A 128,532-nucleotide genomic window follows, 5' to 3' on the forward strand; every position below is an offset into this window, starting at 1 on the left:
TCTATTTGCCCTTCATCTGTCTCCTAAACTCTTCTTCACCAACATGGACTGAACAGACATAAGCAAATATTCCATCCAACAGCACCAAAGTACACATTCTTCTCAAGTGCATACAGAACATTCTCCAGGGTAGACCATATGTCTGGCCTCAAAGTGCGTCTTAGCAAAATTAAGAAGACTGAAATCACATTAAGTGTGTTTTCTGATGGTTTAATTATACAATCAATAAACATGATGCACCACATTATTAGAATGAAAGATAAAAATTATAGGTTCTCTCAATAGGCACAGAAAGAGTTTTTGGCAAAATTTATCACCTTTTCATGATAAAAGCTCTCAACAAATTAGGTATAGAAAAAACACACCTCAATGTAATAAAGGCTGTATGTGACAAGCCCAAAGCTAATATCATATTCAACAGTGAAAGATTAAAATCTCTTCCTCTTAGGTCAGGAACAAGACAAGTGTGTTCACTCTCACCATTACTATTCATCATAGCATGGGAGTCCTAACCAGAGCAATTAGGCAAATAAAATAAAATTTAATGTATCCAAATAGGAAAGAAAGAAGTAAAATTATCCTTGTTTGCAGATGACCTGATCTTATGTGTAGAAAACCCTAAATATTCCACCAAAAATTATTAGAGCTAATAAATTCAGTGAAGTTGTGGAATACAAAGCGAACATACAAAAGTCAGTTGCATTTCTATATCTTAATCACAAGCTATCTGAAGAAGAACAAAAGTTTTCTGCTTTCTTCTTAAATAGATAAGGGATACATTTATTACCTTGCTTGGAAGGAGACAAGAAGAGGAAAGCAAGGCCAGGTGGGGGAAATAACGGGCCACCTTTCTTGGAATGGAGGAGTTGGAAGTAGGTCCCAACATCCCCAGTAATCTCCCAGGGAGAACGTCCTATTTTGTTCCAACTCAATGGATGCTAGTAACTACGAGATTCCTGGGGAATATGCCACATTTCTCTTGAAAAGGAAAAACAATCTAATAAAACATCATGTAGTTCCAAGCAGGGTGGATGCTATCAGCCCCCTACCCTCAAGCGTAGCTAGAAATCAGCTACCATATGCAAGCTGCCTTCATGATGCAGTGAAGCTGAGCTGGGCATAATGTCACCCCCGCCACCAGTGGCTGGAAATGGTCTTCATACCAAAGGGCTAAAATATTGGAAGGAATCAAGTTCTTTGATGTGAGTTTTAGCGACACTAAAAATTGGCCACTCCTACGGAAGATAGTCTGTCCAGTCTTTTGGGTTCCAGGATTTCTCTCTCTGCTGGGTCTTTGGACTCTGCCAGGCATCCTGTACTGTACCCAAGCCAGCTGGCTGGGACGTGCATTCTTCTCTCATTCCTGCCCCGCTTTGTTTCTTTGGACTCAGCTCTGTTTGGAGTATTCCATCGCTCATCTCAGAGAGAGATTATCCAGGGCATGTCTCTGCCGTCTGGTTGCCATGTCTTTCTCTGCTCTGCCCTCCTGAAGTCAAACCTTTGCTTTGTTTCTTGAACTTGAGGCTTTCCTTCTTGATGTGAACCCCAGTGGCCACCTTTCCTAGTATCAAAAACCTCTACCCCTGGTGGTACCTCCTCACTCCTGCTAATTCTCTCCTTCCCGGGATGAGAGAACTCGGATGGGAGCAAGGAGCTGAAATAGTTAAAGGATGCCCTGAGAAGATATGTTTTCTGCGGCTGGGAACTTCTTATACAGTGAATTATTCAATCCGTATTATCGAATCTCTACTCAAACTGATCTCATCTGTGCCAAACACCATGGAGGAGACACAACACATATCCATAGACCTGGACTCTAAAGAGTTTATGATCTAACTGAATAGATGTATAAACAAGTGAAAAGTCATTAAACCTTAGTTCCAACCTGGACTCTGTCACTAACAGCGTGACTTGGAGACTTCAGAGACAAAGCACTTTTCTTCTCTATAGCATATGAGTATAAAACTTACCTTTTTGGATTATTATGAAGATTAAATAAGAAGGCGAGGATAAAAAGTATGGAGCCTGACAGACACACAGTGAAACACTCCCATTTTTCAAGCATTGCCTCTGTAAGGGTCCAACCAGATAAACAGAAATCCCTTTGAGTTTTTGGAACAGGAAATGTAATGTGCACAATTAGTTACCCAGAAGATAGAAAACCTGCAAAGACCACGGAGGGAGGGGGAGGGAGCCTAGAGATTAGCAGCAGCAGGAAGCCACCGCCATCCTCTGGATGGAGGGAGAGGAGAAGAATCTGTGTTAAAGTCAGGGTCTCCAGTGAGAGATGGAGACACGTGGGCATGGGAGCAGGAGTCGGAGCCACAGAGAAGCTGCTCTTACTGCTGGAGAAGGAGCCCTTGGCACAAACCCAGGGAAAGAAATATCCTGGTTTCTCCCTTCCTTCTGCTCCCCGCCCAGTCTTCAGGGGATACCCCCCATTAGCGAATCCAGCTAGGTGGGGAGTAGGGTTTAGGGGTGTGTGTGCTGGAGACGGGAATGACATTGCTGGGGGACAGAAGTTCATGTCGGGGTCCTAGAGGGAGTCAGTCTAGGCCAGTAGCCAGTGATCATATTTAACAAAACCAGATTGAAGAGACAGGCAACAGGGAGTCATTGATTGTTGATTACTGAGCATGAGAAGTGTCAGCATGTGTGGTGATAGTGCCGAAGCCAGAGCCTTGGAAGCACTGATGGCATTTAGAGCCAGATAGATTTAGTACTTAAAATTTAATTGGTGGCTGGTCTTAATCTACTTGCTGGTCTTTCTGGGTAGTAAGAAACTAAATCCTGTATTTTTTTTAAGATTTAATTTTTTTAGAGCAGTCTTAGGCTCAAAAACTCACACTTTTCATAGGAATAATATAAGAATGCAAAGGAGACTCAAGAGTTTTCATGATTTAGTCATAATGAAAATATACCTGAATTTACTCTACAAGTAGGACAGCATTAAATGGTTACTTATAGCACTTTTTACACAGCTGCTTTGAAAATTTATAATATCATAGAATTCAGCTCTCGTTTTAGTGAATTTTCTTATATGAAATTTCTTATATATCCCTGTGCAATCTAAACCCAGCTACCTCAAATGGCAGATTATGAATGCTTCTCCCCGCATAGCAAATTGGTAGCGGGGACATTTATACTGAAGAGTTTCTGTACCACTCTACAATGTTGCTTCTTTCCCATTTATCTTGCTTTCCCACTGGGCGCTGATGTATCTAATTTATTTCCTGATGCCCAGGACCTAACACAACGTGTGGCACACTGTAGGGACCAAGTGCATCTTTGCCAATTTGCGATCATTAAATTAACTGCAGAGTAGTCTTACCAATGAGGCCCCAAGGGGGTACAGTTTCTGTCTCTTGTGTTTCGCTGATGAATTTTCCAAATGGGACCTGAAGTAATGCTTCTGAAGAAGGGCGGACTCACGTGCTCTCTGACCTGCATTCAGATTTCCTCTGTACCATATAAAACTAGACTCTAGTCAAGTGAAATGGGCTTCTCTGACCTTAGCATTTGCACGTGTAAGGTGAGCTTCCCGTAATTACATTCAGAGAGCTGTGAAGGGGAAAGAAAATCACGTAGCTGGAAATGAGCAATAATTATTAAGCACCATGAGCCTGGCGCTGGGTCAGGGTCATCTGCGAGAATGTGACTTATTCCCAGTGGGCTACACTTTGGATTGCTTTCCGGGTGAAATGGAAGTCTCACTGAAATTGAAGCCACAACGTTAACCTCAAGGAAGCTGGCTAGGTTACTGCAGCTGCTTGGCTCAGTATTCGAGCTTACATGCCTTTAACGATTCTTTTCTTCCATTCATTTCCCACGGCACAGAGTCCACCTGGTTCTTCCTCTGAAACATGCCTTACATTTCACTCCTTCTTTCTATTCCCTTTCCCACCATATAACTTAGCCCCATGCTGGATTACTGCGATAATTTCCTCATCATCTTTTCCCATATATTTCTGTCCTTCTGTTTCCATACCCGCCTGCTTGATTCATCTTCCTGAATAATCTGCTCTAAACCTGGCTTTAATGAGAATTGTGGCTCCAAACTTTAGGATTTCAAAGAGTGTTTCCACTCAGTCTCAAAAACAGAACAAGAGAAAGGCTAAAAACTATTTTTACTTTTTTATTTAACATTTTTGTGCAATGATTTTGAAAATAGCAGGATAGACATCTTTCAGAATATAGGATGTTACATCAACTCAACAACTTTTAGTTACATAAAATTCATCAGTGTTTGTATTTTTGTCTTCTAACTGAGATCATTAAAAAACTTTACCATAGATCAGTATTCAAAAACATTAAAATATTTATGTCCTTTAACAGGTGTTTGGACCCAAGGGCAATCTCTAAAACCAAGCCTCAGTAAATAGTTGAGGAAGTTGGGGGTGGGAAGGCAGGATAAGTAATGAAAATACTTTCTCCCATAAGCTCTACTGAACTAGTCCTTTTTCTCCCCTCGTCCCTTCCCACCCCTCTATCCTAACAGAATGTCCCATCGTGCCACTCACCCGCTGCCACTGGGAAGATTTCCACCCCTCACTATCCCTGATCACATATACCTTGCCTAGCTCATCATTTGCATTGGGGTAAACAAAGATGGAAAGGCCATGTATTTCAGATCATGAGCTTTGGACTTGAGTAGCTCTGTGTTAGAAATCTCAGGTCTACAGCTTAACTGAGTGACCAGCAAGTTTCTTAAAATATCAGGGTAAAAATATCTAGTACACATAGTTCTTGATATATCAAAATGGCTCAATAATTGGCAACTCTTATATTATAACTTCATTTTAGGACATAAGAACAGAAATGGAAAAGGTGAAAGTGTTGTTTCAAAGCTGTTTGTAAGTGTTTAGTTACTTAGAAATAATTAAACATTCTGAGTCACCTTCTTTTTTTCCTTTCTCTTGAGCCATTTTGGCATTCCTTACTTTGTCTATATTGTACAGAGCAGAAACTATATTTCCTCTTACCAAATGCAGAGAATGAGTTCCTGATTTTTCCTAACATCTATGTTAATTGTCACCAGAGCTCTGACTTGTTAATGGAATATGTCACATCATTTCAGAGAAACAAAAATTATTTTAAAATTTGCCCTTAAGTATTAGTTCCATATATATATATATATAAAAGCAAACCAAAGAGCCTGGGGGCAGGCAGATCTAGGAAATGAGAATCACAGGTCTAGTGGGGAAAATGCCCAGTAAATCCTCAGAGGGAGGCTGAAAGGGAAGCGGTTCTGCTTAAGCAGAATAGTAAAAGTCACCTTTGCTTATTCTTGCTGTTTCAGGGAGAGAAGAGGCAGACTTAAATATATTTGAGGGCTTAAAACAGAATGAAGTTGAGACTGTCTGGGTTATCTGACTGCTGGAGTTTTTCAGTTCCACTGGATTCTAAACAGAGTCCATCTGTGTGAAGTGTTGAAAGCCCACACTGAGAAAACAGAGAACACAGAACCACAAAGACTCCGTGGAAAACAAACCAAATTGAAGACAGCTGATATGCAGGGTTTATGTCCTTACATGTGTAAATGTCACCTGCAAATGTCAAAACAAGGTACATCCTGAGCCCAGAACCTTATGAAAGTTAGTTTAACTCTTCCGGAAAAATCTGTGAATATGTGAACTTCTGATACAAAATCTAAGAAAGCAAATTTTACATGGAAACATAGCACCAAGTTTCTATTTTAAATCTATTTTAGAGTGAAGAAGCTTGATCTAATATAACTGGTCAAGTACTGATTTGTCCACTATCTAATTTGGGATATTTACAGAATAGTATATTTCTTTAAATGTGTGTGTGAGTGTGTGTCCCATACAGCATCTAAGTGCCTGCCAGCGAGGACTGGAATGATGTGAGAGATGTTGGTGGCTCATTCCCTCACCAGCAGGAAAGCTGCCAAGTGTGAAAAACAAGTCTCAGGAAAAGGGGCTGGAGTGAAGGCCAAGAGTGACCATCACGTAGATCAGATCATGAGCTGAACTGAGCTAGCTCAACCCTACGCCCTCTACTTTGCTGGAACTCTAGGTCCTTTGGATAAACAATGGGATCCTAGTTAAACCCAGGAAGAATGAGAGTGAAGGGCCACAACCAGAAGGGCAGCACAGAACTGTGAACAGCTTAGAACACTGCACTGGAAGCAGGTGAGTTTCAAGCCATCAGGCAAGTTGTGGGTGATGCGGAAAGGTAGGGTGGGCTTAGAAAGCATTTGTGATGTGCTCAGAGCTACCCACGGTGACTTGACGGTACCACTGCAGCATCTTCTTCATCACCTTTGATCTGTTACTGACAGAGCAGTGACCTCACCAGACACCCATCCCTGCCTATGAGCCAGTGAGGGCCATCCTTAAATCTTTCCCATCTTGAATCGTAGGGTATAATATCATCCTAAGATTTAGTTATGAAAATAATGGATAAGAAAAACCTAACCTAGAGAGCTACAAAATGAAAATTTGATGGAAAGTTTCTGAGATATTTCTGTATTAGTATCATGGGAATTTGAGGCTGTTATCTAGGGAGGTTAGACCACTGAATTTTCTCTTACAATGTCCATGTAGCAAAGAATAAGGTTTTAAACGTATTTTTATTTGGCAGTTGGTTTCATGTCAAGGAATGACTGACCTCTGGAAAGCATTCTTAGCTTGGAGTTACTTCCTATCCATGAGCATGGAATATCTCTCCATTTGTTTATTTCTTTGATGTCTTTCCTAAGTATTCTGTAGTTTTCCTCACATAGATCTTGTACATATTTTGTTAGATTTACATCTAAGTATTTTTGGGAGGGGTGCTATTATAAATGGCATTGTTTTTTTTAAATTTCAAATTTCACTTATTCATTGCTGGTATACAGGAAAGCAGTTGATTTTTGTATATTAACCATGTATCCTGCAAATTTGCTGTAATTGTTTATTAGCTACAGGAGTGTTTTGGTCAATCCTTTCAGATTTTTCTGCATAGATGACCATCTGCAAACAAAGACAGTTTTATTTCTTCCTTCTAATTAATCTTTATACCTTTTATTTCCTTTTCTTATTTTATTGCATTAACTAGGACTTCATTGTGGACTTGAAAAGCATGATGAGAGGGGAGATCCTTGTCCTATTCCTGATCTTGGTAGGAAAACTGTTTCTCTTCTATTCCTAGCTTACTGATAGTTTTTTTTTTTTTCTTTTTATCATGAATGTGTGTTGGTTTTTGTCAAATGCTTTTTCAGCATCAATGATTTGATCAAGCGATTTCTTCTTTAGCCAGTTTATGTAATGACTTTTGAATGTTGAACCAGCCTTACATACCCTAGATAATCCCACTTGGCCCTGGTGTATAATTCTTTTCATACATTGTCAGATTCAATTTGATAATATTTTATTGAGGATTTTTTTTTTGTATCTATGTTTATGAGAGATAGTGCTCTGTACTTCTTTTTTTTCTTTTCTTGCAATGTTTTCTTCCGGTTTTGTTGACAATCTTCTGAATGAGATTGTAGAGAATTGGTATAATTCCTTTTTAAAATGTTTAATAGAATTCACCAGTGACCCATCTTGGCCTGGTACACTCTGTTTACAAAAGTTACTTATTATTTATTGAATTTCTTTAATAGACATAGGCCTATTCAGGCTATTTCCTCTTGTGTAAATTTAGGCAAATTATATCTTTCAAGAAATTGGTACATTTTATTTAGGTTATCAAATTCATGGGCATCGAGTTACTTATAGTATTTCTTTTTTTTTTTTTTTTAGATTGGTAATATAACATTTATTAAACTAATGCTATGGGTTAATAGAAACAGCAAGTAACCAAGGCATTAAAGTGCAAGCTATGTAAAATCCCAAGTAAAACCCCAAAGTATCTGGTCTTCCTACTCCACCATCTTGGTGACTCTCTCCTTTTTAACATTTCTTACAAGGCAAGTCTACTGGCAACAAATGCCCTCGATTTTTGTTTGAAACATTCTTTGTTCTTTTCACTTTTGAAGGATAATTTCACAAGGTATAGAATTCTAGGTTGGTAGTTTTCTTCTCTCAAAACTTTACATATTTCACTCCACTCTCTTCTTGTTCGCATAATTTCTGATGAGATGGATGTGATTTTTATCTTTGTTGTTCTATTGGATAAGATGTTTTTTCCTCTGGTTCCTTTCCATATCTTTTTCTTTATCTTTGATTTTCTGTAATCTGAAAATGATATGCCTAGATGTGGTTGTTTGTTTGTTTGTTTGTTTGTTTGCATTTATCCTGCTTGTTCTCTGCAATTCCTGTATCTGTCAGGGTTTGGTGTCTGACATTAATTTGGAGAAATTCTCAGTCATTTTTGTTTTAAATATTTCCTCTTTTCATTTCTCTCTTTTTTCTCCTGGCATTCCAATTACATTTACATTACAGCTTTTTAAATTGTCTCAGAGTTCTTGGACATTCTGTTCTGATTCTTTTCAGCTTTTTTAATGTTTGCTTTCATATTTTTGGAGGTTTCTGTTGAGATATCTTCAAGTGCAGGAACTCTTTCCTCAGCTGTTTCCAGGTTCCTAGTAAGCCCCTCAAAGGCATTCTCCATTTCCATTACAGTGTTTTCAATCTCTAGCATTTCTTTTTGTTTTTTCTTAGAATCCTCATCTCTCTGCTTACATTGCCACATGTTCGTGTATACTGTCTACTTTATCCATTTCAGCTCTTAGCCTAGTAATCGTATTTGTTTCCTGGTCTGATACTTCCAATATCCCTCTCATATCTGAGTCTGGGTCTGATGCTTGCTCTCTCCCTTTACACTTTTTGTTTGTTTGTTTTTTAGTATGTCTTGTAATTTTTTTCTTCAGAGCTGGACGTAGGTGTACTGAATAAAAGGAATGGTTGCATATAGACTGTCAGCAAGGTGGTGGTGCAATGTGGGGGAAGAGGGGTGCTCTGTAGTCCTACAGTTAGGTCTCAGCCTTTCAGTGAGCCTTTACCTCTGCTATGCGATCTTCACATGGGCTTCTTGATTCTCCCACTTCTTAGGCCTTCCCCCCAACTTGGGTGAGGCAGGATGACCGGAGTGGAATACGTTCCCTCATGCAGAGGCTAGATGGGGGTTGAGTATTTCCTTTTCTCCACATGCAAGACTAGATCCAGCTGGAGTCAGTACTTCCTTTCCCCCAGATCAGTTTGGCACTGATAAAGCCCCAATAGTTTAAGCTCTGGTTAACTAGTTTCTCCTGAACATAGACCTTATTAAGAGGGAGAGAATACGCTAGAATATTTGAGAAATGGTTTCCTTTCCTCTTCCCGTGCAGGATGCACTGGGGCATTTTCTCCTATATTCACTGTGAGAACCTGGTAGAGTTTCAGAGGGTAAAATTCATCAAAGTGTGGCAGCCCCCTGGTGACTGAATTCCCTGGAGTTTTCGCCTCTCAGACTGCCCACACCAAGCCACCAGCAATTTGTTAATTGAAGTTTTCCTACCCAACCACTGGTTTCCATGGAGATTTCTGCTGCAGTGGGTATTCGTTCCTTGTATTTGTTCCTTGGTCTCTCCAATTTAGGGGGCAGCAGTTTGCCTGTGACCTCACTTCTCATGGATCTGTTAGGCAGTTTAATAGAAATGAGCCCCAGGCAAGGGGAGAGGAAGGGGGAGGGAGCAACACAGAAAATAACAGTACTCCTGCACTCAGGATTAGGGGCTCCAAAAACTTTTACTTTCTCTAGATGAAGGCCAGCAAAGAAGCAGGCTAGGATCCAAAGCTGTGGCTGCACAGTAGAGAGAAGGAAGCTGCTTAACTTGATCCAATGCTAATTATAATGTAATTAACATTGCAGTTTGAGCCCCCTCCTGTAGGTTTCTCTGTGTGCATCGTGGGTAAGAACATGTGTACAAGAGGTGGACGTGCCTGAGCACAAGGAACATAAGCTGTCAGTCAGCCTGAGCGCTCAAAAAACATGAGCCGTCAATCAATCAATCACAAAAAACATCCCCTAAGCCAGGATATAAGAACAGGAAAAACAAAGAAGCAGCACCATTTTTCCTCTCTTGGGTTGGCCTGCCCCCAATTCCTGGTACTATAAATATATACTATATTTTACTACCTTTTTGCCTTACTAATAAAATCTTCTGTTTATATCATGCTGTCCATCTTCCATTAAAAATTCATTTTTTGGGGGTGATGAGGAACCGTAACTTTTATTCCCCTCCTCCCTGTAACGGATCTAAGAAAAGTTGTGGATTTTTCACTTTGCTCAGCTTTTCACTTGTTGTTAGGATGAAGTGGTTTCTTTCAAACTCCTTAAATGCTGGACCAGAAACTGGAAGTCTCCATACATTTTAAACAAATATATTGGACAAATAATATTGGACTGAGAACCACTTGGACTTGGATAGAGTTTGAGAGGGTGATCAGAGATATACAGATACATAAAATTAAAAAGAATTTTTCTCGAGGGGAGGGTATAGCTCAGTGGTAGAGCACGTGCTTAGCATGCACAAGGTCCTGGGTTCAATCACTAGTACATCCATTAAAAAATAATATATAAATAAAAAGAATTTTTCCAAAAAATGAGCAAAACCAGATTCTTAGTCTAATTTACAGACATTTAATGTACTCACAGAGTTTACATCCCTGTCTGTTTTCACTACTTACAGCAAGAGGCAGTAATCGCCCTGGAGGGGCCCACTGGAGGAAATGTTGTGTTATAAAAATAAACTTTCCACCTTTTTATTTTCTCTGTGACTGACAGAAACTGAGTTATCTTTGGAGCATAAAGCCTTTTAAAATGTATTTCAGGAATATTTTGGTATCATTCAGCTGGGAAAAAACAAATTTTCTCTCTCCCGATTTCCCTCCAATTCCCAGGGGCCTTCTAGGGCCGAATCACAGACTAAAAATAGCTTAGGCTAATTTAGGCTCAGTTAGGCAAGCTATTTATCCCATTGCACATAGCTGCTTTCTCTTTTTCCTTTTTGAACATCTAGTCATTCTGTTAATGCTGTGAAAGCATCTATGTGGAATGAACCAGACTGCTGTACATACTGAGTCATTTCTTTGAAAGTAACTCTCAGAATTCAGCTTTCGTTGAGCATCTATTATTTGTCTCTCCAATTGCATTTTGTTACACACTGTTACCACATTATGACCACAAATCCTATATCCCCTGTTTAATTACTGAACATATTCAATTACACAAACAAGCGCATTCTCAACATCTAAATACATTGGTTGTAACTGAAGAAAATTAGATAGTTTTCTACATTTTCCTTTCTTTGATTTCTAGGTTTCATGGTTCACTTTATATTGAGTATTTGCATCTAGATGTTTCTTTAGTTTTTTTTCCACATATATACAGTTTATTTGAGTGAAGATGCTTTCTTCATTTCTTCCTTACACAATGTGATCTTTATTCATTAATGCTTCATCCATACTTCGGTTTCTTACCCATTGTATCTTTCAAGTTCTTCCTTCTAATTTTCTTCAATTTATCCGAAATACGTCCATCGTCTCTAGTCCTTTATATGGCTTTTTATGAACATTCAGTTTGTGATTCTCTCAGTGTGTGGGATAGCTGGAAAGACCAATGGCAAGTGTGTACTTTCCATGGGGAGGTACTTTCTGGTTAAGTACACTCTTAACCACATTTTAAGTTAACTATTCCATCTTTTAGCAACTTCTGAGGTCCTGCCTCACTTCATCACTTCTGCCCCACAACAGGTTCTGGGGTGCATTATATTTTACCAAGTTAATAAAGGTTGAAGTAGCTGAATTAGCCAGACTCCAGGCATATTTTTGATGTGGCAAATAATCCTTGAGTACTAACTACATGCCAAGAATTATTCTCCAGGTACTGAGAATTCCCTGGAAAGATAGAAGAAGTCCCTGCACTCAAGGATCTCTTACTCCAGTCAGAGGAGGCAGCCAATGAGCAAATTAACATTAGGCGCTCTGAAAAAAAATGGGAAAAACAGGATCAAGAGTGATGTCTTGAATTTCTCTTTCGCTGGATACACATTTCTAACTTTGATATTCAGGGAGGGCTTCTCTGAGGAGGCAACAACTAAACAGAGATATGAATGAAGGCCAGGAGTCAGCTGTTCAGACATCTGCAGAGAGGAGCATTTCAGATGGAGGGAGCAGGGTGGACCAAGACCCAAAGGCAGAAACACTCTTGGTATATTTGAAGAAGAGCAAGAAAGGAAGTGGAAAGGCAGAACCACATTTGTGAGTCTCTGAAGGGATCATATCTGTTTATACCTCCTCGCCAACCTCAGAATCAAAGGGTGAGAAAATCGACTCCACCTCTTTAGTGGGAGAAACTACAAAGTCACATGGCAAAGGGCATAGACAGAGAAATGGGTGAAAAATTGAGATTATCTTAAACAACCTTCACCCACACCCATGTTTATTCACTTAGAACAGAAACAAAAACCAGGAATTAAGAGATGAATGATCTTTTCAGTTTTTTTTTCTTTAAAGTATCAATGCAGCAAATAGCTTGTTTGATTTTTTAATATTAAATTCTCCTTAAATTCCTAGCATAAGGTAAATTTGCCCATGACGGACATGATATTTAGGTATTTATGGTTTTGGTTTGCTTATATGTGTTTTGGCTTCTGGATGGACTTCTGGAGATTCATGAATGCATAGTAATGAGTGAGACTGTCCTGTAATTTTTTATTTTTAACATTGTCTAGTTTGTTTTGATATTAAGACTGTGTTGGTTCTATGAAAGTAACTAGAAAGTACCCTCTTTTACTATTATGTAGATAACTCGATGTAAAACTGAACTCTTTGCTTCTTGAAATATTTGGTAGAATTTCCAGTGAAGTCATTTTGGTACCATTTTCTCTATGGGACAGTTTTAAATGCTGATTCAATTCTTGAATAATATAGAACTAGGAAGAGTTCCTGTTTCTCCTTGTGTTAATTTTGATAAGATGTATTTTCTAGGATTTTTGTAGCTTTTATATGGTTATAACCTCATTTATAATATTTTCCCATTGTTAGTGTCTGTAAGATGTACAGTGATACTCCCTTTTGTAGTTCTGGAATTGCTTTCTTTTGCCCTTTTTTTTTCCCCTCAATAAGTCTTTCATTAGGTTTATCAATTTCATTAGTTTTTAAAAAGTAATTGTATTTTTATTGTATATTTTTTACATTGAATTTTATTCCTTTATTTTCTGCTCTTATTATTTATCTTCTACATTTCTTTGGGTTTATTTTGCTTTTGTTTTCATTACATCTTGAGATGGATTCATTGATTATTAGTTTTTCACCACTCTCCTTTTGTAATATATGAATTTAAAGCTGAATTTTCTAAAATGTGCCTTAGCTTCATATCTTAATTATGAAATGTATTTATGTTAGTCAGACATGATGGGCTATTAATCTGAATGGCGGTGGCTTAGCACAGTAAAGATTTATTTTTCACTCATGTATGAGTCTAATGTGGGTCAAGTAGATCTCATGGGCCAGTCCCCTCCAGGTGGTCACTCAAAGATCCAGGCTCCTTTCATCTTATCATTTGGCCAACCAAACCTCCTGCTCTTGGGAAGAGAATTTAGGAGTAAGAGATTTATGGCTAGCTATTGGAGTGGCATATATAATTCTCACCTCTATTCCATTGGTTAGTGTTCTAGTCACCATTTCCGTATAACAAACTAGCCCAAAACTTGGTAGCATGCATTCACCATTTTATTACATTCACAGATTCTGTGGGTCAGGTACTCCAACAGGGTACATCAGAGATAGCTTGTCTCTGTCCCACTATTTCTGGGGCCTCAGCTGGTAAGACTTGATAGCTGGGAGTCCCTTCAAGACTGAGGGCTGAACTCATGACTGTCTCCATGCACGTCTGGCTGTGGGTGCTGCTTGTCAGCTAGGAATTCAGTTGGCAGCTGCAGCCAGAATACTTACATGTAGCTGGCAGTGTGGTCTGCGTTCTTCACAGCATGAAGGTCTCAAGGTATTTGGACTTCTAATAAGGTCACTCCAAAAACAAGTGACCCAAGAGAATTAAGTGGAAACAGGCCATTTCTTACCTTGCTGCAGAAGTTACACATCATTATTTCTGCTGCATTCTAATGGCTATACATAAGTCATTAAAGTTGATCCCAATTCAAAAGGAGGGACATAGACCCTGTATATCAATTGGAAGAGTGTCAATTAATGTACAGAAATGTTTGGAACCCCTCACAGCCAGTTATAGGCCCTTAAATGCAGAAGAATCTGACAAATGTCATTTCCTTACATGCTCAGAAAGAGGAAAATGAAACAGAGTTTGGTGAACACATCACAAGTAAATGCAGTAGCACTTTTTAATCATTTAGTGAATAACCTCTTCTAGTTTCCATTATGAGCTCCTCCTTGACTTTTTTTTGTTAAATATTGATATTTTAATATTCCAGGTGTGTTTATAAAGGGTATATTCTACAGTACATGCAGGGTTCAGCAAACTTTTTCTCTAAAGATCCAAATAGTAAATATTTTAGGCTCTCTGGACCACATATGGTCTTTGTAGCACATTTTAATTTATTTCATTTTTTCACAACTCTTTAAAAAAATGTAAAAACCATTCTTAGCTCACATTTCACTCAAAAACAGGCCACAGGCAGAACCTGACCCAGTTTGCTGGCCCCTGCTCCAATTCATTGTTCTATATATGACTCATAGGTCAAGTTTGCCAGTTGTGTTCAACCCTTTTATATCTTTCAATAAAGACAGATTTCCCGTATCAAATATGAAACGAGGCATGTTAAAAATCTCTGAGATTGTGGATTTATTTCTATTTGTAGCTCTGTTAGTTTTTGCTTTATACATTTTGAGGCTTTATTATTGACAATTATTATATAAATAATTTCTGCTTAACATCAGTAATATATCCATGGAAAATGACATTATACACAAAAACACTAATGGGGAGCTTATTTATCATTTTTTAATGGAAAAAGTATAATACAGTCATGTCAATGGCAAACTCTCAATTTCCTAAAATGCTATGAAAACACAGTAAAAAGCTTATTTGTAACTAGCTACATGGCTATAGACTAACATGTTAGGACACAAAATTTTCAAAACACCACTTTCCTAATCACCAAAAATCTAATTCATCTGTTAACCAATATCTACTTTGGATGAAGTAATAGAATCTCTCTTAGCACCAAGAATGTCTCAGATAAACATTCCTTTTGTTGACACTCTAAAAGCTTTTCAAAACATCTACTTTTCTAGCACAAAAATAATGCTACAGATCAACATCTCTTGTAAATATGGGTTCAAAAAGCCTAAGTAAACTATTAACAAACAGAATCCTGCACCACATTTAGAACATAATATATAATGGTCAAGTGGGATTTATTCTGGTACTGCAAAAATGGTTCACTATTAAGATATCCATTAATATACTGGACCATATTAATAAATCTAAGGGGAAAAATCATGATTGTCTCCATAGTTACTTAGAAAGCCTCTTTAAAAAAAAATTTTTTAAACCTTAAGAAAATAGAAATTGATGGACATTTCCTTAACGTGTGCATGCACACACCCACATTTATGTATATTTATAGTTAATATATATAATTATTTTATAGTGTACTGGTGGTATTAACCAATGCAATTAGGCAACAGGAGACACCTAGAGTCATAGGAATTTGAAAAAAATAGTAAATCTATCTCTAGCTCAAATGACATGATGGTATTCCTAGAAAACTCTAAAGAATCAATGATAAACTGAAACAATAAAGGAATTCAGTAAAGTACCAGATATAAAATCAACCTAGAAATCAATGGATTTCATGTAAGCAGAAATAACTATTTAGGTAATCTAATGGAAGATAAACTATATTTAAAATAAGGTGATAACATTTTAAAACCTGGGAATGTGCTTAGAAAGAAATGTGTGAACGTTTTATGAAGAAGACTTTAAAACAATTTTGTAAGACACAGAAATAGATATGAACAAATAAAAAAGGCCTCTCTTGTATTTGACTATAACTCAGAGTCATAAAGATGTCAGTTTTGCTTAAATTAATTCAGAATTGTAATGTGACCCCAATAAAAATACCAACCAACAGTTTTTTCTGGAGTTAGAAAAGTCGATACCAAAGTTCATATGGAAAAATAAGCAACAAAAATAGCTACGAAAACACAGAAAAGAAAAGCTAAGAGAAGGGACTAACCTTACACTATATTAAAATATATTATAAATCTTCAGTACTTAAAACAGTTTGGCACTCACATATGAATAAACACACATTAATGGAATAGAATAACAAGTCTGGAAATAGGCGCAAGGACACACGAAAATTAATACATAATAAAGGTGGTATCTAAAAACACTGGGACAACAGTGAAGTTTCTACTAAATGGTGCTGGGGTAAGTGGATAGCCATACGGAGGAAGATAAAAGTTAATCCATATCTCGTACCATCCATGAGAATAAACTCCAAGGTCAACCAGATATTTAGATATAAAAGTAAAATCATGCAAGTGCCAGAAAGAGTAACTTCCTCCACACCCATACAATCTAACTATGACTCAAAACCCAAATTTGGTAAGATTTAAAGAAGCTGTACCACTGTCTTCTGGCCCTCTAGGGAGAACTCACTGGTCAACTGACCTGTTGTTTCCCTGTGTATGTGTCATTTTCCACTGGCTCCTTTCAAGACTCTCTTTGTCTTTAGCTTTCAGCAGTCAAGCTGTGATGTGCCGTCTTCCATATCACAAATTAAATTCCTATCAGACTCAAACCCGCCATATGTGGCAACTGATATCTCTGGACAAAATACAAAAAAAAAAAAAAAATACACAAAGGCACTTCAGAGTGAATGAGTAATTCACTCGGGATTTCTTAAGAAGAGTGAAAATTTGAAAGAAGAGGTTCACAAGCAGTAACTTTTCCCCTCGTATAGCTTTTATCTGAGAACAGGCCAAAACAGCCACCAAGTAGGTTGAGTAAACCTCCAATGGAATATTCACAGTGTTTATGTCCTGTAGAACAGGGAGCAGAATTCAGGGCAAACTCAGCTGCTGGGAAGTCAGGGGACATTCCTGAAACAGAGAGCCAGAGTGGGTAATCCTCAAATTATGTGCCTAAACTCTGGCCAAGTCTTCAGCTGGCCCTTGAACTATGCATACACGGAGCAGACTCAAAGGAACAACTAAATATAAAAGGATGAGTTAAGATTTGCGCTGCCACCCAGGAGAAAATGTTTGCAATTTAACTTCAATCAAGTAAACTGCTTTCAAAACAAAAATATCAGGCTTTTTTCCAGCATCTCCAAAACATAATGTTCACACTTTCCGGGATACAATCAATAACTGATTAAAAAAATAATGAACCAAGAAAATGTGACCCATTTTTAAGGGACAAGATAATGAACAGAGATGATCCAGATGCTGGAATTAGTAGGCAAGGGTTTAAAGGAGGTGCTATCCCTGGGTGCAGTGAAGTAAAGGGAAATGCTGATGGATTTACAATAGAAGGACGCAGTATCCGAAGTTTGAAAATCACTGGATGTTTTCAATAACGAAATTGAGATGACAGAGGAACAGAGCAGAGAACTCAAAATAGACCAAGAGACTATATCCAATCTGAAGAACAATAGGAAAACAGATTGAAAGAAAGTAAACAGAGCTTCAAGCATTTGTGGGACAATATTGAATAGAATAACACACATGCATTTGGAGTCACAGGAGGAGAGGAGAAGATGGACAGAAAAAAGTAGTTGAACATATAATTGCCTAAATTTTATCAAAGTCTAGTGAGGCACAGGTTTTTAGATTCAAGAACCCTACATTTGCTTTTGATACACAAATCCTGCTGAAAGGAATTTACCCTAAAGATGTACCTTCAACAAGATGAAAAATACATATGTGTAAGGTTATTCATTACAGCATTATTAATAATCAAAAAAATCAGGGACATTCCATACATTCCAAGGACAGCGGAGGGGTAAGGAACCTCTTATTGCCCAGGGCCAGCTTAACGGTCACCTGGGAGCCACATCCTCCAACAGAAGAAACCCTCTTTTATCTCTGCCACCAAAATTAGTAACTAGAAGTGGAGTGACTCTGCAAACAAAACAAACAAACAAACCAACCAACAAAACTAGACTCCGTGGCATTTTCTCAGATGCCAGGTGGTGCCTGACAAGGAAACTATTAGCAGACGGTGTTATGTGGTAGAAAAAAAAAATGGCAAAAACCGTCACCTTTAATTACTCGGAAGACAGACAACATTGTTTTCTCATTAAACCTAATGAGATTTTAATTGTAAAGAAGAATTGAAAAGATGAATATTGATGAATGTTCATAGCAAATGTTGATTGCTGTTGGCTGTATTTGGCAATTTATGCAAGAAAGAGATGAGCTCTGAATAGTACTGGAAAGTTTGCAAGCAAAATTGAAAGAGAATAGTCCTGAAATTCAGAGACCTGTAAGGGTTGCTTTTCATTCCCATACAGTAAAATATGGAATTGTGAAATTATTTAAGCCCCTAGACCCACAAAAATCTCAGTCTTACATCAAGGACCAGCCTTAAATCCAAGGTGTGGCGGAGATGCTCACTGTCAAAACCCTGATGGATTTAGGTGGCATGGAGTGAATCCTTTCAAGGGAAGGAAAGGGCTAAGGGTGTGGCCCTCGCACTGCAGCCTGATCTGCGTGAGGTGTCTGCTCTCCCAGGAGGTAACAGGAGGGAGTCCCCGGGGTGAGGGTGCAATGAAACACGGCCGACCTAAGAGACGTGACCAGAAACAAATGAGGGTGATCACTGGCACATGAAACTGACTGGAATCAAAGGGAAAGAAATTTCCAAATTCTGAGAAGAGTGCTCTGCCAAAGGAGCCATGAGTCCACAGAAGAGCTGGAACTTTTGGCTGCTTCCTCTTTAAACACCCCCAGGGATGAAGCGGTTTGGTGGGTGGCATCAACTCTCTGAGCTAAGTATATATTGACATATATTAAGTTTTTGCTTTTATTAATCAATCCTAGAAATTGTTTCTTTTATTTCAACTGTTGGTGAATGCTTAGGCTGGCACTATCCACCTGAAGAGTATATGTATTTTTAAAAAGTTCACCTAAATCTTTCTCTGGTGGGTTTTAGGGCTTTTAAAATTACATACAATTTTTTAATGCCTTCCATTTATTTTGGCAAAGGTGGAGACAGAAATCTCTTACCCAGTTCCACTTATTTAATATTTCTTCACTTCCCTCATTGAATTAAGATGTGTTGTCACACTATAAAATCTTCTATGTCCTGAGGTCTTTGGTGAAACGCTCTATTATATTCTTTCAGAGTTTCTATTTTGTGAATACCAGTCTATTTGTTGCGCTTTAATTAAGTCATTTAATGTTTAATAGAGCAAGTTCTTTTCATTGATTTTTTTTTTTAAAAAATTGTCGTACTATTCTTAGAAAAAATGAACAGTAGAGAAAACTTTTCCCTAGAGGGAAAGGTAATAGTGAAAACACTACATTCTGTCTATTAAGTTCTACATTTTAATGCCAGTTTCATCACATTACCAATGAAACATATTACACAATTTGACGTGGGCCTCGGACTCATTTTAAAATTTGGTCTTGGCAAGGCTTTGCAGTTTTCTTTACATAGGTGTTACGGTTCTTGGTTAAATTTGTTTCTGTTTATTTTATATTTTGTAGCTTTTACTATGTTTTGACTGGCTTATTGCTAGTACATAGGAAGACGACAGATGTGTCTGTTTACCTTTAGAGTCTAACGCTGTTCCAAACACATTTCTTACCCTGTAGCTCTAATAGTTTTCAGCTAAAAATCTCGAACTTTTTACCGCAGACAATTACATCATCTGTAAACTAACCGTTTTATGTTCTTTTTCAAAGTTTTCCCTCTTATGTATTCTGTTTTATTTAGCTTATTGTAGAAGTTCTTGGCCAATAGATAATAGTAATGACAGTCACATCTCTACCTTACTCCTTACACTGATGGAAGCATCTCTGGTATTTCCCCATGTGGGTTTTATTTGAAATAGATCTTCTTCACCATGTTAAAGATAGGCCGGTTATTCTTAGTTTACTAACCTTTTCTGAAAAAAAAAAATCAGGGATAGATTTTATCAATAGTGTATTTTGGATCCATTGAGATGATGGTGGTTTGTAAATTTCAGACTTTTTTTTTGAAAAAGATCTTATGTTCATTTAATTAGCCATAAATACATTCATTCATTTTATAGCATACGTGAAAAACTGAGGTCTGGGCTGCATCTGAACATGTCCAGTGACAGGAAATTGATTACCTATAAAGCGGCTCCATCCTTTCTTGATATGTCTCCATTTACATAGCCTGGTGACGTTGATCCTTAAATCAGATCAGCAGTCTTCTTAACAGTCTTCCTACAAATCATCCCCCCACTACCCAGTCCACATTTTTCCATCTTGCTGAGGAATATATTACACCATGCCCTTAGCCAATAGTTTACTGAAAGCATTCTAATAATTCTATTAAAAGAGAGAGATTAATTTAGTCAAACACAGCTTGTTCTACGCGAAACCATGGTAATCACAAGCGATTACAAAATACCCATATGATAATGTTAGAATTGTGGATATCTGCTTTAAGCTCAAATTAAAGCGAATATTAAAATAGGTTGCTGTTTTAACTCTTCTGTTTCTAATATTTAACATCATGAAGTTTTAATATCCATAGTAGAGAAAGTAAATGTAATTATTACAACCCCTTTATTTTAAAAATTAAACACTTAAGGTTCAAATATCTGGTATCGCCTGCACTGTTTCACTCAAACTACAATATACAGGGGACCTTTATTGACAGACAATCAGACCTTCTGAAGCTTCTAGGGTATTTTGGGTTTTTCCCCCCATGGATTCTACATGCATTAGAAGTCAGGGCTCTGGGTCTCCATGCTTTTGAGTTGTCTAGATGAATTTCTGACTAAACTATTATTTGTAGCTCTTGGCCAACTAACCCCAAATTGCATTTCCCAGAAAAGCTCTTGTGTCAGTGATTTCCCATCAGCAACAACATCCCATAAACTACAGATGCCCAAAGTCTTCCATGTAACGCCTTCTTCCTGAGTCATTAAACACCTAACAATGTTTTCTCAACACTTTGTCTCTGATGCTGGTAGCAATGTTGTTTTCTTTCCCTTTGGGCTCTTAGCCTGAGACCTTCTAGAGCGCAACTCTTTTTCTTTACTCATTTTTTTTCAAAATATTGTGTTATCGTAAAATCAATCAATCTAAAAAACTGCAGGTACATATAAGGAGGCAATAGTCCTCTCTTAATGGTGTCCCTCCCTCTCCCCACAGAGACAGAGACACATAGCCCACCTTTATCTCCTCCTCTTGAACTTACAGCTTGGTGTTTTTTTAAATACCATAAACATACTACATACACATAACATAAAATTGCATAGCAACTTTTAACTGTGAAAATGATCATTTCTTCATTCATCCAACAATTTTTTTTACTTTTTTAAACTTCATTCACCCAATTTTCTTCATTACTCCAGATCCACTCCACAATGCCACTCTTGATTAAAAAAATATATGAATTGGTTGAAAAGTTGTTTTCATTTCACTGTTTTTTTTTTCTAATGTAATTGAAGAGATAAAACTGCATAGGTAAGCATAGAACACAGAAAGTTAGAGATTGAGGGGTACCTAGTAATTATATATCCACTTACTGATTAATAAAGGAGGCAGAGAGAGATTAACTGTCCTCTCTGAAATCATACAGTTTCAGTTAGGAGAATGGTTAGAAGCCAGGCTTTCAGGCTTCCAATCTAATGCTCCTTCCACTTCATCATATCGTAAACTCATTCAGAATCCTCTAATCCTTGGTACACCACCCTGTCCCTTCTGGGGAAATGTCCCTGGGATTTATTGGTCCAATACTAACTATATTTCAAATAACAGAGAGAAGCATGTCTTATCTTGCAAAATGATAAGTTGATGTCACATTATAAGTTTACTGTAATAATTTTTTCAGTGTGAAGGTTGTGAATGAAAAACAGTGTTATAAGAAAAGGCACAAATAGCTCAACTCACTATAACAACAACAATATTAATTCTGTCTCAAGTTTTGTTTTTAAGTTAGAGACTAACACATCACTAACACAGCCAGTCTCTTCTAACTTTGCTTTAACTCACAGAACTGGAGTCAGGTTGAGAACATCTGAATATTCCTTCCCCCACTAAATTGTTTCCTATACTTGATGTTCCCAAACAGATTACCTTGGCACAATTAAATTAAATATTTATTAACTGATTCATTCAACCATCAAAGCTACCGAGTTCTTACAGACAGCAATTGTCATAAACAAATTTCAAGTAGTGTATGTTATCGCTATGTATAATTATCAGGCAACAGTAAGAATTTTAAACTATGGCTTCACATCTTTTTGATAAAAAAATCAAAAAAAGGGACTCAAATGGGGAATAGCATACCACAGAATGATGGTGGTTAGTCTTTCAGGGCAAATGTTCTCTTAGTGGCCAAGAATGTTTTCTCATTTTTTCTATACTTCATCCATCCATCCATTCATTCACTCATTCCACATACCAGTGACAAATACAGACAGCACTAGGCCCTCAGAATACAGTGGTTCTTGTCCTCCGTGAGTTTTGGATCTTAGCATACGGGCGAAGTCAAATGCTCTAAGTTTGTGACCTCTTTCCTCCTCTATCAGGTTGATGACTTTCACATTTCCAACATCCATTTTATTGTGCACCTGTTTATGGGAAGCAAAAGTACTTTTATCAACAGAATTTCAGACTCTCTGGCTTTCCTCAATCCTATTGAGTGGGTTTCTGATCTTTTCACGTCTGGTTCCTTGCCCCGTCCATCTCCACTTAACTAGCACCTGCTTGGAAAGACCTCTTTTAACCACCAATGATCTACTTAGATAGTCTCCTTACTGTCACATCAACTTGGCTTATTTTTATTGTAGCTTTTGTCTCTGATACTTTCTCGTTTGCTTGTTTGGTCTCTGTCTCCCTCTCTTCCTTGAAATCTCTCCAAAGGCAGACAGGGCCTTATCTGGCTAGTTTGCCTCTGAATCCTAAAATGGTGTTTGGCACACAATTGGGATCGATTAAGTTATTTGTTGAATGAATGAATGGATTCCTAATTGACGAGTTCTTGAGCTACTACAGATACTGATTCGTCCTTGTTGAGAAGTTTGGCACTTCGCACGTGTATGAAGATTAAATCAGAATTTAAAACTAAGTCTTAAAATTAAAAACAGTGCGGAAATGTGGGAACCATCTGGCAGAGAAATAATTCCGGCGTTTGCAGTGACGGTTGGAAAGTTTTTCTCTGAAGTAAGCAGGTTGTTGGGCTCCATCGGCATTATCGGAAAATGCTTGCCTATTTTGGTTGATTTGCTCAGAAACTGGGAACATCTGGCACTGGGAACACAGAACGTTGTTCATTTTGAAGTGAAGAATTGCGATAACTTAGGGGATTGGCAGTGGGAGACAAAAATGCCCTAAGAAAATGAAGGCAGTCTGGAGAAATGAGAGGCTCCTGTCTCTTGGGGAAAAAAACCAAACAAACAAAACAGGTTTCCTGGGTTCTTCGAGTCTTACTTAAGGGAAGCTTCCTAGAAAGTTCTTAATTGGTATGGTTTCTAAATAAGCAGGACCAAAAATAAAAATAAAAAAGCGTGTGTGGCTCCACCTAGTTGAGGTTCATCTTGGCCCTCAAAGTTGTAGCTACCCTGGCTACACCACAAGCTTCGGTTGCTTTCGGGAACGTCGCTCCGATCCCTTTAAAGGTGGGATCATGACGGAGGTTGCGGGGGAAGAAGGCGGGAGCCGAGGGCTGGAGAGTCTCGGTTGACATAGTAACTCTTCAGCTGCGTCTCCCTCGCTGTCGGCTCTCAGGCTCCGCCGCCACCCGCCGCCCCGCCTGCGCTCGCCCGGCCCGGGAGCCCCGGCCGCCTCCTCGCCGGGGTCCCCTCTGCCGGACGCGCCCAGGACAAGGTCCCCTTTGCGATCCCTTCCGTGGTGACTTCTCCGGGGCCGGCGGGAGAACCGCTCGCAGAGCTCAGCCCGCCGGGCGTCCGCGCTCCTTGCCTCTCACCCTCGCTCCCCGGGCACCCGTCAGTCGCCGGGCCGGGCCGGGCCGACGGGGGACGCGGACCCTCCGCAGCGGGTCCCCGCTGGAAGTGCCAAGGCGCGTCTCCCGGGAGCGGGACCCAGGCCTGTCGGGCGTTCGCGCCATGAACCAAAGTGCAGCGTTCGGGCCCCGGAGGGGCGGCTCTCCCCGGGTCGCGGCCGGGGCCGGCGCGCGGCGCAACGACAGCCAGGACTACCTGCTCATGGACTCGGAGCTGGGGGACGACGGCTGTCCGCAGCCCCCGCTGCCTCCCTACGGCTACTACCCCTGCTTGTAAGTGCGGGCGCCGCGGGCCGGGCGGCCGGGCGGGCGGGCGGGAGGTGTGCGCTCGCGGGAGAGGACCGGCAGCTCCGCGCGCGTCCCCACACGCGTCCCTCCCAGGGCCGCGGGAGCCGCGCTGGGACCCCAGTCGCCCGGGCGAGCACGCGCGGGTAGGTTTACCCAGGAGAGTGAGACCGCGGGTGCCGACGCCACTGCAGGTGAGCGGGGGTCTGGCACTTTTCTCAGCCCGGAAGTCATCCCGCGTCCTCGGAGACTGAGTCGCTGCGCCAAAGGCATGATCTGGTGGGAGACTGATGCACGTTCGCGCCGCCTGTGTCACTTAGCCTCTGTGGGAGCGGTGACCAGAACTCTTAAGAGTCCCGGGGGCTGCCCTGGCGCCCGCCCGGGAACTCGGGGACCAGCGCGCCCGCCTTCCGCGCGCGGCCCGCCGTAGCCCTTCGGGCGGCGCGCTCAGGTCCTCAGGCCGCGGGACCGCCGCAAAAGTTAGAAGATGCGCGCGCGTGTGGAGGGGCGGGGGATGGACTTTCCCTGAGACGTCCTCTCCCCCGCCTGTTTCACTGGGTTAAGTCGGAGAAATAGAACCTCTAGGCTTCCCCACCCGCGGCGCGAAGCCTTTACAAGGGCCTAGCCTGTTGCAGGTGCGGAGAATCCTAACTGCAGAAGCCAAAGAGGGTCGTTTGTTGAGGACTCTGAGTAACTACGAGATTTTTAGAATCTGCAGTTTCTTTATGGGAGGGAAGAGGGTGGCAGGGGCAGGCAGAGAGCTGAATGAGGAAGAAGTCTCTCCTCCCCCACACGCCCGGGACCGCTAGTGCAGCTGGCAGATAGCGCGCCTCTTTGGCCCTTTGATTGGGCAGTCTGGGTTCTTCACATGTCACATCCATCCGCGTGCGGTTTCCCGAGGAAGGCAGTTCTCAGCAGCGGCTCTACAGCAAGGAGCTCTAGAGGGTGTGTGTGTGTGTGTGTGTGTGTGTGTGTGTGTGTGTGTGTGTGTGTGTGTGTGTGTGTGTGTGTGTGTGTGTGTGTGTGTGTGTGTGTGTGTCTTTTTCTCGGTTTCTCTGTGTCTCTGTCCCTCTGTCTCTCTGGGGAGGGCAGGGCAGGATGCATGGGTGCGTCTTCAGATCACTGGTCAGGGCTCCCCAGAATCAAGGCCTGCTGTGGATCTCGTTCGCAGTAAGAGGTGAGCTACGGGAAATGGTGCATCGAATTTCCTCCCAAGATTTAAAAGAAAAAAAAAAGGAACTGGTTTCTATCATCTATGTGCTGCACAGTTTGAAAGCGTTTACTTTTACTTATCTTTTTCTCCTTTAAAAAAATGAAGATATATTTCACGTACCATAAAATTCACCCGTTTAAGTTGTGAACAGTTCAGTGGCGTTTGGTATATTCACAAAGTTGGTGATCATTCTAATTCCGGACATTGTCATCACCCCCAAAAGAAATCTTGTATTTTATGTTAAATTAGAAAATGTTTCTGTCTTCTAGTACAGAGCTTCTCAGACTTGGATGGGCACATGAATTACCTAGGGATCTTGTTAAAATGAAGATTGTGATTCCATAGGGTTGAAGCTGCCCAAGATTCTGCATTTCTAACAATTTCTGAGTAGATGTGGAGGCTGCTGGTCCATGGACCACACTTTGAGTAGCAAGGAGATAATATGCCAAGAAAAAAACAGAAAAAGAAATCAACTCTGGGTATTCTGAATGCAACTATTTCCAAATTTACTCTGAGGGTATATGTTTAAAACATAAATGGACTTTTTTTTTTAAAATTGGCTTAGACTTGAGATCTTCTAAGCCTGAGGGTTATGTTTGATAATGTTACCTGCGGCAAATTAAGTGACTTATGAAGGCTATTTTTTTTTTTTAAACTTAGACTCTCCCATAGACAATATCTTTTCTTTGTTCTTTTTATCACTTGATCATTCTATGATCACTTGTTGCTGTGTGGGGGAAATAATTTGATTTCAAAAACTTGTGGTTATATGTTACTAGTGAGAGAGACTAAATAAAGTAATAATTCCAAGTTGTCCTGAAAACGTTCCCCAATGCTTTCTTCACATGTGGTTTACTCCCTTACTGATTTATCTAGTTTTTACATTATCTACTATTTAGAGAATAGGTAGTTTTCTCCCTTAGTTCAGGAATCCCAGATAGAGCCTGGGCAGCAGAGAGATGGATAGAAATACTTTAATGTACTTCAATTCATAATGAGCACCCCTGTGCCACTTCAGAGTTACGATAATAAATTTAAGAGTAAGCCATGTTTCAGAATAAGAGTTTGGTCTTGTCTATATCTGTTACTTCCAAAAGATTCTATAGTTACTTTTCATCACTGTTTACTCTGGCTCAGTTTTTATTTTTTCCAGTTGAATAATCAAGGAACTGAAACATTTCGATCAATAAACAACAGTATTTCACACCTATCATGTATGAGAAGGAGCTAAAGAAAATCACTTCACTCTCGTGGAGAGTGCAAAGAACGCCTTCCATATGCTTTCGACCTGTGACTTAAACAACTGCATATATTTTCCTAGGGGGAGGCAGATTGTAAGCGAAAGTGGCAGTCACTGGTAGCTTTAAATATGGGGATAGCCATTATCTCAAATCATTGAGGTTTTTCCATTATAAGATCACAGTTTTCTTTCAAATTGCCATTTCTGTGGGGACAAATTCTATGACTCTTACTAAAACATTCTGTTTCATAGTTCACTTGTATAGAAACATTTTTACATGTATTAGTCTTTTACAACTGAAAATTCTGACAGATTATCTTGTTTGAGACCAGTTACATATTCTCAGGCCTCCACAGTGTAAGAAATAACATTTTGAGATGGTCTTTAGAAGAAAAAGGTTCAAATTCTCCCTTTTTTCTGCTTTTAATTAGAAATCAGTTAATACAGTCTACTGTGATCAGTTTGTAATGGTGATTAGCAAGAAATGGTCCATGTCCTGCCAGGATCCCAGGAGATATATCAGAGAGTTACTTCATTTAGAGCTTAAAAATATGTCTCAGTCTGTCACTTCTGAACATGGAGAAGAATTCTGTACATAAAAAAAATGTTAAGAGTTTCTAAATTCTCAAGATCGGAAACACAGTCCAGCTGAACTTTCTGCTTGGAAAAGACTGACTAATTAAGAATAACAAAACAGTTAACTGTACACCAAAGCTCTGGCAATAGAGTAGACTAAATATTAAAAAAAAAAGTTATGGTTTCAAACAGCTAGCAATACTGGATAAAATATTTAAAATGACTTTAACATGTACCCAATTTTACAAAAAATAAAAGAGATTACTATGTACCAAAAGCAAGGAAGTTAAAAGCCAGAGCTTTTAGCCTGTGTACCATTGCTGTGGTTGCCCCAGGAATTAAGGATCTGGGTGACCAGGAGGTTGGAGTCTATCGTCCATATGAGATGGAGAGAAGCTAGGGCCTTGTTCCCAAATGCTACAAGTTGGAACTGAGACATCTCTGTCTCCTGCATAAAGCCAGGACCCATATTTTAGTGAAAAGTTAGGCTAGAATAATATGCCATTAGCCCAGGGTGAGAACAAGAAACTCTGTGAGTAAGAGGAAAAGAATCTTCCCCTAAGAATTTCATTCTTTAGGCCTGCCCGTCACGTGACTCTTTGTTTTTTGCTTTTGTTTTTTACGCTATGTAACTGACCTAGAGATCTTCAAGCTGAAAAACACCCTGAGGCTCCTAGCAGAATAAAACAGAAAACCATCCTGAAAGAATTGTACCCACCATCTAGACTGCCAAGGATTTCCAAGAAAACAGCAAGCCCTGTGAAAGATACAGCTGACAAATACCTGACAAAACACACAGAAAAACAGTCAACAATACACAGAAAAACAATCAGCCAAGAATGACAGTTGGCAGACAGTACAATCCATGAGCGAGCGCTAACATGAGACTTAACAGCAGTGTTGGAACCTTAAGAACTTGAGATAATACAGCAACATGAAAGAGAATATAAAATGGGTATATGTAACATGTTGACAACATACATGGAGAAATTAAACCCTAAGAAAGAATGACTTGTATTTTCTTAAAAAAACAGACAAATAGAAAACCTGGTAATGAAAAATGTAATTTTGAAATAAAAACACAATGGAAGGGTTAAAATTCAGATTAGCCCTGGTATAATCAATGCTAATACCCAGAATGCAGAGAAATAAATGGAAAATATAAGCATAATTGAGTCATGAAATCAGAAAGTAGGAGTTCCAGAAGGTGAAAATAAAGGGAGGAGAGAGGTAATATTTGAATAGATAATAGGTGATAATTTTCCAGAAATGATTATTTATCATGTTTATGAAGTACAAGCAATATTAGTGTGATACAGAAACATAAACCCATTTAAACATATCATATTGAAACTGCAGAACACTAAAGAAGAAATATTAAGAATGAACCAAAATTATAAAATATTTGAATAAGCTTTAAAATTCAGAATATATATATATGGAAATGTACTCATAATATACCTTCATACCTGGGTTATCTAATGTGTAGCTGGTAAGAACTATGATTTTTCTTTTGCATAAAGCGCTGTTTATTCTCTAGTTACTAATGTAGTTTTTTATACAAAGTCAGTGCTCCATTGCTGGTAGGATCTCTTTCAACATGGACATGAACAAAAAAGGGATCCAAGGGTCTTAGGAGAACCCAAAGAGATTTGTAACAGTATCTTTTATTTCACATGATGAAAACAAAAATGACCTTTTAAAAAAATGTTTTAATGAGTGAGGGATCTTTTAAAACTTTTATTGTTCTCAGGATGGTTTTATTCTTTCCTTTTTTAATTTTTTTGGGGACAGGGGTAGTAATTAGTTTTATTTATTTACTCATTCTTAATGGAGGTACTTGGGATTGAACTCCAGACCTCATGCGTCTAGGCATGTGCTCTAGCACTGAGCATTATCCTCCCCTGATCTCAGGATGGTTTTGGATGAAACCCATCTATGAGCCCTAGGACCCAGACTTTGAACTCCTGATTTAAGAGAAGAGAACCTCACGTCAGAGACCACAGATAAATAAAATCCCCCAACACAGCCTTCTTTTCTCCAGGCAAATAAAATATGCGTTCAACTCACTTATGTATTAAAAGAAAGAAAAATTCAGACTGCAGACTAGAAAATGTTTTCTGACCTTAATTGCTGATAGAGTACATGGTTGAAGAGTGAAGTTAGGGTATGGACTCAGATCTGAGAATTACATTATACTGTTATATTCTTACTATCCCTCCACCATTTTTGCTTCTGTATGTTTGATAAACATATCCACCCAGACCTCGGTTACACTTACTTGTTCACGTATCACTTTGTAGCGAACTGTGTCCAGCAAACAGAAGGCATACATTAATTTATTCTTCAACAAAGACATGATCCTCTCCCCAGAATTTATTCTAATAAGGAATAAAGTGAGGCCGGCTCTTTTCATAAAATAGTGTCTGAGTCCTTTAAGGAAGGCAGAAGGCTGAATGTCCTCATGGACAGAGATACCCAGATCTTATATTCCAGCTGCCTGTCCACTGAGACTCACCTTCTTCTGAGGAATCTGTCTGTCACTAGTCACAATGCCGCCACCATGCTGCTCTCCTTTTAGCTCTGCCCCGGGCTCTTGTGAGGCTGTCTCTTTATCAGTACTTGTCAAATGCTTAGGGATAACCAAAGAGAATTAACATACAGAGAAAAGCTCCTGGCTGGCTATAATTGTCTTCCAGTTCAGATACTGAGTCTCCTAAGGACTGGCCCCTGCCTAGCTCCAGGCTTCATCCAGCTGGCAGAGAGCTTCCTTCCCTCCCTCTCTCAGATGATCCCAAACAATCGACCCCTTAAGTAAGTCTCAGCCCAGACAGACAAAGGAATACTGCTCCCCAACTCCTCTATTCAGTGTACGATATGCCTTTCAAGCTCCATTTATTTTCCTGGCATCTCCTTATTTCCTGGATCATTGACAATTAGGTATGTCTCCTTTTTTAAGCAGAGACCCTGCCACTTACCCACAGAGGTATAGCTTCACTGTCTGACCCGGAGGGCAGTTACTTTAGAACATGACCGACCCGTGGCAGTATAAGGGATTTCCAAGTAAAATCAAGAGGCTCATTTCCCTATAAGAATGTACTTACAGTGACAAATAAAATCAATCAAAGGGAGCAGGTGTGATAGCCTGATTTCTTACACATGGGATGTAGTGGTTTAGAATTCAGAGAGAATCCTGGCATTAGTGTGTCCTTGGGAAAACCTAGCATCTCTACCCAGAAAGCAAAGACCTAGACCTTGGTTAAGGGTTCGCAGTCTGGAAGCTGCTGCGCTAGCAGGGGAAAGCGAGTGTGAAAGTCACCTTTGGATCTGCTTCTCCTTCGTTTAGGAATTAGCATCCCCGAGCCTCCATCTGGGTAATGACGGGTCTCCTTTAATTGACCACTTCGAAGGTCTGTGCTCTGCATGACAGAAACCACCTATTTCATTTCCAAACCTCCTCAGGCTTGAAGTGATCAACATCTGCTGATAACGATTTATTATCATGAAACATCTTTTTTAGGGAGGGCTTCATGTTGTAGGTTGTGGAGCTCTTGCCAGATGTGCTGAAATGGCCACATTTATTCTGTAATGGAATGTTTGTTTACATCAAGGAAGACACTGCGTAATTTTTTTTTCTCTAGAGAGTCATGTTCCTTGAGTTATAAGAAGTAACAGCTTCATGAGACTGTTCATCTTTGTCTCTTAGAGAGCAAATCACAAGAGGAAAACATTTTCTTGTGTCCATTCTTGTTTTTCTCTTTCATAAAAAATGCTAAATATAATTGGATCCAGTTGGGGAAAATTACCATTTGTGATTGCTCTTTGTTTAGGAATCTTCTGCTGGCTTTCAGCACATGAAGTGCTCATCTATATGCCAAATTTCAATTAAACTTTGGCATCTAAAAGTTTGTATGCTGTTTAAGACTCAAGCTATTGGAATGGATTGAGTCACATTTCTCAGAGAATGTCCATTTGGAGCAGTATATAGAAATGAATGTTACAGATACCCAAACAACATGTATTAACTGCGGCTTAAATGTTCTCTACCTAATTCAGGTAACTCAGCCAGGACAGAGAGGAGCAATGATGCTGATGAGAGTTACTTACAGTTCAATGCAGGTTGCTGTTTCTGTAGAGGATTAATCCAAAATACTGGCATGTGTTTTGGGGGGACTAATAGTTTTTGAATACCTACTCTGTAGCAGGTCCTTTCTGAGATGTCATACAAATGTAATTTGCTCTTCAAAGCAGCCAGTTGGCTATTTTTAATGTCCATTTTAAAAATGACCATGCTGAAATTTAGAGATGCTAATTAAGCCATGTTCAGAAAGTTACATAGCTGGTAAGTTGTTGTCAAGTAGACAAAACCAATTCATTTTCAAGACTGCAGACTGGACCGTGTGGACAGAAGGGCTGGCAGAATGAGGGGCCCCTTGCTCTCTCAGCGCCCCATTCAGCCGTGCTCGTGCCCCCGCACGGCTGGATGCGTGGCTGGGAGTGCTCTCAGGGAGCACACTCATCACCCCTTCTCCTCTGTCTTCTCATAGGTGTTGCCAGTGACCAGGTTCTTGTCTCGCTGCGGAAAGAAATCAGCCACAAGACGTAGCGGTTAAAAAGAGTAAAGTGAGGATTTGTTAAGGGATGGATAGTACACTCTTAAGGGGAGAGCGGGCAGGCTCAGGTGAGCGGCTGCCCTGTGTTTCTTTGGCAGGTTGGTTACATAGAGCATAAAAATGAATAGTGGAACATTCACTGGGGAGGGAAGGGTCTGGGGTCGTATTCCCTGATTTTCATCCCAATTCCACTTTCCCGAAGGGAGAGGGATTTTTGTCCTTATTTAGTCGTATCGGAAGTGTCATGGCGTCGGTGCATGATGGGTACTTCTGATCTGCAAGGCTAATTTTATTGAAATGAGGGCATACTAAGCCAAAGGTTACATTCAGACACTGGAGATTCCTGCCTTTTCTCACCTTTCTTTGTCGGCCTCCAGGCCACTTGTCACCCCAAAGTGTGTGACCGCTTATCAGCCTCGAGGTTCCTGCTTTTCTTTCTCTGCCCAGGGACCCCTGGTGCTCACATGGTCTATGGTTTCCCCCATTTGGCCTGCACCCCTCCTTTCTGCCCAATTCCTGCCATTTGACCTGCGTCCCTCTTTCTCTGCTCACATCTAGCTATCTGCCTGCTCTAACACCTTCTCTTTCTATTGAGATCTTGATCATCTATGAAGGTCAAGTTATACATTCTACTTCTTTCACTAATTCATTAATCTGTTTATTCATTTATCTTTGTTGACCTTACATAATTATGTCAAGTCACAATAAAAATAACAGCTAGATTTATCAGGGGCTCCTGTGTGCTAGGCCCTCCTCTGAGTGCTTTATAGGTATTGCAATCTAACACTTCTAATAAATCTATGAGGTGTGCACTTTTATAATCTCCATTTTACTGATGTTTTACTGATAAGAAAGAAAAAAAAAAAAAAAAACCACAGCAAAGAGAGGTTAAGTGACTTGCCGAGGATTACACAGCCAGTGGTTGATAGAAATGAGAAGAAAGAAAGGAGGGAATGGAAGATTCTTTTATCACTTATCTAGGTAAACAGTGAAACTAGGTTTTGAAAAACGGCCAGTCTTTGTCACCAAAGGAAGATTAAGGATCTATCAAAACTAATTAACCTGCAGATTACTTACTAATCTTACCAATCAATCTTACAAATTGATGGGACTCTTGAAATCTTGCAAAAGACAAGTCTTTCTCTTTATCATGTGGATAAAATTACTTCTATTCTATAAAGCAGGTTGTGGCAGAAGTACTGACCTGACTTGAACGGTAGCGTGGAATGGAGATTTCATTGCAGGGTCTGCGTGATTTTTGAAGCATTTTATGTGGTATTCATCCAAAAGTGTATATTGCCAGAAATCAGTGACTGCACAGACAGTCATGTTAAAGACTGATTGCCTATTCAAGGCAGATTTCATGTTTCAGTTGCAGAAGCTTTGCAGCACAAAGAGCATTTTGTCCTGGCGTGTAGCAGGTCAGCACAAAACCTGCCTTGCAAACTGGGAAGAGTTCTCTTCATGGGAATTCCTAACAAAATTATCTTGAGTTATAATGAGAATTGGAAATGACATGATTTCTAAAGCTTGTTAAAAAATCCTTTTGGGCAGTTAAGCTGTTTTAGATCAAACTCATTTTTATTATTTCTATGTTAACCTCTTGGAAACAGACTTTTGTGTTGGATAGGATGGAGGATGGCGGTGGTGGCTGATTCCTAGGCACTGAGAGAGTCCTCTCTCTTTCCCAGGAAAATGTTTTCTTCAAGACCTGTTTCTTGGAGGGGTATTCAGAAAAACTATTGAAATAGCTCTCTATACTTATTTAGATATCGATTTGGGTCATATATAACTCTTGTGCACATTTAAAAAAAAGAAAATCTGAACAGGATACATTTGGTGAAGGTGTTCCTAAGGCTTCTTCACATTCAGAGATGAACGTCCCTGAGTCACTTCTCAGCTCAGAAGTTTCAGTGTCCATATTTCCCCACACCATCTGGTCCTCTGTGCCAAAAAGACATTGGTGATGCAGCATTTCTTTAAAGAATCCAAAGAACCCATGATAGATCACAAAGCTTTTGGTGCTGGGTAGTTAAGCTGGGTTTGCAATTATTTAAAGCCAGCCTATTTTGACTTAGGAGTTTCTGAAATTTGCTAAACAAATCTGATTCACCACTGTTCCCCGTGTATGTGCCAGTCTCCCGATACACACATGCACAAACACACATGTATCCGTTTTTCAGGCTTGAAAGGAATGTTTAGCTATTGTTTCCAGGGTTTATTCTCAAGCCATTGTCATCCATTCTGAAACTTTGGCTGCCACTGCTTTAAAGCTTGCACGTGCCCTAGCAGTTGAAAACTGTCGTGATAATGACTGACACCTGACTGGAAGTGATCGCAAGAAGGCTTAGATGACGAGACATGCCCTGTTTCAGAGAAGTTAAAGTGGGAGAAATATGTGTCCTAGAGTCAATGACATACAACATTTGGTGTGCTAGAGTTGGGGTAAATGAAAGAGAAGATGAGATATGAAACATTACAAGGCAGACACTATCCTTCATTATCTGTCCAGAATTTGGGAGGTTTGAACTATAAGACTATGCTGGTCTTTTGCCTTATTTAATTTCTATTAGCTCATTTGATCCTCAGAGCAAACTTGTATGATTGGTGACATTACTTCTCCTTGTAAATGAGGGAACAAATTCAGAAAGGTTAAGTAACTCACCTAGGACTTTATGGCTCTCAAAAATCTGAACCTGTGCTTGAACTCGTACTTGACTGCTTTGTTTGCTTGTTTGTTTGCTTTTGAACCTCCTTCTCTGTGCTTCTCGCCTTCACTGGAATGGCAGCCCCAGGAGGTCAGGGCTACAGTCTGGAAACAGTGACTAGCACTTGGTAGGGACTCAGTAAATGCTGGATGAATGAATACCATGTCTTCCTTATACAAAGTGATTCCAGTGGATTGGAATCAAGTCTCTAAAATTCTTTTCTCTCTAAGCCTCATACAGTTTTGTGAGACTTTGCCTTTAGGGTACCATGTTTTTTCATCTTAACCTTTTGGTAAACACTAGAGTATTGAAGTTTTGTATTCTTGCAGCTTAGGTCAATTAATGAATTCTAAGAGTTTTGTGATATGTACTTGATTCCTAAAATGGTGCTGGTTAAATATTTTTAAATAATCCTGCAAATAAGAAAATTTGAGTGTAAACTATTTCTTTTTATACATTGTGTTGATAGAACACCTATGGGGATTAATCGTTTTTGTTTTTGCTAAAATGGCAAGACGAAAGGTACTTGACTTTTTATTTAAGTTGAAAGAATCTGTGAAAACTGAACTTGCTAAGACCAAAGCTCATTACATCCAGGAAAGTCTTAAATACTTATATGAAATAATCCAGCATAAAATCAAGAGAGAAGAATGGTTAAGGGAAAATGATCGAAAAGTTACATATTAGTGATAATGTAACTTTGATTTAGATCACGATGTGTCTGAGCAAAACTTAGAAAACCATTTAGCTGATTTTCATGGCGATCTGTCTTCTAGAAATTAGCAATTATTTTCAAATTGTATTGCAATCCCCCTTATACTCAGAGAGATTTAGAAATTATCCTCACCCTCCTTCTTACATGCGAGAATCTGATATACCCACACTAGAACACTGCAGTGAGATATTACTAAAGGAAAAGTGTTGCACATTGACTGATGTAAACACAGGAAAAAAAAAAAAAAAACTAGCAGCCTCTTGTCTAAATATGGCCACCAGAAAGTTGGGATTAAAAATGTGTTTATGAATGGTTTGAAATCTGGCTATATATTAGAATCACTTGGGTAGTTTTTTTAAAACATAGATTCCCTAAGAATTATGAGAGTCCAAATAAATCAGTATTTCTGGGGGTATGGCCTAGGAATAGTATTTTTTTTAAATTTCCCCAGTTGATTCTAATATGTAATCAGTTTTGGAAACCTATTGTTTCAGCTACTTTAGAGTCACTGTGAAAACCAGAGTTAGGAATGGAACCTAATTTCAATCAAGAAAACTATTACTGTGTATTCATTCATGCACAAACATATGAGATTAAAAATTCACTTTTCTATCTAAGATCCAATGATCAGATATTATGGGATAAATTGAAAAATAGTATATTTTAATTCAGCAAATTCTCATCAAATACTTGCTATACACAAGGTGCTAGTCCTGATGTATTTTGGGAGAATAAGCGATTTGTCTATGTATTATGCTTGATAAGATGCCAGAGAGTAATGTGTAGTTTTATGAGAAAGTAGATAACAAAAACTACCTTTCCGGTTTGTTTCTTAAAACATGATGCATAATTCTATATTTAAATTAGAGGAGAAGGTGATTTGTTTGAGTTTAACTTTTATCTTAATGTTGACCTTCTTTCTGATTTGAATTATCTGTATTTTCAGAAAAGATGGAGGAAATTTTTCTTTTTAAAATCATCCAAGATTTTATGGGTAAAATTTTCCAAAAGAGTGAAGATTTTACTATGAAATAAGCTTATTATCATGTAACTGGGCTTCTTTTTCTGAATATTATGAGATTTTTGCAAAACTTTTTGAAATTCTATCTCCAGTGATATTGTAGAACAGATCATTTTTGATGGTCATCCTGTTACAAAACAACTTGATTCTGCATAAAACATAATTTATATTTCTTTGCTTACAGGAAGTACTGGAAATCTTCAATCCAGCTCCTGTATATGTACACAAGCAAACACACACATGCCTAAGTCATAAGGTTCTTTCAGAGCTGCAGTGAATAGTGAGCTCTCTTGAAAGGCAGAATTCCATAAATCAGGTGCTGATGTCAGCATTGTGGTCAGGAGATTCTGCCTTGGACCTAATAAACCTCAATTAATCCTGGTCCCCTAGGTTCTCTACAAATTGGTCATCTTTGATTGTGGGTATATATTTAATTTACTTAAACACACAAGAAAACAGCCACCATGAGTGGGAGTCAGCAGAAATAATAAGCAATATATAAAACCCTTAAGGATATCAATATAAATATTAAAGATAAGGACATAAAAATGTTTGAATTGTATAAAGACAAAAAGATGGAATCCCAAAAGTGAACAAGCAAAAGAAAACTATCAAAAATGAGCAAGCAAACTGAAAAACAATGATAACACTACAGCTTTCAGAAATTAAAAACAATACTGTTGAAATAAAAATATTAATGGACCAGAGTTATTTGTGGAAGGTTAAGTGCAGCTAGCAAGAGAATTAGTAACCTAGGAGGTAGAAACTGAAACGTTTCTCAAAATGAAACAGAGAAAGACAAGAAATGTAGACTATGAGAGAAGTTAAGAGAAATAGGGGCTAGAATTGGAAAGACCAGTTTACAAATATTCAAAGTACCAAAAGCAAAGAATAAAGGAAATGGAGTTGAGGAAACAATTAGAAAAATAATGGCTGTTTTTCAGAATTGATGAAAGATAAGAAGCTACAGAGCTAGGAGCCACAACACATATCAAATAGGAAAAAATAAAAATAAATCCACACCTAGATACAAGGAACTGAAACTATATAACACCAGATTCATTAAGAAGACCTTTAAGCAGCCAGAGAGAAGAATAAAGATTATGTACGTAGAAAAGAGAATTTTTTTCTAGCAAACATCCCAGCAGTAAGAATGGAAAGCAGAAGATAAGAGAATGATGTGTCCAAAGTCATTTTCATTATTTTTGTACTCAGGAGCATTCTCTTCCAAGAAAGAGTTTGAAATAAAGACATTTTCAGGGGAAAAAATTAAGAGTTTATCCCCAATATACCTACATGAAAAGAATGTATAAAGGATACACTGCACTTCAGAAAGATGGAAACTTACCAAGGGGATGGTCTGCAATATTAAAGAAATTAGAGCAATGAAATTGATAAATATGTGGGTAACATTAAATGTTCTCCTATAATATAATAATTATGTCTAATTTGTGGGTTTGAAAAGAGGACAGAACTAAAACAATTTTATGTAAACTGGGAGGGAATTATCAGACTTTAAAAATTCTAAAGTCCTTATGTTGCTTGGAAAGGAATGAGACTTTAGCTCTACATTGTAAAATTTCAGAGAATGTCTATACAAAAACAGAAATAGAGTATTTAACTGTACAAACCAGTAGAGAAAATAAAAAGAAAGAGGAAAATGAACAGGCAAACAAAGAACTGGGGAAAAAAAAAAGAAAACAAGAAAAAAGAAGCTTAAAATTAAAAAGGATAAATTCAAGGCAAAAATAAGATGCTAGAAAAACAAGTTCATATATATAGGTTAAGATTATAAATATAAACTAACTAAATTCACGGGGAAAAATCATCAGAGATTTACAGAATAGATTTTTCTCAATCCATTTATTTTTCATATAAATATAAGGCATACGTAAACCATAAGGACATGGAAAGACTAGAGACTGAGAGGAACAAAGATGTATCTGGCAAACGCAAAGAGAAATATTGGTAGGTATAATAACATCAAACTAATGTTTTAGAACAAAAATCATTAGTGGGGAAATAAAAACAACAGTAGTATAATAAAAGGTATAATTCATTTTGTAGGTATAGAAGTTAAAACTTGCATAGCCGTCATAAAGCAGTCTTAAAAACATAAAGCAAAGATCAAAGGAACTGTAAGAGCGAAATTGACAAGTCTGCCATTAGAGTGGGAAATCCCAATTTTTGGTAGGTGGAACAAATAAAAATTTTTAAATAAGGAAAACTTGAAAGTAAAATTATCAAACATGATTTGTTGGATATATATAGAAGCTGGCTGTTCAAATAATATCTATTTTTTTCAAGCACACGTGAAACATTCAAATTAACTGAGATTAGACTTTATGGTCTAACACATACATTTTACTAAAAGAATATGTATCTCGTAGAAAGACTGATCACAATACAATTGAATTAAAGGTGAATAAAAAATAAAATTTCCATAAACTTAAAAATTGTGTGTATATTTTTATATGTGTATCTATACATACACATACACACATACACACATTTCATGGACTAAAGAAGAAATCATAATACAAATTTTAAAATACTTAAAAAATAAATTACAATGAAAATATTACATAGGAAAGTGTAGTAGTGGCAGTGAGATTGGTACTTAGCCTTACATGCTTAAATTAGAGAAAACAAAAGCTAGCAAATAATTTTATTTTTATAATATTATTTCTCTGTGTTTATTCTCTTCTGTGCTCTCTCTTTTCGTAAATTGAACACTTAACTAATGAATAAAATTTTTAAAAACAACCAAATAGTGGGGATCAACAAATCTAAAAGTTTATTATTTTCAAAAACTAAGAAAGTAGAAAAGACTTTTTCATTACTCAGCATGAGAAAGAAGGACATCCTGCCATTTGCAACAACAGGATGGACCTTGTGGGCATTATGCTGAGCGAAATAAGCCAGAGAAAGACAAATACTGCATGGTATCAATTTATGTGGACTTAAAAAAATGTCAAGCTTATAGAAACAGAGTAGACAAGTGGTTGTCAGGGGATGGGGGTGAGGAGACAGGAAGAGGTTGGTAAAAGGTATGAACTTTCAGCTATAACGTGAATAAAAGCTGAGATCTAATGTAAAAATGGTGACTATGGTTGATAACATTGTATTGTATAATTGAAATTTTCTAAGAGAATTTAAATGTTCTCACCAAAAAAAGGAAAGATAAACATGTAAATATGTGAAGTGATGGATGAGGGATGTGTTAATTAACTAAATGGAGGAATCCCTTCATAATACATATGTATATCGTATCATCCTGCCGTACCCTTTAAATACCTCACAATTTTATGTGTTAATTATACCACAATAAAGCTGAAATAATGGGGAAAAAGACTGCCATTAGCATAAGGTTGTCTATATAATAAAGCTCCCCAAATTCCATAGACAAATATTAGAAATAATAATAGAGTTCAGCACATTGTTATAAGATCAACATAAAATCAAATAGCATTCATTTTTTATCAGCAATGAACTGTTAGAAATCACAGAAATTATTATTTATTGAAAAAAACAATACTTAAGGCATTGGGAATAAATCTAGCCCAAATGTGCATGGCTTTAATGGAATAAAATTTAAAATGGTACCGAAAGATATTAAAGAATGTTCATGTAAATGCAAGTATGCTAAACCATCCTCACAGATATTAAAACTATTTTAAAGATGTCAGATATTTTCCTAAATCTATAAATTTGCCATAATTTTGATCAAAATTGCTAGACCTTTTTCTTTTCAGAAGATTGACAGGTTGTTTCTGATATTTACACAGATTTGCAAAGAACCAAATGATAGCAAGTTTAGTCCTGAAGAAAGAAGCATCTGGAGGGAATTGTATCAAATATCCGAATATATCTTAAGGGTATGATAATTAAGCCAGTGTGATATTGATGTGATAATAGACTCGATTGCATTAAACGTATATAAAAGAGGTGTCTTGGGCAAATCAATGAGGTAAAAACTGATTTTTCATTAAGTTGTGACGGAGAATTGGACATCCATAGGGGGGTGGAAAAGCAAACACTGAATCTCTGCCTCACATCCTACACAAAAATCCACTCCAGATGAATTTTCATTTAAGAGGCAACACATCTGCTTTCATTTTCTTCTAAAATTTTTTGTGACTTTGGGGTAGAAAAAGATTCTAATGACACACCAAAAACGTCACAAAACATATATTAAAAATTGATAAATTTAATACATAAAAATTAAGAAACTGCGCTTCCTAAAAGATACTATAAGTGGAAAAGCAAGACAAAACTATACTAGAAAAAGATAATGACAATATGCAAATACTGCCAATTTATAAATTCCCTTAAAAAAAAAATGGGCAAACGCACACACAGCTTTCTCACAGATGCAGAAACACAAATGACCAATAATCGTCCTTAGTCATGTTAATGATCTGGAAAATGTTAAAACAATCACAAAGAGATGCCATTTGACATCCACCAAATTGGCACCAAAAAAAAAAAAAAAGAGCTTGTTAATATGGAGTATCCATGACGAGGTACATCAGGGAAACCCTACACCCAGTTGGTGGGAGTACACATCAAAGGGAAACAACCTTGTTAGATAAACATTTGGCAAAACTTAGTAAGGTGAAAATGAGACTATCGTGCAATCCAACAGTTTCACTCTCGGACATACACCTAAAGCAGTGGTCTTGACTCTGTTCATGTCTGTTACCCTAAAAGAACGTAAGAAATATACACCACCACACATCTTTAGTTTAACGTCTGATACTTTTCATCATAAGCTTAAATGGTTGCAAAGAATGTAATTGCCAATTATTGTGAAAATTCCCATTTATAAGTAAAAGTGATCCATCACTTTTAAGATTGTATTTTCATCACCATTAATTTAAAAATGTGTAAGTTCTTTAATTAAAGTTTTTTAATTCCTTTTACTTGAAATCATATTTCACATAATGTAACCATCATGTTACAACATATTTTTTTCTTGAAGCCTTTTTATTGATAAACCTATAAAAGTTTTCTGAAACAAAAGCAAATCTATGTAAAATTTTTAAAGTAAAAGAATTCTGAGTTGTTATTACAATTAATAATCACAACAACAATAACAGCACATACAGCATTTCCTATGTTCCAGGTACAGTGCTAAACACTTTACATATATTAACATATACCACTTAATTTACATTATTTATGTATATCATTTAATACTTAAAATAGTCATAAAAGGAACTTATTATCGTCTGCATTTTACAAATGAGAAATTTGAGGCACAGGGAGATTAAGTAACTTTCTCAAGATTTCACAACTTGTTGAATAGTGAGTTCAGGATTGAATTCTAAACGTTTTCCTCCAGTTTTCAGATTTTTTTTGATCAAAACTTCACACATTTTGATCAATAATAGTTTTGTTTGTTTACTAGTGACTAGAAATGCATTTCTTAAAATGATGGATGGGAATATTTTTGGTACTCTGATTAAAAGAGTTTAAACTTTGGGATGTCTATTTAATGTTAAAAAAAGTCTTTACATCTTTGGGCACTAAGAATGGGTGAGAGTAATGCCTTTCCTTTGTAAAGTGAGAGAAGGGGGATTATGGAAAGGGAGGTGGAAAAGAAAAGCCAGTATGACAAACTGACTACAAGAGTGTTCTGGGGGAAAATCCAAGGGAAGTTTTAGGAAAGAGTCCGTACAGATATGTCCTTGCACAGCTTGGGGTGCTCCAGTTTAAAGACAGAAGCTTGTGTGCTGAGCATCACCTGGGAACTTGTTAGCATTTCAAACCATCAGGCTTTACTCCTTTACTCCAGACGGACTGAATTGGAAACTGAGGATGGAGTCCAACAACCTGTGTGGCTTTTAATTTTTTTTAATGTACAGCCTGATTTTGGACCCCTTCGAATTGCTGTGGGCTCTGCACAGCTCTTGGGTCATGGTGACACTTTGTACTGTGGTTACTGTTACCTCCATGGTAACTTAAAGCCCAATTTTAAAGATCTTAAAATGTAAACAAAGAAAGGGTCCCTTCGACTGAACGATGCCTGGTCTTGCCTTGCCAGGAGACTGGCCCTACCAGCGGGCGAGCATCGTGGCTTCCCCCTGCGGTGCTGCTCTCACCCTTTGGTACTTAGTCACGCGGGAGGGGTTGAGTAAAGACTTGCCGAGCACACGTCAACAATGGGCTGCTTTGTTTGTCGCTTGTTCTCTGGGTTCTTACTTTTCTCTTCCCTTCTCTGGCTAGACAGAGCCTCATCCTGAGGAAACAGTCGACGCGTAATAGGCATCTGTGGATTCACTGACTGACTATGAAAGGGGCAGTAGGCTGCAATCAGGAATTGGAGCCAGTTGGATCCAATTGAGTAGGAATTGAGAACTTGGTGGTGTCTTTGGCTGTGCAGAAAAGGGAAGTAGCTCCTGCTTCTATCCCTGGACCACAAGAGAGGGGATGAGTGTCCTTTGCTATGAGAAAGATGGGGTTAATGTCAAGACATAAGGAAATAATCAGTCTTTGATTGACCAGTATTTATTTGTCTCTCTGTTATCTGAAATCATGTTGTTTATCTTACTTTTTCCCATTGTATCCTCACAAGTGTATAATCTCAGTGAATAAGGGACCTGGAGTCCCTTTCTACCATATTTCTAGTGCCTCACATGACACCTGTTTCCTGGCAGGTAATCAATAAATAGGTTTTGAATCAATGATTGAATAAATGCGTCAGCTGAAGTTTAAGTAAAGCCTGAGAGGAGTTTTTGTGTTTGGAAAATTTTTTTTACAATAATCAATTTTTTTTTAATAAATTGTGGGTTTCTTTTTTTTTTAACATTTTTTATTGATTTATAATCATTTTACAATGTTGTGTCAAATTCAATAATCAATGTTTTAATCGATGTTTTAATTTTATTAAATAAAATGTATTTAATTTTACTTAATTTTACATTGAGTTGCAAAATTTAAACCCTAGTGTTTCTCAAGTTTTTATTTAAAAATATTGATTTTTACCAACTTGTGGTTGCCACGAGGGCAGGGGATGGGAAGGGACAGACTGGGATTTCAAAATGTAGAATAGATAAACAAGATTATACTGCATAGCACAGGGAAATAGATACAAGATCTTATGGTAGCTCACACAGCGAAAAAAAAATGTGACAATGAATATAAACATGTTCATGTATAACTGAACAATAGTGCTCTACACTGGAATTTGACACAACATTGTAAAATGACTATAACCAATAAAAATGTTAAAAAAAATTTACCATGAAAAAAATTGATTTTTATTGAGCTATAATTGACATATAACATTATATTAGCTTCAGGTGTACAACATGATTGGCCATGTGTATATACTGCAAACGGGTCACCACAGTACGTCTAGCTGACACCCATCACCACACATATTACAAATCTATTTTTCTTTGATGAGAACTTTTAAGATCTACTCTTTCGCAACTTTCAAATATGCGGTATAGTATTATTGACCAGTGACCATGCCGTACCTTACACTCCCAGGACCTATTGATTTTATAACTGGAATTTTGTACCTTTTTATCCACTACACCCATTTTGCCCACCCCTCACTCCCTGCCTCTGGCAACCATTCATCTGTTCTCTGAGTTCAGTTCTTGCTTTTGTGTTTGGTTATTTTTTAAGATTCCTCTTATAAGTACAGCAGCCTGTGTTTTAACAAGCTCTCCAGGTGACTCTAATACATATGAAATTTTGAGAGCCACTACCCAAGAGAAATTCTTATCCATGTGCCCCAGAACATATGGGAATGTTCAAAACATTGTTTCTAATATTGAGCAATTATGCAGCATTCCTGAGAAGAAACTGTAGGCTGCCTGTAGGTCTGCCAAGTCAGAAAACAAATTAACAGCAGAGGATATTAGCATAGCCTGAACCTCTCCATTTCTCTCACATTAGTTTCCTAATGGGGAGGGTGTATGTGTTGGGGGGCGTTCGTTGGCCCCTTGCAATGTGTGCATGGATGGGCATTCTCCATGTCTATAGCTCCAGGCAGTAAACATATAACCCTATTTTCTCCCAGGCCACCTTTTCCTCACTCTAAATGTACAGTAGAAAGTGGAATAAAGGAGAATACTTACTGTGAAGCTGGCTGAGCATCCCTAGCAAAAGGATGAAGAGACCCAATCCGCTCTCACCTTCTCTCTACATCCTCTCCCTGCGCACCTCCTCCTGACGCTGCGCCACCTCGGCCCCTCCTCCCATCCAGCGCTTCTCTTTCCCCCTCCCTTGAGCCTCATTTCTGGGTACCGCACCCTCCCCATCCTCACTCCACGCAGATTTGACTTTTAAAATTCATCAATTCAATGGCTATATGGTGAACGCCTATTATGCAGTGAACCTCGCAGTAGGAACAAGAAATAAAAAAGATGAACAAAACATACATGGTGTTGGTTTATGGAATCTAGATTCTAGTCCTAGAGATAAACAATAAACAACTTTAAAATTCTGTACTGTTTTCCTACCTAAACTCTGATCACTCTGCAAGTCTCCTTACAATTCATTTCCCTGATACATCAACCCACCCCCATCCTCCAGGACACATCTAGTCCACGGGGATCTGTCACTGGATGTGTAAGCACTGCCTGACTCATCACGTTCCTGTCTTAATTCCATCCCCAGTGACCTCTGTTGTTGTTACTATTATTATTATTGCTGTCAGTTTCTATCGCAGCGCTGTGCGGGGGAGCTTCCTGCGGTGGTGGAGGTGGTCTGTATCTGCCCTGTCCAATAGGGCCCTTGAAATGTGATTAGTGCAACTGAGCAATTAAATTTTAAATTGCTACTTGTGGTTAGAGGCTGCCGTATTGGACAGTGCTATTCCAACACCTTTACATAGGTTAATTTTCCAGATTCCTGGCAGAGGAAACTTTAAAAAAGAAAACACAGTACGTGCCCAGGCACTGTCCTAAGCGTTTTACAACGATTAACTCACTTAAACCCCACTCTGACCCTGTGAGGTAGGATTTAATGGACATGTTTGCAGTTTAAGATGACACGTTTCTGGTATGATTTGTATTTGCCCAGTCATTGATTATGCTGCCTTCTCATTAATTCTTTTGCTTCCAAATCAGATTTCATTCTTTTTTAAGATTTTTATTTTTTTTAACAGAGGTACTGGGGATTGAACTCGGGACTTCATGCATGCTACCATTGAGCTATACCCTCCCCCAAGATGACACTTTTAAAACATAATTCTCTCCTAATGATGACTTGAACCCTGCCACTCAGTGGGAGAATCAGCAGAACATGTAGCATCTTATTTGGAACTGACCTTCTTTGTTTAATTGTGTTCCTATTTATTTTTAAATTTCCTTTTTTGCTTCATTGGAAAGATAATGCTTAGTTATAAGTAAGTTTTACACGTTGTGATAAACTGTGTACACAAAAAGGTGGGTTTTTTTGTTTACACAGATTTTTTTTTTTTATGAAATTACTATCTATGTGACTTTTTCACAACCACTCAGGTGGAATATTCTGGGTCTTTTATCATAAATACCCAGAAGGCACCGCCTATTTTTACTTTTATTGTATTTTCCCTCTGAGCCACCCCTGATGCTCGGCACGTCCCAGCCCATCCTCTCCCTGCCTCTCCCTCAGGACCCACACCTACAGCCCCCCACACACCCACAGTCATGTAACATACCTTGCAGGCTCCGACTGCACCATATTTACATTTCCCAGAAACCACACCTCCACCCACTAACTCCATGGAGATTAGGAAATGTAAGTCCAGGACATCTAAAATAATTTTCTTAAAGTCACACATAGGTAATTGGCAGAGCTGGGATTCAAACCCAAGCAGTCTGACTCCAGAGTCTACAACCTTGAGATAAGGTATTTTTTAATACCCACTTCCAATATCCTATTCCAAAGGGTCAGAAACAAGGACAAAGGAATGTTTCCTATTATATTTCAACTCAAATAGGTAGGTGGCTACCTACTTATGAGTGTGAATTGCATTATTTTATTTTGCACACTAGGATTTTTGGTAGGACTACCTGGGACCAAATTTAAGCCACTTATTCTAAAACTTCAGGTTGTATAGAAAGAAGCATTTTCATGAAAGAAGTAAAAAGGAAAGAGAATAGAGAAGGAATTTTTCAAACATAATTTGCAAAGGGATTTACCCTGGCAGCATTCTGGGGCTCAGGATGAAGTCATGAGCTTCTTGAATTTAGGGACTGCCTCCAAATGACAGTTCCTAAATATATAACTGCTCATTCAAATCCTTGCAAGTCCCATTGAAATTGGGTGATTTCCCCTGGTTTCTTTTCCTCTTTGCATCTCTTTCTTTCTTCAGTTACAACCTTAATTTTTTAATTCCATATTTTTCCTTTGCCGTCTCTTCTATGACCTGGCCTATCTTATTTCTGGAGGATTAGAGGAGGAAAATAAATTAGAATTAGGAACCATAGTCATAGTCATAGTCAAAGCAGGTTTGGAATTTTCACAACTCAAGATATTCATTTCACTACAGGTTCACTTCACTCATCCTGGCAACTGAGACCCTCTTTTTGTGATGCTGTGGCATATGTTAGGCATTTGTGAGGTGTGCCTCCAGGCAATTCATTAAGAGAAAGACTTAAAGGACCCAAATCTCAAAGGAATTTGATTTTTTTAAAAATTAAAATTTAGGGATTTAAGGTAACCCCTGGAATCCCCTGGTATGTTTTTTCCTGAATGGAAGAGAGAGCGGAGGGAGGTGTGTGTTGAACACAGGCTGCACCTTTTATTTCCAGCCCAAGGAAGCTCCTCTCCCTTTTCGTATCTACCAGATCCGTTGCAGAGCGGAGGGATAAAGGGATGTGAGCCCCTGTTCCCGACTGTACTCAAGAGTCTGCATGAAAATTAAAAGAAAAAAGTGGCAGTGGGGTGGGTTTTGAGTAAATAAAAGAGTTGGCTTGAAGCCCCTGCATACAATCCTTGAGTGCCACTCCCAACCTAAATAAAAGACATATTGTATGTATTTGTAATGAGTTTGCACCTGTACTTTTAGCCCATGGCGTATCAGAAACAACACTTGAGAAGGGGGACACAGTACTTGAGACTTCTTACTTTTCTGTTAATAGCTTTCAGTTTGCCTAACAGGTTTATATTAGAAAAACAAAAAAGATGAGTTACTCAAATAGAATATTATTAGTGTAGGAGAAAAAGTCCCACTTATCGCATTGATATTTTATTGGCAGCAGTTGTATAATCATGGGCATTTATAACGCTATCCTTGAGTCATCAAAAGAAACTTGAACTGAGCATTCTGAACATAATTTTAAAAAGGGAAGATGTAGGCAATGCATTTTAAAAAGATTTAAAATCCAATATAGTTAAGAAAAATGTTCATGCTGTGAGACATGAGCATAAACTGTTAATGTCCCTTTATGTGGACTAACTTGTTGACACCCATCGAATATAACCTGAGCCCTCGCTGTGGGACAGCTCGGTACACAGGCTTCTGAAGTCTGACTTCTTCCTTCCTTTTCCGTCAGCTCTCCTCACCTCCTTCCCGTTCCGTCGTGCTCTCACAATAAATGAACGGATACTTTTGACTGCTGCACCTTTCTTTAGGTTAGTCACTCTGCCTACATTACCCTTGTCTTCTTTTTTATCAAATGCACCCTTCAGGCTCCTTCCCCGAACCCTCGCCTCCCCTCCGGGCTGGGGTTGCTTCAGCTCAGAGCTTTCATCATGTTCTGAGCAGGTCGCTTTCATTGCTTTTGTAACACCACGGTTCAGTGCTTCAGTTCCTGCATCTGCTGTATGGGACTTCTGGGTGTTCCAGGGCAGGGGCTAGGGCTTACTAACATACTTGCTGGTTGAGGAACAGTTGTACACGATATCTAAAAATGTCTGAGGCATGGAAGGCTGGTTGAATGAATCCATGTTGCCAACTCAAATGCCGAGGCACGTAATGAAAAGAAGCGAAGCAAGTCTGATACCGTAGAGGCAGGGAGTGTTGAGGATGTAATGACTTGAGAGGATGCCTCATATGAAAACGGCAGTCTTCACTTAGCCCTGGTCATTGTTACCTTGAGGCACTACAGGCTTGTGTTTCTAAATCCTCTGATTTTTAAAAAGAAGCTAGGAATAAGATTTTATATGTGAAATGTTCTAATTTTTTAAGCCCTAAAAGGTCCAGAAGGACTATAGGCCAGATCTAACTCCCATACTGACAATTTTTAAAGATTTAGAATGAATTCAGGGTCAGTTTCGACGAAACCTTAATTAGAGATTGAATAAATTTTGCTTGTTAATATACCACGGTAATGAAACCTAACCACTCTATTGATCCAAAAAAAAAAGGAATGTTATTATATCTTGATGACATACAGGTTTTAATTTTATGTTTCAGCTTGGACTTACAGAGGTCACTTTTCCACAAAATGGCCAGATACTGCTTTAAAAAGGAACTGTTTAAAAAAAAGAGTGAATTGATGCTTTTGGATAAATAAATCATGAAAAATTACTGTCATAAAAATATTTCCAAATTATCAATAAATTCTGTTAACTCCCTGGTAAACAACAGTTCACCTTTACTTAGAGGTACATCCATAGTATGTCATGATTATTAAGGTGTAAGTATTTGCTCTTAAAATCTTTAAAGATAACTCTATGGAAAACCACTCCCTAGGGAATAGCTGGGCTAGTGCTCCTCAAAGTTTTATGAATAAAATTTTATTTATATAATATTTTCAATATTTTATATCCCCAACCACGGGGAGGGGGGGAAGGCTAGTTCTCATACAAATCTGGTGCAGCTCACTGTAAGCACAAATACTCTTTGACGTCTGTTTTGCATTAAAAGTGTGCATCTTATTCCATAATGTTCCCATCTTCATCTGAAAAGAAAATAGCTTTCCACGACCCCTTCTTCCAAAAAGACGTAATACATTTGTCCGTAGCTTTGTGTGGCTTTGGGTCTTGCCACATGCTCGGGGGAGCTCAGTGCAGGACAGGGAAAGCCCACAATTCACATCTGTGACTCAGCAGAAAATGTCAACCCAACCCCTCCCCGAACTCAGACCACGAGCGAGTACGCTGAGCACACAGGCACTTCCCAGACAGGAAAAGGTAGCTGGGGGAGCCAAGAGGAAGGAAGGATTTAAAATAATGCAAGGAAAGGAAGGTCCATTTCAGCATGGTGGAAGATGGCAATGTTGAAAAGAGAGGTGTTCGGAACGGAAGAAAGAGGATGAAGCCTCCCGTATGTTCCATGACCAGTTGACACCAAGCGTAAGGCATCCTGCCGTTGAAGGTTAGGTGAAGAAAGCCGATTTCTTCAACAAGAGAGTCAATTATATCACCCAGGGAATGCACACTCCACATCCATAGCCTGTCACAGAGGATGCGCCCCAGAGACAGGGCTTGGCACAGAGCGAGTGAGTATCAGTGAATATCAGGTCTCACTGTGCTAACACTGAAAATCACAAACAGTAGGAAACAGGAGGGAGTAAATAGTAACGCAGCCTGGAGTAACCTGAATCTGTGGAATAGAATCTTTGTGGCTTGTTTTAAGGCTCCATAGTACGGAGATCAAGACAAGCTTAGAGAGGGCAGTAAGGGGGGGGAGCAGGGTGGGTAGCACCCACACCCAGGGCAGGGAAGTAGGGCTGGGATCTGTTGGGCCTGTTGAAGGAGCAGCCAGTTTCCGTGGCTGAGCCAGCTGCTATCTGAGCTTGGAGATTAAAATAACTTTATTTAATTTTTAGTTAATAAATAATTTTTGGATTGCTTGTATTTCATTTTTGTTTTCAACTTCTTCATCGCTGTTTGGGTGAGGCAGAAGAGAGAAGCAGAGAGACAGATAACTTGTCTCTTCTCGTTGCCTGGCCCTGGGCAGCCGCCAGCGGAAACTGGCAGGGGTGTGGGGGTACTGTAGAGGTCAATGTCCCTCTTTGGAGCCAGGAAGACCCCCATGTACCCAAGCCATTTATATTTTATAGTTAGAGTCATGCAGGCATGGGAAATATGAAGGATTCCAGTCTACTCAGGCCATTGTTTAGTCTCTTTTTTTTGTGGGGGAGGGCAGGGCAGGTAATCAGGTTAATTCTTTTCAAATTTTTTTTAAATGGAGGTACTGGGAATTGAACCCAGGACCTTGTGCATGCTAAGCACACACGCTACCACTGAGCTATCCCCTCCAGCCCTGTCCCCTGGGCTCATTTTCTTAATAGGTTAACTTTCTGTTGTTGCTCAACTTTTAGATAAGCTTAGGTGTCTAGTTAATATACCAAGCATAAAATAAATGAAAACAAAAGTTTTGAAACATGAAAATATGCAAATCAAAACTCTTTGGGTGCAGCTTCTCTGAAACTGACCCCATGAAAAATGCAGAAGTAAAAACGAACAACTTCCATTTTCAGTTCTTCCTGTTGCAATGACACAGTATAGAGTCTCCTACATCCCTTCCATTGCATAAACTGGTCTGCCTGCGTCAAATGCAAACCATCTTCCTTCCTCTTGGTGTGGACAGCTGTCACACAGAATTGGAGTCTAGCTTTGGTTAAATAGCTTGTTTCATTTTTGGACAAGTTACTGAATATTTTTAAATCTCAGTTTCCTCATCTGTGACATTAGTATAATATTTCTTTTCTTAGGCTGTTGGGAAGATGAAACGAGGTGGTGAATTTTTAATGCCTGGTCTATAGTACAAGAAGAGAAGGAAGGAGAGAACTATATTAAGAAAGCCTACTTTGTTAAAGTTCACTTGGATTATGGTTGGTTTTATAGAAATCCTATGTGAGCCCCATTTCTGAAACAGTAGCTTGAATGTGTATGGTGAGACTTCTGTGCTCTGAATAGCCTTAAGGAATCTTAAAGTCATAATTGGCATCTCCTAGACACAGTTTATATGTGAGAAGTATGTGTGAATATATTTGAATGCAGCCTATTTATTGACATAACAGTTTTGATGTTGGGCTTGGCTAGAAGTCTCATTTTAGTGCCTCTTAGTTTGCTGTGTAATCATTTATATCAGAAATGAATGAATCGGGGGAGGGTATAGCTCAGTTGGTAGAGTGCATGCTTAGCATGCAGGAGGTCCTGGGTTCAATCCCCAGGTACCTCCATTAAGTAAGTAAATAAATAAACCTAATTACCTCCTGCTTCAAATAAATAAATACTTTTTTTTTTTTTTTAATGAATGAATGGGAAGAGAGAGGCAGCAGGCTAGGGGCAGAGAGTGCTTACTGAGACCAAAGAAAATATAACTGTGTATTCCTGTTCCCTTCTCCTTGTCCCTTTATTAGTGTAGGTCTGGCCTTTTCGCTGTCTCTTAGGACACAGGTCAGAAACACTCACAGAAAGATTACCACCTGGGTGCCTGTTCGGAGAGCCTGTCTTCTGTACAAAGCTTCTGATAACTCACTGCTTTCTAAATTACAGACAGGAAGAGATATTCCTAAAATGGAGCTGTGACAGTAATTGATGGGCCCCCGGGGCTATGCTTGCCATCACTGCAGGGATCAGAAATCCTCCTTAGTCTGAATCAGTGAGGTTCTGGGGATTTCTAAATCAAGTACTAGGATCCTGAAAAATGTTCCTGGCATCAGAGCTTTTGTTCCCTGTCATTCATCCCATGTACACTTTGGAGAACGTGCGCTACTTTGTTATTTCCCACATCAAAAAGGAAATTTTTACTGTGGTAGTTTGTGAATGCCTGGGAATCTAACCCCCCCCCCCCCCCCCCCCCCCCCCCGCTCCTAGGTATAAAGATATTTTGCGGATATTGAGAACACTGGATGTAAAAGGCCTCTGTGAGTCTCTTTCTTTGCTATCTCTCTACCTAGGACCACAGCCCTGAGACTCTGTCTTATTTCTCTTCTCTTAGCTATTTATTCAATCACTTATTTATTTATTATCCCTTTCACATTCACAGTGGTCACCCAGTGTTTAGACCCAAGTTCCTCCCTCTGAAGACTACATTTTAAAAAGGAAACCTGACAAACACATGAGTTACGCAAACGAAGTAATTTTAAAGAGTGGTAAATATTACTTCAGTAAAATCAAATTGTGCAGTGGGATAGAATATTGGATGGAGAGCTACTTTATCTGGACTGGGCAAGGATGTGCCGTCCGAGGAGCAGAGAGCTACATGTCAGTCTGGAGGGAGATTCATTCCAGGTAGAACAGAGAGGCTCCGAAACAGGAGTGGGCCTGGCATATTCCAGGAACAGCACTGACAACAAAGCCACTGTCCCTGGAGCAGAATAGAAATTGGGGAGAAGCGAGAGCCATGTATACTCAGACTGCCAGTTACCTTTTTGATTTTTTTTCCCCTGATCTGCCTTGGGGAAGACTTTGACACTAGTTGAGTGCAGTGGGAAACTATTAGAGTTTGTTTGTCTTTTGCTAAAATAAATACATGGTTTGATTTTATATTTTGAGAAAAAATTTAGACCTCTGTGTAGGAGGCAAGAATAGATACACAAGAGCAGTTAGGGAATTACTGTAGGAGATCAGGGAAGTGGCATTGGGGGCCCAGACCCAGATTTTAGGAGTAGGAACACTGATAAGTACTGGATGACAAATATATTTTGGAGGTAGAAATACCAATAAACTTACTGATGTATAGCTATTAGATGTAGGGAAACAAAAGAGATTGAGGACTACTCCAAGTTTTCTGGTCTTAGGTGGATGGTGGGGCTATTTGCTGGGTTAAGGAAGATTGAGGAACAAGAGAAATGGAATGGAATGTAAGAGTACCACTGATGCAGGAAAAACGGATGTGCGGCGTGAAGGGGGGCCATGTCCCAGGCCTCGGTGGGGCCCCTGGGACGTGCCCCGCCAAGTGTGGGTCCTTGGTATCACGCAGGAAAGAGTTCAAGAGTAAGCCACAGTTGAGTAGAGGTAGATTTATTTAGAGAGGTACATTGAAAGGCAAGAGAAAGGCCATGAGGTGACGGGGCTGGGTGCTCAGATTAGAGTAAAAGTAGGTACACACTCCATGGACAGAGTGTAGGCCGTCTCCAAAGGGGGTGGGGAGAGAAAGGCGGCCATGAGGGGCCCTGATGCCAGTTTTTATGGGCTCAGTGGCTTCATATGCTAATAAGTGGAAGGACCAGTCTAACTAGCCTGGGGAAGGGGCTGGGATTCCCAGGAAGTTGGCCATTTCCCACCCTTTGACCTTCTGTGGCCAGCCTTGGGACCATCACGGTGCCTGTGGGCGTGTTATTCACAATGCTAATGTATTACAATAGGCATGTAATGAAGCTCAAGGTCTGTTAGAAGTTAAATCTCCCATCATCTTGAGCCTCAAGGCCTCCAGGGGTTGAATCTTTCACCATTTGGATGTTAATTGCTGTAGCATTTCTTGAATGGCTGTGTCCTGCCCCCTTCCTGTCTCACCATGTTGGTCATATTAATTTTAGATAAGCCTTTTGGGCATCAGGAAGTAAGATCAATGAGACTGGAGCTCAGGGATGAGGCCAGATCTGGGGATATTGATTTGACGTTTAGAGCCAGACACTGGATGAGCTCTTCCAAGAAGTGAGTAGAAACAGAGAAAAGAGAAGGGAACCACAACGAGGACCCTGAATGTTCGTACACTTAGAGGTCAGGCAGAGGAGCATGGACTGAAAAGGAGAAGCTTATAAGTTAGAAGAACAGAGGGAATTTGGTATCTCAAGAACTTAGAGAAAGTACATCTTTCAAGAAGGCGAAGTTCTTGTTTGTGTCCTTGATGCTGGGACAACAAGCAAGCCAGGCGTAGCTGAACTGACTGTTGAATTTTCCGGATAGACACCAATAACAACCTTGGTAAAAAGTGTTCACGGCACTAAGTAGTTGAGTAGCCAGTCCTGGTTAGAGTAAGTCGAGGAGAGTGTAAGTTTGAAAGGATGGAGAGAATAGGTCTGTTCAAGACTTTTGAGAACTTTTGGTCTCTGGGGGAAGTATTTTTAAACCAAACTTTCAATGTCCCCCTCTTGCGTCTTTCCTACATTAACTTGTTGAAAATACAGTAAATGCCTCCTTGTCTGACCCTAAAGGGACTAGCAGTTAATAGTTTAATTAGAAGAGTGGATTGAAGCAGAGAATTATGAAAACTGCTTAAATTTAAAACATACACTAGGACTGATTCACCAGTGTTTAGGTGTGGCGTCCAGGTTTTTCCTTGAGCGTATTCATTACTCTGGGCCGCTGATTGGTGCTTCCTGGCTTTCTCTGGTCAACCACGCTAAAATGCGTGATTTTTATTCCAGTATCAGTGAGACATTACAAACCACTCCAGAGCAATCTGAGCATAGGATTCTTCTAGAGCTTTACAATTTTAGATCTTTATGCTCAACGTACTTGTTCAGCAATTTTATCTATTAGACTCTCCCTTATGATGCTTTCCCAGAGTAGTCAAATTACCCTACAAAGAGTCGACAAATCTTACTTTACGTTCCTCTTCTCTTAATAAACATACATGACTGATTTTTGTTGGGGCTATTGGAGCAGAAGTGCCATGTACTGTAGCCACAAGCATTCTGTGCGCTAAGAGCATCAGTGAGTTTGTTTTCGAAATGGAGGGCATTGGTTAACCCAGAGTTTATATAAGAGGAGATCAGTTAAGACAATATCTTGCACATGGATGTTGGATTGCGCCTTTAAATTGGAGAATTCAGATGGATTAAAGAACATAAGGATTTGGAATCCCACTAAAAATGTTTGACTGTGGTTTTATGTGTTTGTAAAAGAAAAGGAACATTAATCAAAAGCAATTAAGGTCTAAGAGTAATGATAATAATTATATTTCTGTTCTCATTCTCTAGTGAGAGACATATCACTTATACAGACGAATAAAACGTATATGGATAGTTTACATAATAATTGTAAAATGAACTTCATAACGTTGCAAAAACCCAACAAAAGACTCCCATGGGCCTCTTTCCTACTGGACTTTTATAGTGGTCATTTCTTTGTTTCTTTTTGTCTTTTAACACCTATGTATTTATTCTGAAACAATATACTTTGTTTGAACTTTATGTAAATGGATTATGCCATTTGTATTTTATTTCTTGTTTAATTTGCTTATACTATGATTTTGAGATTCATTAATTTGATTTATAGCTCTAGTTAATTCATTTTCATTACTGTATGATATCTCATTGAACAAATGTACTATATACACATTTATACAATGGGGTAAATATATATATATATACCCTATACATCTATTATTAATAGGTATGTGTGTTATATCTAGATTTGGACTATTATAAGAATACTGCTATGGACATTCTAACTTTTTTTATGTTACATTATTTTTTGCATCTCAGTGTATGTTTATTAGAGTGGCAGTTAGGTCAACTATGGCAAGCATTAGAGTGACAATTTACATTTAAATTAGTTAAGATTAAATAAAATTAAAAATTCAGTCCTTCAGTTGCATTGGCCACATTTCACGTGTGCATTAGCCACATGTGACTAGTGGCAGTAGTACTGGACAGCACCATTCACAGAACATTTCCGTCACTCCAGAAAGTTCTATTCCACAGCCTTACCCTAGGATATATAATGTGCCCAGGAGTGGAACTGTTAGGACCTGGGATGGACATATCTTCAGCCTTACCAGATGGTGCCAAACTGTTTTTCAAAGAGGTTATGTCCTCGTCATGTATTCCACTCAGCCATATATGAGAGGCTGGGACATTGTGCTGTGCACCAGAAATTGACACATTGTAACTGACTGTACTTCAGTTAAAATTAATAAATAAATGAGAACCCCACTCCTGACTCTTCCACACCCTCAGCAACACTTGGCTTAGGGCTCAGCACCTAACGCTGCCGGAACGAAGCACCACAAATGAGGCGGCTTCAGGATCAGGCATCTGTCCACCGGTGCTAGTGCTGGAGGCTAGAAGCCCGAGGTCAAGCCGTCAGCAGGCTTAGTTCCTTTCGAGGGCTGTGAGGAAAGAGATGTCCTGGGCTTTTTCTGGTTTGTAGATGACTGTCTTCTCCAGGGGTCTTCACGTTGTACTCCCCCTGAGTGTGTCTCTGGGTCCAGATGTCCCCTTTTTATAAGGACACCAGTCATATCAGGTTAGAGCCTACCCTAATGGCCTCATTTTAACTTGATTATCCTTGTAAGGACCCTATGTCCAACTAAGGCCCCATTCTGAGGTCCTAGGGGTCAGAACTTGAGCAGATGAATTTGGAGGAAAGGGGCACAGTTCAGCCCATCACAGGTATTTTAGATGTCTTAATATTTGCCAATCTAGTAGAAGTACGATGGTATTATTTTGTAATTTTAATTTTACTTCCCTTGGTTACTGAAGAGGTTGAACACATTTTTGACATATTAGTGCCCATCTGATAATCTTCTTTTTGGTCAAGTTTTTTACCCTTTTTTCTATTAGGCTGCGTACTTTTTTCATATTTCTTTTCCTATTCTGGACACTAGTCTTTTTTTGACTGTAAGTGTTGCAATTATATTCTTTTACTCTCTAGTTTGCTTTTACTTCATTTTTTAAAATAAAAATAAGTTCTTAAATTTAGCATCTAATTTAATACACATTTCCTTTATGAACGGTACTTTTGTGTCTTGTTAAGAAATTCTTCCTTGCCCTGAGATTATGAATAGTTTTTTTTTAATGAAAGCCTTGTAGTTGTATTCTTCTCATTTAGGTCATTTTTCTACCCGGGATTGTGTTTTGTTTTTGTTGGGTAGGGGTAAAATTTTATTTTCTTTTTCCAGTAAAGAAAATAAGTTTTGTCAGCATCCTTTGTTGAAAGTTATTTTCCCCCAAATATTCTATATTAAAAAAATGTCCATAGGTATGTTTATACTACTTTTTTTTGTTCCTTTGGTGTGTTTTTCTACCACCATATATCACACATTCTTTATTACAAAAGGTTTACAATAAATCTTATCTGATAGTGAAAGTCTTTCTAACTTGTTCCTTTTTCGTCAAGAGTTTCCCATCTATGATTGATATTTGCATTTCCTAGTTTTTTTATAGCTGTCTTTGATAGACTAAGTTCCCTTCTATTCCTGTTTTGCTAAGAGCCTTTTTTTTTTCAGTCATACATAGAAGTTAAATTTTATCAAACATTTTTCCTGCAGCTGCATTTTACTTTTTTTTGAAAATCTCCTGCTTCCCAAATGATGTGCTAGATGCTTTATATACATCGTGTCTAGTTCTCAAATCAGTTTTGCAAAGTAAGTATTATTCTTTCCAGCTTGTAAATGGGGGGGAAAAAAAAGCTCAAAGAGGCTAAGTAGTGTCCTTAAATTTCTAGGTACTAGATGGAAGAGCTGAGCTTCTGGCCACTTTATTCACTCATTCATTAATTTATCAATGTATTTCATCAGAGACTTGTCATTGAGGAACCTCTGTTTTCCCTTGAAATCTTTGCAGTTCCCATCTTATCTCCTTGTCACCTGAGTCTGAGTACAGGCCTACCTTGGAGGTATTGTGGGTACGAGTCCACTGCATAAAGCAAACCACACAGATTTTTTGGGTTTCCCAGTGCATATGAAAGTTATTTGTACACTCTACTGTAGTCTATTAAGTGTTGAATAGCATTATGTCTAAAATAATATAATACCTCAATTAAGATACCTAATTGCTAAAAATACTATCATCTGAGTCTTCATAATCTTTTCATTGGTGAAGGCTCCTGCCTCCATGTTGCTGATGGTTAGGGTAACTGGTAATTTTTTAAAAATAAGACAACAGTGAAGTTTCCTTCATCAATTGACTCTGTCTTTCACGAACCAGTTCTCTGGAGCAGGCAATGATCTTTGACAGCATTTTTCCCACAGTGGGACTTCTTTCAAAATTGGAGTTGATCCTCTCAAACTGCTACTTTATTAACTAAATTTATGTAATATTCTAAATCCTTTGTTGTCATTTCAACAATCTTCACAGCACCTTTATCAAGAGTAGATTCTATGTTAAGAAAGTACTTTCTTTACTCATCCATAAGAAGCAACCCATTAAAGTTTTATCATCTTAAAGTTTTATCTTGAGATTGCAGCAGCTCAGTCACATCCTCAGGCTCCACTTCTAATCCCAGTTCTCTCGCTATTTCTACCCGATCTGCAGGTACTTCTTCCACTGAAGACTTGAACCCCTCAAAGTCATCCATGAATTTTGGAATCAACTTCTTAAAAACTCCTGTTAATGTTGACATTTTGACCTCTTCCCATGAATCACAAATTGTCTCAGTGGAATCTAGAATGGTGAATCATTTCCAGAAGGTTTTCAATTGACATTGCCCAGATCCTTGAGAGCAATCACTATCCATGGCAGTTAAAGCCTTGTGAAATGTACTTCTTAAATAAGAAGACTTGAAGGTCAAAATTACTCCCTGATCCATGGGCTGCAGAGAGGCTCTGTGTTAGCAGGCATGAAAACAACACGAGTCTCATTGCACGTCTCCATCAGAGCTCTTGGGTGCCCAGGTGCCTTGTCACTGAGCAGTAAAATTTTGAAAGGAATCTTTTTGTTTTCTTCTGAGCGGTAGGTCTCAATAGCAGGGTTAAAATATTCAGTAAACTGTTCTGTAAACAGATGTGCTGTCACCCAGGCTTGGTTGTTCCATTTACAGAGCACAGGCAGAGTAGATTCAACATAATTCTTAAGGGCCCTAGGATTTGGGGAATGGTAAATGAGCACTGGCATCAACTGAGAGTCACCAGCTGCATTACCCCCTAACAGGAGAGTCAGCCTGCCCTTTGGAACATTGAAGCAGGCATTGACTTCTCCTCTCCAGCTATGGAAGTCCTAGAGGGCGTCTTCTTCCAAGATAAGGCTGTTTCATCTACACTGAAGATCTGTTCATCCACGGTCTGAGCTAGATCTGGATAACCTGCAGCTTCTACATCAGCCCTTGTTGCTTCATCTTGTACTTTTATGTTGTGGAAACAGCTCCTTTCCTTAAACCTTATGAACCAACCTCTGCTAGTTCAAACTTTCTTTCTGTAGCTTCCTAACCTGTCTCAGCCTTTGAAGAGAGTTAAAGCCTTGCTCTGGATGAGGCTTTGGCTTGAGGGAATGTTCTGTCTGGCTTGATCTTCTAGCCAGACCACTCAGACTTTCTCCCTCTCAGTAATAAGACCATTTTGCTTCCTTATTATTGGTGTGTTCACCAGAGTAGCACTTTTTATTTCTGTCAAGAACTTTTCCTCTTCATTCACAACTTGGCTAACTGTTTTGTGGAAGAAGCTCAGCTTTTAGGCTGTCTCAGCTTTCAACGTGTCTTCCTCACTAACCTTAAACATTTCTAGTTTTGATTTAAAGTGAGAGACATTCAATTCTTCCTTTCACTCAAACACTTAGAGGCCGTTGTAGGATTATTTATTGACTTAATTTCAATATTGTTGTGTCTCAGGGAATAGGGAGGCCCGAGGAGAGGGAGAGAGAAAGGAAAATGGCTGGTTGGTGGAGCAGTCAGAACACACCCATATGTGTTAGTAAAGTTCGCTGTCTTACATATGTGGGCGTGGTTCATGGTGCCTCAAAACAATTACAATAGTAACATCAAAGATCACTGGTCACAGATCACCTGAACAAATATAATAATGATTAAAAAGTTTGAAACATTGTTAGAATTACCCAAATGTGACCCTGAGACACAGAGTGAGCCAATGCTTTTGGAAAAATGGCACTGATAGACTTGTTCCATGCGGGGTTTTCCACAAACTTTCAATTTGTAGAAAACCATAATATCTGCAAAGCGTAATAAAGGGAGGCGTAATGAAATGAGGTCTGTCTGTAGAAAGAGTTCTAAAATGTGATGCCAAATCCATCACTCTTCTGTTTCCTGTGAACTCCAATAATTTGTCTCCACCTTCTGTGGCTCTCCATCACCCTGTTCACAGAATGGAACGAGTTGATAATCGCAGGCAAAACAAACAGAGTCCCATGTGCTTGCAAACTGGGTGGTTCTGGGGGTGCTCACATACTTACAGGGCTGGATGATCTTCATGAATCAAAGCTAACAAGTTCCTAAAATGCTGTTTGATAAGACAGAGTTTCTACATACAGCAGACTACTGGTGCTTCCACTCCATTCCTTGAACAGGTCAAAAAGTATCAAGTGATTTGAAAGCCACTGGGCAAATATCTGCTTTCCACATTATTTTATGGCTCTGGACATTGAGGTATGGAGTCTAGACAAGCCAGTCACTTGACTTTCCTTCTAACATTGCTCTTAATCCTAAACATGTCATTTATTGAAAAGAACTGTGTATGGTTCATGGGACATGTATACGTTTCTAGCAAAGTTTGAGCAAAGTAAATTCCCACAGCATTTTAAAGGATCTCGATAATCCAGTTGGCATGGAATTAATTTTTGAAAAACTTTTATTGAGTTATAAATTACATACAATAAAGTTCACCCCTCTTAAGCATACAGTTCCATGAGTTTTGGCAAATGTATGCAGTCATGAAACCACCACCAAAATCAAGATATAGAACATTTTATCATCCCCAGATGTTCTGCTTACCTTTTTGCAGTCACTTTCCTCTCTTGATCCCACCTCCCTGTAATCACTGACCTATTTTTTGCCCCTATAATTTTGCCTTTTCTAGAATGTCAGCCACACATTAGCCTTGAAGTATGTGACTCTCATAAGAGTTATGCTTCTGAATGAGAAACAGGTTGTACTAGACTTTATTCACATCCATAATCACACAAATGGAATCACACATACCTTTTGTTTTGGGATCTTTTAGCTCAGCAGAATATTTTTGCCTGTTACTGCATGTCTCAATAGCTTATTCATTTTTATTGATGAGCAGTATTTCATTGGATGAATGTACCACAGTTTATTCATTCTCCAGTTTCCCAGATCTTATCAATTATGAGTAAAGCTGCTATGAGCATTTGCATACAGATGTTTGTGTAAACATATATTTTTATTTATCTTGCAGCAGGATTGCTGAGTCATAACTTTATAAGAAACTTACAAGGTGCTTTTGAGAGTGGCTGTATAATTTTGCATTCCCAATAGCAATGTATGAGTTCCAGGTGCTCCACACCCTCGACAAACTCAGTATTGTTGGTCTTTTTAATCATCCATTGATAATTAACTTGGCTGATTTTCCTTTCAAGTGCTTAGTGGTCATTTGTATATTTACTTTGTTAATGTGTCTTAAATCTTTTGCCCATTTTTTTTTTATCATTTGTCTTATTGAGTTGTAAGAGTTCTTTATATATTAAAAAAACAAGGTCTTTATCACATACATAGTTTTAATTATTTTCTCCCTATCTGTAGTTTTTCTATTTTCTGAGTGTCAAAGAACAGAAGTTTTTAATTTTGATGAAGTATAGTTTTTCAATTTTTTTTAATGGTTTCATACTAAGAAATCTTTATCTAATCTAAAGTCATGAAGATTTTCTCATATGTTATGTTCTAAAGTTTTATTTCTTATGTGGAGATCTAATGTCCCTAGTATGTTTATCTATTTAGGTTTATCTTTCATTTCTACTTTTTACCATTTATGATTATACATATATTACATTCACTAAGTATAATGATAGCTTATATAAATCTGGCTCTAAAGACTTGTTCAACATTTGTTTAGACAGTATTTACTGGCCCCAATAGCAAAATATTTTTACTTTTTAGTAGACACTGTTCTTTCTTCGGTTATGTTTTGTGTTCTTCTGAATAGTGTGACTTCCTAGGACTCGTAATAAAGCGTTTAAATTTTAGCTAATGAAGCACTCTCTCAAGGTGAAGCTCATGATAAGCATCATTTGGTTTCTGACTATCAGCCGGGTGTGACTGCCGACCTTACTGGTGATTATCAACTAGTTGAAATCAGTGTTTACACAAGACAGACTTATAAAACTACCCAACAAAGCTAAATCTGTCCCAGTAAGATGTGTTTTTAAAGTTTCATTTAAGAGGACTATCTTCATCAGGAGAATGGAATAGTGACCATTTTACATCTTTCAGTCATAAGGAGTTAGTTGGCAATATTTATGACTGATCCAGTATTAATTTGTTCCCTGTTTAGCTGGGTGGCCCATCAAGTGCCAGTAGACCCTGTACTTCTGTTTAACTCTGTCCCAGCTGATTGTGCCCTCGAATTACAATGGTCGAGACACTAGAGACCAAGACACTAGATACTAGAGATAATCAATAAACCGAATACAATAATGGCTCCAATTTCAATTCTTTTAAGAGTTTCTCTAGGGATCTGTCTTCTCTTTCAGTAGAGCATCCACCAGCCAGTCTGCCAGTAACATTTTAGACTGGACAACTGTCGATCCCGATCTAAATAGTCCCAGAGTTGCACGATATTTTCAGATACTCCAGACTTCGAGATACAGTATATTTTTCAATGTAATAGAAACTACATGAATGGCTCCTGGTCGGAGGAATTCTGCTTCAGGTCCTCCCTCTCGGCCACTGGAGAACACATTGTCATTAACAACACTAACACACGTGTGTTAGCACGCTCTAAGCTTTAGTTCTTGGATTACTGAGAATACTAACAGGGTAATGCTGTTTCTCTCCTGCACGAAGTGGTAACTGGAAAAGGCGTTCTCCAGCCCAACATCCTCCAAGGTGTGTTTTGCAGTCCTTGGCAAAAGTAGTCATGCGTGGAGCCCCTGATCTGAAATTGTAGGTGAAGAATTCCCTCATCATATCCCGTCCATTCAGCCTGCCCCTGGCCTAGGCTTTCGGTCTCATATATACCACAAGAAACACAGCCTTCTTACATATGGCAGCAAAGTTAAGCAAGAATTAATTTTATCATGCTCCAAACACATATGATAAATTCAGACACTTCACACTGCATATCAGCCCGGGGAAAATGCATATGACAAAAAAAATGTTTAAATATGTATTGTAGAAAATACCATGTCTTCCCTTTGTTTCATGTCTTGAAGAATTATAAACAGATATACATCACTATATATAAAACAGATAAACAACAAGGACTACTGTATAGCACAGGGGACTATATTCAGTTTCTTCTAATGAGCCACAATGGAAAAGAAACTGAAAAAAAATATATATATGTATGTATGTATATTTATAACTGAATCACTTTGCTGTACACTTGAAACTAACATTGTAAACTGACCACACTTCAATTAAAAAATAAGAATTAAAAAAAAAAGAATTATAGACAGTAAAAGATAACTGCTTTAAGTGCCTAAGTCTACTTGGTTCCCTATTTTGTTTTGTTCCTTATCTTCTCTCCATCAGCTGACAGGTAGCCTTCCTGCCACAGCCGGGGAGCAGAGGCCTTAGCCGGCCTTCCGTGTGTCTCCCCCACGGTGTTACTTCATTTCCACTGCTGTCAACTGTTTCAGCATTTCCCAGAAAAACAGGAAGTTTTACACATAGGCATTGCTCAGTGCTCAGAGGAACTAGAAGAAGTTTTGAACAACTGTTTCACCTTATATAACTCGCTTGATTCCTTGCTGTGTTTTGACATAACTGGAGGCTTACAGATGTTTAGTATTTCAAATATATAATTCATCACAGCAAAGTAAATGATCCCACTGGAACTGCCCTGATTGACTCGGAATGGGCCGTTGCCTTTACCATCTGCCAGTTTCTCAGCATCGATGTACCTAGTCGGTAATATACACGCGGGTCTCGCTTCACAAAACCCCAAATTCATAAAATGGATAGTCAGGGCATAATTAAATATGCTTTCAAGTAACTCTTTTTATGGAGTAACTTATTACTAAATTTCTTTACAAGAGAAGCTGCTACTGGGTGATTGAAATATGCCCTAATTTTTGAGTCTTATTTATAAGAAGTTTTTCAAATGTATGTCTAGATTAGACCCAGAATTCTGAGGAGATGGTGCCAGCAGAACACACCTGATATTTTAAGTGTCTTTGAGTTCCCACATGTAAACAACCAAGGCAACTATTTAGCAAAACCAAAAACCAGTGGACAACATTTACAACAAAATTGATGACAAAGTATCTCCACAAACCCCAACAATGCGGGCGGCTGGGACAAACCAGCACCAGCCACAGGGCCCGCGTGTTACCTGTGTCTGTCCTACAGGAAGCAGAGGAACGCTCAGCGTGGCATCTGAGAACCTGAGAACATGTGAGCTCCCAGCAGCCAGCCGGTGTTTATCAGAAGGTCCGGGCCAGTTTGAGCACCATAGCTGCACCTGGGAGGGTTTGGCTCACTCCTATAGTGGGGAGTAAGGGGCTTAAAGCGAATCCTAAACGCAGGGGCAGTCTGGCTTCTGTGAAATCTCAAAACTGAGCTTCTTGGGGGACAAGACCTCCCAGTGAAGAGTGGAGTCAAAATCGAGCATGGTAAGGATGACAGAAAGGAAAAAGAAAGGTCAGATAAAAATGAGTGAGCCTCAAAAAGACATGGAGGAAACTTAAATACATATTGCTAAGTGGGAGAAGACAGTCAGAAGAGGCTACACACTATAATGTTACTATATGACAATCTAGAAAAGGTCAAACTGTGGCAATAGTAAAAAGAATCAATAGCGTCCAGGGGCTAAGTGTAGGGAGAGAAGAATGGGCAGAGATTTTTAGGGCAGTGAGACTGCTCTGTATGATATTATAATTTTGGATATATGTCATTATGCATTTGTCTAAGCTCATAGAATATGCAGCACCAAGAGTGAACTCTAATGTCCTTGGGTGATTTGATGTGTCACTGTGGGTTCATCTGCTGTTAAGAAGTGTACCACTCTGGCAGAGGATGAAGATAACAGAGGATGCTGTGCATGAGTGGGGGCAGGGATGTGTGGGAAATCTTTGCTCTTTCCATTCAACTTTTTTCATGCACATAAAACGGCTCTAAAAAGTAAAGTCTATTTTAAAACATGAGTGTGTTTCTTTTCAATTATGGCCATAAAATATTGCCACAAATGTAATTGCTACTTAAAGCAACGTAAATACGTAATCTCAGAGTTCTGTAGGTCAGAATTCTGGATTCTCCCTTCTGAGCCTGAACCCCAGGGATCAGGTGTTTGGGCTCCTATGGGGAGATTAGAGGAAGAATCCACTTTTCTTTATTCAGGTTGATGGCGGAGCTCAGTGCCATGTGGTTGAGGACTGAAGTCCCATCTCCTTGCCATTTGCTCCAAGGATCGTTCTCCACTTCTAGAGCTTGCTGGCATTCTCTGGTCCCTGGCCCTCTTTATCTTTAAGACCATCAACGGTGGCCTTCTTATGTGGGTTGAGTCCTTCTCCTGTCTCTAGTCTCTCTTATCTCTGGTCCTGCCCCATCTTCCTGCCTCCAGCCAGAGAAAGTCCTCTGCTTGCTTGCAGGTGGCTCATGGGATTAGATTGGGTGTACACAGATACTCCAAGATAGCTCCCTGGATTTTAGTTTGTGGCCATAACTTTAATTACATCTGCAGGTGCCTTTTGCTGTGTAACATACGGATTCCAGAGATCAGGACTCCGACAGCTTTGGGGGATCATTCAGCCCTCCACTGGGGGAGGGGCATAGAGCCTGGAAATCTCAGACACAAGATGCTGTACAAAATGACAGAAGAGGGAGCTCTGTGACACTAAAAATTTACCGTGACCTGTGCCTCCTTCTAATAATTCAAAGAAACCAAGCTCACATAAAAATGGAAACAGAAAAATATATGCTTAGCCTTTTATTTCAAAAACAAGCTAAATGAGTTTCAAATTCAATGTAAGATCTGAAAGAACAATATTCATCAAAGAAAAATTCAAAAAGAAGGTAACAGAACTGAGGTATTAGAAATAAAAGAGAAATAATTCAATACAAAAGAGAATAAACACAAATGAGTGCACCTTAAGAGAAATGGACAGTGGAAAATGACAACATATTAAATATTTAAAAATAAAGAAAAAAATTAAAGGATTAGAAAGAAAGTTAAAAACACTGATAACAGGGAATGAAGATTTGATGTAAAGGTTACTGAGCTCAATGGAAAAATTATAAACAAAGAAAGAAAATGGGAAAAAACCCCACTAACAATAGTAACTCAAGATAATTTTTCTAAGAATATGCATATATTTGAAATTCTATATTGAGAGCACACTGAGTACCTTAGAACATCCACCTAGAATGACCAACATCAAGATATATTCTGGCAAAATTACTGCAGTTCAAAGGGAAAACTAATTTGGCATCTAGACAAAACCAGCAGGTGATGCATAAGGGAAAGGTAACTGGGTTATCATCGGACCTTTCTTGACAGCCATATGTTAGGGTAACTAACAGAAAATGGAGTAACACAAATTTAACTGTACTCAAGGAAAGAAATGTTAGCCAGGGATTTTATAGTCATCAAACTGACCTTCCAATAGAAAGAAAGTAGACAAATTGAATAGCACACAAGAACTCAGAGAATTCATCCCCAAGATTTCTTCCTGAAGAAGCTTCTAGAGAATGTGCTCCTGACTACAGAAATGACCAGAGGAAGAGCAACATAAGACCACGTGGTGGCAGTAAGTGTATAGGTACTTACAGGGCTCGGACTAAATGATGCTGAAGGGGAGAGAGTATCATATATAACGGCTATGTGCCTAGACAGAATATTGTCCAACTATCAAAAAATAGATGGAGAGTAAAAAGCACATATTAAAAAAAAGAAAGAAAAAATAACCCATTTTCAGTAATTATATAGCTAACTAGTACTATTAATACTGCTCTATTTTGAGACTTGTGTGTAATGTGGGGAAATGCAAATGAATATATATGGGATATGCTGTTATCCCTGTGTCCTTGAGACACAGGATTCTTGGTGCAGATGAAAGAGATAATATAAGAGACGTTAAATGAAAAACTGTAGTCTTTTTTTCTACCATTTTTTATTGATTTATAATCATTTTACAATGTTGTGTCAAATTCCAGTGTTCAGCACAATTTTTCAGTTATACATGAACATATATATATTCATTGTCACATTTTTTTCTCCGTGAGCTACCATAAGATCTTGTGTATATTTCCCTACGCTATACAGTATAATCTTGTTTATCTATTCTACAATTTTGAAATCCCAGTCTATTCCTTCCCACCCCCTGTCCCCTTGGCAACCACAAGTTTGTATTCTATGTCTATGAGTCCGTTTCTGTTATGTATTTATGTTTTGTTCGTTTTTGTTTGTTTGTTTTTGTTTTTTTAGATTCCACATATGAGCGATCTCATATGGTATTTTTCTTTCTCTTTCTGGCTTACTCCACTTAGAATGACATTCTCCAGGAACATCCATGTTGCTGCAAATGGTATTATGTTGTCGTTTTTTATGGCTGAATAGTATTCCATTGTATAAATATACCACCACTTCTTTATCCAGTCATCTCTTGATGGACATTTAGGCTGTTTCCATGTCTTGGCTATCGTAAATAGTGCTGCTATGAACATTGGGGTGCAGGTGTCATACTGAAGTAGGGTTCCTTCTGGATATAAGCCCAGGAGTGGGATTCCTGGGTCCTATGGTAAGTCTATTCCTAGTCTTTTGAGGAATCTCCATACTGTTTTCCACAGTGGCTGCACCAAACTGCATTCCCACCAGCAGTGAAGGAGGGTTCCCTTTTCTCCACAGCCTCTCCAGCATTTGTCATTTGTGGACTTTTGAATGATGGCCTTTCTGACTGGTGTGAGGTGATACCTCATTGTAGTTTTGATTTGCATTTCTCTGATAATTAGTGATATATAGCATCTTTTCATGTGCCTATTGATCATTCGTAAGTCTTCATTGGAGAATTGTTTGTTCAGGTCTTCTGCCCATTTTGGGATTGGGTTGTTTGTTTTTTTCTTGTTAAGTCATATGAGCTGCTTATATAGAGAAAATCCCTTTTAATAGGACTAGAAACAAATTTCCTTTAAATAACTAGTTTATGTTAAGGTAGTAGCATCTTGGAGTGAAAATGAGTCAACATTTCAAGGTTATAAGCAACTGTTTAACGTTGGGCAAGTTACTTCAGGCCTCAGTTTTCTCATGTAGAAAGTAACTAGATGATTTAAAAAAGTAATTTTTACACATTTCCTCTTCTAGAAAAACTTAAGGCTGGTACCTGAAAAGTGAAAAAGTTGAAAAAGCCAATTTCTAAGTGCCCTTCTGACACTTCTAGTCTGGGCTTCTACCATTATTGCCCTGGTGGATACAGAAATGTGTCCACACATTCAGACGTTTAAGTAATTAGCATTCACTCAGTGACTGATGGCATTAACAAAGAATCGCAGAGTAGGATGCAGAGAGGAAATAGGACCCTTTGGCAGGGTTCTCAATTTTAAACTTACCAGCAAAGCAATAAAATACAGTTAATAAAAAATGGTGTGAGTTACGTCTATAAGAACTGAAGTTCATTTTTACCATAAAAGAAGAAGGAAAAGATAAGAATAACTTCTCTGTGGAAAAGTTGAGCCTTATTTTTTTGTTTCACAGTAATAAAAATAAGATTTAAAAAATGAAATATGACATCTGCAAACCTCAGTTTACAATCTTGCTTTACCATTTGTTATTAGTATGAATTTAAGGAGTGTTCTATATGTCATAACTAGTTCTAGGTACTGTGGAGAACTAGAAACATTTTTAGGGTATTCAGGCTTAACTTTTTTAGTAGCTATATTAAAAAAAAATACAAAAACAACACTTTTCTGCATATATACCATTCCTGATCCAGATCCCCGAACATCCCTTCACGTGTAAAGTGGAAGTAACAAAGACAACTTTATCAACTGAAAATTAAATTAAAAAATCAGTAAAGTGATTGGCACAGAGAAAACCTTAGTAACTGTCAGTTCTCATCCTCCCAGTTCTAGTCAATTTAATATGTACATTCATGAGAGTTGATCCAATTATTTTATTTTATTTTTTGTTGGGAGATAGTTGGCATATGACCTTGTGTTTACTTTAGGTATGGAGCTTAATGATTTGATACCTGTATATCTTACAGAATGATCACAATAAGCTTAGTTAACATTCATCACCACACATGGTTACAAATCTTTTTTCTTGTGATGGGAACCTTTAAGATCTACTCTTGGCAACTTTCAGTTACCTTGTAATTGGTAGCTTGTAACTTTTGACTAGCTTCACCCATTTTGCCCACCCCCCTCCTTTTCCCATTGCCTTTGGCAACCACCAATCTGTTTTCTTTATCTGTGAGTTCAGGTTTTTTGTGGTTCTGTTTTGTTTAGGTTTCACATATAAGTGAGATTATACAGTATTTGTCCTTCTCTGTGTGGCTTATTTCACTTCGCATAATGCCCTTGGGGTCCACCCATGTTGTTGCAAATGGCAGGATTTACTTGTCTTTTTATGGCTGAATAATATTCCACTGTATATGCATATCAATTTCTTTACCAATTTAACTGTCAATGGACACTAAAGTTTCCATGTCTTGGCTATTGAAAATATTGTTGCAGTGAACACAGGGCCATAGATATCTTTTTGAAACAGTGATTTCATTTTCTTTGAATGCATACCCCTCAGTGAGATCACTGAATCATATAGTAGCTCTGTTTTTAATTATTTGAGGAGCGTCCATACTGTTTTCCATAGTGGTTGTACCAACTTACATTCCTACTAAAATTCACATGTGTTCTAATTTTATTTATGTAAATTTTATATAATTTTATTTATAAAGCTAGAAAAATAGTTGTAAATATGTAGTAAGCTTTACAACTTTACTTGGCACGACTGGTATGCTCAAAATCAGACTCTACCAAGTTGCCATATTTCATTCTCGCTGAGGGTGGGTAAATATATTTGAATTTATAACAAGTAAAATTATTTTTAAATACAGTAGAATAACAATTAAGACTATTTACTGAGCTCTTATTATTATCAAATAATAAGTACTTTTTATTATCTTTAGGTCAATGAGAATCATAAGAGTACTTACTGCATCGGGTTGTTAAGATTACTTGAGTTAAGACTTATGGAACACTTAGTATCATGTCAGGACTACAACTGGTATTTCCAAATAAAATACATACAATATTGTAACCCTCCCAACAATCTTGTGAATTAGGATTATTATAATCCTTATTTTGGAGGAAGCCAGAGTCATCAAAAGGGCGGATCACAACCTGAATCCACGTCTGGTTCCCCTAGCATTTGTGCCTTAAACCACTGTGAGTCTGAGGCATTTGATGAAAATTTATGAATTTGGTCACAGGATGAGGGAAAAAGTGAGCAGTTTTAAAAAGTCAGACATTATGCTGCTAGGAATGGTGTAAAGGATAAAGTTATATAGATGAGTTTCGAAAGTCATTGGGGGCAACATTCAATATTTATGATGCTTTGTAACACTTTGCCCTATATTTCAAAGGAACCAGCCTATTTTAAAGAGGGCATTGTGAATTACTGGAAGATCTTAGTTGTATAAGTAAGAATGTAAAAATTGCTTGATTTAGTCTTGTGACCATTTTAATATTCAGGTATAAAATCATTTTAACCCACGGATTCATGATCTAAAACCTGGTGTGTTATTATTCAGATTACATCCTTCTGGGCAGGAGAAATCCTAAATGAATAGATTGCCATTTTGCAGGAAGTACAGCAAATGTGGTTACGTCTACAGAGTAGTCTGTCTGCCTTCCCCTCAGCTGACTGAATGATGCAGGAACTTGATAAAAAGTCACCCTTACTCAGTAAATACAGGAGACACTTCTTTTCATAATTTAACTCTCTGACAGCTCAAGAAGTTTGTATAGTATGGTTGTTACACATTTGGTGATTGATGCTAAGTGGCATTCTATCTGTATAGTAAAAAAATAAGTTCTTGATATGGAATAAAATAGTTTGGGAAACTCGTAAGAATGTGATGAAGCAGGATGCTCTCCATCCATTTTTCTCTTCATACTCTTTTCTTTCTATTACTTACTCATTCACTTGCAGATTGATAGACATTTTGTCTTGGCTTGTGCTTGGCACTGGAAAATGGAGACGAGTTTGGGTTTCAGAGCACATGTGTACAGGGAGGGGAAGGGAAATTCACAAGAGGATTGAAGAGAAAAGGGTGGAACACAGTCTAAGAGCAGAGCAAGCAAGGCTGAAGTGGAGAATATACTGAAGACTTAAAAAAAAATTAAGGCAATGAAAATGCCTTTTTAGCCATGTTTATTTACAGAGCAAGGAGAAAAACAAGGAAGGGTCACTCTATCATCTTGGGCACGTGGTGCAAAGTTAAAAGATGGCATTGGGGGAAAAGAAGCCATTTAATGACTGCTTAGCTTCCCCCTTGTTTACTAAACAAAACATACTTAAACTGGAGAGCTTTGAACAATTATGGTTTAGAAGATTGAAGTCCATAAGAGATGAGGCTGAGGCGCTGAATTACCATAAGCTGAATTTCATGAATCACCAATTTTATAGTAACCCTGCAAAGTGACTACTGTCTCCCCGCCAACTCATCTGCCCATTTCACGGCTAAGGGATCTGATGCTCAGAGAGGTGGTCCAGCAAGTAGGTGGCAGAGTCAGGATTCCCAATAAAGCCTGTCTTTCTACAAAGCGATGTTCTTCCCCATATTTGCCAGAACTCCCCAGAGTTGCCCCAAGCCCAGATCCCTAAGGATTCAGTTTTCAGCAACCGTAAATCTGTCCTTAACATTGTAAACTTGAATTATATAAGCTCCAGACGTCCCAGAACAAAACCCCTTGAGCTGGTGACCCAATAGTTGAGTTCCGAAGCTTGAATCTCCTAAATCGGAATCCTCAGCTCGTAAGGAGTTACCTAAATTTCCATCTTTCTGCCCTAAGGTATAAATCCTAAGAGTTGAGCTGAGATCAACAATGGAACCCAGACTCCAGCTTCTATCCCTGAGCCCTCAACCTTCAGTTAAAATTAGCCAGGAATAAGAAGTCCCTTGGGGGAGGGACATTCGAGCCATGATGGACATCTTTCCATCTTCTCTGGACCACTGACTTACACAAGTATGGTCCTCTTTGCCTGGGGTGCTTTTTCTCCTCTTCCGTCCCTTCTGCTGACTTCTTCCTCTTTCTTACAATAAGTCAAATGTCTTCAGAAGGGTTTCCCTGATCCACAGATTGAGTTGAAAACTCCTTGCTATACATTTATGTAGCACATTACGCCTTTTATTTAATAATATGCATCACCTTGTAATCTTTCATTTACTTCTCTCCTTTCTGCCATGCCTTACGTGTCTTTCCTTGCTGTATCCCCCATGTGCCTAGCATAGTGCCTGGAACAGCAAGTATTTGAACTGATGGATGAGTGAACTGTGACGATCCTGATGGTGGAGGTGAGGTTTGACACTGGTGTCTAAATTCATGCTGGATTAGCAAAGAAAGACATTCCACAATTTTGGTTTCTAAGTCAATTAACCTATGCACTGCATCCTCGAATCATCTTTCTCTATATTTGTACTCAGTTTTACATTCCAAGTGCATACAGGCTTAAAGCCCACACTGTGAACAGTTGGATCTAGCCCCTGCGGAAGGTGCTGGAAGCATGTTCCAGACCTATGATTGAAGTCTGTTTCTTCAGCGCTGTTATCTCCAGCAGTCAGCAGCTTCAGCTTGTGCTGAACACGCAATTAAAACAGCTTTGCATGTTTTTATGACATCACATTACCCTCCTTCTCACCCGCAGAATCAGAGTTGTTCATCCTCAGCCTCATGTGAATATTAACTTAAATGTGGATGGATGAATCTTAGTTAAAGGCTCATTTTTTAAGATAATGGACATGCCTGACATTGAATGTGGGTGTCTTTCCTGACAGATAGTTTGTAGAAGGGAAAAATAAGCTCAGTAAGGTGTGAACAAATGATGCATCAGTGACTCACAATGAAAAATCATACACTTACCATTTTCCCTGTGCATATGTGGTTTCTGAAGGAGATAATAACGGCAAAGTCAAATTCACTTAACAGAGCATGTGTTGGGTGTTGCTGGCTTGGCTTTCATGGTCCATTCTCCACCCTTTGCACCCTGCCCTCTGCCTGGGGATTGGCATGAATGCAGACCAGTGTGGCCTGCTTCAGTGGGCTCCTTTTTCCCCAGGCTTTGGGTTGGGTGCAGCCCATGGGAAGGGGCCCTATGGGATGTCAGGGGGCAGGAGAGTTAGGTCAGTGTTTCAGTTCCCCTGGCTCTCTCCTTGAAGGTCGGCTGTTACCCTCTACCAGTGGCCCTTGCCTTACAGTTACCCTATTTAACTGCTTGTAATTGCTTCCTCCTTATGCCCCTTCAGACCTAAGCCTACACTGCATGGCGCCATGCTGGATTTCCCTAAGTCCTGCCAGCACATCCCTAAGGTCTCCTCATTAAAGTCCTCTGATTACCCAAATTAGATGATCTTTTTCCCACCTGGAATCTGTCTTATACAGAAGTTATTTGTGGAATGGGAAACATGCTTGTGTAATACATAGGACCACAGTAGCTACTGATAATAGAAGCAGAAGGTTTAAACCTCTTTCTTTGATCAGATAATTGGGATATGTTTCCCTTATATTACACATAAACTTCTTAATACTCCCAAGAGTACTCTATCAAAATAGATCAAAGTAAATGCGTGTGCCCAGAGAGCTGCCAAGGAGCATCGCAAAGAAGGAAAACAAGACACGTGAAATAAATTAAACCACCAACTGGAGGCTGAAAAGAAACAGTGACATTTCAGACCTAGTTGTTTTATAAAAAATTAAGTTTCTATAACGTATTTATCCATTATTGACTCATGTTTTCAAAATTCTCTCACATAGGTGGGCTTCTAATTTATACAGACAAGATTATGAATTGGCGATAAAAAAAAAAAACAAACAAAAAATATGTAACATGCACAAGACATTTTTCAGTCACACTTTTGCTGGCTCCCAACTGAAAGTTCAGTCTTCTTTCGTTTTGCTTCTCAGAGTGATAAGGCGGTGGTGCGATGTAGTGTGACTGATCAGATCAAAAGTTAGAATTTGATGAAATGTGAGGAGTCCGTGGGGAAAATCGAAGCTGATTGAATCAAAATAAAGAATTGTTATCTTGAAAAACAATCTGGATGTTAAGGGGATTTGGTAATGCATTGTGAAGATGGGTGGTTATGCTCCATGTGCGGTGTCAAGGATAGACAGAGAAACCAATAGATGGGAAAGAGTATTAGTGCTGCCCTTAGGAAAGAAAATCTCCACTTCTGAACAAGTTACTAGGATGCCATTTAAAATAGAGCATTTCGGCTTCCTTCATTGCCTATTTGGCTTGCTTCTTATTTGAATGAATACAAACTGTTACATGTACTATAGGACACATTGTGGTTCAATCTTTAAGTTGTGTTCCTTTTTTATGTATCATAGTGGTTTGCTGTTGGCTTCTTAGGGAATGAACAGGCTTTGATTTTCATTCCTTTAATAAGAAGGACTCATGCATTTGATGGTTGTGTCTGCAGTGTTGGGGTGTGCCTTTCTCCTAAACACTGGGGATCCAGTGGTGAATAAGGCAAAGCAGTTCTTGCTCTCCTGGGAGGAAGAAGGACATCTACTCTAACTGTTTATTGCTCCCTAACCCAGAGGAAGGACCAAGGGTGTGTGGGCAGAGAAAGTTGAGTAGAAACACTGTCGTTGTCATAAAATTAGAATAAAATTACTTTTTATCATTCATCCTCTAAAGTAGTAAGCAAAATTGCTAGTTGTTTTGTTGGTTAATCTCTAAATATCCAAATCTAATTTTCTCCATGGATAATTGTGCATGTAGTAAAATACACACTCTGGAATTTTCTTTATTTTCATCTTCCTAGGATGAATCTGTAAGTCTGCTCTGTGGCTCTTCCATGCCGTGTGGAATAGTTGCGTGCCATTTATGTTTTCAACACTCCTGCTTTAGTGGAATTGTGCTTTATTTAAATATTTCAAGGGTTTGGGAAGCAAAAAAAAAAAAAAGTGAAGCTAGATACTTAATATGGAGCTTCGTTTGTATAGGAGCAGTTCCCTTTGACAAAAGTGCATCATATTTGAACAGGATGTAGAGGAAATTACTGCATATGCTCTGGCCTCAAGTTCATTCGACTCAGAAGCCAATATGTGTTGCTGGCATTTTCAATAGAGATGCATTATTCCTGCTCTCAGTATCTGGGGCAGCAGGCACTACTTCATCAGCAAAAAGAATCAGGAAAAATGAGGTATGTGAAAACCGTTGTTTTCATGACCTAGTCAGTATTTGGGTGCCATGGGGGGAGTGGCTAGTTACACTCTTTCTAGGACTGGTACTTGTGTGTATTGTGTAAAACAGATTGTGAAAATGCAGACGTGAAAATGCAGGTTACTAAACATTCAGCCACAGCCACTATGGCCAAGGGGATGAGGAAAAATTCTTAATCAATATTTTCCTTAACTAGATGAGCCAGCTTTGCTAATGGGGGCCTGGTATTTGGAATGAAAACGTCTCTTTTGTTGACACGGTGCTTGGGGCTGTTGTGCCTTGTTCTGGGAGAGGATTTTTCTAGGTGACATCTGCTGTTAACGAACAGTTCTACAATGCAGCTTCGTAAAATCCCCTCTCAGGGTGGTAATATGATCTGACAACATCTAGTTATCTTTCTTGAACGGCTTCAAATGTTTGTCATTTAAAAAGTAGTTTTACACATTTTGCTTTGTAGTTGAAAGTCAGGGATTAAGCAGCATGACTTGTGACCAAATACTGTACGTAGAGCCTTTCGTTGCTTCTTTGGAGACAGCAAAGCGTATATGTGTTCTGTCAACGGGCAAGCAGATTTCCCTGAATCTCACTCCTCACGCAAGGAGTATGGCCAGCACCTCGCGTGGAATACTTATCCTCCTAAAGCCACCTTAAATGTCTCTGTAAACAGTCCGTATCCAGCTTTCCTGTTGACAGAGTGCTAGAGAGATGATGACAACCCAGGCCTTTTTATAAAAATTTGTCTTAAATTTATGTCATTGCATATCATTTAAGATTTGTAGCAGCAATGACAGAGATAGGAGAAGCTTTAAAACTTAAGAAAGCCTTTTCTCTGGAAATTGCTGTTTCTTCAGAAGGATGGAAGTCATAGGTATAGAAGCCATAACAGTTTAGAAGGAAACAAGATATGTCCTTAGGATTAGTGGCTTGACAGGCTAGAACTTGCCATTATTCAAATTAATAGCATTGAAATCATAAATCATTATTTTAAAATACTAGAATTAAAGATGTCATGACTCAGGCTTATCTGATCTCACTGTAAGTTTAGAAGTGTTACAGGAAAAAATTAAACATTGGACACTAGATTAAAAACTGAGATATGAGTAAAGTTACTAATTATAATTTTTTTCCTTCTATAAAAAGACAAAACCCAGTTACAACCATTATTACTGCAGTCCTTGGCTTTGCATGGGTCTTCTAAGTGAAAAATTATGATAAAGTCAGTGTCCTTCTTCTTCATGTAAGTGTATGTTCCTGTGGCTGTAAAAATGAAATCCAAATGTAAGTGCTTTCCACATTTATAATTTCAATTGACCCTAGAAATAATTCCGTGAAACAGACTGGACAAATCGCATCTCCCAATCTTAGGGAAGAAAAAAAATGAAAATGGGCTTGGTTCTTGGTCTTTTGGTAAATTGGTAGTATTTTGTGTCAATTTTGTCTTTTTTTTTTTTTTTTTTTTAGTTACACAGAAATAGTTCCACTCCCAGTAATTTCCTCTCACTTTGATAAATCCCCTAACCCTCACTCTTTTCTCCTTTAATTTTGTAGTTGTTCTTTTTCAAAGCATTTTCCACCTTCAGCAGGTGCTTCCCCTCCCCCTCATCTTTGAGCTTCCTCTTGTCCACAACAGGAACTGTGGAAAGTAATAGATGCAGAAGACAAGAGAGGAAGTGGGAGGCTAACGAGGTTATTAGAAGCCAGAAAAGTGACAGAGAAAAGGGATGAGGGTTCAGAATTTCAGAAGGAAGATGATAGATGATTGTTACTGCAGCGAATCTTGGCGACCTCTTGTCTCTTCCATGTCATCCATCCTGTTAACTCTGAAATAAAGCTGCTCTTGTGGAAACTCACCTCTAAATCAAAAGTCACCTTTTGCCAAAATCAACATTAGATTCTGGCAGATTCTTATAAAAGAAAATTACATGCTTTTTGGAAAGACAGTAGAAGTAATATTTATTTTTTTTAAAGGAAAGGAATATCTACTAAGGATCACTAGTTATTTGAGGAAAAACGTTAATATAAAATATAACACAGGCATGAAAAATAAAAATATTTTTAAAATTTAAAAACCAATTTAGGAGTAAATTCTCTGAAATGTTCTAAGCTGTGTAGAGTTTTTATCACTCGTGTCCCCAGAATTAGATAAAATATTGTGTCTTTGAAAGCAGAAAAGATATTATAAAAAGAATTTGAAGAACAAAAAATGTTTTAAAAATTAAAAGTGTAATAGCAGGAAAATTTTTTCAAAAGCTATGCCAGAGGATAAAATTGAAGAAATATCTCAGAATATAATGCAAAAAGGTAAATAATTGGAAATGAGAGAAAAGATAAGAAAATTTAAAGATAATTCCAGAATGGCCAGCATCAAAAAAAAAAAAAATAAGGCATTAACAAACACAAGGAACACTGTAAGCAGGAAACAAAATTATCAGCGAAAGAAAAAAGCCAAAAATCTTTCTCAGGAAAGAAGGACATATTTTTCCACATTAAGAGATTTATCGAGTATCCAGAATGATAGAGGGAAAGAGATTCCTTCAATTAAAAAAAATCATGTAATTGCAGGGCACCAGAGACAAAGAGAATTTCCAGAATCCTACTCCTTGATAACAACTAACAGAAACAAGAACCTCAGAGAACAAGGCTTTCACACTTATTTTCAGCCTAGAATTCTCTACCCACCCAGCAACCAGTGAAGTTTGGCGATAGGACAAAGTCCTCTTTAGACATGCAGTATTTCAAGAAATTTACTCCCTACGCCTGTTTCCTCAGTCAGCTACTAGAGGATGTGCTCCACCCTCCAGGGGTAAACTAAGGAAGGAGATGGGATACAGAAAATAAGGAACTCAACACAAAAGCAAAGCAAACAGCATCCTTGGAATGACGCTGGAAGATTCAAAGACAACGTACTGTCACCACGTCTGGACAGCAACTGGTCCAGATGAACAGATCAGAAGGTCATGAAGAGATTCTTCAACAACAAGTTCATACTGTACAGCACCAGGAACTATACTCAATATCTTGTAGAAACTGATGGTGAAAAAGAATATAAAAACAAATACATGTATGTTCATGTATGACTGAAGCATTATGCTCTACACCAGAAATTGACACGTTGCAAACTTACTATATTTCAATAAATATATATATATACATATACAAAAATAGAAACTAAAATGGAAAAAAACACATAGTATGTTGAATGTACTAAAAGTGGATTTATATTAAAGGAGGAGAGAGTTTTGTTGAACGTTTTAATTACATAGCATATGAATACAGAAAGAGGATTTTTAAGTACTGGGTTTTATGACACAGGGAAGCCATCCCAAAAAAGACACCATTGTCTCTTATATACTACATGTCATTAGCACCTACACTGTCAGTGTAAACAGCTACCTAACAAAAGTCATGATATAACTGTACTGGAATGACAAGGGACCATGAAGCATGTGTGTGTGTGTGTGTGTGTCTGTTGTGTGAGAGAGAGGGAGAGGTGTGAAGGTAGGTGGCAGACTACAAAAGTGAGCTAGATACTCAACTTTCATAACAAGAAGTCTGTAGGAAATACCAAATCTGGAAAATAAAAAAAAAATAAGAGTGTTACCAAGCTATATGGGTATAAAGATTTAAATGATAAAGTAATCAGCTAAAATAGTTGAGACACATTGCCTCTGGGGATCAGGATACGGGGAAAATACAGAACAAGGTGTTGCTTTCTTTTGTAACAAGCTTTTAGAGTCTTTAAAACATATGCATGTGTAACTTGGATAAAATTAAAAATAGAATTGGAAACAAAGCAATAGCCATAGACAACAAAATAGATGTAGACGTCATTTCCTTATTACTTAATAAAAGTTACATATACAGTATTTAAACATATATCTCAGAATTTTTATTATTATTATTATTATTATTATTATTATTATTATTGTAGCGTATGTTTGGCTATGGCCGTTGATGTCATTTGTTTAATTTACAAAGTTAGCTCTTCAGTAAAACATCAGCCTAGTTAGTTCTGAAGAGGCTGTGATTGGCTAAAGGGTTCACTGTTGAAGGAAAATCTACAAAAAAAAGTTGTGAATATGGCAGCGTACTCTTCACCTCCTTAGGGAGCCACAGCCTACCTCTGGGTTGCTCACACTTTGCTAACTTCTTTGGGCATCCCACTGCTATGGTCAACACTGCCCAGAGATTTGTTATCAGGATGAATAAGGGTCAGTGTGGAAAGAAAGGTTCTCAAGGCATGGCTCCATTGGAAGGGAAGATGGCTTAAGGGTGTTTGGGTCTATTTAAATTCTCTTTATTCTGGGAAATTTGTGACAGTCTTTAAACAGGGGTGACTTTTAGAACTTTTATAAAGAAAGGAAGCATCTATCGCATCCATCATCAGTCACACCTTTCTTCTTTTCAGGCTCCCTTTGTAACCTGGCTCTTCCGTGTTCTGCAGGAACTTGTCCTCCTTGGGTTTCTGGTTAGTGATAGTGACAAAGCTTCAGCCCTTCAAGCTCGAAAAGACCTTAAGACATAAAGTTATGACTCAATAAGGAGAAACATCCTCATGGCAGCATTTTGATCAGGGGAGGAATCACTCTTACCACAGACTGAAAGCCAGCATTGAAGCCTGACCACCTCTTTGACCACAATCTCCATCACAGACTCATTCCTTCCCACTTACTAGTTGAATCACAGCTTTCTCAAGTTTCCAGTGATTTTTAGAACAATGCCTGGTAGAGTCCAGTCCATTAATTGTCCCTGTTGATGAAACCTATGCCGTAGCATTTAGTCGATCCCTGTGCTGGAAAAAGCTCTCCACCTGCACCTGAGTCCATCCCACTCTCCCCAACACACTGTCACACTCTCACCTGATTCCTACTGTCCTTCCACCTTCATCACATCACTTTCTCCGGGAAGGTAGTTTAGATGCCCCTGCTATAGGTTTATCATGGCAATTGAACAGCTGATAAGGTAATGTGCTAAATGCCCATTTTTCCCTTTGGACTACAAGAGTTATAAAGATGTAACATACCATATAAAAATATTTTTCTTTTGTTTTTACCATTGCTTTTTCTTGGCCTTATATAATGCCTGACCTTGGAATACGAGGGATTCAGTAAATATGTGTTGATTTGAATGGATTTGCTATTTTCTCTACTTGTTTTTTATACTTTTACACTCGATGTCATCATAGTGACTAATGATGGATCTTTCTTACAGCTATGCCTTCTGCAATTGAAAAATAGATGGGTTTTTTGTTTTTTGTCATGGTAACTGTTTTTTATTTTTTATTTTTTAATTTACTTTATTTTTTAAACATTTTTATTGAGTTACAGTCATTTTTGTAATGTTGTGTCAAATTCCAGTGTAGAGCACAATTTTTCAGTCATACATGAACATACATATATTCATTGTCACATTTTTTTCGCTGTGAGCTACCACTAGACCTTGTATATATTTCCCTGTGCTATACCATGTAATACTGTTTATCTATTCTACATATGCCCGTCAGTATCTATAAGTTTTGAACTCCCAGTCTATCCCTTCCCATCACCCCCCACCTTGGCAACCACAAGTTTGTATTCTGTCTATGAGTCTGTTTCTGTTTTGTATTTATGTTCTTTTTTTTTTTAGATTCCACATATGAGTGATCTCATATGGTATTTTTCTTTCTCTTTCTGGCTTACTTCACTTCGAAGAAAAATACATGTTAATCCCTCTGTGATGGCACAGAGAGATTAGGGGAATTGCAGGAGTCTCCATCCCAAAGGAAAATGCTAAAATCTGCAAAGTGCTTGGGTTTCTTAAAGGAGAAGTTCTTGGAATCCATTAACAGATAAATGCATCCTCATTTGTATTATAGCTGGTCTAGAGATGAGGAGACTAGAGACAGCATCTAATATACTTGAGGCTTGCATTAGATGACTGGCAGTTCATTTGGCACACTGAAATGCTCTTAATACGATTTGTTCACAATCTTTCTATTTTGTTACAGCCGGGGCACTGACAATAGACTGGCCCACCGGCGGCAGACGGTTCCCCGTGAGAAGGGGAGAAGGCTAGCTAACCGAGGACCAGCGTACATGTTTAATGATCACTCAACAAGCCTATCTATTGAAGAGGAACGCTTTCTAGATGCAGCGGAATACGGCAACATCCCCGTGGTAAGGAAGATGTTAGAAGAATGCCTCTCCCTCAATGTCAACTGTGTGGATTACATGGGCCAGAATGCCCTGCAGCTGGCGGTGGCCAACGAGCATCTGGAAATCACAGAACTTCTTCTCAAAAAAGAAAATCTCTCTCGTGTTGGGGATGCCTTGCTTTTGGCTATTAGTAAAGGTTATGTTCGCATTGTGGAAGCCATTCTCAGTCACCCGGCTTTTGCTGAGGGCAAGCGGCTAGCCACCAGCCCGAGTCAGTCTGAACTGCAGCAGGATGACTTTTACGCCTATGATGAAGATGGAACCCGCTTCTCCCACGACGTGACCCCAATCATCCTGGCCGCCCACTGCCAGGAATACGAGATCGTGCACACCCTCCTGCGGAAGGGCGCTCGGATTGAACGGCCCCATGACTATTTCTGCAAGTGCAGTGAGTGCAACCAGAAACAGAAGCACGACTCCTTTAGCCACTCGAGGTCCAGAATTAATGCCTACAAGGGCCTGGCCAGCCCAGCCTACCTGTCCCTGTCCAGTGAAGATCCCGTCATGACAGCGTTAGAGCTCAGCAATGAGCTGGCCGTGCTGGCCAACATTGAGAAGGAGTTCAAGGTAAGCCTCTACCCATCGGGGCTTCACCCTTGCAAGTCAAGGTCAAGGTGCACTCACAGGCTCCCACTGCATGGTCACACTGCGTTAGGTATCATAGACAGTGGGTAATTTTATATGTTTCTTTCAACCGGCCCTTTAGTACAATTATACATTATAAAAGCTGTGATCAGTACCACTTGGAGATGATCTACTATATCCTAGGAATTGTACCTTTATTATGCCTGCTACTTATGGCAACCTTGAGAAGATCTTAGTGCCTTTTCAGATGGAGAAATGGACGTATAGAAAGGTCCAAGATCAAGTGGTAAACGACAGAGCTGGGATCGGGTTCCCAGGTACGCTGCACTCTTACAAGCCAGGTCTTCTCTGTTTCTATCATCAGAGCATGGTGATATGCCTCAGAGAGGTCAGAAAGATGGATAAGATAAAGCAAGTCACAGTTTGACTTGAGAGACAGGTGCATGTGTTAATAAACATGGTATGAAGAGAAAATGGAACTACTAGGGAGGGCCAGAGGCAATGTGCAGAGGAAGCGATATTTAATTCAGATTAGGTTTCTGGGAAGTTACGTGTAAGAGGGCATCTCGGCTGTATATGACAGAATGAGTAAGATTTGGGAAGGCAGGCATTGAGGGAAGAGAGATTTTAGGTCAAGGTAACAGCCAAAGCAAAAGCTTGTAGAGATGAAGGAAGTAGTCACTGAGAGGGCACTTTGAGCAGTCTCTGAATAAAAGCTCAGTGGAGACAGACGGTGTCAGATGCTGCCATTGTCTGCGTGATTTCTGCCACATTTGGAGAGGATGAAGGTTTCCTAGTCCAGAGTCATCCACGCCCACCTGCACGCATGCGTGGGCCCTTCTAAACTCCGTCCCCAGGTTATCCGACCCGCCTCACAGTGCTCCCCACGTTCTGCTGGACATTCTTGTTGTTTAGAGTGTGCTTTTCCCCCTTTACCCGTCTACACACCGCTTGGAATCAGGCCTGATTCATCAAATACAGTGTTTTGCAAAGATAAATGTTAGTTTTATTTTCTCTATTCTATATGCTGTGAGAAAGCATGTCTCCACACTCCACACTTTGGGGGTCTCTCCTGTGCAGTTTCTCAGCACCTGTGTCACTGAAGGAACCCTGTTAACCCCCAGCATTGTAGGTCATATGTCCGTCTATCTTCGGCTCCTGTCCATCCAGGCAGGGAGAGGAAGGTACGTGGTGGCTGGAACCCTCCAGCGGCTCCCAGGTCAGAGGACCCTGCTTTTCCCTACCTCCCTGGCAGCAAATGATCTCTTACAACCCTGTCTCCTTCTTTCCTACTTCTTTACTCCCAGGACTTAGGGAGTCAGAGAACTATGCCATCTTTTTTTTTTTTAATTGAGTTATAGTCAGTTTACAATGTTGTGTCAAATTCCAATGTAGAGCGCAATTTTTCAGTTATACATGAACATACATATATTCATTGTCACATTCTTTTGAGAACTATGCCATCTTTAAATGAGAGAAGTCTCTTTGAAATCTGATTATTTTTGTCCACAATTTTTTTTTTTTTTTGGCAGGAGGAGGTAATTAGGTTTACTTATTTATTTTATTGATGGAGGTACTGGGGATTGAACCCAGGACCTTGTGCATGCTAGACATGTACTCTACCACTGAGCTACACCCTCCCCCTTGAAATCTGGTTATTTTTTTAACTGATATTTAATTTTGATGAAATGTCACTGCTTAGGTTTCAACGTATCTATTTCTGTTATTGCCTGCTTGTTCACACACCTCTCTAAGCTGCTGAAGACTGTGACATTCTTTATCCGTTCCTTCATTCACTTGTCTACATCTTTTGAGTCCCTGTTTTGTACCAAATGCTGTATAGAGGAGAGTTGAGAATGGAGATGGAGATGGAGCACAAAATGCAAAGACACTTCAGACAGTAATCTTGCCCTCGATTAGTATGTAAACTAATAGGAGAGGAAAGTGTAGTAACTGTAATATAAAGCATGACCTTGTGGAGTGAGGAGTGGGTAGGTGGGCCCAAACTGAGATGAATCGCATCCAACCAGAATCATCATGGTCCCAGAATGCACTGCACAATGTGACTAATCTCCGTCCAAGGTTATCTGACCGGCCTTACAGTGCGCCCCACCCACGCTCTGCTGGGCATTCTTGTCATTTAGGGTGTGCTTTAGGGTTACGGGGATTGAGGGATCCGGACAGTCCTTGATGTTCACCACGCATTTTTGTCAGCTCACGTAGGAGTGAGGTATACAGATCATTTCTCTCCATTCATGTTCTCCCTGTGTGGTTCCACTGTCTTTACCAGTTACCTAGAGTCTCTCAATGGGTGCACACTTTGCTTAATGCCCTGCCTCTGTGAAGGGTTAAAGGCAGAGAAAAGATAAGCCTCTCTGAAAACATGAATCTCTTTAATAGTATGTTACTCTTACTGTCTTTTTTTTTTTAACATTTTTTATTGATTTATAATCATTTTACAATGTTGTGTCAAATTCCAGTGTTCAGCACAATTTTTCAGTCATTCATGGACATATACACACTCATTGTCACATTTTTTTCTCTGTGAGTTATCATAACATTTTGTGTATATTTCCCTGTGCTATACCGTGTACTCTTACTGTCTTTTAAAAATCAATCTCAAATATGAAATTAGTTTACTGTTAAAAGAGGGCAGCAGTTTAAAAAATATTTTGAAAAGTCCATCCTAGAACTTGACAATTAGCAGTTTTTCTCATTAGAAACATGACTCAAAAAAATCGCTGGATGACACAAGGAGAGAGGCCATGTCTTGACTTTAATTTTGTTTAAAGCCTTTGGCAAAGACAAAATAAAAAAGCATGATGTTTTCTTTCTCATCCAGACATGATGCACCAAAACAAGTATTTTATGCTCCAGACTAGTTTGGTCCACGGAGACCAGCACAGCCTCAGATGAGGAAACCGCGCTTGGCTTTGTGCGTAAACTCAGGGGAGCCACACCCCCCACCCCCACAGGGCTGCCTGTGACTCTAAACCGGCTCCCAGCAGCCCAGCCTCAGCTCACGGCAGGGTGAGCCCTGACGGGGCTGGAGAGACTGGTGTCTCTGCTGAGGTTTCTTGCTAAGGCTGCTGCTCTACCCTTCAGAAATAACTTCTCTCTTCTTACTGTAAAATGATATATTTGACCTTTGAACAACGTCAGTTTAAACTGTGCGGTTTCACTTACGTGGATTATTGTCACTAAGTATGGACTACAGGACCTCATGACCCCAGGCTGGGTGAATCCGTGCATGTGGAACCGTGGATACTGAGGGCCCACTCTTGAGTTACATATAGTTTTTCGACTGCGTGGAGTGTTGGTGCCCCTAACTGCCACTTTGTTTGAGGGTCAACTGCTTATAGGCATGTTAGAAAATAATCATATAAAAATATAAGAAAAATTTAAAAATCAGTCCTAACTTTGCCGCCAAGAAATAAATACTGCAACTGCAAACACGCCAGCACAGATCCTTCTAGTCTTGTTTTTCAGTAGTCAAGCCCCTTAGAGTCTCAGGGAACAAGGACGACAGAGGCTGCACCAGCTGAGGTCTGGGCTGCCTCACAGGGACCCGAGAGATTGGCTGCAGGCAATCAGTCCTTTCTTCAAACTCATGGTCTTCAAATTCTTTCACTTCCTTTTCACCTGAAAGACATTTGGAAAACTCTATGCTCGTCGCACATTTTAAAATCGGCATCTAAAATTTTTCTTGTGCAGTTTAAATATTTTTAAAAGATGTAATTTCTGCATGGTGTAAATATTGACATTTAAAAATAGAACTCTTAAATTGCTCCTTCAAACGTTTCCTAGGGGCCTCTAAATGCTATGATTTTATGTGCACCATCACCTATTTAAAAAGATAAGTGAAAACCTTCTTTAACATTTAGAATAGCTACATCTTTTCTTTTCTCCTGAAACTTATCAGTCCAATTTCCTCCACAAATGTGATTCCTATTTTAATAGATTTTTATTGTAAGGTCTGTTATAAATCACCGTATTCTATATATTCATATACATACACACACACACATTATAGTAACAGATATGCAACATGTATATGTACATATGAAATTTTAGAATTTGTTTTACTGTCTGTTATTATCCAGCTCTAGGTATTCAAAATATTCTAGAAAGAGTTACCATTACATTTATTAACAGTACATTTGAATAAAACTACATAAATTGAACATCATTGTTCAAAATAACAAATACATACAAATTTTGGAAAACAAAATTTAAATATATGACAGACAGTTCTTATTAGAAATGCATTTTTAGTGGAATGAATCATGTCCACACTTTTGTTATGTATTTACTGGAAGAGAAAGGTCTGTCCTGCTAAAAATAACTTGCTATGACAGCCAGAATATTATTTTCATTTTTGTTAATAGGTTATATGGTTTATTAAAGATTTTATGGAATAAAATTACAATGGAGATGACGACAGTTGGAATAAATATTTCTTGATGTGATTTGATAACTGCCTTCCTGAATTACCCATACCGAATCTGAAAGAAATCACATAAAAGTTTTACTCATTTGTTTTAGTTAATATCCTGTGAAAATTTTGAGTCCTGGAAACGATTCCAAGTCACATTAAAAAGAATCCTCTTCACTAACTTTTTCTGCTTTGCCCATTTGAGATGTCTTTCTTTTAAGCTAATGATACATCCAAGAGATGAGTATTAAGAATACTTTGAAAGAATCACATTTAAATATGTGGAAAAGTGACTTCTGTAGTCAGTATTCCCTCCTGATGCCTTTTTTTTTAAATTTTTTTGTTGAGTTATAGTCATTTTACAATGTTGTGTCAAATTCCAGTGTAGAGCACAATTTTTCAGTTATACATGAACATATATATATTCATTGTCACATTTTTTTTCACTGTGAGCAACCATAAGATCTTGTATATATTTCCCTGTCCTATACCAGTATAATCTTGTTTATCTATTCTACATTTTGAAATCCCAGTCTGTCCCTTCCCACCCCCCCACCCCCTTGGCAACCACAAGTTTGTATTCTATGTCTATGAATCTGTTTCTGTTTTGTATTTATGTTTTGGTTTTTTTTTTTAGATTCCACATATGAGCAATCTCATATGGTATTTTTCTTTCTCTTTCTGGCTTACTTCACTTAGAATGACATTCTCCAGGAACATCCATGTTGCTGCAAATGGTATTATGTTGTTGGTTTTTATGGCTGAATAGTATTCCATTGTGTAAATATACCACCTCTTCTTTATCCAGTCATCCGTTGATGGACATTTAGGCTGTTTCCATGTCTTGGCTATTGTAATAGTGCTGCTATGAACATTGGGGTGCAGCTGTCATCCTGAATTAGGGTTCCTTCTGGATACATGCCCAGGAGTGGGATTCCTGTGTCATATGGTAAGTCTGTTCCTAGTCTTTTGAGGAATCTCCATACTGTTTTCCACAGTGGCTGCACCAAACTGCATTCCCACCAGCAGTGTAGGAGGGTTCCCCTTTCTCCACATCCTCTCCAGCATTTGTCATTTGTGGATTTTTGAATGACGGCCATTCTGACTGCTGTGAGGTGGTACCTCATTGTAGTTTTGGTTTGCATTTCTCTGATAATTAGTGATACTGAGCATTTTTTCATGTACCTATTAATCATTTGTATGTCCTCCTTGGAGAATTGCTTGTTTAGGTCTTCTGCCCATTTTTGGATTGGGTTGTTTGTTTTTTTCTCCCTCCTGATGCCTTCTTCGGCATCCCTTCATTCAAGACAGGATGCATTCTTTGACAATTGTTGGCAAATGAAGAAGCAAAGCACATTAAACAAAAATGATCATTGTTCCTATAACCACACTGAGCCATCCATCTAAATTCAGAATGTCCCAACACGAACTGACATGTTCTGTTTCTATTACTTCGACTTCATCTTCAACAGAAATGTCTGTTAGGGCAGGGGACTACTAGAAAGTCCCTCAGGGTCTATGGTACCTGGATTAATCATTAAAAGTGAATCTCTGATTGATTGTTTGCAGCACGGCTGAGTGAGAGTGGGGAATTATTTTGTCTAGGAGCAAAAGATCTGTTTTCAAGGAAATTAGTTTTTGGACAGTTGAGGGTCTGGAAATTAATTCCTTTAAAACTATCAACGTTCTATGGCCCTTTAGAAAGTCTGCACATATTTCTGTTTGAAGGCAACTGATTTGTTTTGTGAGAGTCAGATAATGAGAACTTTAACAAAGATTTTGTGAGCTCCAACATATAGCTTCTCCGAGCTCCTCCCAAGTTCTCCCTCTCATATTAACCCTTTTTAATAAGAGACAGAGGAGTTTCTCTGAAAGTTTTACTCTTGTGCCTTGAATCTTCTAAACCAAACAAATTGTACTTATTACCCATATCAGCTGGCTCCACACAGAGCTGGCTCCACAGCAGAGAAATCTAACAATTAGATGGAATTACCAGAATGAGGCCTGAGAAACCACAGATCTTTGAAGAGAATGGGGAGAAGCCATATTCAAAAGTTTTTCACCCATTCAAATTCAAATTTTATACTGAATTTATATCAATAGTTTTTTTGCTTTGTTAGCATGAGACTTCAGCCGCCTTAAACTTAAGCCTGAGCTGAGCCGAATTTTGGCCTCAAACGGCAAATCAATGGGAAAGAAAAAAAGAAGAAAAGAAAATCCAGAACTTTGTTTTTGATACCGACGAAAGAGAGCAAGCATAGTGCCTGGCTTCTCCTTGACTGGAGACTAAGAATAAATGTAAAGACAAAGAGATCAGTACCAGAGATGGTTTTTCTGCAAAGGCATTCTTCTAAATTTGGAACTTCCTTTTCGTATCTCAGTGTAGACCTATGACTTCTGTCTCTAAACTGTTTTTCGAGTGTATTTGTATGTTAGAATGTTTGGGGTAATGAACAATGTTACCTTTAATTACCCTAAAATTACCTCTGTGCATCAGGGATTGGCCTCTTCCCTGTCAGTCTGCATAAGTAGTTTTGCTGAACTTTTCTAGTTCCTTTATGTCTTCCTGAGGGTCCATATCCAAACATGCCCATGACCGTCCAGAGGCCTCCACTGTTGACTTAATATAAAAAGATTCTCATTCTTGATACAGAAAGAATAGCTAGAGGTTAAAATTACATACCGTAACATATCTTCTACTATGTAAATCCAACTAAGATGACCCTTTGAAAGGGTAATTTTTACAGGAACTTTTTATATCTTATACTCTCTAAACTCTGCTCTATTAACCCACTATCAGTCATCTCTTTATAATTCAAAGGTTAATAGGCGAACACCCACTTCTAATTTATTATATGTATGGTGTCGGCCTGTGAGCCAAAGGCAGAATTAAATCAACCTGCCAGCTTCACTTTTTCTTTCAAAAAAACCAAAATCACAGTGCTACATCTGGCCAATGAACTACTGCCAACATCTCATTTTTTTTTAAAGTTGAAGTATAGTCAGTTTAGAATTTTATGTCAATTTCTGATGTACGTCTCATTTCAAGTGAATTTACATGTTAATTTAAGAAAACTTAAAATATGAAAATATTTGTAGGTGGACTCCCAAGGTGAAAAAAAGCATGCATTGCTAAAAGCAGAGTCTTGTTCTTTCTTTCTCTTTTTAATTGATATTTTTGGTTTTTGTTTTATTTTGTTTTTGCTTGGCATATGTCTTGAGAATTAGCAGTGAATTGGAAACAGTTGTTTAAGTCAACGTATTAAACAGCACAGAGCTCCTGTACTTTGCTTTTTTAGTCCACATGGGTTCCACTAAAAAATGTTACCCCACACTTGAAGGATCATACTTCTCTTTGAAATATCTAATTTCACCTGAGCCTTTTTGGAATTCTCGGGAGCGTTGGTTTTGACTCTTACATTTTTGCCTCCAAGAGGACTAGGAATTCATCCAGAATTGAGTGCTACATACAAGAGAGGCTGGATGCACTATATTTTGTCATAGCTCCATGGGTTCTTATGAATGTTAAGAAATGGCTTGTTTGCCGATCTTGCCTTTGATGATATAAATAAATTATGGTTTATCAGATGCTTGCTGCTCATCCCTATGCTATGTACTTTGCGTGTGTGTTTCCTTAACACACATTTAATCTCTCTGACTCTCCGTTTTGTCATCGGTAAGTGAGAACAAGGACAGCACTTAGCGCACAGACTGATTGTAACTTATCTAAAGTCACGTGGCTGAAAAATCTGCTCACAGCTGTGTCTAACTCTAAAAGCCCAGGCTCCCTGACCACTGTACTGGAGGAGAGTAGACATGGGCCATGTGTGCAATTCCACGCTTCCCAGTTCTTCCCCATGACCTTACCTGACTACTTCATGAAAGGCGTAGATCTGTTTCCTTGTGACCCTGTCCATACTATCTGACCAGACACCTGTTTAGAGGCAGTTTGAGCCATTCTCAGTTAAGACATAATTTTTTTTATCAGTTTGCTTTTGTAGAATCTGTTTGAACCTGCATTTTAGCAAAGTGTAGCCTGTTTAGAAGTTACTGAACTATATGGTATCACTTACACGTGAAATCTAAGAAAAGAGACAAACTTATTAACAAAACAGGAACAGACTCACAGACACAGAAAACAAACTTACGGTCACCAGGGTGGGGAGGGGGTGGGAAAGGATAAATTGGGAGTTTGAGATTTGCAGATACTAACTAATATATATAAAACAGATAAAGAACAAATTTCTACCGTATAGCACAGGGAGCTATGTTCAATATCTTATAGTAACTTATAATGAAAAAAATCTGAAAGCAAATGTATGTATGTATATGTATGACTGAAGCATTGTGCTTGACACCGGAAATTGACACAATATAGTAAACTGACTATACTTCAACTAAAAATATATATACATATATAAATCAACAAAAGAAATAAAGAAGTTACTAAACTTTATTGAAAGGTCACCTGGCCTGATTTGCAGTGGGAGCCCGAGCAGGTACTTTGCACATACCCAATAAGAAACTATTTTCCACATAGACTCCTCCAAATATTATCTTATGGACTCATGTTCAGAGCTGTTCACATTTGTCTCGCAGTTTTCTCTCTTGATCACTGCAAGGGAGCTTTTTATCCTACAACACACTTCAAGATGGAAGAGACAACTAATTCTAAATCTGCAAAACTAGCTTTGAGAGTAAACTCTGCCACTGAGGCTGTGATCTCAGGGGATCTTAGTTTGATGATGTGCAAAATGGGAATAATATTTGCCTGGCTTGACTCCTAGTTCTTCAAAGATCAAAACAGAAAAGCATTCTACAAAGAAGAGACAAAGTGGCATGATTCTTACAGGCAAAAGGTTTCGAGCCAAACAGGGTTAGGTTTAAAGCCTCTTTTTGACACTTAGTGGCTGCATGATCTTGGACATATTATTTAACCTAAGTGATCAAGAGACGGTGAAGATTAAGATAATATAATCCACTTGCAATACAACAAGCTCTAGCTGGTTTTCTTTATTATTATTGGGTTATAAATAGCCTTATTTCAACGTAAGGGAATAAAGAGGAAGGAAATATTAGCAAGACCTGAGTGAAGATATGAATACATGGTGTATATAAATTCAAAATGAGTTTTAGGTGTTTAAATATGATCTGAACTTTCTAAATACTGTTAGGTCATCAGCAATAAATTACAGTGAAAGCATTTTCATTAAACTTTCTTTTCTCTGAAGAGAAGAAACTCAATTTGCAGGCCTTATAGTAGATCTCATTTTTTGGACCCTGTGTTTGGCACATAAAGTTCCTCAAAATCAACTTATTCAATAGACAAGTGATATATGTTTGCTTTTTTTCTGGAACCTTTCCAAATGTCCTTTGTTTCTCAAGTTTACCAACACCAGTTTACAAAGTCTTCTAAAGATCTGGCAAGTATATATTATGTGCCCAGCTGATGAAGTTATGAACACGAAAGATACGATGTTTGCAAAATAGTACGACCATTCCGTGGGAAGGTTTTGCTTACTTTATATTTCTCCTGAATCAACAGGTGAGTCTGGCACAGTATGGTACTTTTTGGTAACTTTGGTCATGCTTTAGACAAATTGCTCCTTTTAGGCTATGAAGAAAATCTTTACAGTGCTAAGATATTTCAGAGATCACTCAGCAGAACAGCATTCAAAGCATGTTAAAAGAACAGAGAACCTAAAATAGACCTTCTTTTTGTTTTCTCTATAGACCAGTCGAGTCACCAATAAATTCTGCTGCATAGCATAGTAAAGTGTACTAATTCTGTATTACTGTTTTTTGCTTTGCTTTGTCCTTCCTAGAATGACTACAAAAAACTGTCCATGCAGTGCAAAGATTTTGTTGTTGGACTCCTCGATCTGTGCAGAAATACCGAAGAGGTAGAGGCCATTCTGAATGGGGATGTGGAGACACGCCACAGTGATGGAGACCACGGGCGGCCAAATCTCAGCCGTCTGAAACTTGCCATTAAGTACGAAGTCAAAAAAGTAAGGTCAGGCATGAAGCCCCATTTACATCATTTCAGTTTTGATTGGTGCTAAATAAGGATGAAGGGCTGGCATGATTAGACTGAGCTGGGTTTTTCTAATTAACAGCTGTACCAGGCAGGTCCTCTAACAAATCCTAAGAGCCCGGTTGTGAGGCATTTAAGCTACACCAAACGCCAGTCTTTAAAATCTAGACTGGTTTATGTGGTGACTGCCACTTTCCTTTACTGAATGATATAAAAATGACTTTGTGAAAAAAAAAATGACTTTGTGGGTTCAAACTGCAAGGCATTTGTTATAGAATAGGAATATCATTATTTAAGACTCAACTCCATTTTCCCATGTATTGATATATTCCAATCCCAGACCAGTGCCTTCAATTCCTTCTTTAGTGCATTTGAATTTCCTGCACCTTAATATGTGGAATATTTTTAGTCTGTCTTCACGCCATGCCCTCATGCCCTCATCCCAGACTGCTTTCTTAGATGTCTTAAAAAATCAGTTTTTAATGATCGGTTTTATAATAAAAGAAATATAGGCTTGTGGTTAACTTTAAAACAACATAGACACACCCCTTTTCTATCTTCTTAATTCTTAATGGAGAGTAGTTAATCAATATTACATTGTTCTCCGTAAGTTTATATCTTGGACACCTTCACATATCAGGAAATAAACATCCACTTGATTTTTTCCAAAAGCTGCAGTATCATTGTTATGTTCATTTAATCAGTTTGCTATTTAAGGGTGTTTATTATTTTCTTTAGGCTTTTGTTATTTCAAAACATTTGCTAAATTTCCCTCCAAAAAAAGGTGTGCCTGTTTATACAGATGCCAACAGTGTATGGGAGGGCTTGCTTCTTCCAGCCACAATGGGTGTTATGAAACCTTACCATTCCGAGAAGACAAGCATTGTCTTGTTTTAATTATCTTCGAAGTTAACCATCCTTAAGAGTCTAACCTTTTAATATTCTTTACAAGTTGTTATTTTGGGTTATTGCTCTTTGTAGATAAAATAATGCTGCTCTCTGTCTCATGTAGGGTTCACTTGTAAAAAAATAAATATGGGAGAATAAAAAACTTCTGGAAAAGAAAAGTAAAGTTCATTTATAAAGTTTTCTTATTGAAAGAGTTTCTGTAACAGGAATAAAAAGAGATATCAACAGAATAGAAAAGGCCGTCCGAAAGACATACCCCTACGCAAAGGGGAATTTAGTATATAGTAAGTTTAGCATTTTAGGTCAGTGCAAAAAAAAAAAAAGAGTATACTTTTTTTAAAAAGAGTATTTAGACATCTGGACTAGCAAAACCGTTACATAGCTCTTTCTAGATGATGAAAAACGTGTCATCATAAAAGTCTGATGAATCTTTGTATAATACTAAATTTCTAAAATTCTTCTATCCTTTGAAAGAAAGTCCAGTAGGCTTATAAAGGAAGTTTGATAAACTGGAACCTTTGAATTTAGGTAATACCTATGAGAACCCTCTCCCACCTTGCTTGATACCCGTCACCCAGACATTTTGTGTCATTTAATTCTAACAATATTTTTCATGGGAAAGCACAGACCAAAATGTTAGAGCACAAGAAAAGAGTATATGCTGAATCCTTCTTTAATCGCCCTGTTAAACGTTTTGTCACTCCCCTGCCAGTTTGTAGCTCATCCAAACTGCCAACAGCAGCTTCTCTCCATATGGTACGAGAACCTTTCTGGTTTGCGGCAGCAGACCATGGCGGTCAAGTTCCTTGTGGTCCTCGCCGTTGCCATCGGACTGCCCTTCCTGGCTCTCATTTACTGGTTCGCTCCGTGCAGCAAGGTATGTCTGGGAAGTCTGGACCTCTGTTCTTCCCGCGAAGTACATCTAGTTGTCTGTATCAGAGCCGGTGAAGCAGGGGAAATTCTGTTTCCCAAATGAAAATTTCAGGGAAGTCAGAGTTGGGTTTCAATGGTCTTCTTGTTTTGAATATTACAAAAATAACACATACTTGCTATAGGACATAGAGAAAGAAGTGGAAAGAGAAAATTAACCTGTAACATCATCACTCTTAATATGTGAAAGAAAACCTCAGTTAGTATGTTTTCTTTTTGTCTTCTCTCTAGTCACACCTATGCATATATCTTTGTGTTTTTAATGAGGTTATATTATGCATTGTGCAGATAGTTCAAATAACATTCTAAAAGAACATGTTTCCTCTTGTTATTCCTCCTCTGGCAAAATGTGAGATGAAAGTTTTTGTTTTGTATTTATTTTAGCTAATATGACCACAGAAATCTTAATATAAATGAAGGGCAATTGTGCAATTACTAATATAATGCTTGTTTCAGTGAAGAATATTTATTTTAGGGACAGAATACATTGTAACCCGACAACAAAGACAGCCTGGTTTTTCTTTTGTGTTTTTTGTTTTGTTTTGTTTTTTGTAAGCAAACTCTACCAGCCCAGACTGGTGAAATTAATTTGTGCAAATGGACGTAGCCTTCCATCAGTGCAACAGAGCAAGTTTGGAAAATGTTGCTCTGCCATTTTGTTAACCTGCATGGAAATTTGTGTGCCTTACATTGCCAACAATCTTAGTCTCCATGTTTCTGAAGCCACATTTCTGGAACTGTTGAAGTTTTAACTCTGACAGAATGAAATCATTCTAAAGCTATGTGGCTAAAATGTCTGCTGGATCATCTGTCACATGCTGTGTAGATATGATAGTTGAGTCAGTTGCTGTTCTTAACACATGACTCATTTTTAAACACTTGTAACATGTGGGCGCAAACGCATATATCACTGTTACCAACATATTTTCTTCTTATTACGTATTACACATTTGGTGCTTTAACCTTACAGAAATGTTTTTAAGTGGTTTATGGTAGAAAGCTGGTGCAAAGCCTTTTTCACATGGTGGGAACTTCATAATTACTTCTAGTGCTGGTGTTAGGAACTGATGGAAATGGGGTATTTTCTCATGACGGCCAAAATCTACCATCATGAAGTTTTTCCCTTAAATTTATAAGGCCAAAAGCCCACTCCTATAAATCAAATACAAAGAAGGAAAATAAAGTGAGAATAGTGACATTTACTAGAATTAGAAATTTATCGCCTAGATTTTGTTCTAGAAACTTAAAATTTTTCTTTTCTTCCCTTTTTCGTAGGAATGACAGATTTCACTTTGGAAAAAATACTTTTTAATTCTCCTTACTAGAACATAGGCTCCATCCATGTGTGTAGTCTCTGTTCTGCTTCTACTCACATTTCCTGGGCCTGCAGAGATTTAAGCTGAATTAAACGTGGGAGGAAGGGTTTCTGAATTATCTTTGTTATTATTCTGTGATCTGTTAAATTGCAGTATCTTTTCTAAAAGTGAATAATTGTCCTTCTCGATATGCAGGGAGTTCAGAAGCGCAATGCCTTCCAGAGTGCTTGGTGTTGTGACAGACTATCTTTGATATTCCTTAGAGCTACACGTTTCCTAAATTTTGATTGAATCCTAATTAACCCAATTTCCTTCACTATTTCTTCTTCCCCGGCCATGTTTCTTTCTGGCATCTGTTTTCCATCTTCGTTTATGAACACTGAGGCAAATTATCAAATTAAAAGGACACTGTCAAGGTATTTTTTTTTCTTATGTCTAAAATCTCCTTTACTGATTATTATTTAGTGTTTAAAAACATGATGATAACATTTATTTTACAGTTTTTTTTCTTTGGTAATTTACGTAAACATTACAGCTTCCAGACTGATTTTTATTTAAATAGGGGGCGATTGCTCAAGCTATACAGCTTTTATCTAAAATACTATTTTAAACATTAAAAAAAATTCCGAAGCATCCATGAAAATTAAGCCAGATCAAATTGCTGGCTTATGCACCTTGACAGAGTCCCTGCTTCTATTTCAATTGTGGTTTTCAGGGGAAGGGTATCGCTCAATTGGTAGAGCGCATGCTCAGCACGCATGAGGTCTCGGGTTCAATCCCCAGTACCTCCTCCAAGCAGAAATCAGTGAAGAAACCTAATCACCTCCCACTCCGAAAACAAACAAGTAAAGTTTGGTTTTCTTTCCTCAAGTCTGCTCTTCTCTGGAAGAAATTCTTTTTGTCTTTTACTTGTTCTCTTTTTCTATCATAACCCAAATATGTTTTATACTCGTTACAATAAAAGTAGGTTATAGAGTGATTTCAAATCATTTTGGCTTAAGCTAGCTTCAGCCTTTTCTGTTACTATTGGTGTTGAATAGTTAAGTATTTGATCATCCATGAATGCTTAAAAAGAATATGCTATACAATGCTTAAAGGCAAGTATTTCCTTCAGGGCTTACCTTGAATCGTTTCCAGGTATATCAGTTGTTCACTTTGTTTGGTTATTTTTTAGAAACTTGTTTGCATCACAGAATATTACAGATGACAAATTTTACTGAAATGAATAACTCACCTCGATTCCTAAAGTCCCTTGAATGGTGCTAGACTCTCCCTTAGTTTAAGGAGAAGAACAACTGTCAGTGATTTGTAATAAGAAAGAGGAGATACAAATATCCAAACACACCATTTAGGTTTCCTGTCAACCAGCTTTTTGTTGGTTTTCCGGTTTTGTGTTTACTTGGTTTTTTGCTTAATTTTTTCTTTAAACCAGAACGTTTAGTCAGCCACAAAAAGGCCTGGTTTGATTATTTTCTCTCCCTTCTGAATCAAAAAAGGAGTCATATTACATCAGGGCCAGGGACCTAGTGAGGAAGGGAGGCCGCCAAGCCAGGAGTGAGGCCATCAGACCCCCTTCCCCGAATGACTGAGCCTCGGCATTGGGCGCGTCCAGACGGCTCAGCTCGGGTCCCAGAGTCCTCAGGCTGGAGCCGCTGTAATGTGGGTGGCTTTATTCTCACCCCGTTTTATGTCCCCAGCCTTTTCTCTTCTTCTTCTCCTATGTTAATTTGTGCTCTCCTGACTTTTTGGTAATTTTGTATTTTGAAGTCCACCTCTGATTCTGTCTGGAGCAAGGCAGGGAGTAAATGTTTTCCATGGTTTTCACTACCAACAGGCAATGCCCCAATCCCAGTTTTCTACGGCAGTCAAATAAACTTGAGAATTTTTAAAAATTGGTTTAAGATTTATAATAATAGCTTTATTCACCAGGGTGATATTGAACCTTACAATAAAGGATTAAGTAAATCTTATATACATGATTAACCCTTGTATAAAACATGATTAAAATAAATCATATAAAACATGCTTACATAATCATGATTGTAATAAATCTTATATAAAACAATGTAGAATTAAAATTGTATATGTGGTATACCACGGAAAAAGAAATTAAATACACATTAACGTTCATTTTTTAAGTCCATATTAAAAAAAAAGATAGCTGAGGACGATAGGCAAAAGAAAATCAAACCTACCTTTGTCTCCTGCTTGTTTTAACTTTATCTTCACTTGATTATTTGAGAGTTCTATTTTAAACAGGATCTTAAAAAAACACAAAAAATACTCTTTGATTTAAGCTAATGAGCATTCTCATGGAAGTATATTTTTAGACATCATTTTTACTGCAAATTTTTACACTGTAACTTTGGACTGGCTCTGCAATATATCTAACTAAATGGACCCATTGGCTTAAAACTAGATAGATTGATTGACTTAGATAAAGACACACACACACACACACACACACACACACACACACACACACACACTCTGATCTTCTGCCTGGCCTGAGATTCTAAATATCAAGAGAGAAGGGACTATGTATGATTTCTTCTAGCTCTAACTTCTATGATTTGGAAAACCATACAGATAAAGTTTATAGGAACAGAGAACTTTGACTGTATTCCTTCCATGGTAGCATTTAGCTTTTTTAAATCTTAGAAAAGTTTTTCTCTAAGAATTTTCATACTTTAATGAGAAAATATGAAATTGTTTTGTAAACCAAATAGAAACATTAACTCTGAATAAGTATGCCTGGGTACATATTCCAGCTCTACGACTGATGGGCTGTGTGACCTTGAAGCAAGTTTCTGGACCTCACTTCCTCAGATTCTTCTTCTGTAAAATGGGCGTTTTAGTCACACCCACTCCTTTGGGTTATTGTCATGATCTCATGAAATTAACAGAGGAAAGCACTTAGAGCAGTACTCAGCACATACAACTACTGGCTAAGTTTTGGTGGTGTTATTATTCATTTATACATTTTTCTGTAATAGTAAACTCATTTGAAAAGCTGTCTAAAGCTTTGGGCCCTCTCCAAAGAAGGAATCCCTGTGCACACATACTGAGTTTTGTTTACCATTTTAGGTGATGCACAGAGCCCTTGAGACGCATCCTGGACACAAGCCACCCGCTGTCCCAGCTAGGAATCGTGCGTCTCAGGTGGAAATGAATCCTGTGCCATAGACGCACAAGGACTTTCACTGTCTCCATCTTTTCCATAAAGACTCTGATTTTCACATCGTTTAGGAAATTCACTCATTGCCAGTCAGCTAGTGAGGGAATAAAACTGGAACCTGAACCTAAAATGTTAGACTTTCAATCCAGTGTAATTCCAGGACGTTGATCAGGACGTGATGGGAACTGCCCTGCTGTCCTGTCCTTGCCTGGGAGTTCTCTCCTTGGGTCGCTTGACTTTTACTCCATTTGCAACATCACCACCCACATAGCAGCATCACGTGAAGCCCGCCTTGCACCTGTGGCAGTGAAATACACACGGGGACAGCAAGCAAGGCAAATATCAGCCCAGGGTGTATACACTGCAAGGGAGACTCCACTGAATATGTTCATTGCTGCTTCCTCAGTGTGTCGTGCCCACCAAACTAGTTTGCCTTTCATGAATAACTGTTATACTGTACTCTGCCCTTTGTCATGATTATATTAATAAAATAGTATTTTATCAGTATTATATATAATATTTTAAGAACCTAAATGTCATTAAGTAAAAAAGTTAATTTATTAAATTATCAGTCCAGAATATCAGCATATGTAGATGAGTAATATGATGAAACTTTTATAGCTGCATGATTATCTTAGCAGAACATTGGAGTGTACAGATGTTTATTCTGGTGTATACACATGTGTTTTGCAAAGCATACCAAACAAAGCTAAGATTTCCTGTTGGCGTGTGTCTTGGCAGATGGCAAAGATAATGCGAGGACCATTCATGAAGTTTGTGGCCCACGCAGCCTCCTTCACCATTTTTCTGGGACTGCTAGTCATGAATGCAGCTGACAGATTTGAAGGCACCAAACTCCTTCCTAATGAAACCAGCACAGATAATGCAAAACAGCTGTTCAGGATGAAAACATCCTGCTTCTCATGGATGGAGATGCTCATTATATCCTGGGTAATAGGTAAAGACTGCTTTTCTGTCATTTGTTTTCGCAGCCTCCGCAGTAGGACTGAACGACACTGTCCTCACCCATCAGTGATAACGAATGCTTACAGCAGGATACAGTGCTCCACACAGACAAGACGTGCTTTGTGGTTGTGAAGTTCAGTTATCGTGAGCTCACTGTCGACGCCACAGTCTGCTCACATGCCACGTGCTTTTTAGATCCCTAAGAAAAACCTGGGAAGAAAAGGGACAGTATAGTATTAATCAAACCCTGCCAGTGATGAAAAACTGCCTTTCATACTTTGGGAGGGGTAACTCAGTTTAAAAACAACCACATGATTTTATATTGAGATTTAATAGAACCGGAAGGTAGGAGCCACTCACATTTATCGAACATCTGCTATGTACCAAGAGCTGTTCAAGGCAGTTTACATACATCACATCACGCAGTCTCTTTGTGCCTCGGCATTCTAGTCTGTAATATAATAATAACGTGTACACTGCTGCATTAACGTGAGGGTTACGTGATTTGCTTTAGGTCTCCCAGACAGTTAGTGAAGCAGAGGGAATACAGTCTTCATTACTAGGCTGTTTGTCTTTAGAATCAGCCATCCATATGGCTTGTCATTAAATACAGTGCAAATAATAAAGATCTTTCCTATTGGATATTTATGAATGAGTAAATTCGGTAGCTGTTAAATACCTAACAGCTGCCTTGGAAAGTGCCCTTGTTAGGTGATGAGTTTACTGAAGTGAATGAATTCCAGTCCTTACGGTCAAGGAAGTTAAGTCTCGTGGGAGGAGTGGGGGCTGATCAGTAAGTAAATCAGTAAAGAAAACCTACGTGGCAGACACTATAATTGAGGGGCTGTGAGGGTGTTATGAACACACACAGTTTTGGCACCTAAACCTCAGTGGGGTGGGATGAGGGAGGGACAGAGGAGGCCTCCCTGGACAGCATGTTCAGCCTGAGGCTTTGAGGATTGGGAAATGTTAACCCGACCGAGAGTTTAGTGGGGAGTAAGGACACTGCGAGGCATGGATGCAAAATGTTAGCTGCAAAGATGTGGAATTAGGTCCACTTGCAATGTTATGAGTTAGGCCGAGCTGGAGCACAGGCTCGTTGGTGGATGTGGGCGATGGGAGGTCAGGGCAGTGAGATGCCAGAGGATGACTTTTAGCTGCTGGTGATGTGACCCGCTGCATTTTAGAAAGGTCACAGCAGTTGTGAGGTGGAGGGTGGCTTTGAGGAGGGGTGAGCCTGAAGGCTGAGAGACAAGTGAAGTGATCCCCGTGAGGACAAGCAGGAGGCCCAGAACCCAGGGGACGGGGGAAAGGACTTGGGAGCTTCTTAAAGGATGCACTTCAGAGAACGTGGTGATATATTGCATGTGGAAAGGGAGGGCTGTGGGTTCTGCCTTGGGTTACAAGGTGGGGACTGCAGTTCTCTAAGAGGAAGAATGTAGAGGGAAGATCATGCTTGAGCCTGGCAGGATGAAAAGCTGGTAAGTTTGGGTTGTTACTGACTTTGAAGCGCCCATGGGATTTCCAGGTGAAGATGTCCGCTCAATAACAGAAAATGCGAGCCCCGGGAGAAGCCAGGCTGTGGATAAAGTGTTGGCAATCCTCATAAGGCCCTGACTGTGCATGAAGTCACCCAGAGTTGATATGTGGAGAGTGCTAAGGGGCGAGGGCTCAAGGAATCTCTACACAAAGCCGTTGGGGGTCTGTAAGCGTGGTTCTCCCCAGTGACCTGGAGAAGCATCAGCTGTCAGCTTTATGTCACTTCTAGGGCAGGGGATGTCCTCTTGACTTCCTCATACTGGGGCTGATAGGATGATCATTCAAAATATTATGAAGCACTATACAAATTACCATATGATCATTTAATTTTTTTTTAGGGTTTTTTTGAGGTATAGTCAGTTACAATATGTCAGTTTGTGGTATACAGCAGAATGTTTCAGTCATACATATACATACATATAACTGTTTTCATATTCTTTTTCATTAGAGGTTACTGCAAGATATTGAATATAGTTCCCTATGCTATACAGGAAAATTTATTTTTTATCTATTTTATATATAGTAGTTGGTATTCACAAGTCTCGAACTCCCAGTTTATAAACCCTTCCCACCCTCTTTCCCCCTGGTAGCCATAAGTTTGTTTACTATGTCTGTGAGTCTGTTTCTGTTTTGTAGATAAGTTCATTAGTGTCTTCTTTTTTCTTTCTTTCTTTCTTTTTTTTTTTTTTTTAAGATGAATGATATCTTATGGTATTTTTCTTTCCCTTTCTGACTTACTTCACTTAGAATAATGATCTCCAGGATCCATCCATGTTGCTGCAAATGGATTTTTTAAATTCTTTTTTAAGGTTGACTAGTATTCCATTGTATAAATATACCACAGCTTCTTTATCCAGCCATCTGTCGATGGACACTTAGGTTGTTTCCATGTCTCGGCTATTGTATATAGTGCTGCTGTGAACATTGGGGTGCATGTATCTTTTCAAAGTTGAATTCCCTCTGGATGTATGTCCAAGGTTGGGATTGCTGGATTCCATATGGTCGTTTTAAATGAGTATGAGGTAATTCAGCAGCACTGAGAGTTATTCAAAACTTCTGAATCACTTCATTTCCTGGATGTGTTCTGAGGAGAAATATAGATGGTGTCTTAACGTGTCAATTGCCTCACCGAAGTAAACCTTAGGTAAAGAAGGGAAGAGGAATTTGATTTTCCCCTAGTTCTTTTCAAATTTAATTGACATTTACCTTATACCATAAACCTATAAGAAATAAATTATATTTTACATTGAATATTTGATTTAAAATAAGAATGATCATTTGGACATTGCCTTTATCTCAAGCTAAGAGCCTATAGTTATAGGGGGTTTTTTTAATGTGTTATATGTGCAAAGTGCATAATACAGTGCTTGGCACATAGGAAATGTTTAATAAATTACAGACAACTATGATTATTATTAAATTCTTCATGAAGAGTTCATAGGTCTTATATGGAAGTGGTGTTCCTACTGAAAACATATTAAGCAAGATATGACTTCAGTTCAGGTTTAAACTTCGAAAGCATTAACTTTTATGTAATGGGATTAGATATAATGAATGTTAATTTTATTCTTTATCAAATATAATACACTCTCACCATACTAATATGTTATTATAAAGACCAGAAGTTTTTCTTTTTTCACTTAGAAAGCTAAACCTATAATATAAGCTTTTAATTTTATGAATAAAAGCATTTTCCTTGGAATTATTGGCCCCAATAGCCTTTGCATTTGATATTCAGAGGTCATTTCACAGTGTTCATTTAAAGGGAAAGCAATGAACAACTCAGAAGGGACATATGTTATGGCATATGTTAGCCTCCTGGTTCAATTTCTGACACTGATATTTATTTTTCTTTTTGAAGTTATTCTTGAAAGAAGGTTGTTGTACCTTCTGGAAATATTAATAAGAAGTGGCCTACTTAGGTCAGATGCCGGTTGGCTTGAGGGAAAAGACTGACATTACTCATCACAAAAAGCAAATTTATGTAATTTTCAGTAGACAGAAAGTTGGAAGGCTGCATGATGGAATTGACATTCCAAGAGATCTCAACAAGGCTGAGTGGTGAGCTCAGACCAATGAGAGGAAGTTTGGCAAGAACATGGAGAGGCGGGGGTCAGGGGGAGACATGCTGGTTGACACCTCACATGAACAGGTCCTAAGGAGCACTTTTAACTTAATGTCCAGTGTGAACTGCCAAGGAGGCAAATGCAATGCTGGATTGACTCAAAACAGGAAGCCTGCCCTTGGGGCAAAAGTGGCAAAAGTCTTCAGAACATGGTAGCTGAGACCCATGGCCAATTAAATTCCTGGAGCCCTGTGAGATACATTCTTGTGTCCATTATCCCATGGTAATTAAAATATCATATTAAATGGCTGCATAATCTGTGGAAGTGCCATGAATACTTCTATTTGAGTGTATGAGTATGGGTATGTTTGTAGGTGATTATTATAAATAATTCTATGATGAACATCCTTTAAATATATTTTTAATGTACAGAATTAATGGATCAAAACATGTTTGTTGTTTGAAGGCTCCTGGTGAACTTTGTCAAATTGCTTGATATTGTCGGACTGTGGAACTTGTGGGGACATGGGAGCTATGGCTGGATGGGTGGGATGAAGCCACATTTTGAAGAGTTTTGAATGTCAGGCTTAAAACTTTCAAATTTGTTTTCTTTTATTGAAGAGCTAAGGCTGGAATGAAATTGAATTGATTTTTAAAAATTGAAGTATGGTCAGTTACAGTGTGTCAATTTCTCGTGTACAGCACAATGTTTCAGTCATACACACACATACGTATATTCATTTTCAAAAAAAAAAAAAGAAAAAAGAAGACACTAATGAACTTATCTACAAAATAGAAACAGATTCACAGACATAGTAAACAAACTTACGGCTACCAGGGGGAAAAGGGATAGGCAAGTATTAACGGGGAGTTTGAGATTTGCAAATATTAAGTACTATGTATAAAACTGAATTGGTATTTTAACCTCTCTCCAATGCAGGCATGATATGGGCCGAATGTAAAGAAATCTGGACTCAAGGCCCCAAGGAGTACTTGTTTGAGTTGTGGAATATGCTTGATTTTGGTATGTTGGCAATCTTTGCAGCATCATTCATTGCGAGATTCATGGCATTCTGGCATGCTTCCAGAGCACAGAGCATCATTGATGCAAATGATACTTTGAAGGACTTGACAAAGGTCACATTGGGAGACAACGTGAAATACTACAATTTGGGTGAGTTTACAGCACACAGTCAACATGAGTTCATGAAATGCAAGATTTTCTGATAAAAGTACATGTTTGGTTACTACTCAGTTCTCAGAGTAATTGGTTAGTTTCCAGTTTCTTCAGAGTTTATCTGAGGAAGCACCCTTTCTACCTTTTCCCTTGATTTTTCTTCTGTCTGGAAACCTCTCTTAATCATAAAAATCATCTCGCTTTATCTCTGGGATCAGTTGGCTAACTACCAAACTCCATTAAGAATGCCTGTTTATGTCTTGGGTTTATTTTTTTTCCTCTTGTCTATTAAAGATAGTACGCATTTAAGTACCATTTCCATTTAAGGCATGTAAACTATATGAACGCCAAGGGACTTATTGGAGGCTCTGGAGGGCTACCAACAAATGACACTCCTTTTTCTCACCCAAGCTCTCAAATAGATGAGAAATAAAACCAGAAGCTAACACGGAGGCCAGATCACCACCTCTAATACTGGCAAAGTTCAGAGTGGGTGACATAATTCTGAGTCTGTTAGCCTCGGGCTCGGTAATATCGCACCCTAGGCTTAGGCAGACGTACCCTCCAAATTCCAGACAGCCATGGACAGGGCAGTCCTCCCCAGATGGGGGTGTGGCAGCAAGTATATGATCACGTGAGATTCCTCCATGGAGGACCAGGGGAGAATTCTCAAGAGAAGAGCGGAGCTGAAGCAAATATGCATGATTATCTGTTCCTATTTAGCAATAAAGTCATTTAGTGAAAAGTCATGCCACCTCCCCAGAAAGAAAGTGACTAGTGGATAGAAATAGGATCAGTTATTTGCTTGGAGGAAATCTCTCCTTGCAGAAATCTGGGGTGAGGAAAATAGATTCCCATTGAATACTTACTTAGAATCCTCTAGTAAGACATTAGTTATCATTCAGTTGACATCTCTGTGGGCTTATTGACTATGTCACATAGGGATTTCTTTTTTATTATCAATTTTTTGTGTTATTTTAATATTTAATTAGCAAGTTTTAGTGCATAATGGAGGGCTTTTGTACAAGAATGTGTTGTACCACATAGGGAATAGAGCCATTATTTTATAACAAATATTTTTAACATACAGAATTTTTAAGTCAAAGTTATCTCTTTATATATTATAATTATTTTCAAAGCACTATAAAAAGGAAATTGCTTTTATTAGTTTATTGTACCCTTTCCTAATTCCACTTCTCAGAAAATAAGCAAATACAAATTTATAATTACATTTTTTCCTCTTTCTTACGCACTGCTTTGTATTTTTCTTCATAATGGTTTCTTAATTAGGTTTTTGATGACCTGATGTAATAATGCTAGAAAAGTTCATAAATGAATTATTACTATATTTTTATGATAAAAATAGACTTGAGTGACCGATATAAATTACTTTAATAAGTTTAAATAACTACAAGTAGTCCACAAGCCCAAAATTACATTACAGTGTAATTACAGTTTAAGACTAAATAATGATATCATTTATTTAGGGCCTTTTTTTTTTTATTATAGTTTAAGATTAAATAGTAAATGCTACCATTTATTTAGTGCCAAGCACTTTCTAAACGCTGAATGTATGTTGACTTAACTGAATTCTTACAACAGGTGACAGAGGTAGGAGCAGTATTATCTTATTTATAAATATGAGAAAATAAAACTAAGTTAAATAACTTGTACTAGTTTTTCCAGTTGATTTTAGAAGGAGAGCTAGATGGATAGATAACCGAATTTTAACATATACTGAGTCCCTAATTTGAACTCTTAACCATTATGCTATACCCTTGTGGAAAATTGCCAGCAAACCAGGGTGGTCATTTTCTCAAGAAATTCTGAAGCTCAAGTACACCTGACACTTAAAGAAGCCCTTTAAATTAAGAGACTTCCATCAGGACCAGGATTGCTAATGCAATTATATTTCTTCCCCAGAATAGAAGTTACCCAATTAAAACACTTAAATAAACTCACCGTAACTCTTGTCTTTCCTTTTTCCTAGCCAGGATAAAGTGGGACCCCTCTGATCCTCAGATCATATCTGAAGGTCTTTATGCAATTGCTGTAGTCTTAAGTTTCTCCAGAATAGCTTACATTTTACCAGCAAATGAAAGCTTTGGACCTCTGCAGATATCACTTGGAAGAACAGTAAAAGACATCTTCAAGTTCATGGTCATATTCATCATGGTGTTTGTGGCCTTTATGATTGGAATGTTCAACCTCTACTCCTACTATATTGGTGCAAAACAAAATGAAGCCTTCACAACGTATGTGCTTTCAGATATTTTGATCATGGCAACTGCAGACTAAATAAATGTTAGCTTAAGAGTGTTCATATGTATCGATGGGATAAATAATGTTTTGATAAAGACTTCATCTCCAGTTACTCTTTGGCAAAACAAATGGATTTTTTAAATTTATTCTTTATTGAAGTATAGTCAGTTACAATATATCAGTTTCTGGTGTGCAACATAGTGCCCCAGTCATACATATATATACATATATTTGTTTTCATCTTCTTTTTCATTGAAGGTTATTACAAGATATTGAATATAGTGCCCTGTGCTATACAGAATAAACTTGTTTTTCATTTATTCTTATATATAATAGTTAATCAAAATGAGTGGATTTTAAAATGAGTTGGAAGAACTAAAAAATATAGGTACCTTCTTAATATTAAGTAATAATACCTAACATTTTTAGAGCCAGGAACTACCTCACACACATCCTTTTATTACTGCTGTTACACACACAAAAAAGAGGAAACCGAAGTTCAAAAAAGTTAAATGACATGCTGAATGTCGCACGGCTGCTAGTACGTAGAAAACCCAGGACATGGTCCCCCGTCCACTGACCCCAGCATCCGTGCCCTCACTGCTGTGCCGTGCTTACTAGAGATCCCTGGGGTGCTGGCTATGAGAACGGCTGCCTCCTGATTCAGTTTGTCAGATCTTAATCATTGAGAAGATCCGAGTTATCAAAAGTGACAAGAGTTTTGACTTATGTTCACCACTGACACACTATTTTTTTATAAAGTGTGTTTGGAAAAGATCACTCAGATTTTAGGTATTCAGTGTTACAATGAGAGATATTGGCCGAAGCATACGTTATTGTTGTGCATAGTCCTGTAAAGTTCCGTTTATCAGAGAAATGAAACCACCCAGGCTAAGCAGAGGGGCTTAGCTGTGGTCAACGATTACGCCTAAAACATTAAAATTCCTAAGACATGTCAGTGATTTTGGTGACACTGGCTATGTTTATATTGTCCTATTTTCCTCAAGATATCTTAAGACATGTACTATTATTATCTATTTATTGGCTATTAGTGGAAGGAAACCACTAATAGCCAATAAATAGTTGAGCAGGAAACCCCCAAATAATAAATTGCATCATTTTTATTAAGAAAGTTAACACTTCCATTGCCAAAGCTATGGATTATTTAAATGTTAATATCTGTGGTTATGAAGTTATGCCAGCATTTATTGAGTGCTTATTATGTGCCAGATAGTGAGCTATGTGCTTCCTCTAAACACTATTACCTCATCCTGCAACAATCCTAGAAAGAAAGTTATTGTACCCATTTTACAGAAAAGAAAACCGAGATTCAGGGAATTAAAGAATTTGCTTATGAATACCTACTAATTTTCAAAGGCACTAAATCAACTCACTTTTATTATAGTACCGTTGTCGTTTATTTGTACACTTTATCATTTCCCTTCTCGCCTTCTTTTTCCCCAGAGTGGAGGAGAGTTTTAAGACACTGTTTTGGGCTATATTTGGACTTTCTGAAGTGAAATCAGTAGTCATCAACTATAATCACAAATTCATTGAAAACATCGGTTATGTTCTTTACGGAGTGTACAATGTTACGATGGTCATTGTTCTGCTAAATATGTTGATTGCAATGATCAACAGTTCATTCCAGGAAATTGAGGTATAATCTCTACACGTTTGTATACCACATGCCTACATGTTTTAACTGTTCCAAGAATCAACTCGGCAGTGGTGGTGACAATATAGACTGCTTTCCCTCTGTTCTTTCCCTTTTTATACACTTCTTTTTTTTTAGGGTTTTTAAAAGATGCTTTTTTTTTTTTTAATTAACACTGTAAAAATAACTTCTTTTTTTTGTATAGTGCTATGAGGGTTTTTTTTGGAAATTTTTTTAATTCTTATTTTTTACTGAAATGTAAGCAATTTACAATGTTAGTTTCAGGTATTACTGACTTCTTTGCAGACTTTAGAGCACAGAATATCTATAATTTTTATATACTTTATCTTCAGTGCTTTAGAAAATTTTAACACTTTGCTTTCAAATACATCATCTCTGGGTATGGTGGGATATAAGGTATATGGAGGAGAAGTGTGTGATTTATTGTTATGATTTAAAGTACTTTAGAAATGCTATATCAGCATAAATTTACATTTTATTCAAAAATTATTGCTTACGATTACCACTATTCTCCAAATCTTTTTTTGAGTGATGTCCAAAATTGACCCTTTCTCAAATTAAGAGTGATAGTGTAAATTTTTTATTCCAGAAATCTTGGTGTCCCAAATTAATCAAAGTAGTGATCTGTTGCAGAATAAGAGAGTGAATAATCGTTCAGAGTGTCTTTCAGAATGTAGGAAAATACATTGATATCTTTCAGTGTGTTTATAAACACATGCAAGTTTTGAGATGTTTAGTTCTGTTAAGTTTGATAAAAATTTAGGCAGATGTAGGAAAGAGTGTGTGAGTAGTACATTAACATTTTTGAAAAAATCTTGGAGAAGGCTTTGGGGTCTGAGAGTGTGTGTAGGTATCATTACTGCCATCCAGCCACACAGTGTTAGAAGCATCGCAGTGATTCTGTGCACGTGTTTCCTTGCTAAACTGTCATGTTTATCTGTATAGGACGATGCTGATGTGGAATGGAAATTTGCAAGGGCCAAACTTTGGTTTTCCTACTTTGAGGAGGGAAGAACTCTTCCTGTTCCCTTCAACCTGGTGCCAAGTCCAAAGTCCCTGTTTTATCTCTTACTGAGGCTTAAAAAGTGGATTTCCGAGCTGTTCCAGGGCCATAAAAAAGGTTTCCAGGAGGATGCCGAAATGAACAAGGTGATTTGGCTTGATAATTTAAAATTGTATTTTTTAACGCGGAGACCATTATAACCACCATACCCCACCCCTTTGTAAAGAAGAAGTGCGTTATCCGTCATGCCCACCCATCCCCAAACGGAGTCACTTGCCTATAGGAGTAGGTACCTAGTCACTTACCTAAAGGGGCAGGCCTTCGGCTTGTGTCCGTTTAATAGGTGCACACTGGACATTTCCTACTTAAAGCTATAAGAAAGATTCATGCAATAGAACTGAAATAATATATATCATTATCCGGAGTGGGTACTGAAAGGGAGTGCTATTCTGGGCCCCATTTTTGCTCTTGTGGCTACACGCCCCTCACTTCACCTTCAGTTTATACAGCCAGGTATATTTATATACCTCCATTTGTACAGCTTCAATTTTTTGCACCTTCAGTATACACAGCTAGCTGATTATGACTTGGGGGAAACTCTCAGACTTTTAGGTAACTTGTACACTGAAAAGTTCTGAAATCAATCGCTCACGTGTAATGTGGGACACCAGGCTCGGTATTAAGTAGTTCAAGAAAGAAAAATCTAAGGTACTCATTGGAAACATTTATCCCATGAGGCAGTGTAATCTTAAGAAGTCATAAAAGTGCTCAGATGAGGGAGCAGAATGATCGCAGTGTGCTCAGAACCGTGCAGAGGATTTCACTGAGAGCGTGTGGAATGCTGTGGGTAATGCATGTGGGTGGGGAGGTTACTCTCTGCAAGGGAGTCTTCGGGGTAGAGAACTCTACATCCAGGAGGGGCACTGAGAGACCAGATGCCTCCAGAGGAGGAGGGCCAGGAAGGGGACAGGTGTGGATATGGTGTCCTGTGAAGGGAAGTGAAGGAGCTGGCTGCTTCATCTGTAGAAAGGCAAATTGACGACTGAAGAGCAAAAAATGAGTATCTTTACAGTTCCCAATTTTGACAAGGAAACACATTGGCTTTTTTTCCTTCAAAAATAGGAAGAGAGGCAATGGGCAGAAGTTGCAAATAGTTCCATCTGAGTTCTATGTAAAAACAAATGTGTAACAAGATCTGCCCAACAGAGTGGTAGGTTGTCTTATGAAGTAGTGAGCTCCCCAATATTGCAAGTAATCAATAAATGCTGGAATGACCTACATTAGGAATTTATAGATTTTCCTACACTGGGTGGGCAGCAGAGCCAAATGATTGTAAAGTTTCTTTGCAATTATAAGATTCTATCATTGAATAAAAAGGAAACGTCCTAATTTCTGCTGTATTTGCTAATTACTACTTGAAATTCTCAAGTTAAGCTCCCTGAGCTCCAATTTTCTCAAATCTAAAGTGGGAATAAAAATTACATCTACACCCTGAAGATCAGATCAGATAAATATGTAAAAAGTGCTTTGAGAATTCTAAAGACCTCTTTAAATATATTATGGTTATTTTGTATAGGAATTTTGGGGGGAAATGCTATCTTTGATGCTCTCCCAAATGTATAACTTACAGAAATCAGTGGGTTGAGTGGCAAAAATTTCCCTCACTTAATGTTATTAAGAGTGTAATTTACAGGTGTGATTAGAACTACATCCTGAGACAACTCAGTGTCCAAAGGAAATATCTAAGTACTCACCAGAGGGAAGACCCCAATAAGACTGTTTCTCTCATTGAAACTTGCTGGAGAATTAGACCAGATGGCTTTGAAAATATGGAGTAAAGAAAGAGTGAAATTCATTTTATTATTCCAATTGTCCAGTTGGTGATTGTACTCATTTAACTCTCTGTCTTTAAAAGAGAAATGAAGAAAAGAAATTTGGAATTTTGGGAAGCCACGAAGACCTTTCAAAATTATCACTTGACAAAAAACAGGTAAGATCGAAAAAAAAAAAACGAAGGCACGCATGGAATCAGGCTTATCTTTTCAGAGAAAAGGACAAAAGTTCAGAAGCAATTTCAAGAAACAGTATACACATTAAAGAAGTATTTTAACAATACTCAAAGAATCTGTTATTGAGAGGGGGGAATTAAGTCTATGTCCAATTAATCAGCAAAAAGAATGATGTGGATGTTTAAGACAGATACTAAACACATATCGGGGGGTACTTATGGGTGACGGGATATAGGAGTTGTGATGTAAAGAAGGAAAAATTGAAATAATAGAGGGGTCTGTTGGGGACTTGATGGAGATACAATTAACTTAATTCTCGGCAGCCCAGTGATGACCATGCACACCTAGCAGAGCCTCCCTACTTGTCAGTAATCAAGAAGCTGTCAAAAAAGACCCCCTGAGAATCCAGCGGCTACTGTAGTGAGTGCAGCTGCGTGAGCTCCCCAGTTTGGAGGGGCAGCATCCCCGATGAGGAGGACTTTTGCTTCATTCTTGCAGCAGGCACATAGTAGGGGTGCAATAAATGCTTGTTGCTGAGGGAAATTATATGTGAATTAATAAGGAGAAATGCAATGTACAGATAGGACTTGCATTCAGTTACACATTAAACAAACAAACAAACAAACCCAAAATCATGATGTTGTAAACCAGGCAGTTGTTTCTCCCCCTCTCATTTAACTCTCCAGAGCTGGCGGTGCAGGACCGTTGTCAGGGGTGAATCTCTGATTCTCCTAGAGTTTTTGTCATCGTCAGGGGCAAGACGACAGCTTCACCTCCAGATGTCACACCCACTTTTCCGGCCTGAAGAGGGAGTAGGGCCAAGGGAAAGTGGGCCACGCTAGCCAGCGGAGTCTGCCACCGCCCGCCTTCCAACAATTCTTGTTATTGTATCTAATTAGCCAGAACTGGGCTGCAGGGTCACCCCATGGGACACAAATGCCAAGGAAGGGTGCTATTAGGTTTTGTTTTTAAGCTAAGTATGTTACCTCCTCCAACAAAACAGGAATACTCTTAAGTCTCGATGCAGTATCGATCTAGTAAGGGCACTGAACTCAGTAGTCAGAAGAGGGGGATCTCATCCCATCTCTGCTCCATCCGCAATTCATTTAACTTCTCTGAACCTTCACTTCCTCATCTACAAAATGAGCATGATCAAACGGTACAACCCATCACACTAGATTGTCATGAGGATTCAGTCGATGCTTTGCAGATGACAAACACTCTTACACAAACGTGAAGTACTCATTATTGAGAAGTGGCTCATTTTGTGATTTGCTTATAAATAACCCAATAAAGATGTTTCACAAATAGGTCAGGGTGAGCTGGATTTTATAGGTTTCCAGCAAGAAACTACTTGGGTTGGAAGTATGATGACTACACGATGACAGTAAATCACTGAACACATATGAGAAAAATTCAAGGGCAATCAAAATGCCTTTTTTCCCCCTTTCTAATAGAAACTATAATATCTTTCTAGTCAAACGACTTTATTTTCTTTGGGGTTTCTTCAATCACATAGAAAATTGAAATTTGTTTCAATCATCCAACAAACACATTTTATATCTTTTAACCAAGGCTTGGATTACTTTACACTTTCTGATAGAGTGTATTTCAATCCCAGATGGAAACAAACTAAGGGCTATACTAAGCCTGTGGTGTCTGATCCCGGTGGTGGATCAAGAGAATGTGGATTCCAATGTCAGCTGAATCCTTTTGAGTGACTGTTGTGGCAGCCGTGGGGAGGTACCGCTCATGTCTTTCAAGAGAGAGGCTGCTTCAAGGATTTCGATCAGCTGCATCTTGGAACGTCCCCTCAGCTTCCCCTCCATGGCCGTGCTCTTTAGGGAAAAGGTCATTCCCAGAATGACTTACTCATGGACCGGTTAAAAGTAATATTCAGCAAAGTATCTCCAGAAAAAAAAAATAGAGCAGATTAAACCTAACCATGAAGTTGTCCTAAAGCCACAGCGTAGATATTTATCCTTCTATTTTATGCTAATAGCCGTTGACACTCGGAGAACACCTACTATCTCTCAAGCTCCGCATCCTACACACCTCAGCTCTGTAATCCCCGCATTAGCTCTAGGAGGTAGGTCATATTATTTTCCCTATTTTATACAGGAGAACCCTGAGGATAATAGAGGGGAAATGACCTGCCCAAAGTCCCATTTCAGCCACATGGCAGACCCAGAATTCAAATCCACATCTGCTTGATTCCAAAACAGGAGCTTCTCTGAGTCCTGTACCACGTGGCTTCGTTTCACACTGTGCATCCCCTGCTGACTCATCGTATTGCCTCTGCCTGTTCAGTGCCCTGCTTTGACCCCAGCCTCAGACCAGTCCCTGCTTATGGGGAGTGGGAGACGCCCAGAACTGTTGCTCCGTCCAGCAGCATAATAAATTCCCAAGACTGAGAATTGCTTGTCCCTCTTATTAAGAACAAACAAGTTGTTAGGTGTGCATCCCTCTAACACTGCAGTGAAGCTACAAGATGAGAAATGCTAAAATCAAGCTAATTAGCAGGAAGTGAGAAAAGAAAACAAAAAGAGTGCAGGAAATGTGGTAGAAGGTATTAAAAAAAAAAAAAAAGAATCAGAGGTGCTTCATTCAGAATCGGAGTGTGTATCTCCACATGAGGCAGGAACAAAGCTTAGACCCAGTCCCTCCTGCTTCCCCTCAGCAAGCACCCTCCCCCACTCCCATCGCATCACACATTCAGTAAGAACCCTCGATAAATGCCCAGATCACTAAGGTTTAGACACTGTGCATATTGTCAACTGAATTCCCTCAAGTTCCCAGTCTATTTTAGTAGCTGTGCATCAAAACAGATATAAATTAGAATTTTCTGCCACCAAGTGGTAGTAATGCTTCTTTGCACCATTGGGTAAGTTTCTTCTTACCTGCTGTTTCTTTGTATTATTCAATTTTTAAGCATGTATTTGTTGAAGATTTACTATGTGTTAGAAACTGATTGGAAATTTTTACTGAACAAATACTTGCATTTGCATCCAAATTCATATATAGATTTAGAGCAGAACTATTCACATAAAAATGATCCAAATGAATTTAGAAGTCTTTAATCATACACCATTTAAGCAGACCAGTGGTTCCCAAGGAGGAGTGATTTTGACTCCCCACTACCAGCAGCCCAGAGGGCTCTGGTAATACCTGGAGACATTTTTGGCGGTCCCAACTGGAGAGGGGAGCGGTTATTGGCATCTGGGGAGTAGAGGCCAGGGAGGCTGGAAAACGTGATACAATGCACCGGAAGCCCCCGACAATAAAGAATTACCCAGCCAAGAATGTCAAAGAATGTTGCAACTGAGAAATCCCCGGACTCTACCCACAGAGCGCATGCAAAGGGCAGCTGGGTGTTATGCTAAATCTGTAGCTGCGATCATTGGCCCTTCGAGAGCCACACTCTGGAAAACCCACAATTATGCCCATTCTCAAATGAATAGAATAGCATTTTCTGGCTTTCCTGGCACTGTTAGCTTCTGTGCCATCCAATGTGTTAGTTTGCAAGATGTCTGCCTCCGGTCTTAAAACCAATTCTCCCTGTTTCAGACATATCTTCACCATGTGGTTGAGCTGCAACCATCTGGTTCATGACTCCAGGTTATATAGCCTGTCTTGTATAGCGAGCTGCCCAGAAACCAAGCGAATTCCATTAGTGACCCAAGTGCACTTCCTCCTTCCTTCGGTTCACCAGCCAACAACTTTTGAGCACTTGCCATCTGTTGGGCAGTGCTGGCCCTGGGGACCCGAAGCTGAACTTAAGAAAGTGCCCCCTTCCGCGGTGCCTAGGCGGATGAATACATAATTGTCAATCGTGGAGCATGTTGTGGAGCATACACAAGGAAGGCCTCCCTTGCTCAAGATCTGTCTTTTCATGGAGTGGGCAGAGAAAGCCGTCTGAGTGAGAAGCTCTGTTTTAAGCTAAAAATCCAGAGGATCGGGCAAAGCAAGTCAGCCAGGCAGAGAGCTGGGAAAAGAGTGTTTCAGGAACGGGGAATAACAAACCCAAAGGCCTTAAATTAGAAAAAAGCAAATGAAAAAAGTCCTGTGTGGTGTTACTGTGAGTTTTTTTTTAAAGGATTATTGCCGTAGGCATGGTGTGTGGTAGAGAGGCTTTAATTTGGGATGATTTAGACATCAGGTATTAAGGTCCACATATTCATCTCTAAAAAAATCCCAAAGAAGTGTAATTTTTCACTTTCTTATTTTCATGAACGCCATTTGGATGTGTTAGTGGCCTCTAATGAAAGGAGATGTCAAATTGCAACCGTGCCATTTTTTTTTCATTTTTCAGTTTTATTAGGTAAAATTGATACAATTTGACTGCACATATGCAATATATTGCATGTAAGTACATATATACAATATGCTGCCCATATTTTAAAATTTACATATATGTACTGTTCATTGTTTCTGAGAACAATTTAGAGCTTTAGCTTTTTAAACTTACATAGTTATCAAAGGAATTAAAAGCCAAGCACAAAATAAGAATCAACAGAATGCAGTAATCCAATCATAAAGGACAGTCCAATGTGCTTACACATATTCAAGAAATCAATCATCTAGATGGTATGAATAATAAGTAGTTCATTTGTGTCCTTTTTGATTCAGATTCCACATATAAGTGATATCACATGGCATTTTTCTTTCTCTTTCTGCTTTAACTTCACTTAGAATGACAAACTCCAGGTCCATCCATGTTGCTGCAAATGGCATTATTTTATTATTTTTTTTATGGCTGAGTAGTATTCTATTGTATAAATATGCCACATCTTCTTTATCCAGTCGTCTGGCATTGGACATTTGGGCCGTTTCCATGCCTTAGCTACTGTAACTAGTGCTGCCATAAACATTGGGCAACCATGCAATTTGCAACCATGATTCACAACCATGAGGCTGTGAGTTCATGAAGGGGTGGGCATGACACCCAAAGATTCCCTTTACCTAGATCCTTTCTGTCCAGTTCTGAACCTGCCATCACCCTCCATGATTTATCATAAAAACTGGCGGATGAAAGTGACTTGACTCTGGTTATTGTGTTTAATGATGTCCTTAAGGCATAAATCAGAGCTTGAAAGCCAGGAATAACTCTACCATTATAAAAATAAAGGAATAATTATATGATTTAAAATAAATATTAATAACCATATTATTAAAATATGATGGAGGTTGCATCAAATTGATAAATTATTAAAATATGATGGAGGTCTCACAAATTCATAAATCAGTAGGACTGGAAGGACTAGAGAGGTCAGCTAGAAGAGCCCCTTCATTGGCAGAAGAGATCAGAGTTTCGGCCTCTCCCCTAGTGAGCCACATGCAGCCAGCTTGTGGCCGAGACAGATTTGGATTTTCAGGTTTCTGTCAAGCGTTCTTCTGGAGACCCCAAGCTGCCTCTCTGGCTAATTTGGTCAACTGTATAATTTGATCTTAATTTTTTTAAGTTAATATAAAGTAAAAGATACATTTTGCTGACTCTTTTAGAGAAGGTAAAAGGAAAAGGGAAAAGCCCACAGAAAAGGATGCTATCTTAACAACAGCTTCACTACTGTATGTTGTTTGCTATGAGTCACATCCGCCTTGCCATATTTTTCCTGTTACTATCACTCAGCTAGATCATAATTATTTATGTGGAGGATTAAGAACCCAGAGCCCAGCACAGGTAGGCGTGACATATAGAGGACACTCAGCTCACACCTGTTTAATGGATGTACGTGTGCATAGCTACTCTAATTCAGCGTGTGGCCTTTTAAAGTGTCAACGCATTGAAGTTAAGTCAAGGATTTTAACCCAATCTCATTGAGCTTTACTTGTAGCAACTTAGATGTCACTGGGAGATATAAATCTTGGCTGACTTGGTATGTAGTCCTGAAGTTTCTTTCCTCCTGGAAAACGTTGTGCATCCCCCAAAATACATATTTGGAGATGCTGTGTTTTGCTCCGTTTCTCCTACTTATTTCTTTGGAAAACCATTTTTCCCTTTAGAAAATACCTTAAAGAGTTTTTAATCGTGCTCCTAGAGTGTTCATATGGTACTTTACCAGCTTTCTTGAAAAGTGCTTTAATTCTTTGTTATTTGCCTCTTCAAGAAAATATATTACTTGAAAAGTGCTGCCCAGATAGAATACTCTACAGATCCTAAATTTCAAATGGATTTATTAGTGCTTTCTTGGTACCTGAATTCTGTTCCACAACAAAGTCTTACCCTGGGTGTTGGTTCTTTTTTTTTTTTTTTTTTTTTTTTTTAATGAGGATACTGGGGATTGAACCCGGGACCTCCTGGATGCTAAGCATGAGCTCTACCCACCCCCCCACCCTGGTGTTTCTTCAGGATGCACATCACTCTGCTGCAGGTGTGGATGGTGTAGTCAATCATGCTGGCCTGTTGATCCCTCATCAATGGGTTTCCAGGATCACTGCCACCACTTTCCCAACCTGTTTGCCTCTTCCTCTACCAAGGATGTATCTGCGGGAAGGTTAAAGCATGATTCTTGTGACGACATGATTGACAGCCACGAAGTCTAGGAGAATCCTCAGACAACCTCTGATAGCCACTGAGAGGCTGAACACACCTAAAGGCTCTATGATGTGTCTTGTAAGACAGAATAGTAAACAAAGCTAAAATGGTGTTCTACCTATAGATAAGATCGTGTTGTGTATATGAGACTGTTTATCAGCTCACATATGTAACTAATAAATATCACATTGTTTAAACAGTTAAATAAGGATCTATTTCTGATTCTTTTCAAATTACAGTTTGGGCACAGTAAACAATCCAGCATAAGGAGCTCAGAAGATTTCCAGTTAAATAGTTTCAATAATCGTCCGAGACAATATCAGGTAAGCATGAATGTTTAAAGTCTGGTGATTTGTAACATTTAGAAACTCAACCTATATGATTCTTTAAATGAAAATGAACTATTATATTTTCTCAATATCAAAATAATGCACTAATTCAAAAGATATTTGAGTAACTACCATGTGCCAGGCACTTTCTAAGTAATAGGGATACATAAGCAAAAAAAAAAAAAAAAAATAGATGAAGTCCTGGCATCATGGAACTAAGAGTCTACATGTTCATGTTTTCTTACAAAAAACATAAAGAAGAGAGTAAAAATCACCTCAAGCCCCACACTGAGAAATAAAGACTACTTACTTTTGGTGGATATTGTGCCAGATGATTATATGTATGTATATTATTTTACAAATAGCTTAATACTATTCTAGAAATGTATATGTAATATTATATAAATGAGTTAATAATACTTATATAGTGAGTAATAGTTTTTCACTTCACAAAATATATTCATATTAATTTTAATGGGTGTATAGTATTCCTTTGTACAAATATATGATAATTTATTAAAATCATCCCCTATTGATGGATATTTAGGGTTTATTTTTTCTGCTATTATAAGTAGTACTACTCTGAGAAGGAATTTTTTTTAATGTAGGTGCTGGGGATTGAACCCAGGACCTGCTGCATGCTAAGCATGCGCTCTACCACTGAGCCATTCCCCACCCTAAGAAGTACTACTATGAACATACTTGTCCATGTATCCAATTATATCCTTAGAATAAGTTCTTGAACTGGAATTTTACTATCTACCATTTAACGTTGGGCTTAGGCAGTAAGATTTCGTGTAGCTGTACATCCACTCAGGAACCCCTGCACGTGTGCTAAGCTTCTTACTTTTCATGAAAAGTGCGTAGCAAAAGCAAACATCCTCATGGTAGAAGCCGAGGTCCCACACTGAAACTAGTCATTCCTAAATGATTAGCAAGTATGCAATCAAAACTGATCACATTTCTTGGTAAGGGAGGAAAAAACATAAACCAGAGCACATTTACTGACATTTCCATTTCCACACTCAGAAATGCTCACCCTTGACCCGCCCAGCGGAAAGGCCGTGTCCTGCTCTAAAACCTTTCAAGTAAAAGACAAGCAATGAAGATCAAGGATTAGATGTTTGCTCTAACCCTCACTCTTTCCTCAAGAATTAACTTTTGAGTCATTAGCCCTGGTGATGTGAAAATTGCTTTTAAAATCTGGAGATAGTTTGCATTCCTTACCAGACTGATCATCTTCTTCTTTCATAGCTAGGACTTCTAAAACTGCTTACTAAAGAGAAAGACTCAGAAACAATTCCAAATGAGAGATTTACCATGAACATAAAACTGAGACGGAGTTCTCCTTTTTTTTTTTTTTTTTTTTTTTTTGTCTAGAAAATAATGAAGAGGCTCATTAAAAGATATGTATTGCAAGCCCAGATAGATAAGGAGAGTGATGAGGTGAATGAAGGTGAGTTGAACACAGGGACAAGCCAGCCCCGAGCGGGAGCTGGGGCCTGAGCTGGGGCCTGAGCTGGGGGAGCGCTGGAGAGACGGGCGAGGGAGGGGTGAGCCTCAAGGGGAGAAGGTGGGATCTCACCAACCATCAACCCCGCCCCCTACTGGGGAGCTAGGCTATTTCCCCGCAGCTGGGAGCGGATGCCACTGCTTAGATAGGTAACGTCAGTCATCCTTGGTATATGTGGGGTTTGGTTCCCGGACTTGTGTGGATACCAAAATCCCAAGTCCCTTCTGTAGGATGGAGTCAGCACCGCAGTCCGCCCTCCATGTCTACGGATGTGGGACCCGTGGATGGGGAGACCGGGCTGTGTTATTTGGGGGGGGGGGCTTGGAGAGACAAGGAAGTGGTTGAGGACAGTGAGGCCCGTGGCCCCCAAACCTCGTAACCTCTGCCACCAGTGCTTCCCTTTCACTTACTTTAGGAGGAATTTATTGTAAGTTCTCTCTCTAGCCTTTTCATTAACCAAAATATTTAGCCGAGAAAATAGAAACCTGCCTCATTAAAAAGTGATTTCCCTTGAAAGGATTCGGAATACAGGTGTGTGTGGAATTAAGACTGCTTTCAATCCACCCCACAATCACTGGTTCCCCTGCGTTATGTCTTGACAGTTGACATCTTACCACTCTTGTTTTTCAAAGGGGAACTGAAGGAAATTAAACAGGACATCTCAAGCCTCCGCTATGAACTCCTTGAAGAAAAAACTCAGAATTCAGAAGACCTGGCAGAGCTTATCAGAAAACTTGGGGAGAGATTATCGATGGAACCAAATCAAGGGGAAAGCAATAGATAATGCAAAGACTTTCTTTAAAAAAATTTATATTTATTTGTCCACTCGAAGCCATATTATTTTCTGATTTATTTTTTTAAGTGCCAGTGTGACTACTTTTTAAACAAGGAAATGTTCAAAGATAAATTGGGTCGTGCTTTCATTTGGAACGCTACTATTTAATATTTTTGGTGATTAAACTTCATTGTTCAGACTAAAGGTTGCAGGTTGTGATGAAAAGTATGCCTGGTGTCTGGTGCTTGTTTTGGAAACTGCTTTCTTGGGTGTAACTATCGTGATGACGTGACTGCGTGGAGTGTCCACCTGGGAGCCGTTGCCACTGGCAGGGCAGACACTCCGGACTGCGGTCTTTCCTCTGGCTGTGATTTCGGGCACCTCCTCGACTGCTCTGTGGATCCCCTGATGGTGACTTCCAGATCTGACGTCTAGAGGAAAATAATCTCTTGCCGTTTAGAGAATACTGTTTAATCCTCTACCCTGCTTAGTCCCCACAGAATATGATTGATAATGTCTGTGTAAAATGGGGTGAAGTCTTTCCTAAATTCTCTGTTTCATCTCTGAAAATGTTATAGTTACCAGTGAAAAAATGCTTCCTTCACCGAACCCTGGAAATGGTTCAGTTGTGTGTGTGTGTGTGTGTGTGTGTGTGTGCGCGCGCACACACACTCATATAAAGTGCTTGTCTTATTTTCTTTGCAGCCAATATAGACACTCAGAAGCTTTTTATGGCACATTTTTCATTGTGACTGAAGAATTATTGGCCAGATAAGAGCCCTTTATCGGAGAAGTATCAAAGCCACAAACAAGTGTGGTTATCTTTTCTAGTTACAGCACAGTTTGGGGCCATTTCTGGGGGACGTTCTGCATGAATTCCCATATATGACATCAAATGCAAAGGAAAATAGTGTTGAAGACATTTACAAATACTTACTTGTTACGCTAAGTATATTCTTCCCTCCCCTCAAAATATATAAAACAGGAATTTGCATTCGTGAGCACTGACCAAGAGGTTGCTATTACTCACTGATGATGAGAGGTGATATGTGAAACTAAAAGACAGAAATGAAGGTTTATCTGTTTAGCTGCTCAAAGACTCAACATTTAGATGCTGCTGGCCATCGACTGGAAGTGCTACTTTAAATTCAGTCAAGAGAGGCTTCCAATGCACATTTTAAGTATCATTTTAAGGATAAAATGGTCACAGAGAACCTGTTTAGCCCCAACTTTGACTTCGTTTAAGTCAAAGAACCTTTCTGTAACCAGATCAGAAAATCTAGCTGGAATTTTGTATTCGGTGATTTTGTGTCTGTGGGTACTCGCTTACTGAGAAGTTATTCAGTGATCCAGAAAATGTCTGTTCACAAACGTTTTGTGACCGTATTTGAATCAGAAGGTGTAAAAGCCAATCAACCTCACACCAAATGCACTATCGGCAAATTAAAGTCACCTACATGCACAAAGCTTGCCTGCTGTGCCGTGCGGGAGATCGGCCTCCGGGCCAAGGAGCGCTCTGCAGCAGCAGACGGGCTCGACTCTAGAAGACCCTAGAAGGCATATTTAGATTCCTCAGTGCCTTTTATGTTGGGTTGACGTGACAAGATACGCATTTGAGGAAATGCAGCAGGCGTGACTATGGGTTCCTCAGTAAAAGGCGCTACCACCAAGCGCCACCTGTTCCTGTTCAAAATTAAATGTCCCGGCGTCAACACATTTCCCTCAAAGGGCAGCTGGATTGGCATCGCTTCTGATTTCCTTTTCATTGGACAATGAAAAGAGACACCGAGCATATTTTAAGAAAGGCTTTGACAATTCCAGCAAGAGCTTAATTGCAGGCATATTGGCAAAGGGTGGTCAAAGCACAACCATCCTTCAAAAGTCTCAAGACCCGTGGCTTTACATCCTGCATTCATGTTGCAGTCAGGCTAACCTTTTAGAATTCGGTGATTAGGAAGTTTAAATGTGTTTATCCAAAGTGCTCTCCCTCGTATTTCTCTGAGGTTTGGCGCTTTCTGGAAGTTTGGGGACCACAAAGAGGCTAGGACAGTGCTGTCTGACACTCTGATCACACACTGCTCCCTGCGAGTCAAGCCCTGCCCGTTCCTCGTGGCGAACCCACCGCCAGTGGACAGAATGAAGTCCCGGATTTTGTACCCCAATGCGTGGTTTTACTCTGCTGATCTCATGACCCTGAAACCAAGAAATAACACAAATTCAAAATGGCTTTACAAGGCATATAAAAATGAATCATCAGAATCTACCATCTGCTGAAAACTTTGCCAGGGATTGAAAGGAATAGAAAATGTGTCCAACCTCAAGGACCTTGCAACCAAGTAGAGAAAGGACACCCAATACACGTACAGGCAGTGTTTACTGAGCTCCTGCCATGTGCCAGGCGCTGGGGACACTGCTTTCCATCGCGCTGTGGAATTTAACCTGGTTTAAGCTGCATGAAGTTAGAAACAAGACAACAGAGGCTTTTAGTGGCTGAGTCGCTTGCACATAGATTGAGTGTCAGAACCGGGAACAAAGCACAGCCCCTCACGCAGGGGCCTCACACTTACCTGGGATCTTGGCTGGCTATTTTGGAGTGCGGTTACCTTGTTTTGAAGCTCATATTTCAATCTCTATGTGAGGAAGAATGGGCTGCACCCAAAACCTCAAAGTTCCATTATATACCCAGTCCAGAGACACACAAGAGCGTTCGTCGAGGAAAGTGATGGGTAAAGAGAAGATTTGGCCTCAGAGAGATGGTAGATACTAAAAAGCATAAAAGATGGAGATGGATATTAAGGTGTGGGGATGGTTTGAGCAAGGCCAAGGACTGGGCATGCGCGTGGGACACTGAGAGAGAAATAGTGAGTTCAGTGGCTATGACGTGGTGAGGAGAAAAGATTGACTTTATCTGGCCTATTACACGTGTCCAGCACTATTCCAGTATGAAAGAATAATATCACTATGTGAATAGAAAGAAACAAACTAAACTTTCAATTAAAATGGAGAGACAGTGAAGCAGTATTCGCTAGCCAGGCAGTTTGACCCATGAGTGCCCTCACAGAATTACTGTCTGGACCCATTTCGAGTTTCAGGTCAAGGAAGAGATGTGTCTCCGAATGGCACATTCTAAGTATGACCTGCATCTGTTCTGATTCTAACAGGCAGGTCCTTCTTCACTCTGAAACCATCCTTTGTCATCATGTGTCAGGCGGGGTTTATGCAAGTCATGCCAGTGGTCCCTGCACCTCCATTGAATGGTGCTGGATCTGAACGCCTACGCTGGATTTGAGACTCTGCCCTTTGATGTAGGGCATGCAGGTTGAGTCACTGGGGAAGCAGAAAAGGGTATGAATTCCTGCCCCAGACCTCTGCGTTGTACTCAGGAAACTTACCTCAATGGCTTTCCAAGCGAACAAGTTAATCAAAGGTTGTGTAGAATGCAGGCGAACAGCTCAGCATCCTACCATGGATGGAAGTTGAAAATTCAGCTAAACATCTGTTATCCTGCAAAACACTGACTTATATTTTGAATCTTTACTTGCATGTGTGACTAGCTGAGATTATAGATCCACCACGAACTCTGTGAAAGACCCGGGTAATTAAGGAGAATGCATTCTTTCTCTTAAATCATTAGCCTGATTGCTTGAGGTCTCCTCTTTACTCTGTATTTACAGCTACAACCATCAACGTTTCTACAGACACTTTCAAAAACATTTCCCCAGGATGATAACATCATATTTACAAGTCACAAAAAGCTTTCATTTTGGAATCAATTTTTGCAAAGATTTTTTTTACAGTTGAGTGAATAACTAGAGATGCTGACCATGTGATAGTTTTTTTTTTTATATTTGTGCCATTTGATGGATAATCAATTTATCCAGTATAAATGGGTCAGAAGGATATTGATTTGTGTTTTTCAAACTCTTTGAAAATGACATTTCAAATAGCCAACTTATTCACTGGTGAAGGGAATTATCCCTACTAAGGAGATCATATTAGTCATAGTACTGGAAAATAGTTTTTTAGACTCAGTATTTATAGTGCTCCCTATGTAGAATGTCATTATATTGAAGTAAAAACCAGGAGAAAAATTGCGATGTTAAGAATGCTTTTTTTTTTTAACCTTCCTTCTTTTTCTAATGCCCATCCTGCAAGCCAGTAGGTTTTTGTCATCATCCACTGATAAACTGTAGGAACAGCATGTAAAAGGCAGACAGACAGACATGTCCTCTAGTAAATGCACAGAACATTATTAATTGTTTCCCTAAGTTATTAGGGAAACCTTGATGATGACATTTGAGAAGTGAGTCTTGAACTTCCTTGCCATGCATTTTTGTCCTAATCATTGTCCATGAAAACAGGCTTTCATATCACCACAAGGTCAGTCTCACAATGAATTAAATTTACTAATTATCGTGTCTGAGACTAAAAGTACTAAGGCAATGCTCTGCTTTTGCCTTAACCTTTTCAGTGTTTTGTGTTTCAGTCATCTGACATTTATCCCCAACTCTTCTTCATAAAACAGACTCTCCTTCAGAATAATTGGAAAAGGTCAAATTTCCGTGTTACATTATAATTCAAAAAAAAAGGTAACATATATTGTTGCTACTAGTAATATACAGAAGAATGCATACACACATTCCACGTATATATATAGTTTGGCGTGATATTCAGTCTATAACCATGTAATGCACAGATAACATATTCATGTCATATCTGTACGATCAAAGACATTTTTCAAAGCATAGTTATGATCCTACAAAAAAACCATTAGGCTTACAAATCTGGATTTGGTTTTTGTTTCTGTTCTCACTTGAGCCTTTCTTTCTTTTTCTTATTTCAATGATTTCAGCTTTTTTTTTTTTTTTTTCCCCTCGTCTCTGTATGTTACCTGCCTCTCCTACTGAGTTCTTTTCAGCCCAGTAGCTCACAGTGTAGGATCCTGAGCCAGGACACGTGGGCTTGAATCTCCGCTCTGACAATCACCAGCTGTGCGTTCTTCACTAGGTTTCTTAGCCTTTCTGGGCCTTATTACCCCCCAGTTCTACAGATTAAAAAAAAAAGTTAACATCATCTCCTGCATAAAGTTTCTGTGAGGACAAAATAAGTTAATACATCTTAGGCTCAGAAAATGGTACTTGGCACAAATACGCATTCAGTTAGTGTTGGCAATTGTAAAGCAAGGATGTAGCTCTCAGATCCCTTTTTCTCCCCTGTCTTAAATCTCTCCCTCTTAAACCTCATAAAATCTAATGAAATTTAGGTTTCAGTTCACGTGTCTCTAATCGGTTGGTACGCAGCATCTGGAGGATCATGCTAAGAAGAAATCTGAGGCCCCTGCTGCGATCAGCAGGAAAGAAAGCTGTAAGAAGAGACGATTAACAGTGTTTGCCATGCACGTGGGAAGTTGGCCCTCATGCCCGCTACTTGGCATCCCTGAAAAAAGAAATCATATCTCAACAATATTTAAGAAAATCTCAAGGCATATTTATTGCTTTTGATTGTAATAATTTTGTATCATCTTAAAACAGTATCATAAGATGGTCTGGGGCAGGTACCATGTTGGATCGCACGCATAAAACTTGTATTGAAGACCTGTTATAGTCACTGCAGTGTGCTGGGTGCCATCGCCAATCGCGGTATGAGAAACAAAACACAGGTAGTCGATTTATAATCAATAGTTTGATGATGCCTATTTTAACTCATCCTAGAGAACTACACAACGCTTGAGAAGAAAGTCTCCAATGTCCACAGAGCAGGAAAGGAAGCCTGGGCTCATTTGCGTCAGGTTTCATTTGCCTGCTACGGCCAGTGGTTTCCTCCTACTTCTTAGCAGATCTACCCAGCCCGGGTAAGGAAGTTTGAGCACTGCTGGCGGATTTCCATCTCCCTCTTAGAATGTAAGCAACTTGACTCATTCACGTCACACTTCTGTTTAACAAAAGTTATCCTTTGGCTCAAGAAGTACTAAGGAATTGATCAGATGCAAACTTTTATCTTATTAATTCATTTATGGGTTGAGCCTATTGAGTTTTCTCACAGACGTGGTCCAGACTTTCATGACTGACTCATGGGATACAGTTAACCCTCGGTTGTGTCACTGGCTCATTGGGTACTTAGCTTTACCCACGAGGAGGACACAGCCTGTCTCAGTTTGGGACCCAGTTACTTTTCCTCACAAATCCCCACCTCAGGTCTGACCCTGGAATACGTTTAAACTTTTCTCTCTTAAACCAATGACATCTGACTGATGGTTTAAGAGCTCTGGGAGGCTTTATTAAAAACAAAAACAAAAACAAAAAAAAACTTTTGTGTGAGGAGTGGTTAACGTGTAGAGCTTTTTGAATGGCCATCCCTCAGGACAGCTCAGAAGTCCTGAAATGTTGTTTGTGATTGGAAAAATGCATTTTATATGTCACAAGATCTGCACTTCTTTTTAACAAAAATTTATTCTCTAAGCAATCTGAGCTAAGGCTGTGACATTACAGGATTTTTCCAGCAGTTCACTAATGTCCAGTGTTAGAGAATCTGGAGTTAACTGTAGCCTGTCTGCAGTCGACTGTAACCAAGGATATAATCTGCATCATCCTTTTCTTCCTCCTCCTCCTCCAGGCAGGGGCCAGGCCTGCAGCCTGTTCATATTTTGCAATATAGCATAAAAACTGCAAACATATTAGTACCAAATGCACTACCAGAAAGCTAAAGTAATGCAACATTCAGTAAGTTTTGACTTGCGCTTTCCAAGAAGAGTATCTAATACCACTTTCATTACAGAGACTGACTTTTATGCAGCTCCTGGGATTTTGTGGGTGTCAGCAATAGATGGTTTATTCAGTCTTTTCACTTTAAATTCAAACAGTAATGACACAGTTTCTGCCCTCAACGAGCTCTTAAGCAGACCCCAGAGCCAGACATGTCACCTTGCAACGGAGCATCAAGGTATGTGTGTAGCGGGAGGGAGCGGAGGGTGCGTTATTTCAGGTCACACAGGCTTCTGGCGGGAAGTAACACACATTTCAGACAAGTCCGCATTAGGCTGAAGCATCGTCCCTTACACCCTCTGGGGACAGTGGTACCAGAAATACACCCGTGTCCCGGCGTGCTGCTTGTCTTAAAGAGCGCTCCCCAGAGAGCAGCCTGGGAATGAGGCCGGGCAAGCTGTGTATGAAGCAGGTGCTCCCAGGCGCAGGAGAACCTGATGAGGAGTTGGGGGAAGCAGGACGGGGAAGGAGAAAGCCACACAAGATGTGATGCAGCCCAGCTCCCACGAGGGGCCCCTTCAGCCTGGTCCTGCAGAGGAATTCTGAAGCTCCACCTCTGGACCCTCACACCCTGGCCCACCAGCCCTTGGCTAAGGGCTGCCCCAGGCAGACGCAGACTCCCAGGCACCTCCCGAGGGCGTCCCCGCAGAAAGCGCATCACATCAGGCGCTTAGAAGCAAAAGCACTCAGACGTCAGGGAGGGACATGCTGTAAAGGCGTCTGCCGGCATCTGGAGAAGCACTGACAGCATCCTGTCTGCTCCCAGCGTACAGCACCAAGGGCAGTGTGGTTTGCAACCAAAGATTGCGTCAGAATTCTGCCGTGCCGCTTGGTTTATGTGGATTTCACAAAT

The 128,532-nt window shown here is 38.9% G+C and overlaps 1 protein-coding gene and 1 long non-coding RNA gene across 3 annotated transcripts; one reads left to right on the forward strand and one right to left on the reverse strand.

The window, feature by feature from the left end:
* Positions 1-23,713: 23,713 nt before the first annotated feature.
* TRPC6 (transient receptor potential cation channel subfamily C member 6) lies at positions 23,714-121,122 on the forward strand. Of its 2 annotated transcripts, XM_032488262.1 has the most exons (13): positions 23,716-24,357; positions 81,470-82,244; positions 92,523-92,708; positions 94,356-94,520; positions 99,809-100,025; positions 104,578-104,811; positions 106,805-107,069; positions 108,541-108,736; positions 109,700-109,903; positions 111,673-111,747; positions 118,541-118,624; positions 120,011-120,086; positions 120,776-121,122. In XM_032488262.1, exons 1-13 carry the CDS (start codon positions 24,188-24,190, stop codon positions 120,925-120,927), a joined length of 2,799 nt encoding a protein of 932 aa, XP_032344153.1. In that variant the 5' UTR covers positions 23,716-24,187; the 3' UTR covers positions 120,928-121,122. The 2 variants fall into 2 exon arrangements, 1 of the variants encoding a protein (XP_032344153.1); XR_004323057.1 differs by lacking the exon at positions 120,776-121,122 and having other exon boundaries at positions 23,714-24,357; positions 111,673-111,744; positions 118,537-118,624.
* Positions 94,489-100,210, reverse strand: LOC116666298. The gene is made up of 4 exons (XR_004323061.1): positions 100,118-100,210; positions 98,085-98,151; positions 97,124-97,162; positions 94,489-94,604 (listed from the first exon to the last, which is right to left on the reverse strand). It is a non-coding gene; the product is annotated as an uncharacterized LOC116666298 (long non-coding RNA).
* Positions 121,123-128,532: the final 7,410 nt, after the last annotated feature.

This window comes from Camelus ferus, chromosome 10 (genome assembly GCF_009834535.1).
Source record: "Camelus ferus isolate YT-003-E chromosome 10, BCGSAC_Cfer_1.0, whole genome shotgun sequence".
Lineage (NCBI taxonomy): Eukaryota > Metazoa > Chordata > Mammalia > Artiodactyla > Camelidae > Camelus > Camelus ferus.

Bases quoted from the DNA above. Each gene is read 5' to 3' on its own strand.
- TRPC6 (XM_032488262.1), top strand. From the start codon at position 24,188: ATGAACCAAAGTGCAGCGTTCGGGCCCCGGAGGGGCGGCTCTCCCCGG. The intron at 92,709-94,355 runs GTAAGGTCAGGC...CTCCCCTGCCAG, and splicing joins TTAAGTACGAAGTCAAAAAA to TTTGTAGCTCATCCAAACTG. The intron at 120,087-120,775 runs GTGAGTTGAACA...TGTTTTTCAAAG, and splicing joins GAGTGATGAGGTGAATGAAG to GGGAACTGAAGGAAATTAAA.